Source organism: Cyprinodon tularosa, unplaced genomic scaffold (assembly GCF_016077235.1).
Source record: "Cyprinodon tularosa strain WSP-4 unplaced genomic scaffold, ASM1607723v1 ctg51, whole genome shotgun sequence".
NCBI classification, from domain to species: domain Eukaryota; kingdom Metazoa; phylum Chordata; class Actinopteri; order Cyprinodontiformes; family Cyprinodontidae; genus Cyprinodon; species Cyprinodon tularosa.
The window spans coordinates 4189496-4319968 of record NW_024039241.1 but is presented as its reverse complement, the minus strand read 5'-3'; the positions used below and the strand labels follow the sequence as shown (position 1 = coordinate 4319968).

The following is a 130473-nucleotide window of genomic DNA, read 5'->3' as shown; positions in this document are numbered from 1 at the left end:
TTTATTAATTATTTTTTTGTCTTTTAATAGATAGATAGATAGATAGATAGATAGCATTTATTGTCACTGAACAAAATTCAACGAAATTTCCATTGCAGCTCCCGTGCAAAAGGTCAAATATATACAGTACAGACAAGCAAACACACAACAATAATAATAACAACATACACAACTAAATCAACTAAAGGCACTCAGCCATGCCATAGACCGATACATATACATGTACATCATTATTAATCGTGTATATCGATATATAGATATATCTATATATATATATCTCTTGCAGAATCCTATGAGGCGACGTATCTCATAGCAAGGCAGAATTAGGGGGCTACAGCTGCTGCAGCGTCGGGGGGGGGGGGCTGTGAGTGACTGCACTCATCACACAGCTGCTCAAGCTGCAGGCAGGCAGAGATTGAAACGGAGTGCTTACAGTGATTATATAAGAAATCAATACAAGTAATTAAAAAATAATCATTTAATCATCATAACCGTTATTAAAATAACATAGTTAATTTTTTATATGCATTTTTATACATTTTATAATTTTTTAATTATTCATTTTTTAATTCAATTTTATATTAATTTTATATCAATTTTATATTAATTTTATATCAATTTTATATCAATTTTATATTAATTTTATATCAATTTTATATTAATTTTATATTAATTTTATATTAATTAAGGCGGGACTTCCGGTTTAATTAAGGCGGGACTTCCGGCTGTCACTTTGGAATGTGGGCGTGGTTTCGAGTTTGATGAAAGGTGGGGTATATAGTTTTTTTCAGGTGAAACAAGCTTTTAAAATCACTCCAAATAAGTTTAAGCAGAAAGCGAATTTCAAGAATTTAAAAGGTACCAAAATCAAAGGAAAATTTGCAACTAGAAAGTGTTCCAAGGAGGGTTTTCTTTTTCTTTCACAATTCAGATGATATAAAGTAATACAGCAATATTGTACTTACTGAGGAAGACCTGGCTGCATTTATGGGAATGCCTCAAAGTTTGGTGGTTTTGGTGAAGTTGATTATGCATCCACCTACACCACAGAGAAGTCTCTGAGCCAGTTCGGCGGTGGTGCCTGTGGGAACCTTTATGGTCTTTAGGAACTCCAAGCATGCAAAGCACTGCAAAGAACAGCACTAGCAAGCACACAACCTGCATTGTTGTGTCAGTACTACACAGAGTCACAGTAGTGTAGGTGTGCATAAAAAAAAGAGAAACCAAAAGACTTTTGGTTTTCTAGTTCAACATCTTCTGAATGAGGAAAAGTATTAAATAGATTCCAAAGTTCCCCATGGTCCTAGTTACAGTACATTCTAAATATTCCTTTAAAAATGTAAAATAAGAACACTTAAATCAGATATTTAAAAAGAAAAAAATAAATAAAATAAATGGACCAAGCAGAAGATATCTCTGCATGTCCTACTAACTCTTCTTTCCACTGTTATTGAGATCTGCTGAGTACATAAACCCCTTTGGAATTCAGCCTCTTTATAAATCTGCTGAGATTGTTTGTTCCATGTAGTCCAATGGCAAAGTAATGGGGGTAACCCCCTACCAGGACGTTGAAGTTCACTCTCTCTCCACCGTCCTCATACTCAATGGTGAGACGTGTCTAATCTTACCGGCCTATTTATCGGTGATAAGTATCTTTTTAATATTCAAAGGGAGTTTTGGGATGCTCCGTCTTTTCTTTAGCCTTTTTTTCTGCGCCTTGTGAAGGGTGGGGTTCCTGCAGAAAATATGCTGGGCTTTCTTTTGAACATACTGGCATACAAACAATACCTCGGCCCCCTTGGTGAAAAGGTGATGGGGTGACAGCCAAACAGGGGTAAGGAAGAAGAAGCCTTCATTCTCTTTTTCCCAGTGGTAAGTCTATTTCATGGCTTTCATTTCCCTCCCACTGAGCAGGATGGCATGAAACAAAACATTTCCCCTGAAAAAAAAAAAAGAAAGATGCTGCCTATTTAGGAGAAAACACAAAAATCCTTTCCCAGTAGACAGAAACACATTTATAACCCCAGGAAAGGGGTGCAATTTGCGTTTTAACCATTTTCTCTCTGAAATATAAAAAAATGGAAACAGATTTTTTTTCTTCATTTCAATCACTGGGATAGAGGAAGGAAGGAATTTTAAAAGCTAACAGCAACAACAATCTTGTTACAGTGTTTTGCAGCTGTTGATTCTATTCACACAGACCATCGCTAGATGTTTAGATAATACATTACATACCATCTCTCAACTTTGCCAATAATCTTTACTTTTTTAATCATGTCCAGATGCACTGAGACAGTATAGCCGTGGACAATAAAGAACCTAAGAGCAGCCCTGTATTGACACATCTAAAGAGTGCAGTACATCAGACTGCAACCGAAGAGCCCTTATAGTAATAAAAATGTGTGGTATCACTCCAGTAACAATAACCAAGGTGGAAACCTAGCACTAACCATTAGAGCTCTAGAAAGAAAGGCTGACTAACTTTAAGATTGTGAGGGAGGCTAACTGGATTTCAGAAGAATATCTTGTTCTTTTGAGATTCTAAGCAGTCTGTAAGTGGTTTTGCTTGTATAACTTTTTTACCTATTGTGTAAGAGGGCAGGAAATTATGGTAAACAAAAAATGGCAAACTGCAAATGTTGCTAACACTACTTCCACATTAATTCACATCCACACACGTACAATTCTTGTGCCTACCCTTGCAAGAATAAAAAGGGGAAGGAAAAGGAGGCAGAATGAGTTCCATTTGGATTTTTCTAAAAATGTGGAAATGCTAATTTAAAGATAATATATGTAAAATAACAGTTTTTGACTACTTTTAAATCCACAAACTGTTTCTGCAATGCTGACAGAGTTAATAAATAAACACGGTATTCTGGCTTATTACAAATTATAACCTCTATATTTTGCTCTTTATTATTTTTTAGGTGATTTTGCCAGGTTGTTACCTCTGTTGATTTGTAGTTTATTTACATTTTGCCTCCTCAAAAATTCAACAGGTGGAGTTTTGTATTTTTAAGTAAGATTTTTGACTTAGGCTAAAACAACTCAATTATTAGAGCCCCTTAAAGGTAAATTATCTTCTCATTTAAGCTAATGATACCGGGTGACAAGAGGCAATGAAAAGCTTAGAGACAAAAAAAACTTTAAAGGTAACCAAAAACAGAGCACAGCATGTATAATGTGTTTTAAAAGGGAAAACTTTACATTTAACTGAAGGAAAAAAACAACAACTGTATTGTCACTCAGGGTGTCTCTTTTCTGGAATAATTTCACATTAAAACATCAGTTATGGTTAAGGTTAGTAAATAAATGCAACAAATATATTATCTAAAACTGAACAAACACAAAATTGTTGGGAGAAAATTCAATAAAACCCTGCTTCCATTCCAGTGAGCACTTAGTCAAGTCATATCATATTTTTCCAGAGAATCTATGACATAGAGCGAAGTGGTTGCCTGACAGTTTGACAGCTCCAGTTCATGATGGACAATTAAGCATGCCTCTTCTGCTGTACAAGAGAATCAATAACTGTACAAGGAGGGCTTATGGCCTACTTAAAAGCTAAAATTATCCAGTAAGTCATTTCCTAAATCTGTGTAATTTAATTCAGATTTGTATCATATACATAAAAAGTAATCTGAGAAACAGTATTTCTCTGAGAAGTTGAAATCTTTATGGGTCTTTTCATAGCAGCTAAAAGACTAATAATTTAACAACATTATAATATAGACAATATGTTTGTTACCGATTAACTGTTAAATGGTATATAGACACTGTAAAACATGCCTTTAGATGACAGAGCAAGCCACTTAGAGCAGTAATTATAAAAAAAAATAGTAAAAAAATATATGTAAAAACTTAGCATTAAAAATAAAATAAAAAACTTTTTCATCTGTCAATATGTTTAATGTAGAACTGCTCAACTGGAAACATTCTAGTTGGACCTTATTTAATTTAGTAAAATCAATCTGGTAACGATTTCTTTTACAGTACATCAATAATCACATAATAATATGGTAATAACATAGCAGGTCAAACTATATTACTTCGTAACAAGAAAAACTTTATTTGGTAATTGCCCAAAAATTAAGTAATTACTGGCATGTAATTATTACAAGTGTATGCTACTATGTAACAATGGAGACATTTGGTGGGTAATTACCATTTAGTTACAACATAACGGTTTCTATTATTGGCCACAACCTACCACCAGATTACAAAGTAAATTGTAAATTATGATCAGCTAAATAAAGCATTAAAATAATGAGCTCAAGTTACATATAAATAAGAGTTTAGTTATGAAGTTTGGCTTGCTGTATTCTAGATTTGGTTTTGTGTTATATGCCAAGTGATAAACTGCATTTTACTACATAATAACACATTGATTTATTGCTGTAGATGAAATAACCGAGTTACCTGGTAATAAAAGTTTGAAATCTGAGAAGTCTGGGTTTACCTTGTCGGCCTAAAATTTAAAGCCCAGCACTTACCAAACTTCTCTATACAGTTTTTCTTGTTACCTAGTAATATAATGTAACTTGCTATGTTATTACCATCTTATTACATGGTTACTGATGTACTGTAAAATAAAGTGTTACCAAAAATCTTCTTTAAAGAACGTTTTGCTATCAATTATTATTATTCGATTACTTGGAAAAAACAAATGACAGATTAATCGATTTTGAAAATAATTGTTAGTTGCAGCCTTAATCCTGTTGTATTAAGTTCTCATTAAGCTCTGAGCCACAATTTATTAACCTTTTTTAATTAAATTGAATTCAGTTTATTAATACAGTGCCAATTAACAACACATGTCATTTCAAGGCACTTTGCAGTTCAGCAGATCATACAGGCAAATTGATTCAAAGTTTTCTATCTAAGTAAAACCAGTTGATTGCATTGACTAATTGACTCCAAGGCAATCCCTCACTCTAAACATGCTTGTAGCGACAGAGGAGAGGAAAAACAGGCAGAAACCTCCAGCAGAACCAGGCACTTTTACACTTTTAAAACAAATCCTTTCCCTCACTGAACTAGAGAAAAGTAAAGCTGTGGACATTTTAAGAAAATAGACTCAGAATTATTAATTAAACTGGGCTCAGTTCACCTGACCTTCCTTATCATCAAAATGTGTTAGATTATTTGAACTAAACAAAAAACTCAAGAGCTTTTTATAATTATGGACTTTAGATTTGATTTACTATTTGTTGCTGTTGTTTTGTGACCTTCTTTCTTAACTATATGAAGATACCTACTCAATCATCCAACTAATTCATAAAAATAATGACGGCTCTATTAAATAGCATACTAGAGGGCATAATACATTGCAAGATCTAATATGCTACAAAACATAAACATAAGTATGAGAATAGCTATATTTATGTTTTCTCAACATAACCTTTCTATTAAGTTTCAACAAACTCTTCAGGGAACGCCCTGTAGCATCACACAACTCCAGTCGAAAGAAGCATAACCGGGAAAATGAGTGAGTGAGGGAAGAATAAAGAAAGTCTGAGTGCTTTACAGGATGCCTCAGATTTAGAGCGATAAACAAGCTGTTTCTGTTCCGCCTGCCTGAGCACACTGAAACCTTTTTTTCCCTGCGTCTTTTAATGGGCCTCACATTAGCATCTGTTTAGCGTCAACCCCGACATGGCCTGTGGAGGCTGATTAAAATAACCATTCTATCACGTAACATCCTGGCAGGAACATCAAAATGCAGTCAGATGTTGAAATACTTGCAGCAACAGACAACCAGGAGGTTAACATCAATGCTCTTTACTTTTACAGACAAAGAAAAAAAAGTTTATTAGTTGCTTCTGTTCAAACAATCTTACAGGGAGGTTGTGCACCATATGGGAAGACAGGAAATGTACTCCTTCTGCAGAAAGCCACAAGATTTGTAATGTGGAATAAAAGGCCGTTTCAAAGCATAGGTAAGCTGAAATGACAGTTAAAATTACTGAATTTTACCTCAAAGCAGGTTATTTAGTGTCTTTATCTTCCTTGTAAGAATCATTGCATTAACATTGCATTTAAAGCTACTGCAACTTAGGGTTTTAATGACTGACAGTAGGGGACGGGGGCAATGGAACCAAGTTTATCTTTCTCAATGACTGCTGGACCACAGTCAATAACCTTACAGCTAAATCCAAGAGAGGACGTAGATTTTATTGTGTGGAATCTGACTCTTTATGAATACAGATTTAAACTTAAACTATTAAGCTTAAATTATTTACTGGTGAAAAGCCAATCATAAATTATTTATTAAGCAACACATAAGCTGGTTAAGGCATCTAAAGTAACACAATAAAAACTTTATATACTGCAATTGCCTTGAGTTTGACACATGATCTAAGCAAACAAGTTCTAAAGAGTGGATTGTCACTAGGGAAAATCCTGCAACCATCTCTGTGTTTGTATTCAAGCCAGATGCTGTGGTTGCTGTAATCAACAGCACACTTTGCATAATCAGACCCCAAGAAACCATGGAGAATTTAAGAACAGTCTCTTTGAGGCCTGACTCGCTTTTTGGAAGTCTGTTTTGTGAACTTATCCACAGGTAACCACGAAAAAAGACGAAAGTACAATTGCAATTCTGTATGCATGAAAGAGGCCATATATAGTAGTTTGTGAATATCTACTTTTCCATAGGGTGCCAGAAACAATTTAGGATGCTGGGATAGCTGTAGGAGTAAGGTCTAGAAGAAGTTTAAGGCCTACAGAGGGAACAATAAAAAAAAATAATCACTGAATTGTGTTAAATTTGCATGCATCAATCTTAATGCATCGTTTCAAGATTGATATACTTTGGTCCTCATTATGTTGCCACAATGCTTAACTCTGTCCCCCAGGCGCAAAGTATTTAAACTGCTTGAAATGTTTGCTTTATTCAAAGTAAAATACATTTTATTTTTGTAGCAGTATGTAGAGAAGAAAGCTGTAGGGTATAAACCATAATCATCAGGATACAGCTTAAAGAATGGGTTTGAATTAATTAACAACTAAAACTTACCTACATCCCTGATTAAACTGCTTTCTGACCAATAAACCTTTACGGCTTCTTAATCAACTTTCTTTAATTAGTTTTTGCAGATATTTTTATATTTATTTGATAGGAAATCTAACTAGAATGTAAAATGATCAGAATCAACATTAGATTCCAGCTTTCTCCCTGCAAGGTGATGAGGTCCCCTTGAGCAATACATTTAGTCTCAAGTTGCCTCTCTATCTTTGTATTTAAGTATGAATGTCTGAGTGTCATGGTTGCAGTTGGGTGGAAATCCCTTAAAACTAAAAGCTTTTGATTGGTCAATCCAATTAGCATTTCCATAAGAAGAAATTGAACACATAATAAATATTTTTGATTAACTATAAAGTTCTTTAAAGACAAATATCAGTTACTAATCACGTTGAAGTTCTGAAAAGAAAAAAGTGAAGACCAGACTTAATGTGTGCTAACAGTGTTCTCCATCTCAAATACAAAAAAAACAACTAAACCTTTCTTCTCTTTCCCTAGTACGATCAGCTGCTAAAACAAATGGGTGCTGTGATGAGGGAAAAAGTATGATCAATGGGATACGCAGCGGCTCTGACCTCACACCAAGCACCAGAGTGGAGAGAGCAGGTGTAGCTCTTATTTATAGCCCCCCACCTCATGACATTTTCTGTCTAAACCTAAGATATTGAGCCCTGCTGAGAAGTTGTTGATTCTCCAGACAGAACACCAGCACCCCCCCTCCCACCCCCCGCTTCCTCCCTTTTCAACACAGATACTTAGACAAACAGACCTAACACTGGCTGAGGCAGAACTTTAAATAAAACATGTCTGTGCATGAATCACATTATCAGTAATAAAACGAGCAACGGTTTCACAGATCATCGAGCCATCAGTTTTGGCTTGACAGTTATTACAGTCATTTGAACAGGGAGGGTTTGTTAGTGAGGTTACAGGGGATTTTTATGTTTGCTCATAAAGGTAGTAAGATGATCAGCAGGTAAAGGCATCTTCGCAAGTAAATGGCTATAAATCATGATTCAAAACACATGGGGGGGTTAGAGTTTTATAGAGCACTCCACATTTATAAGAAAAAAATCCCTCTTGATGATGGAATGATTACATAGATGAAAAAATTACTTTAAAATTTTGCTAAATTAACTACCCTTAAAAAAGGTGGTTATTCAACTCTAAACAACTATATTGCTTTATTAATGGGCCTATATCGTGCAACATACAATGCTTGAAAAACTCATATACTGTTGTGCAAATGATGGAAATAATTTGCAATTAGCTACACTTCTCAGTATCTGTGCTTTTTGGTCACTTTTCATTGTTGGTGGTGCTTTCACACTCGTGGCAGCAAAAGAGTGGCTCAGGGAGTGCATCTCATCCAGGATGCCACATTAATGTGAGCTTTGGCTAAAGGGTTTGCTGTGTCTGTCAGTGTGGGCAAACAGGGTCACACTGCTGCTGCAGAGAAGGTGTTGCAAGGAACCAAAATCCTAGAAATTTGTTTGTACACCCAGATTAACCATGGTGCAGTGCATGTGTGGTTAGTGATGCCAAGCAGCACAACAGAATGATTCTAGAAGGAGATTTGTCCAGACACCCAAGTAACCCCTGGTTAAAGCGCCTGAGTTTCACAAGCCAAGCAGAAAATGTCAGGTGCCAAACAGAAAACAGTTTAGATATATTTCAGAATAAAATCAACCCACCAATTTATACTAAGTTGAACTGCAAAACTAGGAAAGAGAGAGGCTGTTCTATGGGAAAGATAAATAATCATTGTTTAGAAAAGATTTATGGTGGACTTCGGATATGTAATGAAACAGTTTATTAAAGTATATAAGCATATAAGTAAGCAGTTTAAAGGAGAATGCCAGTTTGCCAGTTTGGTGACATTTATTTTTATCCTCTTATGCTTTGCAAAGCAGAAGGAATTTAACCTCAAAATATAAAACTGATTTACATAGAATAAATATCTTTTTAAAAGGATAATACGCATGTTTAACAGGGCAAGAAGAGATTATGAGCATTTAGCAAAGCCTTAGTTTACCATATTATCACAAGGACACTTGAAACGTGAGTCTGAATATTCTAATTTAATTCTGAGCACACAGTCTTTGTAATTTTAACCATCTCAAGTCCTAACCCTTATTCCAGTGGCTCTTGACCACATGACTCCACCTGAAAAGAATGGCGCACACCCATTTATTTGGATATTGCTACAATTATAATGGGCAGATTAGGCAGATGATAAGAGACCCGACAAGAAAGCAAATCTCCTCTGACATCTGCAATGCTGAAACTGGAGGAAGCTACATGTAGGGAATTGTTATAAACAAGTATTTCTTTTTTGTTGCTGTTGGAGATTAATTCTGTAGCTACACAAAAATAGTCTGTAAATGTGCAAGTGCAAGTGAGGAAATCTTAAGCTTCCTGTATCATATATTTTTTTTTTCTCACCAGTACGATAAGTAAATTAAATGAGTAAAATGGTGCTTTCACACAGTGCTGGTGCTGTGGTTAGGGAGCAATATAAATAAAGATGACACTGTCAAGAAAATTGGCTTTCAGCATGGAGACTCAAGGCTACAGTACATGTTATAGCCAAGCAATTATTGTAAAGGTTGACTACAAAACATACTGTAGCTCTCAATCATTCATGGTAAACCTGTCAGTGCTAATGGAAATCCAGAATATCACCCCAATACCTTCAACACACTTTCACAAAATAAAGCCCAGTAATATGTAGTGATGATAAATATATAATGTATGTTTGTCTATAATGTACAGATACATTTTCAGTTACTTCATACCAAAAATCTGTAAAAATCAGAAAACATTTGGAGCCAAAAAAATCAGAGGATGAAATAAAGGATTGGCATTGAGCAAACTAAAAAAAAAATAAAACAAAACAAAATGCCACATGCAAAGATGTCTCATTACAATTTAACCATTGTCATAGCAACTAGTTTGCAGTGTCAACAACTGACAGAAGAGCTTTATCACTTTAAATAAGCCAAATAATAAAAATAATTCTATGATTTCTAGATATGATGAATTCAAATACAAAAATTGTTTCATGTTTTTACAGAATTAGTTCAACTGGCTCTTTAAATTATTAAAGAGGCGATTTATACATTATTATATGATAGAGAAATTCAGTAAACTGTAATATAGTTATATTCTTTGAATATATTGCTGTTGAATATAAATTATTCGGTGTAGCTTGAGTGTTACAGCTTCTGGAATTAAAAGAAAGTGAAAAGTAAATGTTAAACAGCTTGTTGCAACACTTCAGAACATGACTACACAGGATTTTGCAGTGAGGAGAATTAGGCTGCTTTGCCTGCATGAATCATAATCAGGTCAGAAATCTACATTAGATATAAATAAAGATAACCTTGGAAAAATGCCAAAAAAAGTATTCCAATTGGGCTTGGAAGTGGACTAAACTCCAGGATTAACCACACAACATCAGAAGGGAAAGTAATCAGAGGCTGCAAAAGCATGTGGTGGAGGTTTACTTTAGAGTATAACAACACTCTTAAACATGCAGTAAATGCAACAGTGCAAATGTTAAGTTCAAAGCACATCCATGTGTTAGCCTTGCCTTGTAGAAGTACAAGCCAAAATACATTATAATCACCTTTAAAATGATTGCCATAACAAATTTTTCCTCTGCGTTTAACCCATTCCTTAGAGAGGAGGAAGTCACTTTTTGCAGCAAGTGGGAAACATTCTGGGGCTTAGGGTCTTGCTCAGGGGTCCATAACCTCAAAGACTGTAGTTGCAGTCTGTAATTCAAACTGGGGATCAGTTCAAAAGTGTTGCTCTCTCTATTTTATGTGTGTTTTTACCCAAATTACTTTGATCCTCCAAAGAACAGTCTTTGACAGTTCTTAGTCAGTTCTTAGTCTATAAATCTACATTTTCTTACATCCTCTCTTTATATATTCAGCTTCCCAGTGGATAGTTTGTTCTAGATGTTAAGGGAAGACTGTTTCAGAGGAGATAAAATGCTGTTTTACTGCAGGCTTGACCCTTCGATTCTGCAACCGATCAGAGATGACAGCATGGCAACCTTTGGTTCTCTATTCCTCCCTATAAAGATATTTCCATAACCTGACAAAAAGAGCAGCCATCTGAAGTTGCCGTCCTTTGTGATCTGTCACAAGCGCAATGGAAGCTGTCAGGGGAAAGGGAGGATATGGGTGCTGATGTGCTCTCTGAAGTAAAACTCAGCCTTTCATGTTGAGGCAGAAGAACCAAAGAGCTGTCTCCTCTCCGTGTGTCTGCCTGCCAAGAGGCAGCTAGCAAAGTGTAAGTGTAAAAATGTGAGTACGCCTTGCTAATCCACCACACTCTCATAGGTCACTCTCATTTATAATAAATGGGTAGTTCGCAGAGCTCTTTGATATCGTGAAACAATTAGGAACTCGCTCTGAGTCAGTATGTACGGGGACCAATAAAAACCCTTTTAATGTAGTGCAAACTTTAGGTCATCATTTGATACCTTATAAATTTCACTGTGGGCTGCATCAGCCCAAGGCCAAGGGTTTTGTATAATTGTATTATTATTCCCAAAACTAAGCCAGATGCTTTTAGTTAAAGAATGAAAATAATGCCCAGCCACTAACAACACAACAAAAATCCATATAAAAGATCATATATATAAATCCTTCATATAAGGATTTTTAACCATAACGGACATAAATCACATAATAATTAAGAAACCCAAGAAATGGGGAATCTCAATTTTCAAAAAGGAGATCATGCCCCTTTAAAATTGATACTTTGGCATCAACCCTATCAGATGCTGTCCTAATGTTTTAAGGAAAATTCATCTAATTTCCAATACAGTGACAAGGGCAGGTCAAAAGTCTTTATTTTCATGCACAGATGGGATTAAATGGTCAGATTAAAAATTAATGTCTGTCCAGTGGACAAAGTTGTGTCTACTGGACAGAACTTAAATTTTGGACAGAACTTAACAGAACTTCACAGAATTGTCTTATACTTTTGTGTACAATCCCCTCAATGAAGACTTTATTAAGTGCTTTTTGTCTCAAATTTTAATTTTTTGAGTACAGGGTTGCCCTGGATCGCTCTTAGCCTTATTCATTCCATCAACTCTAACCATTCTCTCTCAACCTGCTGAAACAAAAATCATGAAAGAATGATATTGCAATCTGCATGTTTTATCATGGGGCTGTTATCTTTCCTGAAGACCTTGTCTTTTGCAAGAAGGCCTCATCTGATAAGAGCATCGTTTAAATGTATTTACTTTTTTGTTAAATTGTTTTTGGCAAAAGTAAGTGGTTTTACTCAACGCTTTCTTTCAACAACTGCTTTATTATAGGCTCTTACCCTCTCCCATCTGAGCAGTGGATATCTGTAACTCTTTAAAAAGTTAAGATGAACCTCTCTGTTCTATCTGTGATTAAAGCTAACCCACCCACGCTATTAGAGTTAGGTGACATGCCATATCTATGTGGATTTTGTACAGTATTATGCATACTTGTTCTTTTTCAGATAACGGAAGAAACACACTCCGTGGGATAATCAGGGCTTAAGTTAAAACTGCATAACCTAACAAAGCCTTAGCTTCTTCACACATTTATGTCAGATCTATCTGCTGTGTTTCATGGTCTTCATCAGTCTGTTTGTTTATTATGTTCTGCATAAGTTTGAAAAATATACATCTCAAGATTTAAGTAAATATACTTAATTTCTTATAAGACTCAAAAGCCATTTTCAATAAACAAAACCATGTCACACTCCTTCTGTTTTAATAAGTTGGGCACAAATATTTTTCTGATTCAGTGTATATCATCCTGAAACAGATATTTGGGGTGTTTTCCTCAATTATCATGCAATGCAGTGGCATTACCTGTGTAGCCCAACGAGTTGTCGTCTTCATTTTCCGGGGCAGGAGCTGCTGTTGCCCCTTCTCTGGCACCATCCTGAGTGACTCCAGTCTCTGTCAACAATAACACCATAGCATCTGAAAAACTGGATGCATTCTGCCCACTTTCCATTCCAATGGTCCAATCTTCCAGCCCTGTGTTTCCATCAAGGCAAACAGCAAACATGCTCAGAAGTACCAGGCTCCACCTTTGCAAGCAAGATCTCTGATTTCCAAATACGCACATCTCCACAAAGAAGCCAGAGATCTACAACCCATAAAGTTTTGAAAAAAAAAAAAGAGGCTAGTTTTAATCAGTTTATGCATTAGTTTAATGCATTAATGTAATAATTTCTCTGGGCTCAGCGTGAGGTTGTCCTGTGAGGATCCTGAGTGGGACACTGAGTGTAAAACAGTCATCTCATCCATATCAATAGCCAGAAGTGGCTGCACCCCAAAGAAGCATGTACTCAGAACGGGGAGGGGGGGGGACCTATCAGAGGACACTCCACATGATTGACAATGCCAGTCTTTTTAGAGGGACACTCTGCACACACTCATGATGCAAATATACTGACATAGCGTTAATTGCTAATCTGTTCCTTTTTATTCAGGCTTTATCTCTGTACCGGTGTTGCTTTCAGATTGACAGGTTGAGTGTGGGAGACAGGCGGCGTGAGGGCGGGACAGTTGGGGGGGAGAAGGAATAAAGAAAAGGCCACACGGGTCTGGGCGTGTGCAGCTCATCATGAAAACAGGAGAGCAACTGTGCCCTTATGATGGCTCTGTGTGAAATAAATCAGACTGAGCCATGCCCACTCCCATTGTGTCCTGCTGACAGCGGGTTAATATGGGGTTGGGTGGTTAGGGCGGGAGATAAGAAGAATCTTAATCATCTAGCCCTTTTAGTTGAGTGACTGGCAGTCTCTAGGAAGTATCTGCTTTGTAAATGAGATCTGGCTTCATTTTGGATGAAACGCAGAAGGCCAGACAGAATTGTTCATTGGAGAGTACTTTGGATTACTAAAGTGTGAAAAGGAAGGTGGAAGGTGACAAGTCATTTTATTGGCTCCTGCCACCATTAGGAAATTAACAGTAAGAGCAAAGCAGGATTTTTTAAACACAAAGACAGATTTAAAACATTAAAAGGGTATGGCACAAAAAATAAAATAAAAAAGAATCACCTATGTTGTGATTATTCAGTCAATGTGCCTGGAGTGCTACAATTAAACTCACATTAGAATGGCTTCATGCTGAGAAAAACCTATTATCTAGCTTTTCTCAGTTAATCTGTTTACCCACAAAACAGCATCTGACTGGCAACACTTAGGAGATTAAGGACGGAAAATCACATAAATGTTTGCATGCAGGTTAAAGGACTAGTTCAGATTATTTTCAGGAAATGTTTAGCATTTCTTTTATTACTACACAAAATAATTTGGTATGTATCCAAAACAGTTGGCACCGAAGCCTGAAGCTAAATTATGAGCAAGGGGCCAAGATCAAATTAAACAAACAAATAAAAACAAAATGGCAAAAAAGGATTTAATGTGAATGCCATTTATGAATATTTAAATCAAAATTCTGTTTGCATTGGACAAATCTGTATGAATATTTAGAAGATTAGAAGGTTCTGCAGGCTAAAAATGCCTGCTGCCAGAGAGGGACCAAAAGCAAAGTAAACTTCGGATATCCTGCAACAACTTGAGTTTTATAATTACTGCAGGAATTAAAACTTAAGCTATTTAAAGAACCTTTTAACAACACACTGTGCTATGCATTTTTTCAGTGCATAATTTACCATGATGCAGCAGCGCTTTTCTGCTAGCATAACAACAAGCTGGCAACCCAAACGGAGCAATGTTGCAATGAAAATTAAGAATGTAATCGAGAGTTCATCTTATATCTTCAGATTTCTTAGGTAAAGCTAGCAAAAATCGTTGACTGGAAAGTTTTTTTGACCATTTGACATCTTTCACCGACTACAAAATTACAAATTCAGAACGCAACGCTTTGGGTTTTTGCGTCACATACATAGTTAATTGATTTGTAGTTATCTATCAATCCATAGTTATCTACCAGCTCTTTATCAGTCTGGCTGACCAGGCTAACTTGTTCAAAAATAAGTTTAATGCAAAAATTACAACTCATGCTTACAAGCATATTTAAATGTTTCCCTGGCTTTAACTGGATCAAATTGATAGTTATTACCAGGGATTTGCAGAACATCATAAAAAGTGATTCATCCAACTCATACAGCTGTGTTGGAGCCGGGACCCATTTAAAAGATGTAGTCACCCTTCCCCATAGACTGGTAGTCTTGGTTGGAATATACTTTGTATTATCATTTACATAAATCCTGATTGGACATAAATAGTTCTAAATCAATTGTCTGGTTCGGCGGTTTAATTCAATGACTTGACTATAAAAGTGCATAAACAAAGTCTGGGTAGGTTTTGGTCACTCTTCAGCTGGCAACCTTGATATTATATCAGAACCCAATTTCTGAATTATCCCTTTAACCAGTTTCTGACATGGATGAAATGTGATGGTGCACACATGAGATGAAACCATGCCTGACATCTTTATCACAGACATACACATCAGCAATGAGGTACCGTTTCTGACACCGAAGGACTCACAAGAAGAACTTAGATATTAATATATGCTTTGTCTTTTATTGAGAAAAAAAATAATATTTTAACCCTGAAAACGGTCATCATCGATACAACTGACTTCTAATGAAAATAGAAAGAGCACAATAAAAACACATTTTTTTCAGAAAAGATCAAGAATCTACAGTCAAAAAAGTGTCTAAAAGCCATTTATGTAGTTGCTTTAAATGTCACTTTGCTTTTCTTTTTGTTCACTTTTGTCATCAGTCTGAAATCATGAGCTTTATAAAATGTGATGCATTTTTTTAACTGAGGACATTTTTCAACATGTTTGTATCTTTTTCTAGTTTTCTTATATATTGTTTTCCTGTTTTTCTGTAGTATATCTCCTTATTCCATATGTTTTTGTGTTAAACTACTATTTTCTATCTTACAGATTTGCATAGGTAAGGGTAATATTTGCAATGTATTATAATATTTATTTTATCATTTATATAAGATGCACACAAACATAATCAGCTTTACACTGTTTTTATGTGGACAGTTTTTGATTTCCTTGGTGGCCTGCAGTCAGAGGTCCAATTAGACCACTGTAGAGTATATTCACAGGTGGTGTACCCAGCTGCCCCGGTGGCATAAGGACAACAAGGACCACAATGTTACCTCAATATTTCCTTTCTAGCCTCAAGAACTCACCCAACACCAGGGGCCCCTGCTGGCTAATTAGAGTGACACATTTGCGAATAATGGAATACTTAATAAGAGATACAAAAGCAGACTTGGCCCTATTCGTCTTTCTCCTGCCCCCCTGAGTCCTTTTTAAACACGACAGTGTCATTTTTCCCCAATCATGAGCCTTTTTTCATAGACAAGTTCACAGTGCACTCTGCAGGCTTTGTGTTCTATTTTTATACTCTACAATAGTTTCCAGTCGCAAATGGCCATTTGGAGAAACTGAAACTAAATCAAGAAATACAGGTACACTTTATATAAAAACAAAAAGGCAACAAAAGCAGAATTACTGCTCATTTAGTCAGTAACATTTAGGATATGAATGAAAAATATGAAGATGTCTGTGTTCCTTCATTGTAATCATGTTAATAACTGCAACACCCGGCCCAGGCAGCCCATAAAAGAGATGGATGAGTCTGAAAAGATGATGGGGGGGGATACATCAACTAACCAATGTATTTGCTGAAGGACAGAAGTTGTTTCATACATCCGGATCAAGAGGCCGAGGCCTTGAATGGGTTAAGAAAACCACAGAGATTAATCATATATATAAAATATATATATATAATATATAACATAAAATATTCTTCTTTAACATCAGTTTACTACGTTATGTCAAGAGCAAAACAACTAACATAAATGCTTTAAAGATTTCACAATGTAAAACCTTTAATTTGCCATTTCATATTTATGTGAAAACTCTAATGTTTAGTCTAAGCTTTGGTGTAAAGTTCAGTCTAAGGTTTACTCAGAGAAAATTATTTTGCTTAATATGATTTTTAACATGGCCTAAGACCTTGTTAAAGTCCAAGTATAATATTGAAACCAATGCTGGAATTAATATTGAACAATACTTGTGTCAAAAGATCAATGTTTTATTTTTTCTCCTCCATGCGCTTAATGCAGCACATTCACCAAATTTTCCCCATTTGCGCCACAGCATTTTCCTGCTCCCCCAATCGCACCATCATGTGGTTCAGGGGCATCAGCTAAAAAAAAAGTGTTTGTTGAGGTGTGCTAATTTTGTTTTATTGCCTTAAGATTTCATTTAAAATAGTTAATGCCCCATTCTTCAATTGTAATTATAGAGATAAAATTACAAAAACATAAAAACATCAAGTTTCATGATACATCAAGCTTAAAGGTAAAGTGGAGGATTTTTGCGAATTTTTGAAAAGACCCACCCTCTCCACTTAAAAAAAAAATGCACATGCACAACCCTGTACACGCTCCCGAGAGGGAACACCTATTAAACACATATGAGAACATGCACAAACCCATTTCTCCTCGTGCACGCTCTGTTTAAAAGTTGCTGTTTGCGTCGCTCATACAAGCTTACGTTCCAAAAGAAGATTTGAAATTTCTCCACTATGTCAGACTCACTTATGTCAGTAAGTGAAATTGGGGACGAGCATGTAGGACGGCCTTAAGTAAAAATATCACCAGAATGATTGACCATTAGAATGACCAATTATTTAGATGATCCACCCGGAAAAAGAACTAGCCTGACGTAGTCCTACTCAATTCTAGTCAGAATATGAGTCTGATGCTGCTCCATAGAGCTGTGATTATGGGGCGTGTTTTGAACGAACCAGGAAAAAAAAATGCCTCTGCACTCAATTGGATAGACCTACAACCAATAAGAGCAACGGAGTGCGTGACATATGTTAAGCGATGCATAGTTGTTGTCAACAAAAATCAAAGCGTGCAGTTGCACGCCTATAATAAGAAGATGAGCCTTGATCGCGTTTCTCTGTTCCTCTTTTAAAATTAAATTGCTGTCGATATCTTCTAGAACAGACCTAATAGCAGAATCCACTCACCTCAACTCTCCGGCGGCAGCCATTGTTGTTGTCACCCATGCACGCTTTGGTCACATGGTTGATTACGTTACTGTTGATCATCTGTCCATCATCGTATAAAGCCCGCCCTGACAATTTGATTGGATCGCCAGAGGGTGGGCGATCATACTCGCGCTACTATGGAGCAATGCCAGACCGAACTTCCCAACCTCAAACCTTGTGGGCGGGACTAAGTTCAGAATGGCACCCAGGCTAAAAAAGAACATCCTCCATTATACCTTTAAATATAAAAAAGTATCAGTATCGATATCAGTAATATTGAGCCTGTATTAACTTGCTGTCAGATCGATTACAAAAATCCCTGTATCGCCCATCTCTAGTCTCTACTTTATGTGTTTTCTTGAAAATTTGGAGCCTTAGGGAACACCGCAAGTTCCCTACTGACACATAAACGTCCCTATCCTCCAGGTAGGATTTAAACTAGTCCAGTAATGTACCAGAAAGGCTGAACCAGCTTACCAGACAGACTAATAAAATGAAAAATAAAGTGATCAACAGTGTCGAACGCTGCACTGAGGTCCAATAATATATCACTGTGGTTCTTTCACAGCCTGAATTTATACGGATGACATTGAACACCTACATCAGGGCAGTCTCTGCTCTGTGGTTAACACAGAAACCTGACTGGAAGACATCAAAGCAGCTGGTCATTGTTAAAAAGGCATTGACCAGTTAAAACACTACTTTTTCAGTAATATTACTGATAAAGGGGAGGGGAGGACCAATTTATCCAAGCTCCTCTTTTTCTCTCTAGTAGTAAAAACTTGATTTCAAACACAGAAAAATCTACTGCATATGCAACCCCATATTAATTTTCTGAGTAGAACAGACATCAATGAGCAGTGTTTGAAAAAATACTAAAAAGTTTCAGATTTGAAGACTGACTTTTAAGCTCAAAAGTTGTCTAAAACAAAACATTCTTAAGTCTTTTATACCACTATATGACATCTCTCTATGCCCCTATAATAATGGAGGAAATTACAAGACTAAAAATCCACAATAAGTTTCTCAATCTAAAACAGATGTTTTATAAAGCTAATGTTAAAACTATGAATATTTTTGTATTGATTGAGTGAGCCAAGGTGGACTTTCCATCTCTCTGTAATAGAAAAAATCTGAAGTTTGATCACTACCGAATGAAATCAGAGGCAGATGATTTAATAGGAAAAGTGTTTTGCTTGATAAATTTATATAAATCTAAATCACAAAATGACCAAATACTATTCTACTAACAAGACCTGTTTGAATGTTGGAGTTATGAGCTGTTTGAGCATATTCCCACTGTGTGTAATGTTATTTTTCGAGTTTACTCTTAGAAGTAGTTGGGGTTAAAAACAAAAAGGGGACAGTAAAAATAGAGTAAACCTGTAAAACATTTATGCTTTCAATTAAGAAGCTGAGAGGGCTGTTAATTGTCAGCTGTTTTTATGTCAGTGAATTAATCAACAAGACAATTCAAGGGGAAACAACTAGGCAAGTCAAAAAACACTGGAATTATTAACCATGTGGAAACAACAGACAATTTTTGACTGCTTATCAGTAACATTCAGAAATTCAGGGACTGGTTAAGATTCTAGCCTTGTCTAAGAAAATGCACTAAAAAGACTGCGTTAGGAATGCAGCATGTCAACACTCCTTAGTGAACTGAAAGACAAAATGTCACCAATGCTAATATTTTTCACAGATGTTTTCTCCAAATGGATGGATCATCAGTAAAAAAACAAACAGATCTACAATGTGATCAGACTTGCCAATTTATCAAGTAAATGCATGCAAATAGATTTCAGTGTAGGCAGTTACGCTGCAGCTTTGTGTGCTTTATCTCAAACCAAACATGATTTTGTCGGTTTCAAAACCCACGGTAAATACAGGCACATCATCCCCTCAAAGCTGACTTCTTGAATAGTTCACTGTTTTTTGTGCTTAAATAAAAGTGCTAATGTCAAGAGGGAAAAAAAATCGATTTGCATGCTGATAGATATGCTTGGAAAAGGCTCAGCAGTAAACCACAAAAAGTAAAACAGTGAGACAGCTTCGGGACAGATTTTGCTGGCTTTGAAGGTGCTAAATATTGTGTAGTTTCTAAAGTGAACTTCTTATTTATTTTATGCATAGATAAATAATTCAATGTACCATCAAATTATGAATTGGAAAAATGCATGATTATATACACCATGAAATAATCAAATATACTCTTTATATGAGGACATTAAATATTAGAATATCATTTTTAAGTACATTCGTTTAAATACACTTATTATTATGTCATTCTGTACTTTATTTCATAGTTTTCATTCAGCAGACCAATCATTAAATAATTTAAACCGTCATCTTGACCCATCAAACTGAGCAGATGGGATTAGGAAGGCTGGAAGAACCAGGCATCTGAGTGGCTACATTACACTGAGCTAGGCAAGTAAGTAATTTCCCTCTGGGATTATTAAAGTATTTCTGATTCTGATTCTGATTCTGAAGTCAACTTCTTCCTAGTTTGCCATGACTGAGATCAGTATCTTAACTGTAAAGTGTGGACATAGTTTCTATTATTTGTTGCAAAGTATTTACAACTTACTCTGGGTGAGCTACTCCAGACTTCATATCTCTAGTATGTTCCGAAATGCATAAAGTTAACAAGAGAACACAAGCTGGTGTGGGCAGTCTGAAGTCTGCAGGAGCTTCCACAGTGAGAGCTCTCATGAACATATTAGATATTTCAGATCAAAGTAAGGACATAAGGGTGGGGTTAAACACTGAGAATCTTTGGTAAATAAGTTACAGCAAATTATTAAAAATAGTTTGGCACTTTGGAGAGAAATTTTTTTTCTCCAAGTCAAAGTAAACTTATAAGAAATTGTCTTGTCTTGCACAGTGTGATGCTGCTAATCAAAGATTAGGGTCTCTATCTGACTTAATTTCGAACCTATGGATTGACCAAAGACTCCAGATGCAGGTATAACTAGAGATGCAAAGAAAACAGGCTATTGGATGGGGTCTGTTATATTAAATAATACCAACTATTTCCAATCAGTGAGTGTCAGATGTGTACAACAGTATAGGCTATTCTCTTAGTAGTACATAGTGTGTAGTTATTTTGCCTTCAGCATAAAATATTAGTATAACCTTGTTTTAGTGATTGCTCATCTAGCATAAATTTAAGTTTTTAAAGTTGTTTTAATTTCAGAGTTCTTACACAACTGTGAGATCTAATTTGTTAAATATCTTTCATAGGTGCATTTTAAATTTAACCGTTAACATATGACAACAGGACATCAAAAATATAATTTCCAATATTCAATGGCAGGGAGGTTTCGGTAAACAGAGAACTAAAGACTAAATAGCTGTTTATAATTCCCTGCTCACCGCTGATGTATAGCTTGTGAAATGCCTTTGGTTGTTTGTGGCTTTTGTGCAAGTCGATGTGAAGGATGGGACTTTTTAATTAAAGATCAAACAGGAGCAAAAGATCAGACTTTGATGTTATGACATAAAGGTTTCAGCTTGCACCAAGCACACATATTAATTTGTTTCTATTCACAAGCTGTGTTATGGTAAAAACAAAGTGAAGAAAGAGATTAATACATCATGCTCTAAAAATTTTGGTTGCCAAACTGATGTTGTGTTGTCAGGAAATAACGTGTTCTTAATGTGCTTTAAAGGAAAAGAGCTACAGTTACACTGAAAATGCCCATGTGCATGAGAGTTGGATGTTATAATACAATGGGTAAAAGTGAAAAAAAAACTTGTCATTTCACCTTTCCGATTTATGATCCCTCATGGGTTCGTCGTTGGATTACCAACTTAAAGAGGGAGGATTTGCCATCGAACTTCTGGTCAGAGAAAAAACACGTCATCAATCTGTTACTCTGCTTCGCATATGCCACTGGTTGTCGCCATCATGGATAATAGCACGTTGTGACAAACACAAGATACAGCACTGGGACTTGCTCAACAGCCGATACCGCACTGTAACATCACAAACTGGTATTTGGCAGTACTGCTCTTTGGGAAACATATATTTCTTTTGTAAAGCACATTTAAATGAAATTACACTTAAATAAATAATTATCATTTATTAAAAAGTATGTAATAATTTTATACTCAAAGTACTTTTAGAAGTTTTATTCTGAATTTGATCAGACTTTTCCTTTAAAGCTGTCGAAGAACATTGCTTGGCACTTTATTTATTAAATCAGGTATCTTATAACAATGCTTTTCTTTCACCTAGAAGTGGGGTGAAATACTTAAAGCAAAGAATATGTACAACTTTTTCTGTTGTTGCAGCAGCTATAGTTCAATGCGTATCTGATCTAAAGCCAGGCAAACTGAATAAACAAGAAGCACAATCTCTTGTCAGCCTCATGGCTCTTCTGTGTACGTAAACACTTGTTCTACCATGGATCGGTGCTCATCAGAGGAGAGCATGCATGTCAATTTACTAAACCAGTCACAGCCCAATGACAGAGTGTAGATAAACCAACTTATGCTCTCGGTAGGCCAAGCTCTGATTAGAAGAGATTAAAACTGAGCTCTGGGATGTGAAGATGAGTGGTAAGAGGAGTGCAGGCATACAGCCAGCGTTCTCTGCATCTCAGCAGACTCTATAATCAGATAAGCACTAGCAGCCTTGATAGCAGAATCAGATTTTTTTTTCTTGTAAGAAGATATGCAAAAAAGCTGGTGAGACCATGATACATAACATTGACATTCTTGTTCCTTTTGCAGTTACATGTTACAGGTCTAGGAGTCAGCAAAGTTTGGCAGCATTTGGATGTTGATCTACATCACATTTGTTGGTATGGCTCAGATCATTTGCAAGTGTTTTAACCACTCTATAGATGTCAAATCCAAGGGATTGCTGTTTCAAACACCCAATAAATCATTGGAAAGGAATTTGGGGGAAGTAGTTTTTAAGCTTCCTGAGATTAGACTCATTCATTGACTTCGTTGAAGCCCTTGGCATTGACAGGAAAGTAATGTTGTGTAAAAAGAAAGACAAACGATCTCCTAAATTGTCGGGAGAAGAAATTCATTAGGTTGTCAAATGAAAATGGTCTTGAAGGAAGAAAAAGCAGACATATTACCTGGGGCAGGTGTGGAGCCAAAATACTTGAAGACAAATACTGATTTATAATGTCATAACAGATTGTCTTCTCTGTCTGACAGCTTAAGCTATACATTGTAGCTGTGGAATTTAAGTTAAGCATTTAGGTTTTAAATATCTGCCAGGTGTTTTGGTGTAAATGGATAAATTTAGAAGTTTCTCTGTAAAAGAATGGAACCTAATTAAATTGTGCAATGTACAACAACTGAAATGATGTCCTCAAAAAGCCTTTAAATCAACTTTTTTCCCCCTGCAATTCAAACAATTACCTCATCTATTCAAAGCTTGTTTTCATCTAAGAACTAGCCTCGAGGTGTTCAGGTGATGATATAATTAACGGCTATGAACAGTTCATGGTATTTTGTGACATATTTAAAAAAATATTTCAGTGGAAAAATATGCTCAGGGTATTTTTATAGTTGAGGATCAGGTATATGCATATACAGTATAGTGCTGTACCTGCCATATAAATAAATGTCTTTATTTGTTTTAGAAAAAAAAAAATAAAGACTTGTAATTGTTAAGAGCAAAAAAATTGTATATACTTTTTTATCTACGTACTCATTATTTTTTAGAAATTCTTTAAAACTTGTAACATTTATTTAATGGTCTTGGCTTATTCATCATCCAACCGAAGAATGTAATGCAAAAAAATAGTTTAATTATGTTACTTAAATAAAGAATCTAAAATGCTCAGACACCCTTTTTATTACTTTGACAGGTCCTTATAGTTGGGTTTTACAAGTATGAGCACCACATGATGTTGATCGCTAATGTCTTATATAATATTATATGTTCTTACTTAGAAAAAGAAAATATCTTGATAATCGTAACAGGAAATGAAGATTTTTTTCTGACTTCTTGTACAATATCTAGCAATCTGTTTGCACTATTGAATGAAGTGTTAGAAAACCTTCACAGAAGAATGCCTCTTGTCTGGCTTTTGATGGTTTTACTGGCTGGAAAGAAATGGTGTCACATGACACATGGGAATGTCAAGACACCGGTGGGCCACAGGCTGTGAGAAGGTTGTAAATTCATAAAGGTGAGAAATGCAATGAGCCTCTCCACACGTATTGCCTGTAAGTATTGCAAGCTGTTTGTTGCATTTTTGACAAGTGCTACATAAAATAAGCTTTGATTGACTCAGCTGTTGTTGTTTTGTTTTTTTTTGTTTTTTCTACCTTATCTTACTTACAGTAATGCTGAATTAATTAGTCTGTGTCATTCAAAATAACATAAATATACACACTTTATTTGAATTGTGAATACAGATAGGAGTCATTACTGATGCAGGACCTCTTATTAGAAATTTAAGTGGAGATGTTCACTTTAAGTGGCCTAAATGTCAGCACAGATTAATGTAATCTCATTAAATATAAAGTAGTTTGTTTTTACTTATGGTCAATTGAGTTAATTTTACATTGTAGAACTTTAAAGTTAAGGGGTAATGTTACAGGACTGACAAAGTTACAGAGTTGTATTCAATGTAAGTATTCAAAAAAATAAACTTTTGACTCATAGCACATGAAACAACCACAATCGTCAATGCATTTTTCCTGGAATTTCACTAACTCTCATTACTCTTATTTATCTATATCAGAAAAATGCAATGTACATTTGTATTAAGTGTGCTTTGCTCTTATAGCTCTACATAAAACCTAGAGGTAAAAAATGCCTTGCCTTGAAATGTTATCTAAATAAGAGACAGTCTGTAAGCAACTTAGTATAGTATAACTACAGTATAACTCAAACAAGAGCAAGGGTCTAGAAAACATGCTATTGAATCCTGTGTCCCTCTGTCCTACTTATATGCAAATTGGTATAGATATAGTATTGGTCTGACAGTTGGTAGGATGAGGTGTATTATGATATTTTCCAAGCATTTAATTACTTAGGGTATGTCTTGTGCTGATATACAAATAACTAACTACAGCCCCCACAATGCCTTGCACCTCTGATATTACTCCAGAAGTAATAAAAACCAAGAGCAAGTTCTCTGGTCTATCTTGCAGTTAGCTGCTGTGTTGAACCTCACTTTCTTATGATACCTTTAAAGAATAAATCTGCTAAGCCGGGTCACACTGTTTCACCTCTGTCTCTGTGCCCTACTAATTGAAACAATGTACTATATTTTACTGGGACAGACTAATAAAAAAAATTATAAAATAGCCGGCTAGGATACAAAGCAAAGCCACACTTCATGACCATCCTACACAGCACACCCTTAAACCAGAACAGATAGAGGATTTTGATATAAAAGAAATAGTAGAAACTGCATTTAAAGAAAAGAAAAATACCAATAATAGTGTGCTTTCCTATAATGTCCCGTGTTGTTTTTGTGGGGCTCAAAGAGGATCGATGTTTTATTTTTTTTTTGTCTTTTTGCAATTAATTGTCTTCCTGAACTCCTATAATGGGTAAAAGATTCCATCTTTTAAAAATGTTTTATTGATTCTTTATGCCCGAGTCTGTCCCGCCTGCTATATATGCGATTCCAAACCTCCCAAAGGGGGGCAGGCTTTTCTTCCCCTTGAAGCTGATATCACAGCGAACTGTAGCATCTCTGCTTTTCTCCCCTCTGTCCTGTATCGAGCTTGACTCTACCCAACAAGGTACTGCCGAAGACCTTGCAGCCACATTCCAGAGAGAAGCAACCACAAGTAAAACCTTTCTGTTTCTTTTCTCTGCTACTCTTAAGCATGCCTGGGCAGGTTTAACTAGAAATAGGATTTAAGGCTGATATATTTTGCTTGCCTGAACTTTCCGTTGGAGGTTCTATTGTTTGATATAAACCATGTGACAAGCATACGGCTATTGTTGGGTTCTATGAAAGGCTAGCCACATGTTTGAGAAAGTGTCCTACAGATACAGGATTCCATAATCACTATATATAGTGATGTGAAGTGTAACTGCCTCTAATGCAGCAATTCCAAAAAAAAAAAAAGAGCACAAAAAAAGTTGTAAATGAGATGATAGAATAACTCTTCCTTTTTTAAAGGTTGGTTAAAAGGTGCATCGAATCAAATAGCACAATTAAATCTAATTCATCATAATTCAGAAACCAAAACAAAAAGGTTGCTGATGCATATTGACCATTGATTCTTACATCAATAGCTTATAGCTTTGGTTATACATTTCCACCGTTATTAGAACTTTTTCCTATGGGTCAAAACATTGTAGAAACATGCGAGTGACAGAGAGACTTCATTTTGCTCTCCAGACGTGTGAGCTCTCTTATAATTAACACTTAATCAGCAGAGTAAGGAGAAAAACAGACCCAAGCAGATGTTTGTCTGAGATGGTAAACAGATTGCCAGCTTTTAACCTTGGCTGGATGGTAGGCTTTTCTGCTTTAGTGAAGCTGACTGTCTGTCTGACAGTTTTGAATATTACCTATGTTTTTGTCAGGAGTTTCATGCAGAATTTCAGAAAACATATTTTAATAGGCACAACTGTTTAAATAATATAGAGGCATAAATTTAAGATGGATGTACTGTATTTTACACCCCTCCTATATGTTTTATTAGAGTGTGGAATAGATGAAAAATTATAAGGTGAAAAAAAAGAGAAGATTTAACAATATTTTTAAGAAATATACAACCCTTATCCTTCAACATCCTTACATACTTCAATTCAACTCAAAATTATGCCTTACCATGTCTGTTTTATGGGCCATGTCTGATCCTGATGTCCTCTTAATGTACTTTCCGCTACAAAATTGCAATTCCTTTCATAATTCATACCACATAGGTTTTTTTTGCCTTCTCAACTAAAAAAGAAACCCCAATCTTTTCTTCCACATTTTCCATATTACACTACTGGTTGTCTGCCTCTGCCTGCCTTTTAAAGATGTTGGAAGACATGCCACTGTAAGCAACTAGCACCTTATACTACCTTCCAAGCATCTTACAGTCCACCAAATGAAATTTTATTACCAGCTAAGCCAGTGAGCCGTATATTTTTTTGACAGCCAAATAAATATGTCCACATGAGGGTTACCGCTCTGAGGTACTGCATCTACAGCCCCTATGAACCACTGGGTCGGTATTTATGCAGGTTCTATGTAGCCGCTTTCACCAGATAGTAACGCGATTTAATTTTATGCAAAACTGTGCAGACATTCAATCAAAACTTTAAAAGATAAAGAATAACAAAGACTTGCTTTTTTTTAGATGTGATAGATAGGTGACATGCCAATGACAAATGGTGTAACATCAGCTACTATATAAAATGATAAAAAGCTTTGCTTTGCAGGGACACTCAAAGAACAAAACATAAACACCAAACAATCTTGCTGCATAAGAAAATCTAGTAATCTGTGAAACAGTAGAAAACATAATTTTTTAAACCTTGTTTTCCATCCTGCTGATTAAACAGGGAACCCTAGTTTTATGGCCGTCAGAAGTGATGAATTTTTAATCATTACCGAACTGAAGCAACCTGATTACCTCTCCACCTCTTCACAAAACATTGCTTCCTGACCTTGCTTAACCTTATCCCAGACCTTGTGTGACAAGCAGTAATTGTGATTAGCAGCCAATTAAAAAGATAATATTACCTTCAAGGACATTGAGAAGAGAAACTACTGAGGTTTGAAGATCATACATTTTTCAAATATCACGTTAACACCGCTCTGTCCCATTACAAACCATAAATTCATAAGAGGTGAATTAGAACTATGACTGGTCATTTTTTTATGTGTTTGATAGTGGAATTACATACAAAGGTAATAGAGGGAAAATTACATCTTGTGGCAGGGTGATAGATTTAGACCTCACATGCATGGGGCCTATTTAAAACATGCATTCCTTACACACATTGGAGCATCTATAATGATTGTTCTACATGCTTTTGAGCTTGTGTTGGCTTGGACTGGGTTTGTGATGACTGTATGTCTGTGGCTAAGACTGCCTGCACTGCATCTGGCCTCTGACCTAAACCACATGATGATCATTTGTGCTCATTCCTTCCTTTAAACCGCATCAGGATTTGTGCCACTGTTGCCATCTAATGGATGTAAGAGTTAATATCCCAAAGCAACTTGAGTAAAAATATAGTGCACTAAACACAAATCATAAATGTTCTCAAATTAATGAACCCAGCAAAACACCGAAACTACAAACTGTGGGATGATTTAAATTGGTGTAGAAATAACTGCGTAAAGTTTTTACCAGAGGACCCTTCTTATCTCCAATCCAACACAGACAAGACAAAAGAGACTATGGATGGAAAAAAGGATATTTTGTAAAAAAAAAAAAAAATCTACAATCATATAAAATTGAATTGGTACATTTCAACATAGAATCCCCTGAACAAACCAGTTTTATCCCTTTATCCACTCAATCCATCACCATATCAAGGTTAGTTAAGAACATAACAAACGTCCGGGCAACCTTTCTTGCGAAATCGATGGATTAAATATATGACCCCTTTTCGTGGTCATATATTTTTTATGCATGAAGACCATAGTTCTATTACAGGAATGCCATTATGATAAAATTTTGTAAGGGGTTAGGATCTTCCTGAAATATAAGAGCTAGCTCAACCCCTTTCAATCCACCTCGGTTACAAAGATCTTGTAATCTTGTTGTGGTGGCTGGCATGCAGGGGTGGACTGGGACAAAAAATCGGCCCTGGCATTTGGGACTACACTGGCCCACCATATTTTTTTTGGTGTACTGAATGTGTATACCAGCTGTGCAATACCAACTGTGCAATATCTTGAGGCCAGGTTAATGGAAATTAGTAATTAGAGTGGACACTTAAAATACTTCCAAAATCTTAACACTGTAAAATGTAAACTCCACCACAGCAACAATTCTTAGATGAGAGAGAGAGAGAGAGAGAGAGAGAGAGAGAGAGAGAGAGAGAGAGAGAGAGAGAGAGAGAGGGGTCACAGTCAATCACACATATTATCACATTATATCATCATAAGAAGTTATTGTAAGTTGCTCATCAGATCTATTCAGTCTTCCAGATACTGTAGGGTAACATTGGACTACTGTGCATTCATTGTGTAAAAAAGGATGCCAGTGACAAAATGATGAACCATTTGAAATGCTGTCGGAGAGGATGCAGTCAGTGTAGGCAAAAAAAAAAAAATCATTAGCCACTAGTGCTAGCATAAAGTTTATGGGTAGCAGCACCTGTGTTTACTAAACTAACTTTACCATGGAACATTAACCAACATATTTTTATTGGGGTTATTTTATCATATTCATCAAGGGGTTGGTTGGTTTATCCTATCATCATTACCAGACATCCCAAGTTCCAAAAACTCATTTCAGGGAGATGCTTATCCCCCAACCGCCCGCCCCCTCGGGGACAACGGACCCACACCATGCCCCATACATACACACTTAAGGCCAGCAAATTTTCAACAACTGTTTATTAACTAACAGTTATTTCATAAACACAAAACAGAACAGTATTGGTCTTTTATTTTCAATACTTTCAATCTTGTACCCTTGAACATCCGTTGTGCTTTCTGTTTTTCATGGAACTTCAGCATACAGTGCACCTTGCCACGGCACTGAGGAATGATGACAACGTGGCAAGGTGCAGTGTATGCTGAGTGAATCCTCCCCTTCACTAGAATCCTCCCCTTCACTAGACGTGAATATACTTTAGTATATTCTGCTGTAAAAATAGTGTGATATTTCCGTTTTTTACTAGAGGATTGAACCTCTGCCATTTCACAGGATGCACAGCTTTGAGTGGTAACTAGGTGACTGTCAGAGAGTAACCCAGAGAAACTTATCGGACTGATCCAATCAGCTCGCTGATCAACCAGTCGCCTGGAACGCTCGTTGAACAGAGCATTGCTTTGGAGAGATAAGCTGCACAGGTTTCACCAGCAACCTCCTCCTCCGCACACCATGATCTCTCTCGTTATCTACGCAATCGCAGTAGTTCTAATCCGCACATGATGCATGAAATATTGTATTGCCTGCCTGCTCTCACTCGCATTAAAAAACACCACCTCACAAAGTCTAAAATCCCGGATAATTTATCAGACTCGCGGGCATCCGTGAACAACTATCTATATCAGGGAGATTCCCGGAACTTCAGGGAGACTTGGGATGTCTGCATTACATAGTTTGGGGCTCTGAAAACTGTCCGGCTTACCGCAGGTTCTACTACTGCAGTAGCCGCACTGACATGTTCACTGCCTGGTTCGCTGTCGCCTCCACTACAACCACCACCACCATCATATTTAACATCAGACACCGGAGCAGATGAAGGGCCTGTTGTTGGGAAAATGGCAATCAGTTTGACACATTTCGCCGCGTCCGTTTGAAAAACTCGTTTCTTTTTCTCTGCGCCTCCCTTGCGTTTCTTATCCACTACTACTGTGAACCGCCGCACAAAGTTCCAATGGAGAGTGAAGGTGTTTTCTACTTTATGATTGACCTAGCCCTTTAGACTGTCAGGGATGATAACCAATGGGCTGCAGGAGCCTGTGGTAAGGGCCGGATGATCGGAACAGACTCTTGCGCTGCTGATTTTATTTTTCTTCATGCATTATGCAAATATAACGAGGCCGATATATAATAATAATACATATTATTAATATACATGTCGGGTATGCCGGCCAAAACATCACGTCGGTCCACCGGGCAAATGCCCGGTACGCCCGATTACTGGTCCATGCCTGGTGGCATGTTGACAGGAGAAAAACACTTTTAAATGCAGTAAAGAAAAAGTAAATGGATAATTGATTACCTTACCATACTGTACATGTCCATGGCAACATACAGCCTATCTTTTTCTAAGCCTATTGGTTTATTTGCTGGCAAAGGAATGTGAAAATGAGTAATAGTTAAAAAGAAAAAACAATAAAAGATATATTTTGATGGTATCTCTAGGTAGAGTCATGGGCCTTTAGGGCTGGACTTGTGTCCAGAGTCTTGTTCTTGCAGTACTCCTCCCAAGACTCCTGTGCTCTAGGAGTCCTTTTCATGTGGATGGTTTCGATCTTTTCTGAGCCTAACCCTGGGGGTCAGTTCGGTGGCTCTTCATACCTGCTATTAACATTCTTATGAAGACACTTTATAACAAGCTTGCTCACAGTACTCCAAAACTGAAATTACCAATACATACAACCTTAGTCACTTTTCAGTAACATTGTTGTTATATATGCATTTCTTGGTTATTTTTTGCTGTAAGTTTCATGCAAGTACAGTAGATTCCGAAACAGCTTCTTCCACACCGCCATCAGAAAGCTGAACTGTTGAAAAAACTCTAAATCATGTCACATACTCTTCATCAAACTGAAAAGGCCAAACCAAAACACTACATAATTGCACCCTACTGTATATATTTAATGCTCTGAACTTCCATATCGATGCAGGGTTTTTTGCACCATGTCTTTTTTCTCCCATACTGTTTACATTTGATCACTGCTGCACATTAAGAAATTGACATGTCATGAGAGCTGTACAAGGTTATTTTCACTTTCTTTTTTATCATGATACAAGATTTGTCTATGCTCAGAAATCCAATAAGTTGCAGGCTATTTCTACTGTGCAATGGGACAGAAAATCATTCACTTCAGATTGTCTACAATTTCTAGCACTGGAGAGCATGAAACAGGTTATTTATTTTATAGTCACATGACTTTAAGAAGAGTATTTATGCTGTAAACAACAATTTGGGTCATCATATTTGTTTGGTATGTTTTCCAACTTTTTTTCTGTGTAATTTTCTGGCAGCGTAACTCTCAGAAATGTGTGGATTCCGACTGGGAGCTCTGTAGATTTACTCCCACAAGTAGAGCATTACAGCTTTCACTTTAATGAAATGTATATATAGGACTTTGTTAGAATTTGTTTTGGTATTTATTCAAATGCAGTAGACCCAGAAGGAAACTAAGAGGAAAAATTAAGAAAGAATGGGGAAAAGGTAGGGCTAAAATTTAAAAAAGAGAGGCAGAAGGATAAAGAGAATACAAGATAAGATCCTCGACCTGCAGAAAGACAGATAGAAGAATAGAAAAAACTGTATACACTCTGTGTATACAAAATTTTTACTGCTCTATTAGAGTTTGTTGGTCTTCTTTAAAAAGTGTAGTGTTTAACGAACCTCATAAGCTTTAATACAACAGATATTAGTGATGTAAACTTTCAGTAATACAGAGATCAAGTTTATTTCTCCTTTAGGGGGTTTCTTAACTCAATTAATGGCATAGTATTTACAGTATCAAGATGCATCAGACTAATGGTAGCAAAATACAGATACCTGCTAAATTTTTCAACTATTTCAAAAAAAAAATTCTTTTCATTTCTCATTTTTAAGCTTTTTGCGCACTGCTTGATAAAATCCCAATAAAATCTATTGATTTTTTTGATAATGTTAAAAAACGGTAAAATGTTTTAGTCATAGTCACTTTTGAAAAACAATTAGGCCATACCAGAAATGTTGTAACTGGGACTTTTGTTGATGAGATTTTTTTTAAAGATCTAAGAGCTAAACATGGTACAAAGCTCTGTTGATATTGCCTTCTAAAACAGTAAGTCGCATCGCTTTTCATGTCACCCTGAGAGCAGCTTGTCTCTTTGGATATGAAAGTGGCTTATGCCTAGTTTCCCCAGTGACCTTACCCCCCATTCAAGTCATTTAATCTTGGAGCAGTATCAAGATAGCCATCTCCTGTTAACCTCCAAAGAAAGGACAGACACAAAGGGACACTCCGCCCCTTTCACTCAGCTCCAAGCAGTATCGGGATGCCAAACTATCCCATTAGCCCGCACCCATGCCTATGGACAGCAGCAATAACTTGAAGCAACCACAGCTCTCTGCTTTCTCCCCTCTGGCCATGCATGCACTCATGTGCCAGCATATGTAATGAACTGAGTGCTACACTGAACTCTTACACTGAGGAAATGGGCAGCGCTATCTCTTTAAGTAGCTGTTTGTAACATAGCTCTCATCAATTGATGACTTTGACCAAAGCCTGGAAAGATTTTCATACAGGCATATTAGCAAATGTGTGGGGAAGAGAAGTACACAGGTAATGGAAAATGAAGCGTAAAAATGCAGCCTGAATCATGTCTAAAACTAGAGATGCACTTTTGCAGCCACACACATGTTAATACCTCTTAAAACTGGCAACAAACAAAAAGGCTTTTGGCCCTTATAAAAATGATTTACATCACTTCCATAACTTTATCAACCACTGGAATAATTAAACACAAAATGTTGAATGTTTCTGGGATGTTGGCTTCGAGGCTTTGGAATTAAAATGAATACTAAAGACAAACATGGGAAAGTTAAGAAGAGTAAAAGACATTTGAAGAGGAAAGAGAATTTAAAGATGAGTTACTCACTGCTCCTTTCACCTTTCAACCTCCACCCTCCCTTCTGCTTTCCTGAGCCATCCACTGATACACAGTCTCGAATCATCACCTCAACCACCACCACCTCCAACAGGAGCAGGGCTATCCGTCTGCCAGCCATGCCTTCCCATTCAAGGCTAAAGCAGAGAGTTGGGGGCCTTGAGGAGAGCTGCCCCACATAGAGTCATGCTACACACAGCTGTCCGGCAAGATTCAAAACAACAGCATGTCCTCATCGACTTCCCCATGGAGCGTTCGCTCTTGGTCAAGTCTCTGCTGGCCAAGCGTGGGTCAAATTGAAGGCAAACTCACCTCCTCCATGTGAGACAGAGCAAATGTTAGAGTTTTAGACCAGAAAAAAGTAAGCTTGGATTTCTTTGTGTAGTATTGATCGATGTGCTTCTCCTCCACTCTTGCTTGTCTTTGGTGTCTCTCGGTGTTGAGTTAATATTGAGTGCAGACTCAAACTGCACTTAAAAAGTAACGCCCTTAAAACGGTAGCAGCAGAGGTAGAAAGAATTGATTATCCCTGATAGGAAGCAAAAGTCAATCTGGTCACTCCTGTCACAGGCACCTTGGCAGTCACTGAATAAGGAAAGGTGTCCATAAGCGTGTGCATGTTTCTTCTCACTCCCCCTCTTCCTCTACGTACCACAAGGCTTAGACAACACGAGGCAGTGTTGATGCGACAAGACAGAATAAATCAAAGAGATGGTTCATGACAGAGCAGCCTTGGGTTTGTCAACAGAGTGTCGAAGGGAGAGAAAGAGAGCAAGCAAGGAGGGAGGGAGCAAGAATCTGAGAGAGACTGAGTGAGAGCACTGTGCTGAGTGTGAATGGCATTTTCTCTAGTGCATGGGCTCTTGTACTTTTACACAAGTGCTTAATGGCCACTTAATTAGGTACATCTGTTCACTTGCAAGATTAGAAAATAATCCAATGGCATGGCTGTAAGTCAGGGCATGAAAGCATTTAGATGTAGTGAAGATGACCAATGGAGGTCCAAACCAAGAATTAATAGAGGTAGTAAAGGTTATTTAACAGACTTGATATATATATATATTAGCACCAAAGACTTCTGGTGTAGTGATGTAGGATATTTACAGTCAGTAGATCCCAAGCCAAAAAAATTCTGTATGGACACCCTGAATGGTAATTCAAGTAATATGCTGGTAATGAATTATTGTCTGCGATGGACTGGCAACCTGTCCAGGGTGTACCGTAGCTGGAGTTAGGCACCAGCACCCCACGAAACCCTGCTTGGGATAAGATTGAAGGAAAATTGATGGATGAATTGCTGTTAATATAATCCAAACTATTAGATTATTATATCAGACGCTTCGCTGGATCTTTACTATTAAGAGCTAAGGCAAATCTGAAGCAAAAGAAGGTTCAACCTGGTACTAGCCAAGAGAAACTTACAAAGGCTGTTCAATGGAGATGCTCGATTATTTTTAATATAGCTGAGCTCATTATTTGTACTTTTCTCTTTTGCTAAATTAGGTTTTTCAGCAGTTTGAAGCCTCCTAATGACATAGTAACTGTTCAACCTGCATGCAAAAGACCAACCTTCATACTCGGCATGTTGAGGTATAATCATCCCCTTAGCTAGGTGCGTGAAATGTATGTCACATGGAATAAAAGAAAACTAAGTAGCTGATAGGCGAAACATTTACAATAGAGAAGCTAAGGGTGTTTTATAACTATAAAATCTTAAAATTATTCAGCAAAAGTCACATTACATATAATATAATATTTTGACTTACTGCCATATTTTCATAAGATTTCTTTAATAAAATTTTAATACTTTGCCATTTTCACTTCATGCACTGCATAAACCTGCAATACCCAGGTACACAAAAGCTCACATACCTCACAGAGACTATTTTTGTAAAGAAACAAAGTCAGCAAGTCTGGGTTTAGAGTTACACAGCTCATTTCCTCCCGCTGCCCCTGCTGTCAGAAGGCAGGTGAGTGCAGTTTAACGTGGGAAAGTGAAGGTGTCAGCAGCACCTCCCCCCTCTTTCTGTGAAAGACTAGGCTCCTGGTTTGCATTGCTACTCTTTAGTCCACAGATGAAAAAAAAAACAGGAGATCTGTTTTTAATTCTGAATACAACAGTTTTTGAATAAATTCATGCAGCTCGGATGTTGCATTTGGCAGCCTCCCTGACCATTTTCAGTCTTGTTTTGTAACACTTTCTCAATTTTGGTTATTTTCTTGTTGTCTATTATTTACTTCAGTTATTTATCATTGTTTAAATTTTCTATCATATTCATGTAAAAGCAGGTGTTTATTCTTACAACTACCTTTGAACAATCATATATGGATCACTGTAGCTTCTTTGCAACACCTGTTTTTAATTGATGGATATAACAATCTGGACACCAACATAATGGCTGTACTTTTTCCTAGTTAAACATGTTTAATGTACCTAAAGACAACTTTGAATTTAAGAAAACTAGATGCTATATTTAAAGCCCATATAATCAATATCATTTAACAAAATTCACTTTATATTTTTTTTATATTTCCTCCATTAATTTATCAAATTTTAAGTTATGATGAAGTAAATGTATAAGTTGGTAAAATATTTTAAATATAATGTCATTGCTAGATTTTTTTTTTAAAGCTAGATTTTATACTTTTGAGAACCTCTGTATATGTACGCACTCTTTAATGCCCCCCGCTCTTGGGTACAGTCCCTAAATTTTTATTTTGATTATTAATTGATAATATGGAAAAATGATTTACAGATGGATGTTTATTTGTCAGTTATACAGTATAAATGTGACAAGGTTGCAGGTACAGCTACTGATTCAACCATTTTTTGTTTAGATTAACCACTGATAGAACTCTGAGTACAAGAGCTGTCTGGTGATTAGGTGTCTGTAATAATTACCTATACATAAAAGACACAACATTTTCAGCCCCTCGGGATGCCATTGTTACAATGTCATTGCATAATAAATGTCACTGCTTGTGCCAGTTGCAAAATGAGTTAAATAAATAAATACCTTTCAAACTGGTTACAGCCTTAAACTAGCCAGTCCTTAATAAGAGCAATTGAGACATACCAAATAAACTAATAGTCATATTTTGGGAGAGGAGACAATCCAATCATGCACAGAGACAATATCCTAGTTATTCCCAGCAAGACAACAGTGCTACCAGGTTCACCATGTACCATAATACACTGATACACACTTCGTATGGATAACTATCTTACCCAATGCACCTACTGTAGGCTAAAGCTGTGTAAATGAGGGCTGACATTGCGTAACAGCGAACAATCCTATTTTATATTTAACTGGAAAACTGTCCGAAAGAAGAGGTTTACCCCACAACCCCAGAGTAATATTTTATAAAAGAAACTAAAAGCTGTTTTATAACATGTTTTTGATATGATGACCGTATGTGCTCTACAAGAAAGAATGTGAAGTTTTATCTTATTATTAAATACAAATATGAAAAAATATAATACGACACAAAGTCTCCTGTCCTTTAGCCTCTCGCCAATAGGCTTGACAAGCACCCTAATATTTACATCGTAACCACAAACAGTGAGCAGGGTGGTAACAGATGGTTAAGAAAATCTACAATGCTTACTGTTACAGAACTGTAGCAAAATGGGGGAGCTAGACGAGCCAATACGAAGCTTGGTAGTGATGTTGGGGAAAAGAGTTTTCTTTCTTATTATCAAAAAATTGTAGCATAAGGAGTTTGTCCAGCCTTATATTTTGGTCAAAACACACTAATATGGGATCATCTCGTCTCCAGCATTAAGTAAGAGAGAATCCGTGTTTCTGTTGGTCTGTTTTTCAAGCTCCAAAACTGAGAATCTTTTCTTGAAACAGATTATGAAATCATATGAAATCTATTTAGTTTTAAATAAAGCTGGGGTGGGGCTGATTTACTAGATACAAAAACAACTTTCTTTTCCACATTTAAATACCACCAGACATATTGTATCTGCGTATACTAAAGAGAAAATAACCCAAAAAGAGTGGACAGCGTATCCTGGATGATTCAGACTGATTGTGTAAAAAGAAATGCTTACATTCCTCTCTCTTGGCGTGATTCTAGCTATGCACTAGGGTTGTCAAAAGTATCAATACTCAAAAAAGTATCTATACTGAAAGTTGTATCCGGATACAATACTCATTCTCAAAAGTATCGATACAGTGATATCACCAGTGGCACCTAAACAGTCATTCATCTTATGCGCAGATTAGAGGAAAATGCACTTTCAGAACACTGTGTGATTGAATAATTCTGTGCACTTTTCGGTTTCAGACTTTTTTCTGTAACAGGTGCAGCTGCTGAGAACTATTTTTGTTTTTTAACTGGTTTGGCTAGCGTCATTGTTATGTGTGTAAAGCATAGCCAAGGAAGGAACACTTCATTTTAATTTTGTAAGTTTTTTATCAAGCTTGCTTAATATTGTGCACAGCAAACAACCTCAAAATATTGTTTATTGTATTTATTTATCTATTTATTGTATTTTGTTTATTAATGAAAAAAATTCTGTTGAATTTTGGAGTCTTTGTTTTAATCCTTGTGGTATCAAAAATTATATAGAGTATTGAATATTTTACTTAGTATCGGTATCGAGTTGAAAAGTTTAGTATCGTGACAACTCTACTATGCACAGCTAAAATTAAGGAAAGAAGGTTGAGCAAAATATTAAAAGCAGATGATTTTGATATTTTTGTTTGCTAATTCTTACTGTATTGTGTGGTTATAAAACTCTATCAAAAATGTATTACAGGATTTACACACTAATTCTGAGACATTGGGAGGATATTATTTTTGATTAAAAAAAAATTAAAAAAAGAACATGAGTTTCTGACGAACAAAGAAAAGCGGAAGAAATAAGTATTTTTGAGAAAATATTTATAATTATACTTTGTACTGATAGTTTACAAAATAATCTGCCACCATAAAATGTATTTCTGACAACTGAACCACCAGATATATTTGTCTCTCTTCCAAGTCTGCATGGTGTTTATGCTGCTCCCATTCTGGCCCCTCTTTATTGTGCCAGTGGCAAGTGACAGCATGGTTGATGGACGGTACAAAGATATCCAGCAGAGACAAACAGCCGAGGAAACTGGACATGACTACACAGCTTGGAGCTCAGCAAGAGATTCAGGAAGAGGGGGGGGGGGCTCTGTCCAACTTTAAGCCCATCAAAAATGCACCCAGACATTAGTTGTTCAGTGATGAACTTTTGTAATACAGTTCCCAATGTAGCAATTTCCTCAGTAACGGATTTGTTGCAGGACAAACCAAATCAACTACTGGCTGATTTCTAGGGTCGAGGTTTATATAAACTGAGCAAATAAGCTGAATATAATCTAAAATGCTCCTAAGTTTGTGTGCAATATTTATAAATTTCCTGTTTATTGCACAACTGTAAATATGATGTACCTTTATTTTATTTACACTTAATAATGCCTTTATTTTAATACACTGGATTTTCACACCAAGGGACTAATGCAATTTAGCTCTATTTGAAAAATGTATATAGTACTACACTTTTGTTTACTGCTTTTTTAGTTTTAAATATTAAAATGTTACAATTACAAGCTTTAATTACACTGCTCTTTTGCAGATAATTTAATTGATCTTTATAGAACACATGATGCACAAAAGTGATACAAAATACCATTCATTAAATGATAAATGAAAAGATAATGAAAAGATTTATAGTGGTAAACTAAAATCTATATTAAAATCTAAGAACTGGTATACAAGTTAATTTAACAAAGCAAAGACATAGCACAGTAATGAAAATTATTAAAGTGCAATGCAACTAAAATGAAAATAACATCTAATTAATAATTAGAATATTCCTTAATGCCTTTGTTTAAGGCTCAGATTATTGAAACCTAGTAAATTAAGATTTATATTAATTAAATTAAACTGAAAAGTGTCTCTTAAATATGATACAATAGTGTGAAAGCAGTTAACAGTTTTTGTAAAAATGTATGACTTTTCTTTTATGATTGAATTAGAAAGAGTAACAGCTTTATAAAACAAACAAACCTTTCGGCCTTGTCCCTGCAATAGGTTGGAATTTTAATGGTGGTGCTCTGGCAGACGGCAGATGGGGCATAAATCTGCCATCAGAGGTCTGGCTCTAATGTGACACTGTGTGATGACAGATTCGCTTCAACCTGCTCACCAGGGTTCTAAGAAATTCATATTTCAAGACAGCTTCAAACTCAAGTATGCAAACAGAAATAAGAATAAATTCAATGATTTAGGTTCTTTCTGTTAAAGTAAAAAAAAAAATACAGCGGAAGGGACCTCTTAGGCTGTAAATACAATGATAAATTAGCTTTTTTCTGCTAAAGTGTGAGAACAGTTGCAGTTCTTTTCCTCTTTCCAAGTGAGTTATGTTCTGCATGTAGCAAGGATGATAAACTGAGTCACAGTGGGAATTCATGTCATGGCTGGGTTAAGGTGCCCCATTCAATCAACACCAGTCTCCCACCCACACTCCCAGCCTTCTCTCTGAATCTCCACGCTACCCTCAAACACACAGTCCTCCTCAAGGGCTCTGTTAAATCTATGAAACATTGTTGAGGGTTTGTGTAAGGAGGGAAAATAAATATGATAACCTATAGACATTTGGGTAAAACAATTCACTCCCTTGCAGTATAGCTACAGACTTTCCATTGAAACATGATGCTTCATATTTCTACAATTATTTTGAGAGTAAGGTGAGGTATATTCATTTATTGTATCCAACAGATGGTTAAAACAGGGCTCCATTTTTACTGCATCCCTATCGCCATTTTGCATCTCCATAAAGATCAGCTGGACAGATGCCATTTGCCTCTGCACCCTCAACCCCACTCTCCCGGTTTCATGCTCTCAAATGCAAAGCATTGCTGTTGTCAATGCTTTATCCTTGAACTGAGTTTCCAGCAAGCCCCTGTAAGCAAAGCAACCTTTGATTTACAGCGGCTGTAGTTCCAGCACCACCTGGACCTCAAACTACATTTAAACCAGGATCTGCAACTTTCTTACAATGCATGCAAGTCTATTTGTCTGACCTGATTATCACATAAACATTTGTATTTATCTGCAGACATTCTTTCTTACCTTATATTTGTGTTATAGAATCTTCAATGCTAAGTTAAATACAATTCACAAATGTTAATCTATCCATCAATCAATCAATCCATCCATCCAATTTTATTTTTCTTGTCATTTTAAGTTAACTTGTCATTATTTAGTATGCCAATTAGCTACAAGCTGCAAGATTAACATATGATTGAGGAGCTCTGCAAGAAATCTCATTGGGAAAGGAAAATAATGTAAAGCATCAAATGGCTTTTACAACTATAAAGATCTTTAAAATAAAACAAAGTCATGTCAGGGTTATATAATTGCTTTTTGTGTTTATTATTGTAAAATGTTCCTGAACTCCATGTACTTTCGCTTTAACTGTTTGAATGTTTTGCTATTTGACTGTACCCTTCTGTAAAAAAAAAAAAAAAAAAAAAAAAAAAAAAAAAAAAAAATATATATATATATATATATATATATATATATATATATATATATATATATTTTTTTTTTTTTTCTAATTTTTTTTTTTTTCTTCTAATTTCCAGGGCCAAAATGGCAACACATATGTTCTTAAAGCACTTACACTATATAATTATATACACAGGTTGAAGTTGTCATTTTCGGAATTAAAGTTAAACTATGACACCATGAAGATTTAACCACCATGTTCTTCGTTCTGTCATAGGTTTGGATGATTGTCAGTTCAATTTCTTCTGATAAAGATCCACATGGGCAACATGTTTTAGTAAAGTTGATTTTTGAGAACATTTCACAGGGTAATAGCAAAAACAATTTAAAGTCACTCTTCCCACACAACACCATTTGAAAAAATAAACATAATGACCCTTTGATTATCCCAATAAAATCAGTTTTAAACACCAAAACCCAGCTTTGTGTGAGTGTGTCCTTTTGTAGATTATGGGAGATTTATACACATGTACCTGCTTTTTTAAATTGCCTTTGCTTCTAGTTAAATATGTCCCCATTGAGCCTTCTGTTGCAAAACGGGTGCTTGGATTGGCTGAAGTGGGTGAAACATCTGGTGTCATATAAAATATGTCAGAGCATTAAAAACAGAGTCATACATGCTTTTAAAGGTGCAGATGTTCAAAGGGTGCTGTGGAGGTGAGCGGCCGCAGTATCAGTAAACATCCAGCAGAAGGCGTTGTTGAATTTAACAAATATAAGGCAGCACAGCCTCAGTATCTATTCAGAGATAACAGATATGCCTGTTGAAAAGCAGGGATAATGTATTAAAGTTTTTTTTTTTTCATTAGATCCATTCAGATTAGATCTGTAAATTAGAGCCTATTCTAGTACAGGATCCCTTTCATCACCTAGTGATGCAATAAATCATTCACATTACAGCTCCAGATGATTCATGTTTCAAGGATGGAAATTTTCTTTAGAAGCTTAAATAAGAATAAAAAAGTATATTTAATCATATATTAACCACATGGATAAACTTTATGCTCTACCTAATTATTAAAGAAGCCTGAAGCAATTAGTAGTCAGGCAGGGTTCTAACAAGGCCTTAAGATGTCTTACTTGTTCTTTTTGATCTCTCTCTACCTTCAAAGCACTGTTTATTCAGATGGACAGACAGACAGACAGGCAGACAGACAGGCAGATAGGCAGACATATCTTTTAGAATTATGAAACAGCAAAGATAGACAGCATTCTGTAGCAAAAGAGGAAAATGATACCCTGTCAAAGGAATCCCAAGGCTCAATTATATAAAGATAATCTATATCTCCAGTAATGTTCCCTAAATTGTTTGTCAATACCATGTTTATGAAACAGAGATGAATGAAGACTGGAAGTGTGGATCAATCATGGAATGATGTGAGTGTCTGGTGTTCTGTGAAGATATGCTATCTTTTCTGACCACACGAGGGCGCTCTGAGACAAACCTTTAGTACTGTCCAGCCAGCAGTTTGGTGTCAGCTAAATTAATTCACTATTTCTGGTGTTTTGTTTTGTCTTTAAAGATCACATTTTGTAGAATTATTTTGAACAGCAAGTTTCCACTTGGTTAAAGCCACTTAATTCAATTCCCCTACATCTCATTTTCTGTTATTATTTCTAAAAATAAAGAGTTAAACGTTAAAGTCATCTAAAAGAAACTGGGAGATTCAGAAAAAGTGTGGTTTGAGGCAGTAAATATTTCCTCCACCTTTTATTTTGAATATAAATCATGCCGTCAGTTCAAAAAGTACCCATCTGCTTCACCGTTTAACAAATCTTACATTATCACCTCAAATCTTAAGATTAAAACTCGTAAGACTTTTTTTAATATTATAATAACTTGAAATCTTTGCAGTGTTCAAATGTTTCTTGTTAATTAAAGGAACTACTGGCTGCAACACATCTTACTTTCTAACATTCACTCACTCACTGATTTCTGAGGTTCTCCATGTTTGTGCACCTTTTTGTTAGGCTAAATATTTTATTTATATTCTAGTATTCATAACAGTGCTTCTCCAGCAACAGTTTCAATGGCTCACTCTTCTTGTAGATGGTGTTAAGGACAACAATGAGAGACTGTTCTGTTTTTTTTGTTTTTTTTGTCAGCTGTATTCCTGCAAATTTCCCAAATCGCTATGAAGGGCAAATTTATTAATGGTTTCAATGTAATATTCTGAGATATATTTTCAGTTTTTTACAGATAACAATAAAAAAACAAAGAATTCTGCACCTGAAAAATATTTTTAACATCAATACTTTAAGTGAAATTATCTCCTGTTCCAAAAGGGGGCAGTGGAGCCTTATGTTCTGAAACTAAAGAGACAACAGCAAACACTCAGCTTTAACTGTTCACACTATGCTTTAAAGCCTCCCCAAACTGTTTCATTGGGACTAATTAAAAGTGACCTTTATCAAAAGCTAAGTATTAATGTTTGATGTATTGTGTTCCAAAAGTAAAAGCACAAAGGGAGGATTTGATTTCTATAACTGGACAAAACAAACACTGACATGTTTAAATGGCATGCTGATAGAATGCACTATAAAAAAAAAACAAAACAAAAAAACATTTTTATTCTGCAAATCACACTGATTTAGATTTTCTTTGCCACTTCAAGTAACAGAAAGATAAGCCTCCATTATCTTCTTTCTCAGCAGAATTTTTCCTAATAGTAAAATAATAAACAGTGAAAGTTCCCATCTTCTCTGATGGTATATTCAGTTTGACAACATGCAGGAGATTAAGTTAGAACTGAGGTTGCAAGTTTTCCCGAGAGGAAGAGAAAAACATATATTAGAGAGCAGAAGATGAGACGAAATGTCACAAATAATTCCTCTGGAGCATGAAGTCAGTGAACACATGAGGAGAATAATCATATGGAGATGATGGTGGTGGCTCTGTGATTAATGGGCCCATTTTCCTTGCACAGCTTGGATAGTGGGCCTACTTGGCCCCATTAGGAAGAAGCCCAAAGCCACCCGGTTCTGCTATATACCATTTATCAGGAAAACATGACGAGCCACAGAAAGTGTTTAATCTCTAGCGACATGAAACATGCTCAATAAAAACAGAGGACCCATTTCTGGGTTCTTATTATGTTTGTTTTACTGTGATCAATTCATCTAAATACCTGTACGGATACCTGTGTGAAAGTTAGATAGAGATCTTAGCTACTATCTCCTCTTATTGCTTTATTCAGCTGCAAAGAGCTGGAGTTCTTGCCTGTTTCCCCTTCGTAGTCCCTACTACAGGGAAGCAGCAGTGGTCTGACAGGCACAGAGATGTGTCTGTCCCCTTTTAGAAAAATATGCAAATTAACTGTTAAATTTCATTTTTTTTAATCCCTTTAATCAGAAACAGGGGAATTAAGCCAGCTGGTAGGAACCCGTGTTAAGACGTAATTAAGCATCTGATTGAATTTCAGTGCTTACCAGAGTGTGTGTGCCAAGGCAGTGGGAGAGAAAGAGGGGAGCTGGGAGTACTCATACACCAGATTGAGCACTGGGGTTGGTGGTGGGACACATTGCCTGTTGATGGGGGACCTCAAGCTCGCTGCGGGCTTGGTATTTTCCAACATGCTCCACTGCATGAGTGAACAGCCATCAGAGGCACATTTTTTACATTACTCCAAAGCCCTGCATGTCAATCACCTCCCCGCTGGTGGGGGAATGGGTTTCTCCTGCCTGAAACTTAACGAAGGGGTCCCAGAAAACACCCTTAGTACATATTGCCTCATCGGTCAATCTATGAAGAATGCCAGCCCATAGAACATTGTTATTCAGTGTATGCTTGTCATGGGAACAATGGCAGAATTATCAACTCTGTATAAATAACGGTTAAGCGATCGCATACTGGCCAGATACAGCGACTTGTGAAGTGGTCCTTTTGATAAGAATCTGTTTAATGATAAGTGCCCATATCTTTTGCTCTGAACAAAGGCTCGGGTATATAGATAATCCAATATTTGTGTCCTTAGTTGTCAAATCAGGCATAACACCTATGGGCAGATCATAAGAATTAAACAGGGATGGAAATAAAAGGCATAAAAAGACAGGAGTCTGTGGGTCAAAACAGGAGTATCCTCTCTCTAAGTCCATCTCCAGCCATCCTTCACCTTTGCCCTGTGCCATGGCGGTCAGCGCCCATCTGCTAAACAAGCTGCCTGACAAAGACCAAGTCTGTGTCATCCTGGCCTCAACAGGAAAACACTTTGATCTAAAATAAGCTGGTCATATGTACACTTTTAATAAGCTTAAATGAAAAATATCATTCCATTTAGTGTGCTGGACCAACATTTGAAAAGTCCATAAATGTTATGTGAAGGTCAAGCATAACTATAAAGTGTTCTTCAAATGTAAAACTAAAAATCAAAAAATATTGTGATAAATTTTACTCATTCCCTTTTTCTCTGATACAACAAAAGGGAATTGAGATGCAACAAACTGCCTCCAGAATAGTAAAGATATGTACTTACATACCTTCACACTATACTCAGTCACTTACCCATTCATACACACCTTCACAGGCTAATGGCTGTAAGCTACATTGTAGCCACAGCTACCCTGAGGCAGACTGACAGAAGCAAGGCTGCGATACAATCGGTCCCACCAGGCCCTCTGACTATAGGCAGCATGGAAGGCGGTTGGCTTCTAAAGTCAGCGATTTCAATTCGCCTGAAGTATAAATCCAGCTGCTTTGTGAAGGCCTTAGAGGTCTATTTCAGAATATTAGTGAAAAATAAAACATAATCAAGCACAACAAAGCACATCTACAACTATTTTGTTCAAACTTTGGACATATCAAGGATCACTGTTTATTTGAAATAAGTATGGTACAACTGTAAATCCATTAAGAATTAGCCATTTTGGGTGCATTTATCAGAGAAGCAACAGAGACACATGGTAACTTGGGAGCAGCCACACAGATTCTCAGCAAACCTGTGGAAGAAGTTGCTTTAACCACATTAAATCAAAATCTAACTTTGTAACCTACAGGTGAAATTCTACGTGTGTCAGAAGACTAACAAAGCACAACATTCTGAAAACACTCTCCATTGTTAAACATGGTGGTGGCAGCATTATGCAGTGGGTATGCCATTTTTGGTAGAAACAAGGAGGCTCCTTTGAGTTGTTGGAAAAATGTAAAGGGCATGATACAGTCTACAATAGAAAAACCTTGCCATAGGAATCAGATGACTCAATAGGACTATTCTGCAGGACTATGAAGCTAAAAAAAACCTTGAGCTACAGTAGAATGGTTTAGATCAAACCATAATGTTAAAATTACCAGGTCAGATTTCAGACCAGAATCTAATTTTGCATCTGTGGACAGGCTTAAAATGGATGTACACCGATATATGAACCTATCCCAAGAGACTTGTAGCTGTATTTGGAACAAAAGGTGGACCATTTACTGCAAGTATGAAATTAGGGAGTTAAATGAATAGGACCAAAAAGTCCATCTCTTAAAAAAAACATACACTTACATGTAGGTTTCTCGTCACAATGGTGTACTACTTTGTGCTTTTCCTCTGGGGACTTTTTTTAATATGACAAACTGTGAAAGAGCGTGAAAAACTTTTGTAAGGGAAGTTATTTCTAGTTCCTTTAAAGCTATTTGTTTTCAATAAATGTTCCAAAGAAGAGAACATTTATCAGTAGTGTGGATGCAGATTTTGCTCTTTTCTTTGGACTAGCAGACTTAATGGCACACTTCTGAAGTTATTTGCAGTATGTGTACACAGCTTCAGATAAGCTTTTGTCCACAAACTAAAAAGAAGACTGGAAGTGTTTGCGTATTTGTTTATAACTCATTGTTAGAAGGCAATGGCCTTCTGTCAGAGAGACAAAAGGAGGTAAGCAGTAGTTCAGAGAAAAGTGATGTATGATCAAACATGAAAGCAGTATTGATTTTCCTCAATTGTGTTTGCTCCGTTTGCCACTATTAAATATGGATTCTGCTCAACTGCCATCATGACTTTGTCTTGAAATTGACACCCTCTCTATAAAAGGCTGTGACTTTACCAATAAAGCTTTGTGTCAGGAGAAAGATCAGTCTGACCCAGCTAGAGACTCAGCTTGATTGGGTTCAGATGGGGCAATTCAACTCTGTATCAGGTTGAAAAGCAGGGAAGAGTGAAGCAGTGATGAGAAATATATGCTAGAACATCTACAACTTTTACTGTTTTGGTCAAATATAGAGCAAGTCAGGAGTTTTCAACCACTGTCCTCTAGACTCACTGTCCTTACATTTTTTGGTATTTCCCTGCCTCCAAAAACCTGACTTACTTTAGACAAATTGATGATTAACAGGAAACTGTCCTGATGGCTGCTAAGGAGGAAATGCCATCACTTGATTCAGGTGTACTGGATCAGACACACATGTAAATAATAGAAGACAGTGGGCCCTGAAGACAAGGATTGTAGACCAACCACTGAAAACATATACATGTAGGGTCCCTAAGGATTCTTAGTGTCACGTATCCTTCTTTGTGACTGCCCCAAACCCAGATAAATATAGAAAGCTGCATCTGGAACGGCATCCAGCATAAAACAATAGCCAAATTTAACATAGGTTTCAATAACGTGATGTTCATATCCTGCATCTTCTTTCTGTGACGGGTAGTGCTAATGACCCGGCATCTGGGTAGTGTTTTCTATGAGGGAATACTAGTAAGAGGTTGTGGGTCAGAAGGGACACCGACTTGTTCAATAATTACATAGTTGATAGCTAATTTACTCAACCTCTCCGTATGCTGTGGGGTCCAGTGGAACAATTCTTAGCCTGAATTTGTTTCTGATGGTTGCATGAGCACAGATGGCACTAGGGACGGGGTGGATGGGGGCTATATAGCCCCTCCCCCTATCTTGTTCAGTCAATAATGGCTCTCTCCAGATGTCTGGTATAGTTTCTCATTCAGACGCCCTTTTTTATTTTCAGTGTTTGAGGTAAATGAGTGAGAGCTTTTTTCTTCTGCTGTTTAACTGTATGTCATTATTAAAAAAACAAAAAAAAAGTTTCCATCCACTTTATGTGCAGGATTAGCCTAGGGGTACCTTGTGCTTGCCTCTTTTACATGTTTTTCCCAGTCACCTAAAGTCAGAATGAAATAATTATGCTCTAAAAGGCAGAAAACAGTTGGAAAGAAACCTTGAAAAGGATATTTACAAAAATCTTAAAGTTAAAATCAGGGATTATCAGTCATTTGGATTAGAAGGTATTTAAGATAGACAAAAATAAAGCTGAGATAAATAAATTTAGAAATATAAAATCCAGAAAGCATTGACAGTAAAAATGATCACAATAAAGCTAACTCCCCTAATGGTATATGAAAATATTGCTTAATGACTTTGATGAAATTCATATCTATAAGATAACTTCCAATATTTCCTTCTCAAACAACCACCTTAACGTAGTGGAGGGGTTTTAGTACTCAGAAATGTGAAGTGTGACTACATATTTGGTGATTAATCTATTAAGATTACCACATTAATCTAGCTTAAATTAAAAGCATTTAGTTCTAGGGAAACATTTTTGATGACTGTTAAAGACAATAGATTATGGCGCTTTGACAAAGTTGTAAAAATAGACTTGCATGTATACTGACACTGAACTATGCAGGCAGACAAACCAGCAAGCATACATCCATACAGGTATGTCGCTATCACACAGCTAGTCTCATTATTCCGAGTCCCCTGACATTTTAAGCACCACACAGAACTCCCATATTAATCTTTAACAGAGCATCTCCATTTTCCTGCATATTCTTGCCCCTAATGACAGTTTTATCATAACTTATTATAGCTACCCCAACCCTGTGTTAAAATTATGTAAATGTTGTATGTTTGGTGTGCAAAACATCTTTATGTTTTGCTCAATGGTCGCTCAAGCGGGAATCTAATTTTACTCTCGGACAGCCTAAATGAATCGCCTAGTTACGGCTTGAATAATAGTGTAAGCACTGGGAGAAGGGGTCGACGAGCTGAAGGTTGAGAAGGAGAGACCCACTTAGTTAGATACCGCCTTATCGGATTGTACCTCCGCCTCATTCATTACCTTCCATCACTTCCCTTATTTGCAATAAGCAATATCATTATAGGATGATTTGCTTCAAACGTGGGGTTGAACTAACGTCTAGAGGCAGAAATAAATGCTCCAAGATTTGTAATTTGGGCTGCAATATAGGCTAGTAATAAAGCTTCAGATTCACTCACCCACATAACTCACCCACGCATCCACACTGCTCTCTTTGTTTTGCCACTGCTTCTTTCTCACACTAACATTAGGGCAAGCAATAATGCAAAGAATAACACTCTAGGTGTACTGGGATTTTCGTGAATGTGCAATATCTTAATTGTCTTTAAAGTGACACAGACAGCCAAAGTTTCTTTCTCCAAGTTTCCGTCAATCTCTGTAAAAATGACAATTTTTTTTTCGATTTGTTTTTTTTTGGCACTAGGTTTGTTCACCTACTGTATCTGTATATGTGCTTCAGGACCTGCCTCAACTGCCTTTAAACACGTAATCACACTATAAACACCACATTTTTTAAGGTTTCTACTGTCACAAGCTGCAGGCCTGGTTTCAAATAATGGCAAAGCTTTTTCACAAGAGGTTACCATGGTAAGACTGCAAAAACAAATCTATTTTGGAAGTGTCTTTGCTATCAAACACTTAAGTTTCACCCTTCCTTCCACAATGTTTTACTGGCTAATTCTATGTTAGAAAATCTTACATTACTTATTGCCAAAATAAAGTCTGTCCACTGTAACTCAATCTGCTTGAAGTTCCTGAAATCAGTGCTGGAGTAATGGGACTGACTTATCTTAAGCCACTAACAAGCCTTAACCCGGGGTGTTTCTGACCACCTGTGTTTAAAAGTCTTAAATCCTAAACCCAATGCTTCTATACTAAATGTGTAAATATATACTAGCATAAAAAACTTAAATATGGAGACTAGACAAACAAAGATATAATATTTTATCTTGCCTGATACTGATAAAAGGATTTACTGTTTTTAGTACTGGAACCTGCATTGTTGAATTTATCAGAGAGCTGCTTCTTCTCCTAAGTCACACCCGCTCCCAAACTTGGTTCTGACATCGTCTCCCTTACCAGCTCAAAATGGTAGCAGAAGTGCTGGAATTAACTTCACTCCCATCATTCTAAACTGGACCTCACATTAGGCAATAAAACCGAGGTAAACAGACACAGCAAAATCTTGGCTAAAGCTACAAAAATCCCCCCAGCCTTTGGATGTGTCGGTTTAGCTGTAGGAATACTGAACTTTTCAAAACGGTGGCCGTTTCTTAATATGTGTACTTAATATGTGCGTTCTTATTTGCTTGTGTACTCGTGAAAAATCATTATCCTCATACCTAGCACTGTTCCAATTCACAAGAACAGCTGACCAATACAAGTTCATGCCTAACCTAAACTCAATTCACATTATTAGTTGTAAATGTGACTCCTGACTCAAAAACAAGCAATTCAACACATGGGGTCCAAGCATTGGGCACCGTAAGGAGACATTTTCCATAAAAATGGGTCCCACGATATATTTAAAACAAGAGTGTTACCTTTACCCTAAACCAAACCATTACAGGTAAGTACCTAACGCTAAACAAAACTCAATTCACAATGTGTAAATGGTTGTAAGAACCAAACTCGGCACGGTTAAGAGATCGAAGATAGGTTCAAACTTGGTTTCGGAGAGGTAGCGTAAATGGGGCAATAGTAATAAACCTAACACCTAAGCCTAAAACAGTAATCTCCTCCAAGGGGACCTGACTGAGGTCCCCATGAGGATGGTTGGTCCCCACAATGTAGCAGTTTAACATAAAATTGTCCTTGGATTGTAGGAAAAACAATTCCACAAACACACACACACACACACACACACACACACACACACACACACACACACACACACACACAGACAAAGTAGCTGGAAGACAGTAAAAGAAAGATTTACATGGATAAAATACAAAGAACACAATAATCCATACCAGTATGACTAACAGGGAAACAAATAAGTATATGTAAAGATTGCTGATAATGAATTACAATAAATTTTGGTTTTAAATATGAAACATCAAAGATGTGACCACCCACACAAGAGTAATAGATTACGCTTTCCAACTGCAAAAATCAGCTATTTGAAATTACATATGTCCAAAACTGTCCAAAATTCAACAAACTTATTAGTTGTATTAGTTTGTTCACCAGTATTACTCTTTTGGTCAAATATACTGTAAATCAGAGTTTTTCCACCACTGTACTCAAGACCCACTTTTACTTTAACCTACCGAGACCAAGCAATATAGTAGCAATCATAATAACGTACTTAAATAGGAAAAGTTATAACTGATTATATGTCGGAACCTGTTTTATTTGAAACGTTTGCTGGGTTAATATGTGGCCTGCTAAGAGAAAAACAAACTAATTTCTCAGTGAATGACTAAGATCAGCAAAAAGCTCATCTCTGCTTATTACTAATTGAATAAATTATGGATGTGGCCAAATAATCAACAATTAATTTTAATAATTATAACTAGATTTATGCTTTTTGTAGTAACTATGCTTGGATCTGTTACTATTAGCATTACACATGTTAGACTGTGAATGGGCAACTGATTACAGACAAGCAAAACACTGTCTACCTTTTGTCTGTGCATGGATTGCATTCCTTTAAATGTGTTTTAAGTTTATCTTTTATCGAGTATTACAGTTGAACTCAAATCTATTACAACTTCCCAAACCTAGAGTATGCTGCTGAAAACTTGAAGTAGCACATGAGCTGAAGATGTTAAATAAAAAAAATGAAACAAATTAATTACTCTGCACAATAAAGGGTTGAGTTGTTTGATGCTCTGCCCTCCATGCAAAAACTTGTTCCTTATTATCACACTATGCATAAGCAATAGGGCTGCAGAAATTGACTTTATGCGCTCAAACAATAGAAAATAAATTAGAAATCAAGGAATAAAAGGCCAGCTAGAAATAAAACAAACAAGCAGACTAGCAAGTCTTTCGGCTGGGTAGAAGTATATTCCTCTCTCTTGTCTACATGGTCATTGATTCTGAGACTGCTGAGGATCAGAATACCAGCCTGAAGGCAGGGACAGATGGGTCAGTCAGTCACTGAAGCACACAAACAGCACAAACTCTGTTCCAGCTTTGGGGCTAGCCAATCCCAGATGGTTGGGAGGCCAGGCAACAATGAATTATGACTGATGCAAAAAACCACTGGATAAGCACACCAGAACATTTATCATGATTTAGATAGATACATGACAACAAAACAGAGGCGTTGTTAGCCAGCCCACAGTTAAAATGACCACAAATATACAAATCGACTATATACATAGCATATACGCTTGCACAGCAGTGTGTACAACTGATAACAAAAGGTAAAAATAGAGACACGGGAAGGCTACTGAGTGAGCAGTTCAGCTTGGGGCTTTTAGCTCAGTTTTCTTTTTTCTTTTTTTGTAATGCTCTTGCCTCTATATTGCTGTCATGCTACTGTATCCCTGTTAACAAAACCTTTGCTCTGTTTTTCTTAAAATAAACAAACCATAACCTCTCACCTGTTCTGAGAGACAACTACACACACAAACACCATTTCAAAACCCTCTACTATCTGACTTGGACTGCTGCCATTTCTTACTGTCACGTCTGTAAATTCAGGTGTGAAGCTGAAGTGCTTCTCCTTAGCTCAGGTCATGGCCTTTGTTCGCCAGGGATTCAGGCTTCTCCAGGCTTCTCAGTGCTCTAATGGGGCACTGAGGGAGAGGAGCTTTCAGATGGGACTATCTACCTATCTACCAAACTTAATTGGGTATAAAGACATGTAGTCCTTTCTGAGCCCTTCAAGTTGGAGCAAATCAAATTGTATGTTTAAGTTAGGGTTGTAGACATGATGTGCATGCAACTTTGCCTGGAAGGGATGGATAGCATCTGCCTATATATTTGTCTTCTTAGAACCGTCAAAAATCACTTGAACATCAGATGAACATGTTTTTTTGGATGACCACAATGGTGCACTTAAAGCTTTGTTGGAGTTCTTTATGTTCCAAGGGTAAACTGGTGGTTAAATTGATGAATGGATTGGAAACTTCCATCTTCCTCCCTTTCTTTAATTTCCACTTCAAAAGGATAAATCAAGTCAGAAAGCTGCTGAACGTACAGTCACAGGGGCTTTCCAAGTGGAATCGCTGATCAAGAATCCTCCTCACTTAGTGGAAAGAAAAAAACAATCCTCCTATAAAAGGTGGATAAATCACTTTGAATCAGTAGGTCAGTACTAGTGAACAATAAACGTCAATCTTTCATCACTGCTCAAAAGGAGGCTGGCAGGAAGGGTATAGTGGGGGTGGCTCAGTGTGAACAGAAGTGTTAATGTTCCTTAATACACTAAAAGCCAAGGGAGCTTTTTTAGGTGATGAATTGTCACTCTTAAATTAGTGTGTTTGACAGCTCCAGTTCTGCAATACAGGTCATAGTGAAGTTCTCATCAGAGTGAGCTTAAGAGGACTAGGCCTCAATACACATTAAAAACTGAGTGTGAAGGCAACGGTGCTTTATAAAGCATTGAAAAATGCGTTAAACTTGCTAAATGACTGCCTCTGCTTTTTTATGATTTTATTTTACAGATACAGTATCCATTCTAAATTACAGACACCAATCCCTGATTGGCCTTGCTAATACATTCATATAAAACCGGACAATTTACCAATATGTTCAATTTTTAACACTGGCCAAAGCATGTTTTTTCAGGGGTACTTTAGTCTTCTCAACAAAAGCAAATAAAGTCAAACATAAAATCCACAACCGCATTTCATTGTTAGTTTTGATGCTTGTTTGTCCCCTTTTTGGGCCACATAATGCACTGAAAACCCAGCTCCTTAGAAAATAAAGCTTCCTGTGCAAGACTGCTCTGAAAGTACAGATATAATCATCCCCTCATAAACCATTTTTTCTCCCAGCTTCTCTTTACCAAGCCACCAAAATTTGAAAAATGATAGCGATTACAAACCCTACCAATGTGAAAAAAAGAACAAAAATATCAAAAAGCTTCTGCTCATAGTTGTAAATATGCACCCAAAAATAGTGGGTAAAGGATAAGAAAGCATATAGGTCAGTATTCATAAAGCAAAAATGTTGTTTAACTGGTTTAAATCTCTTCTGTAGATGTGTTTAGACCTGATGTGGTAAAAGGTTTTGTGACAGCACATGTCAGATATGCTGAGAACATGTCAGGCAGGAGTGATGTGAGCTCTGTCAGCTTCTCACCCATTCACCACAACTGGACTGCTTTGTCAGCGACAACATTATTGATTAGGATCTTTGGGGAATTTTGGCTTAATCCTTTCTTGGGGGTGGGTGGGGTGGGACGAAACCAATAGAACAGAGAAATCAGATGTATAGATAAGCAAGGTTCTGCATGAGGGTGCCAAGGGACAACCCAAGACACGGTCACCTTAACCCAACACTGCATCTGCCTCCAAAAGAAATCAGTACTAACTGGCTTTTTACAGACACACCGATAAGGGTCTTTATGTTACCAAACAGAGGTAAGATTGTAATGAGTTGGACTCACAGTTTATTTCTCCAAAAAAATGATAAACCAGTGTTAAGAACATGCATCAAAGCAGAGTTGTCCGTTCTTCAAAATGACTGCTCCCAGCACGCATTGAGACAACAGTTTGGATCCAGTGGAGTGCTAACAGAGCTTAGAGATTCAAGTTAAAAATTCACTTTTATGTTCTAAAAAAGCATATTTTCAGATTGTTTGAGGTGATAACATACTTAAAAGCTTCACTATAGGCCCTATTTACTGATTTATTGTGTAATTAAAAAAAGTTCCAATGTTGAGAAGACCATTGCAACCAGCAGACTCCCAAAGCTAACCGCAGCCAGATCTAATGTTAACCCATCTGCGGCACCTCTCTCTGGACCTGTGTGGAGTAACGCTGGCTCTGATGGCGTTACTTTTTATGTTTTGCTTGAATTTTTAATTTGTGCTGCTTTGTGCTTTTTAATCAACTAAATACCCACTAGAATAACATAATAAAATCAGAACATAACATTTTCATAATGTATTGTTTACAGCTTATTCACTACAAGTTTAATGAGTTTTACATTTTAAACATTATCCCCCTACTAAATAAAAATAAGTAATAATTTATTATTATATAGAAACTATTAATATCTGGAGATAAAAGACCAGGTGCAGACGAGCAATGACAAGTGTGGTGATGTCCCAAGTATGTTTCCACTTCTATTCACACATTTGTTTTGCATGCTCACATTCTCCCCGAGTCCATACTTCCTCTGTTCTTGTGAATTGAGAATCAGCCAGATATTTATATGCTAATATGTCAATACATTACAAAAAAAATGCTAACATTGTCATTTCCACAAGTCATTTCCTTCATCAGACTATATATAATATAATATTTATAGATAAAACATTTAATACAATATGTATGTAATTGTTAGCCCGATAAACCAGACTAAGCCTGAGATTAAATGTGTAATTTAGTCTGGCCCCGATGAAAGAGACATCGGAAGATTGTTGATGAAAACAACCCGTTGTTTTTCAAACCATGTCTGTGCCTATTGGCCAATGCTCTGACCAATGAGCGCAACTGACTGTGATGTAATAAGAGTGACAGAAAGCTGGTGGGGGAGTGTAAACAAACAGCCTGTCGGTAAAACGGCGAATACGTCTTTCTTACAAATGAATGAGCGTAGAGCCTCTTCCTGCTCACGTTTCAACAAAAACCCCAAGTCTAATCCTTCCAAAATGGATTCCAAAGCTGAGTCGAACGAGAACTTTTAAATAGTTGTGCAGACTGGAATTCAGACACTAGTGAGTGAGAAGTGAAAAGTCTTATTATTATGCACTGATGGTAGTTGCTGTTGCTTGCTGGGTCAGAAAACATGGGCTCAGCACCTTGGCCTCTCCCTCAAACATGCAGAGAATGGCCATGTCAGCACAGAATGAGGTCACTTTTTTACCAGGATGAGTGTTCTCAGAATGCTAAAATGTCTACAGTGCTTTACTGTGGTTTTACAGTAGTTTAAACATCACTTTATTCACTTCTTAATACAAGAAGAGCATCAAGAAGGAAAAGAATAGATGTTTCAAACCCACCTTATAACAGGACAAAAGTTCAGAGAATAATTGTGAGATTATTTTCTAATTTTATGTCCAGTCAGCAACAGATAGACTTTCAAGTCCATATAACATATTCATGTCTAAATATAGCTATAATTAAGTTATTGTGAAAGTAGATTCAGTCGCAAATCCTAAGAAAGATGAGCAAAACTCTCACGTATAACTGTGAGCGGTGGAGATAAAGAAATAAGCACTGTGAACATGTCGCAAAATATACATCTGATGATAGATTCCTGACAGCAAGATTAATCACCCAGCACAAAAAGGTATTCAGCATGCCCATTGGATAAGACATGGTCCATCACCTGGCAGTAATTCACAAGAAGTGATATCTATTCCATACCAAGTAATTCACTGAAAAGCTTTTCTTAAAATAACACTTTTTCCAGCCCCTTCAGGGAAATAATACATATAATCTGATACTGAATCAGAGACTGAAAAAAATAAATGTCAGACGCTGTCAAGAGCAGTCATTTATAGTAATATGTTGGTCTTTAGTGAGTGACTTAAGTGGAAAGTGTGTGTAGCTTTCGGTGTGTGCCTCACACTGTAATTTATAAGCAGGCTAGAAGTTGAAGGAGTAAGTTGAAAGTCTCCTCAGGCTTATTCTTCACGTGGTAATTAATAGTAATTAAGCCAATACTGTCAACCTACCTTGTGAGTGATAAAGGGGAACTGTAAGGAAAACGTTTCTGCCAAAACACTGATTTCTGAATTCTATTTTAACAATAAGTTGCTTTCCCTCACAAATCTTTTTATTTTTGACCAGGTAAAGGTGAATGACTGAATGAATAGATAAATGAACAAATTAATGAATTTATTCATTTAGTCATTCATAAACAATAACAAAATGAATACATCATGTAAAAGTCTTCTTGTACTTCACACACACACATAAGAAAATAGGGGAACACACCAACTTATAGTTTTGAACATACTTACATTTGGTTAAATTAACTTTTGGTGTGCAATTTTGTTTTTTATTATAAAACTGACAAAAACCTAATTCTGTTCGTCATGGGCAGTAAACTTTTGGTTGACCATACATGTTTCATTGCAAACATGGTTTAAAGATTTTAGAGCAGATTTTAATTTTACATTTTTTTATTAAAGTATTAAACCTCAGAAAAGCCATAGTTGTTGAACATGTATCACTTATACCACATTTAGGTAAATAATACATAAATATTCTGATGGCTTGATCTTATGCTATGCCATGCATATCCTTTGACTGCGCTGACAAGGATTCACTGAATTTATGATTAAATAATTCTTGGAATGGCTGACTTGAAGGATAATGTGTTTCTGGACCACTTCCTTCAGCTCACAGGCTGTGTATAAAGCATTCAAATATTAATAAATAAAATATAACAGAAATGTGTGTTCAGTATATATAGTGGTATATACGTATATTTTTATATCCATTCATTCATTGGACAGGTCACCAGTCCATCGCAGGGCAACACAGAGACAAACAACCATTCACACCTAAGGAGAATTTAGAGAAGCCAATTAACGTAACAGTCATGTTTTTGGACTGTGGGAGGAAGTCCAGAGTACCTGGAGAAAACTCACTCATGCTCAGGGAGAACATGCAAACCCTATGCAAAAAGATCCTGGGCCGGGAATCAAACCCGGAACCTTCTTGCTGCAAGGCAGCAGATTTACCCACTGTAGCACTGAGCAGCCCTCACATTTTTATATAGTATACACAATTTGTTACATTAATAACAATAGAGACTGATTGTACTGTGTATTTTACAGTTGCCACTATATTTAAGGAAGTGAAATTAAATGTTAATAATAACATTATTTATTATTTAACATTATTTAACATTATTGCATACCATTCAGATATTCTGTGTGCACCAATAAACATTTTGGCCTGACTTTGGTGTCATTTAGCTCATAAAGATTTGAGCACATGGGAGGAAAACATTAAAAATGAAACCAAAAACTTGGTGGAAATTACCTGCAGAAACTTTTTTTTTTTTTTTACATCAAGATATTAACAACATAAGAAAATGGAACATTTTATTTAAAATGCATTTTTAATTTAGGTGACAGACTTGGATAGTGTACATAAGGCTTTGTTTTTCTCAATGTTTAAACTGATATAAAGTAAATATGAAAGGTAGATATGTGAACATAAGGAAATGCATTGGATGGAATCAGAACTAATTTTTTTGTGAAGTTGGCTCATACAATAAGGATCATGTGTTCTGTGTTAAATGTATATATATATATATATATATATATATATATATATATATATATATATATATATATATATATATATATTTGTTTTTAAAAAATGAAGACATGGTTGGATTGGTGCAAATAAGTTTTGTATTGATCTGCTTGCTCAGACTATTTAGTGTTCATTAGATTCACAGCCTGCGGGAAGAAGCTGTCCCTGTGGTCGTTTTTTTTTTTTTTTGTTCCTTTTACTTTCTTATTGCATTCTTTAGTGATGGAAAAGCAAAACCGTTTGTGTGCAGCATGTGTTGAGCTTATAAGTTACTCTAACTATCCCTTTCATGACCTTAGATTTGTGCAAGTATTGGATAAAAAAGGTAATATTGCAGGTTGTAGCAGTGACATCCTGTACTCATGCTGTTGCTGAACTTCAACATGTTGAGAACAGATATGTTAATAACTCAAACCAAGTATGACTTGGGGTTTTTTAAATTCATTGTCTCAAAATCTTTGCCATCAAAGCTACTGAGGCCTAGACACTGTGAGTACTAGTAATAACTGGGAGTAAAGCAATATAATCGCTGTGGAAAATATATGTTAGCAGTCTATCTAAATGATGCTTCTGTTGTGTCGCCATAACCTTCAAGCTACGTGTTGTACAAGCAGCTTCACAAGACTGATAAAAGTAAATGCTGATCACAGTGCTACACTTGTGCAACAAAGCCTGAAGGTGTGACAGACATAGGTAATAAAATGCATCAGAAAAACGACTCTCTGAGCTATCTCACCCTTACTCCCATGACATTCATATGAGACTCATAGAGACAGACAATGGGGGAAGTGCAACATATGGATTCAAGAGAAGATAAGGAAAGAAAGGGAACAAAGCAGCAGAACTGACACTTGACATAAGTCACCTGAAAGCAATCAGCATTTTACTGACATCAGCACTATCATCATCGCCGCTGAGCTGCCATTTCAAACAAATGCGTGCTGAAGACAGAACATGTAGACTGAGGTATGGAAACATATCTACTGAATGTATATTCTGCATGTGCCTGATGTTTCTCTTTCTTTGAAATGTTCTAGATTGTGTGCTTTTAACCCCCAAACATTGACTGTGTCATAGGTTTCCTTAGTCAGGCTTATATATGACAGAGGCCAACGTCCTCTCAGCATCCTTGAGAGCCTGTGATGGGCAACCAGCCAATGACTGATCACCCTCTCGTTCCCTCCTGTCAGCACTTTCGCTCATCCGGCTTGTCATCAGTACCGTACGGTAATAAAACCAATGTCAACCTTCTCTGTGCAAAGTGCACATCAGAGATAAGAGAAGAAAGTCTTTATTCCTCTCGCTTTTTGTTCAAAATTAATTTCCCACAGTCTTGGTACAGAGTTTTTAGGGCTGACAGCAGGCTAATTTTTCTGTGCCCTGATTTAAGCACTCATTAAGAACGTTCACTGCTTAAATGTCTTTTCTGCAGGAGCTTTCCAGTAAAGTGTGTGTTTTTAAATGAAAATAAAAGAGATTATTCTGGAGCAACAGAAAAGTTAATTAAAGCACCACATGGCTGTCGTGAACATTAGAAAAATGGTGTGGTATAAAATGGTGTGGTCAGGATTATTGCGAGGGCGTGATCATCAGTGCAGGGAAATCGCTTGTTGCACATCAAACAGATGTTTTGCTGCTAAGTGATAACTTGCCCAATGTACATCCTTTCATTCAGGATAGAGGAGTCAGGTGTTATTAAGTGCATACCATAGTTTAGGATTGACAGTAGCCCTTCAGCAGGAAAAGCCGAGTAATAAGAAACTATGTTTTGCTATCATCTCTTCTAAACTTCTTTCCTTATGTTTAACAACACTTATCATTACCACCAAGGGGTAAGCTTGCCTTTGGGGGTGGCCAACGCTGGCTTAGTTCTTTAATCCAAAATATTGCTTGCAACAGATATCATCATGTTGAAACTATGAGTCCTTACAGAAGATTCAATGGATAGGATGGTGAACAATAAGAAGTGATAAGAAAGGCTCATAAAAAAGTACAATTTCATTTCCTTAAAGCACAGTGGACCCAATGTTTTAAACTTTGCTACTGTCAGCTTAGCAGTGGAGTCATAACTCACTCATCATTTCAGCCAATGGAGAGGTAAAGTGATGAAACATCCTGACAAACCTCTCTACTTGAATCTTGAAGGTCATACTGTGACAGCTAGCAACTGACAGATATTTTTATTTTAGCAAGCATATCCCACCTACACTCCAGCAAAAAGCCTCTATCGCTAATTTATATAAAGTTTCAAATTATCTTTTGCTTCACAGACTGTGTTAAAAGCCATCTGTTAAAGAACCCGAAACTTCTACACTATGATAATGTTTATTTAGATGCATGCCAGTACTTGTTAACTATAACTTTTCAAAGATTTCCTGATAGTTTTAACTCTGAGGCTTTGAAATAAATTTATTTTGTTTCCTCTTCTCTTTGTTTATATGTGAAATGATTGTGTCAACTAACATTTTCTGTTAGTCTCACCCTTTAAAAATTGTAATAGCTTAGAATAAAAAATAAAACTACCTTTCTACTAAAAACATGTGACAAAGCAAAGACTTTCCCACGTCTTTCCTTAATAAGGCAGCAAGCATAATGTATCGTTAGATATCTTAATGGGGTTGCCTCTGTGACACAAACACGACCCAAAGATGGATGGACTAATGAAGTGATAAATGAACAAAACCAGGAGGAAGCCCGATTGATTTTATTAAGCCAAATCAATGTTTCTGATCAAAGATTCTGTTGCAACAAAAAAAAAATTTTGTTCCCCGTATTTTCATACAGACTCTGTTTAAATTCCAGGCAGTATTTTATCTACTTTTCCTTGCTTGACTTAACATGATTAGCAACATTACAACTTTCCTTAAAAGCATTTTTTCTTATGTCAAATTTAACTTTGGTGTGATCAAAGGTGAGAGTAAATCCAACCACTTAACCAATATACACTCACCGGTCACTTTATTAGGTACCCCATGCTAGTAACGGGTTGGACCCCCTTTTGCCTTCAGAACTGCCTCAATTCTTCGTGGCATAGATTCAACAAGGTGCTGGAAGCATTCCTCAGGGAGTTTGGTCCATATTGACATGATGGCATCACACAGTTGCCGCAGATTTGTCGGCTGCAAATCCATGATGCAAATCTCCCGTTCCACCACATCCCAAAGATGCTCTATTGGATTGAGATCTGGTGACTGTGGAGGCCATTTGAGTACAGTGAACTCATTGTCATGTTCAAGAAACCAGTCTGAGATGATTCCAGCTTTATGACATGGCGCATTATCCTGCTGAAAGTAGCCATCAGAAGTTGGGTACATTGTGGTCATAAAGGGATGGACATGGTCAGCAACAATACTCAGGTAGGCTGTGGCGTTGCAACGATGCTCAATTGGTACCAAGGGGCCCAAAGAGTGCCAAGAAAATATTCCCCACACCATGACACCACCACCACCAGCCTGAACCGTTGATACAAGGCAGGATGGATCCATGCTTTCATGTTGTAGACGCCAAATTCTGACCCTACCATCCGAATGTCGCAGCAGAAATCGAGACTCATCAGACCAGGCAACGTTTTTCCAATCTTCTATTGTCCAATTTCGATGAGCTTGTGCAAATTGTAGCCTCAGTTTCCTGTTCTTAGCTGAAAGGAGTGGCACCCGGTGTGGTCTTCTGCTGCTGTAGCCCATCTGCCTCAAAGTTCGACGTACTGTGCGTTCAGAGATGCTCTTCTGCCCACCTTGGTTGTAACGGATGGTTATTTGAGTCACTGTTGCCCTTCTATCAGCTCGAACCAGTCTGGCCGTTCTCCTCTGACCTCTGGCATCAACAAGGCATTTCCGCCCACAGAACTGCCGCTCACTGGATGTTTTTTCTTTTTCGGACCATTCTCTGTAAACCCTAGAGATGGTTGTGTGTGAAAATCCCAGTAGATCAGCAGTTTCTGAAATACTCAGACCAGCCGTTCTGGCACCAACAATCATGCCACGTTCAAAGTCACTCAAATCACCTTTCTTCCCCATACTGATGCTCGCTTTGAACTGCAGGAGATTGTCTTGACCATGTCTACATGCCTAAATGCACTGAGTTGCCGCCATGTGATTGGCTGCTTAGAAATAAAGTGTTAACAAGCAGTTGGACAGGTGTACCTAATAAAGTGGCCGGTGAGTGTAAGGTTGTTGCTGGATCTGCAACAGAACCCCCTTTAGGTGAGTATTCTTTTTACTATGAGAACCAGTAGATCTGTTTAACTATTGCCTCCTACTCCTCTGAGGATTTAAAAAAAATTCATAATCTGAATTCCATCAACTAAATGTAACTATGGATTAATAGAATGTCTCTTCTGAGATAGCTATACTACACATTTATCATTAGATGTCGACCAATTACCCCAAAAACACAAATTCAGATTGTTTTTTGCCGAATGCCTCAGAGATTTTACTTAAGATAATAATTTCCAAGATGTAAAATATACAGATCTTTTATTTAACAGAAAGCATACTGTAGGGAATTTGTGAGTATTGCTGGAACCCTGGGCTGTGAAGGACCTTTTATTGTGTTCTGGAGGCACAATAAAGCTATTGTCATCAAACTCAATGAGATTTTGAGGTTTGCTTTAATAAAAAATAATAATAATTATTTATAATATTTTTATTATAATTATAAACCAAGAAAGGTGCAGTGGAGGGGAAAAGTATTTGCTCCCTTCCAGATTTTCTTTTTTTTTTTCTTTTTTCTAATAAATCAGTGTTCCAGATCAACAAATGAAAAATGCAACAAACAAAAAAAATCTTAATTAAGAGCAGTAAAAACATTTTTTTTATTCCAATAATTCTTAAACCTACTTTCTAGCATGAATCTGACTTAAATATTTTCTAAATATTGCTTCAGTTCAAATAATCAAATCATATTTTTTTACACACTTCTAATTACTTTCAATTTATTCACATATTTGTTTAAAATGTAATGTTGCGCGTTTCAAATATTTTGGAACAAACACTTATTGCCTTGTGAGCTGAAGTCATATCATTACCCTTTATTTTGATAAGTTATTAAATGATTGTGTTACAAGATATTGTGAAGGATCTGGCAGAAGTAGAATATGAGGTGCAATCAACAAACATGCCTTCTGTGTTGTTTGTCATATGGAAAAGTCTAATAGTTGTTTTAAGTATTTCTCTGTTAAATCTGTTTAATTAGTGAAAAAAATATCTAAGTTTTTGTTGATTTTAAGAAATGTTGTGTTGACTGCTAAGTTAATTTACATCCTTTGCATAACTTGGGGTTGAAGTCCCCCCCAACCTAAATATGGCTCTGACCTCTGATAATTCAGTTTTGTTTTTTAATGCTCTTTGTTATACCTTCCTGAAAGGAACGAACACATTTATTGAATTCTGTTTCATATTGTCCTTAGAGGACACAGTATTTACTTTCCCACAATCAATCTGTCATTTCTATTTGTCAATGTTCTTCACTTTTTCCATTCAAAGGATGATAAAATTGCTTTTAAAATACATTACGCATACATAACTCAATGAAGACTATAGCAGTTTGGCATGAATTCCCATGTGTTTCAGTTTTTACTGAGAAAGAACTTTGAAAAGTTAAACAAAAAAAATAACTCTTCTTCCTCCTCCTCTTCCTCACCAATTGTCCGCACGTCTGCACTTCTACGTCTCATGATAGCGAAAGCCAAAGTGAAGGAGACAAAAGGCAGTTTGAGTATTAATTCAGCAATCACGTCTTCTTTCAAGATCCTTTCACATGCAAAACACCTGTGTGCACGCACTGGGCAGAAGGGGACGTTAACAATTACAGGCTCACATTGAAGCACCCGTCAGAGAATCACTCCTCAGTCTGATTGACAAATGAAAGAGCTGAAATGGCCTTCATTTTAAATGGCCACTTGCCAGAACAGGAGGATCATCTCCAATATCTTTTCTCAAATGGGAAATGTAAAAAATGAGTGTGAATGGAAAATTGAGCTAACAATCCAGCACTTCACAAAGGCCATTTAAGCTAAATGCAAAGAATACCCGGTCACACTGCAGAGCCTTTAAACTGGAATTCAATAAAATGTAAGATTGAGCTAATGCCTTGTGGGTTCAAACGGTTTGAATGGGCTACATACTACTACACTTCCTACTTGGTTAAAAAGTTTTATGCTAAAATAAATACTTACTCATCAGAGAAGATAAAAATAAAAAATAAGTAAATCGAAAACAAAAACTGCCTTGTCTCTAAAAAGACAACAGGACTATATCAAAAAAAAGTTTCCAATTTTTGCAAACAAAACCAATTTGTTTATTGTGCTAAGCGCACACAATATATAGATTCGCATTAATGGAGGATGTTCAGTTGGTATGCAAACTGTTCTGTCTAATCATTCATCAGAGCACAGTGTGAAATCCAGAAAAATTGTTGAGATGAAAGCTTTCTTAGCTGCTTGTTGCATGTGAACCAAAATGACATTGCTTGTATGTGATCAAGAATTGACAACACTCTGCTGTTTGAAATTGTTCTTTTTATCTCAAATGATAGCAGAACAAGTATTTGAACATAGCAACAAAGTACTCCTTGAGGTGTATGAATAATTCTTGTTGCCAAAGAAAAGATCGAGGCAGGCTTGACAGAATGAGAAAACAACATAAAAAAACACATGATCCAGTTGATTTACTGTAACTTCAGGCCTAGCTTCCTCCCTGCTCATCAATGAACTTTCATCCAACTCTGCCCCATCTCCAGTCTCACTCTGACTGTTCTCAGCCCCAATCATCCTCTGGCTTATTCTATCACCAGTGTCTAGGCCCCAGGGGGAAGACTACTTTAATATTTTTCCAAGGTTACCCATCCAAGAGAATGTTGATTCATATCATCAACCTTTTGCCGGGGCCCCAGCACCAAAAAAACTTATTTTATTCATGTCAATGAAACCTTTTAGCTTGAAGTTATTCTCTGTATGAGTCTCTCTGGGTTGAATTTACATGATGATCATTAATAACTATTAACTGCAGTTCAAATCTTTTTGCAAATACAAATTAGATCTACTTAGGAAGCATAGCTTATTACCATGCAATTTGGTAAAAGCTTAATATATTAGGGTGACCAGATTTGGGTTTCTGAAAAGGCAGACTTTTTTTTTTTTTTTTGGCTGGACCGGACCGGGCATTCAAACTGAGACATCAGCACGGGGCGGCGGCTACAGTCACTGTGTCGGGGTCGGTTTCAGCCATCCCCCGCTTGGACCCTCCCCCTGTCCACCTAAATTCCCAGACCAGGCCCCAATCTGATGGTTCATTTCTGCTGCACTGTAGTTTACCAAAATCCCTGACGATTTTGAAACTCTCCCGAACATTTTTTTAGGTATATAAAGTAGGACATGTCCGGGAAAAGGAGGACGTCTGGTCCCCTATAATATATAAGACTTATTACAACTAAAAAGAAGAATATGCTGTTGTATCCTTTGGATATAAGCACAGAGTGAAGACTGCAAAAGTATATAAATAAGTAGTTGAGTATGAGAGCACAAACAGCAAGGGGGAAGAGTGGTGAGTTGCTGCAGGACAAACAGGTTCTTTAATAGAGAGAGCAACATGAAATTCATGAGTGTGCACTCATTCACAGGACCAAAGCACAAACCCCAAGAGAAGGCGGCTGTGGCTCAAAGAATGGGGGATGGATTTGTGCCGTTGTTTATGTGGGGAAAAGCCAGATTTGGAAATGAGGTGAAGAAATTCACATCTGTACCTTGTACTATGGAAATCATTTAACCGCTTTGGATTCACAGCTCATCACATCAGAGAGGAATACTAGTTAATGCTACTCATAGCAGTGAAAATTAAGTTAAACAGAATCTTATATGGAAATGATGTACATTATTAAACCGCCTTTATACTTAAACGTATGCTACTTAGTTTTTTAGACATGGCAACAATCTACAACTTAAAACACTGTATATAATACTCATTACAACTAAATGTATAAATGTGCGGAAAAAAACAATGCGGCAATGAAATATGTTTCTAAGGCTATGTTCACACTGCCTTGATGCTCAGTTCCGATTTTTTTTGTGAAATCCGATTTTTTTGCATAGCCGTTCACATTTCCAAATATATGCAACTTGTATGTGATCTCCTGTGTGAACTGCAGACATACAACACAAGTGTCCCGCATGTGCAGTAGAGGACGCAATGAGATCACAGGCCAGCGTGCTCTATGTTTACAGACGTAAACATGGATGGTAGTGTCTGAGCGCATCTAGCAATCTTTCCCAACCATAAAAACACATTCTTTCCGAGATGGTTAAACATAAATACTGCTCTCTGCATCATCATCTGCCATTGTTGTTTTTTTTTCTTGCCGCTTCTTCATAGCTAGACCCAGAATAGTGACTTATTAATGGCACTCAGGTCGGACGAATGCGATCTGGCCATTCAGACACAGGTCGCATTTGAAAATAACAGATTCGAATCAAATTCAGGACCAAATAGCCAAGTGGCCTGGGTCGATTAAAAAAAATCGGATCTGTGTTATTCAGACAGCCACAAAAAGCTCAGATACAGGTTGCATATGGGCCAAAAAAAAAATCGGATTTGGGTCACTTCAGGCCGTAGTGTAAACGTAGCCTAAGTCTCATACCACACTATATGAGAGCTCCATCTGCACTCATGAAAATTCACTCAGCTTTACATGCTGAATGCCTGAAGTGAAGCATGACACCCTTTTAAGTGAAACAAAACTTAAAGTGGAAGTACTGAATTACCTATAAATTATTTTAGCTTTAGTTCATATTCACAAAGACCAAAAATTTGGTAGGTGATTAGGTAGGTAACCAGGGGAAACCTAATTTGTTGCAAGGTTTTCATCTAACTTTCTTTAATCCCCACTGCAGATAACATATAAATATAGCATTGGTGGCAATTCACAATCCTATTCAGAAAATTATTAAATAACTGTATTCAGCTTTCTGATTTTATTTTATTTTTTGCATATTTTTCACACTCCATCTTTGACTTCTTTTTACTAGAAGGTGCTAAGATCTTTCCCCATTACTTCGTTGTTTACCCCTTGCAAACATGCATAATATCATACATCCTGTCACCAGACGTTGTAATTCTAAATATACACAAAGCGCTGTATTTCTTTTTTTTAGCAAACTGAGCAACACCAAAAACACAAAAATAACAAAAACACAAAATAACAAATAAGCTAGCAGGACCCCTAACCTTTCAGAAAAAAACTTTACATAACAGTAGAAAGCTATTTGCATTTACGTGTTAAAAGTTTCAGCAATTAAAAGCTTTAAAATTTAGGTAGAAACCAAACTACATAAATGAAAATATATTGCTGAATGCATGACATAAACACATAGTCTTAAGAAAATGTGTAATCTATATTTTCAAAATCTGTCCTGACTTTTAGTAAGACAGTGTGAGAAACCAGAAACAAAATCAACATTACAAACATGAACAAATGCCCAGATATCCTTAGCAGATTTTTCATCATTAGATGATAGCCTGAGGGTGGTATGTGATGAGGGAACACCAGCTACTGCTGTTCTGTAATTAAATGGTGCCTGGACAGAGCAGGAGACGGGGAGATGATAAGCACTGGGCTCAGTGCCCCAGAAAAAAAGTGTTCCACATGCTTCCAACAATCTGTTCATATTTCATCAAAACTATTATAAGATTCTTTTTTAAGAAATATATACTAAGAAGAAGAACAAAAAATCTTGCTTAAAGTTTATAATTGTCCCCAAGTGGAAAAATCTACCACACTCAAAACTCAACAATACACTCACATAATAAATATATCAGAGCATAGCCTAAAGCTTAACATACACTATATTGTCAAAAGTATTGGCTCACCTGCCTTTATTCACAGATGAGCCTAAGTGACATTCCATTCTTAATCCATAGTAATATTATTTTGGTCCACCTTTGCAGCTAGAACAGCCTCAACTCTTAAAATTGTGTTTATGGGAATCTTTGATCACCCTTCCAAAAGTGGGTTGACGCATTTATGTTGGACTAGAAGGCCCGGTGCTCAGTCTCTGCCTTAATTCATTCCAAAGATGTTCTTCCCAGTTGAGGTAAGGAATCTGCAGTAAAGTTCATCCATACCAGACTCTGCTATCTATGTCTTAAATGACTTTGCTTTGTGCACTGATGCGCAAGTGATGTTGGAAGAGGAAAAGGCCGTTCCAAACTGTTCCAACAGAGTTGGGAGCCTGGAATTCTTCAAAATGTCTTGGTATGCTGAATTATTCAGAGTTCCTTTCACTGGAGTTAGGGGGCCAAGCCCAGCTCCCGAAGAACAACCCCACACCATAATCCGCCTTCCACCAAATTGTCCACTTGGCACAATCAGTCAGAAAGAACTGTTCTCCTGGCAACTGACAAACCCAGACCAGTTTATCAGATTTCCAGATGGATAAGCTCAATTTATCACTAAAGAGAATGCGCCTCCACTGCTCTGGAGTCTAGTGGTGGTGTGCTTTACACCACTGCATCCAATGCTTTGTATTGCTGGCAACCTCTTCGCACTATGCGCTTTAGCATCAACTGACCCAGCTCCATCAGTTTATGTGGTCTACCACTTTGTAGCCAAGTTGCATTCCTTTCCAGACCATTAACATATGATACAGCTGACAGTAGACTATAGAACATTTAGGAGCAAGGAAATTTCATAAATAGATTTGTTGTACATGTGGTGTCCTATCACAGTTCTTTGATCGAGTTCACTGAGCTCCTGAAAGTGACCCATTCTTTCACAAATCTTTATAAAAACAGTCTCTATGCTTACATGCTTGATTTTATAAGTGATTGGAAGACCTGATTCCAATATTTTTGGAACAGTGAGCGAATACATTTAGCCTTATACAGGCTAATTGTACTTCATTCTGTGCAGGATTTGAAATATGATTGACTTATACCGTAGGAATAAACCCTTATCTAAACCTTTGGTTGGAAAAAAATGTATCCATTAACCCAACTTTGTTATATTAAACACAAACTTGCAGCTTCTTAAAGTTCTTTCTTGTTGACATTTAAAATCAAAACCTTAAAATTAATTTACTGTAGAAAAATAATCACAAATTGGTGCATAAGTATTAAGTGGAAGGAAAATTATGCTTTATTTCAAAATGTTTTAAAAATATAATTCCAATATAGTAAAGGCAGGCATTTAGATATAGACCCCTATACCATGGCATCATTTAATACAATATCTAGTAAAATCATGTGATCAACATGTGCATAATTTAATCGCAGACATGTCAGACAGGTCAGGAAAAAGGTTGAGCAAAGTGTATTATGTGTAATGATTTGATTTGCAATGTCTGTTCCTGCCCGTGAAGCTGCTGTGTCAAGTCCCATGATGTCACTCCCTGCTCCCATTGTTGCCCTGGCAATCAGGTCTTAGTGGTGTTATGTGCTTTGGGCACATAATTATTTTGTTAATTCTTCTTTCTACATGGTTTAATATTGATTTTAGTTTAATGATTTTTTTTAAGTATGTTTTGGTCTTTGGATACTTTTTTTGGTAAATATTTTGGCCTGGTTAATTAGTGGCTGTTGGATCGCCTATAAATAGGAAGGATTTTTTATCTGGGCGCGGCCCTGCCCTTATTCTCGCTCATTCATCTCCACCACGGACGAGGTGCACCTGTCTCCAGTTGCTGTAGGCCGCAGCCGACACCTCCGACCTGCTATGCGGTATTTTTGTTAACCTTTGCTTGGAAGCTGTTTTCGTTGTGATTTTGGCCTAGTGGGACCGGTTGTCCTGTTTTCGATTCTTTATTTCTCTTCGTAGTCTATGTTTTGCTGTAGTCCGGTTACTAGTAGGGACTTCTATGGCCCTGAATAGGGTTGGTACCATTTTGTTATTTTTGATCGGCTCACCAGATCCAACTTTCTGTTAATACTTTGGGGGGGGGGGGGGGGGGGGGGGGGGGGGGGACACTGAAGCTGAGGATATTTTCTTGGACACTGAAGCTGAGGATATTTAATTCTGTTTTTTTTTTTTTTTTTTTTTTTACAGAACATCCCCACAGCTGTCTTGAGAAAAGAGAGTTTTGAAAGAGAGTTAAACAACAGAATAAATAAAATGAATTATTTTGTACCCTCAGTTTTTTCTGTGTCCTCAAATATGTTGTGCCCTTGTGGACGTAACAGTGGTTACCTATAATCAGGTCTTAGTGGTCAACAAGAGTCACTGCATCTGGGGGTAGCATTACATACTCCTGACTCTCCCATTGGGTAACTGCCAACCTCTTGAAAGTCATTCATGCCAGCAGAACTTCCATCATTGCTTTGATCCCCTGATCTTGACCTGTCTCATTCCTGTTTTCACCTGCCTACCTGTCAGATGTTTCTTTTGTCTTCTGATCTTTGGAGATTGACCTATTACATTGCCACACAGTAAGTCTATTGCCTTTGACCCTGTCTGGATATTTTTGTTAATCGTGTAAGACCCAAGCCATGACATGGGCATGCCTCTTTCTCTCTCGAGAACGTTGCGTATGTTAGTGTACCTCTTGTTACTGATTCTGTTGACTGGATTCCGCATTTCGCTCTCACCTAACCCTTCTGGAAACCTCTGTCTAAAGGGCTGCTTTTCTGTGCATGACCCCCAGACTGAGTACGACTCCCCCGCTAGCCTTAGCCCTGTCTAGCAAAGTCAAAATTTGGATCAGTCAGTGATCTGATCATCCAAAAAGAAAAACACTAGCATCAATCATCCAAGCTAGAGCAACATTCTGCCTTTTGAGAAGGTTAGTGGCTTTGATTCAGTTCACCTTCAACACCACTGAGTTGTTCTCAGCTTTGAGCATTTACTACTTGTAGCTAGATTATTGGATCTTCAGAATTTGTTCAGACATAAAAACAACAGCCCCAAAACTTTTAATACCTCACAGAGTCCTCAGTTCATTCTTTAAAGATAAAAGAAGTTATAAATGCAATCCTATCAAGAGAAAGCCATACAACATAACTGCTAGGCTGATCTAAACTAATAGGCTGGTGAGAAGAACTTTAGTCAGAGATGTTGTGAGCCAAAAAAAAATTATTTTAACGGTGTATGAGCTGCAGGGAACCTTAGCTGGGTTGACAGAATATTTTGACATGAAATATAAGTTATATACCTTTGTGAAAGGGCAGCAAAAAGCAAGACAATATTGAAGAAAAAAAGTTGAAATAAACCTTCTTTTTATGGTCACCTAAGGCCAACGAGAGAATATGGCAGAAGGTCATGCTTTGGCTAACTGGAACCAACATTGACCTCTCTGGCATATGTACAATCAACTAGAATGGACAAAGGTATCACTCTTTAGATGAGTTAATCAGGTAGATATATTTAGTAGTAATCGAAGTAAAAGATGGTTAAATTCCCAATTTTGCTTTAATTTGCATTGGTTTATTTCAGAAAGTCTCTACAGAACACATTGAAATCTGTGTTTAAGATATACTGTATAGGTGCCTTTGCAAGGCACTGTACTTGTAAACATGCACATAAACACTAAGGACACTGCAAGAGGAAATTTTTGTGGGCAACCTGGAGTAGTCCAAGGAAGAATGCCTCATGTGCACCAAAGAGGACACATTAAGAGAGTCTCTAAGCCAACTTACCTTTAAGCCATAAAACCAATTCAATACATTAAATTATATTGGAAATTATAGATGTGGCCTCCAGATGCTGCTTTTTTTTTTTTTTTGGTGTTACCGTCAAGTTATTCACAAGAGCCAATCATACAGATAAAATCAAATCTATTGTTTGCCTTTATTAAATCCAAAAAAGTTAAAGGTTCAAAGAGACTTAATATGCCCTGTAATATTTTTGTCCCTAGTCATGATCTTAATGTTGTTTCAAACAAACAAAATCATGTAGTTATTTTTCTTTATAAACACACTTATGACAAAGCAAAATAAGTCCTAAATAAAACAAATTTTGTAAATTTTAAAGCTTAGAAAAATTAAGACTGTTTTACTTTCATAAATAACTATTCAATACTCAGAGGCTGGTAAAAAAGACTCTTCTTGACAGAGCTGTTCAATGTGTCTTAATGGATCGTCTGGTGTAACTAAATTGTATGGTTCCACCGAAACAAAACATTTTGTCTCGAAAATTTCATTACATATGGGCCAGGTCTTCAATCTTCCCTCCTTCTCAATAACATCACATTCTCTCCAGAGAAAGAAGTGCAAAAGTGGTGAAATGAGTATCTTTTGCCAAAAATGATTCCCGGGCATTCTGCAAAGTGCGGTACAAAGAAACCGGGAATCACTTCAGAAAGTTAGTGAGAGGGACATGCACTGAGTATTAAATGCCCTGGTATTTCATTTTGACTTTTTCATTGGCAAAAAGCTTTTCCTGCCCTCTGCCAAGCAAAGATTGCTGTACTGATGCCAGGCAGGCTTTGAATTCTCTCGCTAGGGATTGAAGATGATTATAACTATCTCTGAAAAATGGCATTGACTCCATGGACTTGTGAGCTTGATGCCTAAGCAGTCTGCTTCATTTTTTATTTATTTTTTTTTGGCTTCAGCTTTAAATTAAATCAGGGAATGGAGGCGACCTTCAGATATCAGCACACCCAATATGCTTACTAGGATGCATTTCAGAAAATGGCCTCTGATCAAGATTTATTGAGTCAAGCTCCATTGTGCGTCAAGAATGATACAAGTCTCATCAACAATGAAATTAAATGTCATATTGGTGTGTGGGTGTTGCGTGGTCAGCTCATCTATAAGAATAACCTAATGGGTTTTTGTACACAAAATATAGTGAGGCGAAAAATTCATTCAAATGAGCCACAGTCTAAGACAATAGGAGGAAAGCCAGAGTGTCAAATAGGGTGCTTATAGAGCAGAACACTAATAAGGAAAGCGTCAGCAGGACAGCAGCAGCAGATCCATTCTCCTCCCGGCTCGATCTTGGCAGTACCTGTTATAAACTTCCTCTGCCGTCTTGCACAATTGGTTCTGTAATTTAAAAAGGTCAGTGTGGCTCTTGTGTAATTCAATACTCTCATGGTGCTGTATTAACCACATATTTAATCACCCTCAGGGTAGTATGCAAGCTGAATACTTAATAGAAAGGTAAGAAGAGGGACCATCAGTGAAACATGAGCTGAGACGCCAACTTTATGCAGAGGATAATTTCCGTTAGGAGAAAGAAGGTATTATGAACTTTTAAAATGATGCTATAAAACACAAATCATTGATGTTCTTGTTTTATGGAGTCCAGCTGTCAAAAAAAATCAACTTAAAAAGCAATATAACTCCGTTGTTGATGAATATCTATTGTACAACAATGAACAATCATAAATTATTTAAGAAAAACAAATAATATTTTATGAGACAATGCAATGAACATTCAATTTTTTGACACAGTGGAAGTGGCTACAAATAATAAACAATATAACATCTATGAAGTTTTTAAATCATCAACTGCAAGAGATGATTTTATGACATCAGAAAGCAACAATATATTTTGTAGAAGATACACTCGCTCAGAAAGTGCTATCCAACTGTTGTCAGAATGTGATTGGGTTTTGAAAAGAAAGTGCAAACTATAATTATGAACTCATAAAGGCATGTTTATGTAAGCCAAAAACCGTATTATATATCAATTTGGGAAACTCGATGTTTGTTGTAAGAAAGGTTGTAATTTATTATTGTCATCTTTTTATACATAGGAAATAAAAAAGCCTAGTGAGCTTGCAAGTCCAGTGTCTCTGGATTAACAGGTAATGGAATATAAATATCAGTAAAATTCTAACTACTATAGACCCCCGAAACACCTTCCTCCCTAACACAGACAAAAAAAACAAAAAAAAAAAAAAAACAGCACAGATGTCAAATACTTGGTGCCGAAAATTAAAGAAGTCTGGACATGACTAACACAGGTGAGTGAGGTTGGTTGGAGACTGCTGACATCTCACACAATTGTTGCTTATAGTTGGATATTTTTTAGTGACTGCAGAATGATTGGGAATACACTGCAAAAACAATATAGAAATAAGTCAACATTTCTTAAATTAAGTGTATTTACCCTTAATTTGAGTAGGTAAGATGATCTGCAAATGGAATGAGTATAATATGCACATGAAGTAGGACATTGCAATTGTTTTTTTTTTCTTATTTTAAATGTAAATTCACTAGTTTCATTGTCAAAGCGTCTGACTTACCTCCTCAATTCAAGAACAAATGCACTTATTTGAATAAAAAAATGACTGATCTAGATTTCCATTCTTTTCCAGTGGTTATCTTGGCAGGTACAGTAAATAGGCTCAGAGAAGAGGGACAATTTTTTTTGTTTTTTTGTTTCTTTTTCTTAAATTGGAGCAACAGTGGTAGCTTCACACAGACTCTATTGTTTACAGTGCTAAACTGCTTTATTTATACAGGGAAGCCTGCGGAACAAAATAGAAGAGAATACCAATCTGAACCTGAGGTGAAAAAACAGATCTTTAAATAAATGCTGGAAAGTGTTAGAAAATAAAGAGAAAACTAGAGATTAATTAATCTCCTTATAAGATGACTTCTGCCCATTATGGGAAGAGAAAAAGTTAAGTCGTGGTGTTTACACATCTTAACAAGTAGGCGAAAGCTAAAGTAAATGTCAGAGGAAGGGGTAATGGCCCTGTTTGCTGAGGCTCTAATAAAAATAATATACTTATTGTAGTAATATAGAAGAAAGGGAATTTTTGGTTACAACTTTTTATAAAACTAAATATATATGCATCTTTTAAACATTGTAAAACAGGATAAAAGGCCTGTCTTATAAACATAATACATGTAAAAATTAAGGCATGCCTTTACTACTTATAGTAGAGCTAGTTCAGATTCACTTTGTTTTGTGGCTGTAAATTAAGCTCTAAGTGCTGTCAAAATGTTGCCATCTGCTCAAGACTTAATTGCATTATCGACAAACATAGATGGAGCACAGAAGCTGCTCAAGATATCCTTTGTACCCTAAAACAGATATGACTGAATGAAGCATCGCACACATCAGTCAACCATTCTGAGTTTCCCATCATTAGCTAAACATACTGCAAGAGATATTACAACTTCCTGCTTGAGTATTGATCATGTTTTATTAACTGAAGAATGACCTATCACAAATATACATTCTAATAAAGTAATGTGAGTGAAAGCGCGTGTGCACTCAGGAAAATGGCACATTACTTATAATTATAAGAAAAAATGCTATGTGCACCAAAACCCCACAATAAAAAAAGGGATACAATTACTTTGATAGAAGAAAACAAATAAAGGCAATCAAATGTAGGGCATAAAATATATCTGCTTAAGGAAAAGGTCAATCAATTCATATGCAAAAAGATACATATCAAACTGAAGCCTTCATTTTTGTCTTTATCTAACAGAAAATGGGAGACAGATTTCTATTTCTTATTTTAATTTTTTTATCCAGGCCCTCTGAATCCAGGTATTTAGGAAATTCCTTGTTTAATATGATGACACATGCTGTAAGTATAGTACACACCTCAGACCTGACAGCGTTCTTTGGTTGGTGTGAATTTTCACAAAGGATGAACAAACGGCTTCAGGATGCAACCAGTTCACATAAGAGAGGAAAATTTGAATGTTCTTTCTAACACAATATCTGACACCTGAAATGACAGGGGAATTAAATTTTCTCAGAATATATGATTGAGTAAGAAAAAAAAATAATATCTTTTATATCTTTATTTGATCATATAGGAATATGCATGGTGTTGTTAGAGGAACCACTGCTATTTAGATGACAATAGTGTAACAATGCCAGTGAGATTACTAATCATTAGATGCTAATTATGTTATTGAGAGTAATTATAGTGCATTCACATACACATATAGACGGATACTTATTAATCTGAATACATGAGGCAACATACCACCTTGCATTTGACAGATAAATTGCTTTGCAGATAATTCTGGGAAGAAAATAGAGGAAAAAGGAGGAGTTGATGGCATGAACGGATGCCATGTAAAGAAAATGAATAAAAGGTGAAAGGTAATATAAAGAGTACACATACTAGAATAAGAAAGCCTCCCTTCTATGCAGGACCGTGGGGGCCCGTCACCATGCCCTATGAGGACTAGATGCAAACGGCATCTAGTCCTCAGCGTGGGTCATTTTCTTATTTCATCCAGGTTGAAGGAAAGGGTATCAGGCAATGCTATGAGTCATGCTAAGACATTGAAATCATAATAGGTAATTAACAGTGGAAAACAATTCTACATAAATTATCATATAAACAAGAGATATTTTAATTTCAGTTTCTATTTTAGTTTGTTGTAATTTAGACTCATCAAATCAAAGTCAACAGCCATATAAAGAGAGTTTCCTGCATATTTAAACCAAAAAAATATTTCATTAGCTGCAGGTGAAAACTATAATTTTATGAAGTAAAGAAAGAACACCAATATAATGTTATCTGAAAATATTTGATAGGAAAAATTTTGCATTTTGATCTAATGAATTAAAAAAGAATAACCCATAGACGTTTAGTGTAATGTCACCAGAATTAGTAAGATGAACCTTAAAGAATGTGTCACCATCTTCAAGCAGTTCAAAGAATTTCTCCTAATTCAGATAATGTTGTGTTTACCAATAATATGAGAATACAGTGAGAAAAATACATATAAATAAAATATATCTCAAGCCAAAGCAGTTAATTTAAATGATTGCACGTATTAAAAGTTTGGAAGTAATTAAGTTTATGCTATATCCAATTAGAAGATTTTATTTATTTTATTTTATTTGGAGATTTAAATTGCACTAGTGGCTCATTTTTATGGACAGTAGGCTGATAGGAAAGGGGGTATGTGAGAGGGGGAGAGACATGCGGGAAAGGACCACAGGCCAGATTCAAACCTGGGTCACCTGCGTCGAGGACTAAGGCCGTATCCGCTAACCACTGAGCCACCAAAGCACGCCCCCAATTACTAGATTTTATGTGAATCTGTAATAAGTCACGGGTTAGGGTTAAGCAGGTGTACGAGCTCCTTTTGGGCTGGGATGTCATTCTATGAGACTGACTGTAGACTTGCACTTTTGAAACAAATAAGTTTTGCAAAACAAAAATCTAAAAGCTGAAAACCAGGTCAGGGATAAAGTTGTGTACAAGTTTACAGGACAATAGCACTGTAAAACAATCTCCCAAGCTTCAAATATTATAGATTTATTGATCGTTGGAACAGAGAACAAGTATGGGAAAACATTAAAACTACAGGGAATGGTAATCTAGCTAAACTCACAAGCCAGGCAGGAAGTTGTTTGCAGACAACATAGCAGCAGTGGGACACATAATAAACTGTGATTACTCCAAATAAAGAGAGGAGGTTGAACAATAGGTACCATGGTGCAGAGACAAAACCCTCTGCATCAATGTGAATTGTTTACAGGAAGTGCTCGTTGTGGTAAGAGCATGTTTTGGAAAATGGACTGCATACATTATATTACATTATATATATAGCCAAGGCCATGGTTCTCCACCGGAGAAAGGTGGACTAACCTCTTCAGTTCGGTGGAGAGTCCTTGTCTTAAGTGGAGGAGTTCAAAGTTTCGGGGTATTTTTATGGAGTGAGAGATGGATGGAGCGTGAGATTGATAGAGGAATCGGTTCAGCGTTGGCAGTGATGCGGTCGCTGTATAGGACTGTCGTGGTGAAGAGGGAGCTAAGTCGGGGGGGCAAAGCTTTCGATTTATCGATCGATCTACGTTCCCACCCTCACTTATGGTCATGAGATCTGTGTAATGACCGAAAGGACAAGATTGCGAATACAAGCGGCTGAAATTAGTTTCCTTCAGAGGGTGGCTGTGCCTTCGAGTTCGGCTGAGAAGCTCTGTTACCCAGGAGGAGCTTGGAGTAGAATCGTTGCTCCTACACGTCGAAAGGACCCAGCTGAGGTGGCTCGGGCATCTGTTTTAGATGCATCCTGGTCGCCTCTCTCGGGAGGTGTTCCAGGCATGTCCCATTGGGAGGAGGCCTCGTGGAAGGCTCAGGACACGCTGGAGGGACTATGTCCCTGAGCTGGTCTATTGTGGCCACGGGGTCCCCCCCACGCAGCTGGAAGAAGTGTGTGTGGATCGGCCCCCGATAAGCGGAAGAAAATGGATGGATGGATGGATGGATGGATGGATGGATGGATGGATGGATGGATGGATGGATGGATGGATGGATGGATGGATGGATGGATGGATGGATGGATGGATGGATGGATGGATGGATGGATGGATGGATGGCATACATGCATTATATGCTGTTATCTCATTTGCAATGGGATGCGTAGTGTTCTTTTTTAATGTAGTCTAGTAAAATAAATTAGTAATTAAATAGGAAATTCGGGGCAATATGAAAGGAGTGGGGTGTTACATTCACAGCTGGGAAACAGTGCGATAATTTAATAGCCAGTTAAATAAAACAATACACATGTATCGGTCACATCATTAAATCAAATGCTGTGTATCCCAGTGCCCTGGCATAATTATATGAAGGAAAAATGACAGAAAATGACATCTCCTGAAAATTTGAGCGAGCGTGTAGTGATTTCACCGGAGCGGCAGTGGCAACGAACATCCTCCTGAGCGGGGAGTGGGAACTGTGTGGTGCTCCGCTCCATTCACATTCTCTGCTCGGGAGCTCAGTCCTGATGAACTTTTATTGCTGTGTGGTAAAGATAGATCTTTGCACCTGTATCACCGGGTTGCACAGCAACAATACAGCTGTTGTGAGGATGGCTCTGTAGAGGGTGGTTAGAGCTGCAGAGAGGATTGAAGGGGGTACCCTTACATCCATCTGGGATTTCTACCCATCAAATTGCAGGGGGAGGGTACTCTGCCTCATGAAGGACTCCACCTAACCTGCACACAGAGTGTTCCAGCCTCTCCCCTCCTGCAGACGGCTGAGGAGCATCCACAGCAAAACCTCCAAGCTCAGAAACCCTTTCTACTATGTAGCTGTTGGACTGCTGAACTCAAGCTGCACTTGATTCAGCTTCATCCCTTTCTCTAGTTTTCTTAAATATTATAATTATTATACTGGAAGATGATTCAAAATTTCTCACAAAAAAACCCATAAAAATGTGAGATGGTATGGCAATAAAAGAATCCTTGAAATCTCAAAAAAGAAAATACACCCAAATAGCATCCACGAGTATGAAGCAGCAGTAGATTTTCAAGGCTAAAATTGAATAATTTGTAAATAGGAATCATAGGCTTCATAAATCTAGTATTTGTGGCAGAAGGACAAATGAAAGTCACTGTACAAAAACAAAAAACAAAAAGAACCCTTAGAAGGTTTTCCTATAGAGTCCATAAAAGGGACACAGCTATTGATGTAGGTATTGCCGCCAGAAAAAAACAAAACAAAAAAAAAAAAATAGATAAACTGAAGAGGATGAAGATACCAGTTTGGGCCTCCAAAATATGTCATTGTTAACAGTAGTACATCACGTTTTAAGCTAAATTACACTCATAATAGTATTTTTGTGATATAGCTATATGAACTTTGATTTATAGAAAAAAGTTAAATGATAATTCGCAGTCATCATCGGTGTCAGACATACAATAACCACACAATTACACAGACTGATGGACACAGACAAATCATGAAAATGGAACACAGTGAACTTTATTCATAAGAGGACATGCCAGTTTGAAAATAACATCAAATATCTTACCTGGGGCTAAAGGAGCTTCTTCGGCCTGAGCCAGCAGAACCATCATTAAGATGGGGGTGGTCCCCAACCAAGCGCCACGCATTACGGTGCTCACTATGCTGGCATCACTTTGTGTAAAACTAGGAAATAAAAAACAAGAAAATTGTTAAGGAATTGGTTGGGAAAATCTTTACAGTTTCCTAAAGTTTTATATAATATTTAATTAATTCAACACCACATACATTCACTCACCATTTCTAAAAAATGCAGGATTAATTAATCATGGCATAGTTAGAATTCATTCAGACTATATTGCTTTATATTATAGAAACTGGATAAGGCTAAGGCTTTGTTCAAACAGCAAGTTTTGATGCTCAGTCCTGATTTTTTCCCCAAATCAGACCTTTTTAGCAGGGTCGCTTAAAATCTTACAATTACTTGTGCGATGGTACGATCTGAAGGGTTGAGGTGTTAGAAGCAAAAAGCAGCGGGAAAATGTAGATGACACACAGTTGCACAATGTTTATAGATTAAATGAAGGATGTCACTATCAGTGGAACTGATAAATAAAGCTTTGAAAAAAAAACAAGCCAACACTTGGAGAGCACAGTAAATTTTGCCCAAAATAGTAACTCACACCTACAGAGAATATAATCTTGATCATTGACAAATTTAAAATAACTGTTCAATGACATGAGGCGCACCTCAGATAAATTTTTTTCCATAAAATCCGTTTCTAAGATTTTAATTGATCCTGCTAACAAACCAACAATGTTCCATTTTCTTGTGTTTTTGTTTTCATATAAAGACCTTGAGACCTTTCGAGCCCGATGCTGAGGCTGTCAATAGTCACTGCTACCACCCACTAGTTTAGTGGAGAACTGCTTGTTCCATCCAATATCCCTATCTCACAATGTTAGAGCACCTTTAAAAAATATTGTATCCTGATTATGATTTGGACCATCACCATATTAATAGATTGGCATGAGGGACATCTCAGATAAATCTTTCACTAAAATCCGGCCATAACTTTTCATATTATCTTGTACACAGAGACACAGACACACAAACTCTCCTAAAAACGAAAAAAAAAAAAAAGTATCTATTGATCTCACATTGGAGAAATGCACCTCAGCATTTAACCCATCCCTTTGGGGAACAGTGGGCTGTCATCGTGGGGCCCCAGGGAGCAATCGGGGGTTAAGGGTCTTGCTCAGAGAGCCAGAGTGACAGTCTGTGGGAATGGGTTTTGAACTCCCAACCTCAGGATTCTAAGCTCTATGTCCTAACCAGAGGCGGCCACTCCCCAAACATAACCTCCTTGGCAGAGGTAAAAAGTATAATAGCAGATTCTAGCGTCTTACTTTTAATCTCTTGAATGATGGGATCTGACAGTATCATGGGAAGGTATGAAAAACAGGGCCCAGCTGTTAACAACCACCACTTAATAAGTAATCAGCGATGCTGCTGCTGTAAAGAAGTTGGTGTGAATGGATGTGAAAAGATCTGACATGACATGAAAAAGTCAGACATGACTTACAGAAAAGATTGGATTTAGTTCAGATGTTCCTGCTGTGTTGACGTTTGAAATAGCTGCAGTAAGTATTCCTTTTTTTTTCTTCAAGGAAGCATTTATACATGACTTTTTGATGAGTTTACTGATACTTGAATTACAGAGAATATGTGTGAGGTTGTATTTGTCGGTGAAAGTATATATTTTATAGATAGCGAGTTCTAAGTCATCCAACATTCCTAACTTATTAATGTTATTAAAACTGTCTGAGTTTTTATGGCTAAAAGTGGTCTTGACACATATTTCAGCCATTGGTGACTCTTACAATCCTTTACTCATACAAAGTTGTTCTGCATGTAAAAGCCTTTTATATTAATCATTGAGTGGAATTCACTGGAATAAAGAGGAGATTCAAACCAAAACTGAGACTATTTCATGACACCAAAAGAAAAAAAACAAGTTGAAATGCAATGATAGAAAAAATGCAAACCTGACTGACAGTGAAATAAAGTATATTTTTTAAAAGTCCCATAACTACAGAGTTAGGACATGCACATATCATATGTTAACAATATTCAAGTTACATCAACTCTTTAGAAATAATTAATACAGGTTTTTCTTTTTTAGTCGGGCCATAGGTATCAGCATTTATGGACATCTTTCACTTATATCGCTACAATGAAATAATTAGGTTGAATATTTCTGTCTTAACTATATTTCTTTTATTTGTTTGGCTAAGCTCAATTTCTTCCAAAATACACATCATCTGCTTTGATAGAAATAGGCCTGCTACTCCACCAGACAGATTGAAGCATTAGACAAGTGCACACAACAAATGCCTCTTAAACCGATATCAGACAAGAGAGACAAAAGCCTTAGAGTTCAGTAGTGTGTGTAAGACAGAGACACCATGCCGTCATCACCTGCACACAGTGAAAGAGACCGTCTGTAGCGGAGAAATAAATAGGAGGATTCTCTGGATCACCCATCTGTGGAGCAACCTGTTCACCTGTTTGATTACATCTAGAAGGCCCAACAGCCCCGGCACCTATATGTCTAGCATTTTCATTCTTTTCAGACTCCCCCTCAAACACAACTGTGGAATGTGATTTTCTTCTTTGCAGCATTTTCCTGAGGCATGACACACTGCTACAATTGGCTATGCTTCACCTCAAATAAGATGGACTTTTTTTGTTGTGAATTCCAAGGCAGCAAAACAATGACTGTCTACATTAGTCTTCCATCGAGACAGATGAAGAACAGTTAATATGGTTCCTTCAGAGCTAAAAGACCAACACATGCAGTGATTAAATGAAATAAAGGATTATTTGGCAGCAGAGCTGGTTCTTATCACAGGCTACATTGTCATGTGTCTGACATCGACTGTAGGGGGGCACTGCTGAATCAATTACAGGTGAAAAAGAAATCCAGATTGGAATAAATAACAGGAACAATGTGCTAACTGTTGCCCTTTATGCTCCGTGTTGAAATATAAACAACCTGATCGTCTGTGTTTTCCCACCTTGTGATGGATCTCCCTTTCCTCTGCCATCAATCAAATATGCATAAATGAGAGGAAATGAGGGGTCATGAATTTTTTAATATAACTGTTTCATGTAATTTCAGTGTGTTTTCTAGTAGTTTTTCTGTGTTTGTTTCCTCCACTTTCTCTTGCATCTCTGCTGTCCCTCTTCTGACCAAATATGTAGATGCTTGATGTGAACAATTGGACTATTTGAGGTGCAACAATCAATGTACATTAAAAACACATAGTTTTAGAATTATTACGAGTTCAGATATATAAAATCACATTGATTATATTTGTTTTATTTTTTTATGATAATGATAATAATTAATAATAATATATTTGATTTATCAGATCTTTCAATAAAACAAAAATACTTTGCAAGGTTATAGAAAGCTTTATATGGCGCAGGAGGAGCTTAAAGTCAATCTCTGGCTTTATGGAGCCAGTGAAGGTGTTTTAGGTGGGGTGTTGTACAGTTCTTTAAAATGTAACTTATACTTTGACTTTTAAAGAGGTCACTTATGTCTCTTTTTTTCAGACATTCTGGCTGCAAGTCTAATAACCAAACACATACACTTACATTACACCAATTCATAACAACCCTTCTAGATTACATGACCCAAGAGAAAAAAATGTCTTTTACAGATCCACGTTTCTCTCTAAGACCGTAACCCCTGGACTGTTTAAGATATCTAAAAACTTCAAAAAGTACCAGAAAGCAGAGATAAAGGCTTGAGACCCTACAGTTTTAATTACAGTATCGCGTAGGACTTCAGCAGTGCAGTGACCATTCAATAAAAGACCCTATTCAGGGGCGCATCAGGTATTTGTAAAATGAGCTTCAGTTTGTGCAGCAGTTTTCCGCTTGGCCCTAGTGCTCGACAAGTGTCGGTTTACCATAGCATAAAATTGTTTTTTAACAGTAAAATGTACACGGGATCAAAACCGACTTTTGTTTTCTTCATGCTGTTGTTTCTTTGTGTTTTGATTCTTAGTATATTCTTGTTTTTTCTTTTCTTCATACTTTTTACTTTTTTACTTTAAATCTCTGCTTTCCTGTCATTTTCCTGTGTTTTTCTTCTTTTTTTAATTCACAGTTGAACTCCATTTTTGGTAATTATTTCTCTCCCCTATGTATCCCTGCTTTCCTTGGTTGCTCTAAATTCTTCCTTCATTAACTCAAAAGCATCCAATAGCTATGTTTACATTCACAAAATCTCCAAAAAAGATTAAAATGTATTCAGATTGAAAAACAAAAAATAATCAGACTGTAAAAGTTTACATGGACATAAGTAATCAGAAATAAAATGAGTGATCAAAATAAAAAAGTGGCATGAAAATTAGAATGCAATTTGAAAGAATGAAAATTCTGATAACATTTGGCGAGAGCAACTAGCCACTTTAGAAATACATCACGTTGCCACGGGGTGCACACAAGTACCCAGGTAAGTTTGCCTCCATCACAATTAGTTCATTGTGTTAAGCATTTACATGCATGGCAATCAGATTGTCAGTCAACATAAATCAAACCTCTCAGTTGGATTACAGTGTCTTTTTTTTCCAAATTTGATCAGAATTTTTTGAGTCATCTATCCATGTAAACATAGCTGTCATCCCTCCTTTCTCCAAACAAAATATAAGCTCCCTGGCTCTTGTGTTTCACAGCTGGATTCTTCTATTGCACCCTTGCCAAAGCATAATCTCTTGTACCTTTCTGTGAGTTTTTCTTTGGGTATTATTAAACCATGATATTCATACATATAAATTGTTTTCTAAAAACCAAAACATTTATAATTTTCCCTTTTAATTCATGGGACCTTAAGAGTGAACAAGATGTAATATATGTCACTTAATGAGTCACAAAGATAACACCATATTCCATTATTATTATTAATTGAAGGGTGTTCTCTTTTACTTTCTATATATATCTCAGGACATTGTGGTGGTGGACAAAAAGCAGAGGAAAGCCATTGTGGTTGACATAGCAATACCGAGTGACTGCAACATCAGGAAGAGAGAACATGAAAAACTAGAGAAATACCAGGGGCTCAGAGAAGAGCTGGATAAAAAACCTGGAAAGTCAAGGCATCAGTGGTACCCATGGTGATTGGGGCACTCGGGGCAGTGAGCCCCCAAACTTGAGGAATGGTTACAGCATATCTCTGGAAATACATCAGACATCTCAGTCCAGAAGAGTGCAGTTCTAGGAACAGCAAAGATACTGCACAGAACCCACAAGTTCCCAGGCCTCTGGTAGAGGACCCGAGCTTGGAGGAAAAAAGGGGGAAAGACCGACCATTATGGGTGAGGAAGAGTTTTTTTAAATATATATATAATTATTCGGGGGGTGGTGGGGGGTGGGGGGGTTATTAGGGTTGTAATAAAACTTTAAATTATATATTTTTTTTCTTTTTTGGGAGAGTAGAGCTGGTTCTCCTAAACATCAAGAGGAGCCAGCTGAGGAGACTCAGACACCTTTTTTTTGAGGCCCCGAGACGCCTCCCACATGAGGTGTTCCAAGAACTTCCACTGAGATAAAGCCTAGAGGATGAACAAGGTGTTTCTCAGCAGGCATGGGAGCACCTCAGGCTTTTCCAAGAGGAGTTGTAAGACGTGTCTGAGGTGAGGGATGTCTAGAAGATTCTGCTTAGACAGCTACCCTAGGGACCTGGTACCGATTAAAGCAAAGACAATGAGTATGAATGCAAGACATTTTTTGTTTTGTTATGTAGGTATTCTTCAGAATTGTAGCAGATTAAATAAATGGAATGCTTTTTTTTGTCCTTGTTAGGAAAAGAAGTGTTCAAAACTACACGTGTTGTTCAGAACTTTAATTAACAGGATAAACTAATAGTAATAAATAAAAACTCTATACTGTAGTTGGTTGTTGTAAAACTAAAAAAAAACAGAAATGTTCAGGGCCTATGAAAACTTTAAAAAAGTACTTTTATGACTGAATCCAGTTCAGTATTTCTTTCATCTTGTCCACTTCCTTGTTTTAATAGTATTGCTAGAAAAATAAGATATTCTAATACCAATTAGCATTTTCCTATACTTTTGTGTAAAGATACACAGCTGACACATTATCACTATTTTCGTTTTGCATTTCAAAATTAGGAGAGCTGTTGGAAAAGGCCCAATCAGAGCTCAAGTGCGGGGATCTCATTGCTGTTAATTTGTACCTTAGGTGTCACAGCACAGTTTAAGAATCATCTGCTGCATTTGCACAATTTACATGCAATGATGATATGGATCTTTCTAGGTAATGCCTGGTAAAGAGGTCCCAGTTGATATATTATAAAATTCTAAGCCATTAATTTGAATGACTATCCTGGAGAAGCAGTGAATTAAGTGTCACCCTTTCCCTGGTGACTATTTCAATTGAACATTGCAGTGTTCTTTTTGGGCTAATCTGATAAACACCCAACAATTAATCAAGACCTAGATGAGATAAGTGAGCAAAAGGGTCTTTGGCTTGGAAATTTGGGTTACATGGCAGTGATATTGCCATTTCAGCCCTAGTGTGGAGCTAAACCATAGAATGCCATTTTATCCATGAACAAAGTCACTAGAGTTAGGAGATTTGTCCTTACCCTCCCTGCTAGAAACCACAAACACTTTTATGAAGATGTCTCAAGAATCCAATCAATGACTACATTCTCTGTCCTCATCATTAAGCTCGCTTACGTCAAAACAAAGGAGACATTTTACACCACTTGTTTTATCTGAGTTTACTACTAATTCAGTTCGAGGGTACTGAAAGGCTCTCATTGTGTCTCCTAATCTGACTCAGAGTCCGCTGAATGGATTCAAGCCAATTAATCAGACAGTGACATGAAGCACTGCTCCTGGCTCAGTGACCAATTCACACAATCGACTATCAGCACAACAGACACTGTCCAGAAATTGATTTCTGAACACCTAGTAACCCAGGGCAATGGCATTCAGAATCTCTGTTTTTTTCATAGTGACTTTTCAACATGGCCCAGCTTTTAAATTCAATGTAAAATAGAATAGTGTTTGGGATGTTACATCTTGCATCCAATGTAATTTTTCTCTCTCAGTATTTGAGCTTAGTGGTTCTTATTTATCACTGCTGAATTCTTCCATAACATCTTTTTTCTGCCACAGCTGTTTCCAAAAGGTCTCCTAAGGATAAAACTCACCTGGGCTAATTGAAAGTAAACAGTGGTTACACAATGATCTAAAGTTGATGCTCATTTAGAAAACTGCCCAATTAAATGGTCTGCTGCTACCAAATCCGATGCAGATAATCCAACACAGGCTGATGGCTTAGTATTAAGATGTCCATACTTCACTAGTGCTACTGAAATGCACTGCACTTTATTGTAGTCCCTACTTAAGGTTATGCAGCAAAATATTTTTATTAAATTTATAAAGACAGTCATTTAAAGATACAGACGTAAGCTTATCTATTCTATTAAGAAACATAACTATTTCACTCAATATGCTTGTGTTATGCCATAGCCATTGTTAAATATTCACATGGATGGAATATTGAAAATTGTTGGGGATGAAATGTAGTTTTGCTTTTCCGCTGCAAGACATTCCCCAAAGAAGGGGTTTTAAAAGACATCCTTACACCCCCTGACAACTCTGCTATACATCTCACTTCCTCTTTTTTGTGGACCTGAAGGCGGTTGCATTGGGAAGATCATTTAAATGTCTGTCCATGCAGGCAGAGTGACCACATTCTTCAAACTCTCTTCAAAGTTAAGTTTTCTTTTTTTTTTGATGGATTTTATTATTTTAGTAAATAATGTTTAACTTACTTTTCAAATTTGCATTGGGACTGCACTGAACAAAATTCAACTGATCTAAATTAGTTTAAAGGCTTATTTGATCCAAACCCTACATCTTAAATATAAAATCTATGCTGAACTCTGATATTATTGCATTAATTTATTAATAATATTTGAATTATTTCAATTGTTTCATAGTACATTGTAGCAATTTCGTTTTAGTTGAGTTTTACTAGCTTAGTTAAGAGTGTTAAACCACAGTTTGAATTGGATTTTTATGTTGTTGTTGTTGTTGTTGTTGGAAAAACTTCTTATATTTTTTGTGAATTAGTTCCAAGTTAACTTTTAGACTATTTGTATAGATAGATCGCTAGAATAATACTTTCATCTATTTTCCTAACAAACAGCCAGTTGGCCATGTCCTTACACAACAACACAACATTCTGACAGTTTTTTGATTCAATTTTGAATAAGATAAAGTTACAACACTTACTAAACAAAATCACTGTCAAATTGTGCCAAACAATATTCCATTTCGAAGGAGATCTAAAATATTTTCCTTTTTGAATATTCTCCAAAAATAGTGCAGGGAACTAGTTTCTATTTGACTAATGTTGTGTTCCTAATGTCAATATCTATATCATGTAGGTTTATGATAAAATCATTTTACAAAGTTGACCTTTTTTTCCTGATGAAGAATAATTTTTTATTTGATCCATATGCTAAATTACTGCACTGGAATTAGAGTCACATAAAGGAAAGTTAATTGCAGTTCTTATTACCTATGAGGCCTCTATTCTACTCACTAGAGCATTGCTTTGTTTCTTCTTTGCTCTCTATCCCTGATGCAAACTGCATAGTCTTATAAGCAATATGTAAGGCCATATAGGCAGAGCTTTTCATGAGGCATATAGGAGAAGGAGAAGGAGGAGAAATTGAGATTGCCTGATGCGTTCAATCAGTTCATACACTTCAGTAGGTATCCTTACAAACATGTTGGACTTGTGGTGTTGAAAGTTGGATAGATTAATGAAATCTGCTATCCAAAAATGTTCTCAGAAATATATATATATATATATACTTCTAAATGGGTCTGAAAAGGAACATTTGCTGTAGACTTTTTCCTGCTAATATTGGTTTTATAAAAGAAAGATATTTAGTTAACTTTTAATTCCGGGATGGTTTGTAAATGCTTGGTCAGCAGCAGAAGTCTAGACAGGATGTAAAGGGTGTTCCAAATTTGCTACAAAACTAAAACTTTCGGTTAAAAAATCTACAATTAAAATAAGAAGAGACAGAACAATGAATCTTTCTGTGATCTCTGTGAAAGGTGGGTGGCATTTGACTGAAATGTGCTTCCCTGTTTGTTCACATCCTAAATCTTGTGCCCTTCCAACCCTCGAAAACAATCACCTAGACTCTAACAGAAAACTACAGTGATATTCAGATACAAAGAAGTAAAAAAAAAAAAAAAATCTCTTTGCATTAAGATACCCGGCAGTTGAGGTTCATAACAGCATATGCATCATACTCCACAGGGAAGACAAGCCTGACTGCTTTATCATCTGTACTATGACACGGGTTGGTAAGCTTAATTGTTTTTAATGGCGTAAAGTTTTGTCTATATTTTTTGGTTTGAGATAATAAGAAATTTCTGAAATGTAACCTAAAGAAAAGGTTTCTTCCCCCACTTTATGGAAGAAGACAGTGTGAAACATGTTTTTTGTATCTTTATTTGCTACCATAGAACATATAGTAAATAACTAAAGACAAAAAGGAAATGGCCATAGTATACCTTCTGTCATAATCATCATCATATTATAGCAAAAGGAATACTTTTATGAATATGTTTGCAAGATAGTGTAAAGCAAATAAACAGAGAAAATTTACTACTACAATACAACATAATATTAGAGTTAATAAAATATCTGATGTAATTGTGAGGGTGATGTCTTCAGAAACGGATTATCTTCATATGAACATCATAAGTGCTAAAATAAAAGCTGATTGTGTATTAGTGAACAAGCCAAGTGCATGGCTAGCAGCTGCTTTGCGCTGGCGGTGATGGATTAGGCCGTAACCTGTATGTTTGACCTGTCTACAATGACTGCTCAAGTAGATACAGACCCATGTGCTTCTCATTAAGATGTCATAGCTGACAGTTTCTGATTTAAAACTTCCCCAGCCTGAATAAAAGGCACAATTTCATCCATTTAAATTAAATACCTGATATTTTGAGGTTTTTAAATACTATTATAAACACGACTCCCAACTCTGATCAATACAACACAAATTTTTCCTTCATGTAACAACTCAAAAACATTTTACAAATGAATGGACTTTTATATATTAAAATCCAATATATTCCATTATAAATAACATTGGAAATTAATTTTATTATTCAGAACTGTTTAGAATAAGCATGACTTAAAATCTATGTGCATTTCAAATAAGCATTCTGAGAGCACTATAAAGCTAACATTAGCAGTCCAAAATTTCCTACAAATCTGAGGTTTTTACATCAAGCTCAAATTCTGAAGTGTCTGAGCCATTTTTTTCCTGGGTGGGCTTCATTTGGAAGGCTTACAACACAATTTGTCTGCAGTGATTGGGTCTGCCTGAGCGGGAACAAAGGCTGACCGCCTGGCTACTGTGTCCTTTTGTGTCCCATATGCCAGAAGTCTGCCATGCATTCAAAACAGCAACTGCCAAGAGCACAACAGTCATTATCAGCTGTGGAATCGCTGTCATTATCCTGCTGCAATCATAACTCTAATTACAAAAGTTGCTTTGTAAGCAGGTAGATTATGCAATGTTAATTACTCATGCACAATGGGGCAAGCACATGTTCAAATGCCATTTGCCGTTGTACCCGGCACAAAAGCTTTACTCATTTTAACAGTCAGCCAAATGCAGACCAAGCAGGTCCCTTGAAAGCTGGTTTTACGCTTTAATACAGCATCACTGGTCATTACTAATATTTCATAAGCAAAAAGTGAGATATGTAACCTTAATATGTTAAATTACACTGCCTTCTGAAGTATTCGTATCCCTGGAACTATTCCACATTTTGCCACACAATCACAAACTAAACTTTTGTGATGTTAATACCACCAGTATTACTCATTAATTAGCACTATCAATATCCCCATTATCTGATCATCATCCCAGCGCCTTCTGAAGAAAGAAAGACCACAGAACAATGCTGCCACCACCATGGGGATGGTGTGTTCAGGCCAGTGTACAGTACAGTACAGTGTTGGATTTCCAGCAAATATTGCTGTCATTATCTTTGATAACATCTGAACAGAGCATCTTCTTCCACATATGTAATTTTGTTGGTTGGACTGGCAAGTTCTCTGTCATAGGCTCAAAGCTTAGGATATTGTAGCCTGTCTGTTTTAAGCTACCCCACCATTTTTTCCATGTGCTGTATCCTGTGCCTCCCCTATTTGAATGCTTCTTGTTAGCAAATGTGCTCTATCAAAGCTCTGCTGTGTTCATAGAGCATCTATATTTTTACTGTGATTAAAATGCACCTCAATACTACAGTCTTTAAACAAACAAAAATCCTAATACAGTAATTAATAGTAGGCTTAAGGTCACTCAATATATTTTTTCTCCTGATATAATGCCCACATTTTTCATTATGAATATATTTACCATAGATGCTGATAAAAAAAAAAGCTTTTTTCATAAAGTCTTGCTTGAAAGCACAGTTACAGGATAAACATAACCATAAAGACATCATAAAAATAAGTATTAAATGGGACTATGCTTCACTGTTCATTTATTCTTTTACTTTAATCTTCATAAGACTGCACTTTACAAACTCACTTTCCCAAATTAAATCCGTAGAATATTAGCTCCACATCACTATATTTTTGTGCCCTCACAGAACCATCTATTTGCAACACAACATGGTCTGCCAACTTGTAAAAAGCTGAAACCACAGAGCAATAAAAAGTGACATCAGCAATGGGAAAGTTAATAGTGTGTTTCAGATGCACTTTTTGGGGGACAGAAGAGATGGAACTTTCAGTCACTGTAAGTGACAGTGGACGGTAATATCCTTCCGCCTCCCATATGGCCTCATAAATTTTGACCTGCTCTGTGTTATTACTTATAAATGGATCAAGGCTTCCACTGGGGCTGCGTGAACCTTTTGTGCATCCGTTGCCTTTACAGTTTCTATAAAGATCATAGTAAGAGATTGTTTTCCGTCCTTAAATGTGATGTCTAATTGCAGTCAGACAGCAGTTTCCAGTTCTGTGCTATAAGATTTTCAAACTTAGTTATGTGAGCTTTAAGACTTCACAAGCCTTCTGCTCACTTTGTAGAGCTAAATAGCACAGCTGTCAGAAAACGCCTGCAGGTGAATAAACAGAATTTACAACCATACAGCAGACAACATGACTGTGGGAGTAGGTTTGAAATTGGGTCAGTAGCACATCATCAGCTGTCTTTTCCATGCTAAACATTTTGCGTCTTGTGTAAATCTGGATTACTTCTTAGAGTACAACTAGTGTATTATAATAGTCTCTGTATCTATATAAGGAAAGTGACAAATATGTGTTAAAAGTCATATGCATAGATATGACCTAATCAAAATCACATTTATGACAGCACAAAAATCCATTTTATGAGGTTTATTTAAAAAAAAAAAAGACTTTAAGGATCTTAAATATTCCAAAAATAAAGAAAAATCCAGGTTTGGACAGCAGTATAAAATACTGTAGATTTTTCCTATTTTTGGGGAAAATGTTCACACTCATTTAAAGCCAGCATTGATTTCTAAAAATGAGCCCAAAAAAAAAATTAGACAAAATAAAGATTTTTTTGTGCAGAGGTGATAAACGCAAGTGAGGAATAAGAGATCCATTCAAGTGAAATACGGCAACAGACAGAAAATGTTACAAAAGCAATATTTGAGCAACCACATGATCGATCCAGTGTTAATAGCAGAGACAAGCTGATCGCAGTGAGGAACCACCCACAGAAACTCTAAAAAGATCAACATTTTGCAAAGCAAAACACTCCTTTATCAAATATTGATTTGTGACATGTTTTTAGAGAAAAACCTGAAAGTCACAAAAAAAGACATTTCTTTTTTCCAGCAGTTAACTTCTAACTCAATTATTTATAACAGCTTTGACAAGCCCAGCTCACGCAACAATATTATACAGTAGCATAGAGCATAACATTATCACTAAGGAAAGGCTAAGTTAATAATCTGATCATCTCAATTTTATTTTTTGATGGGTTGAAAAAACCTACGTAGGAATTAGTATTACCTCTTGTCGTCAAAGTGACAAGGGCCAGATTATCGCTGAAATGCAACTCCCATTACATTCCTGATTTGCAACGGTTAATAGCCATTAAAAGAAATGCAAGAGAGAAAAATGGGACTTTGTGTCAGCATCATGGGCAGTAAGAGCTTGTTGATGCAAATGAAAAGTATCACTCATCAACAGATGAGCTTCAGTTGCGAAAAATGCTGTGTGGGTAGAAATGGGACAGCGTACACACTGTACTTCAATTTATTGTGCATAGAAACAAACCATTTAAGGTGTCCATGCTGACTGATGTGAGTTGTTTTTAATGTATAGGTTGTTCTTTAGGTCTTCATTATTTATATATTATACACTTTACATCATTGTGGTCTATTTGCTGTATGTCAGCATGATGTTAATGTTATAGAAGGCTCAAAAGATGGAATGCAAACTTGTATATAAAAACATTGACACACATTTTAACTGTTTGTGTTAGAAGTCTTTTCTTTAAAAGAAGTTTAATTTATTTAGTGAAGTAACTCATGTTGAGTACCGTAGGCAAAACCTTTACGGAAGTAATGATAACTCATAATGATGAAAGTAAAAACTATCATGCAGTAACACTACTCCTAAAAGTAGATTTAAAGATAATCAATTCAGTGTAACTGAATACATTGAAACAGTTACTGTACTTCCCTGCTCTGATTGAAATTATGACCAAATGAAACTGGCACTTTCATACTCTTTATTTTTTATATCCCAGTTGGCTCAAATATTGAATTATGACCCTTATTGCGGTTTAATTCTTTATACAGAATTTCTCTGTCAAATGGTAAATCAGCTGACTTAGTTTTGACTTTTCCACCTTACCATTCAAAACCCTTTACACTATAGCCACATTTACCCAGTCACTCTGTCAAACACTCATATTCTTATACCAAAAGGAAAAGGGAGGAAACTTTAGGTTCGTTAAACTGGGGCACATAAACTAGTGAAAGTAGGAAGCTGGAATTAAACCTACAACTATGGGAATGGAAGACAACTACTCCTCCCCTGCAGGGAAACAGGAGCACTTATTTGGACCACTTTCATTCAGTTTAGATTCATTTCAATAAAATGTGATATATTATTATTGTCTTGGCTTTTGATATTCTATGCATATTTTGGTATACTTTTTTTTTTCATTTTCTTCCTGGTGGCATTGAGTCATTTATATATTTTTTAATATTTGAGACTTGCAGGATTTTAAAACATCCAGAAGAAAGATTGCAAGTTACAGCCAAAAAAAATATTTTAACGAGACTCCATAAAAAGAGCGTTATTACTTTAGGTGGAAAAAAATGTGCATGACTTTTAAATCTTATTTATTGAAACAGGTCCCTGGAAACATTAAACATTTTAAATAGTTTAACAAATATAAAGACCACAAAAAAAAAACTTTTTTTAGGTGACAAACTGTGCTTGTTTCTCATTTCAGATCTGATATATGAAATAACCCACTGCTTCTTCACCCTACTAACATTCAGACCATGGGCCGTAACAAACCATCACGGTAGATTTCCATGCTCCACATCACAACAGCCAAAGATCAAATGTGTGATCTGAGAAATGAAAACCATAAAGAAGATAAACTGCAGCAGCGATCACTGCAGAGAAGGAGAGAGTGAGAGAGAAAACAGGTAGATAATGAAAACACAGCGGGTTTGAAGTGTCTTGTTACTGACAGACAGAAGCACTGGTCCTGAACATGTCTGTGGTTCAACAAGCCTCCAACACGGCAAACCCTTCTCCTTGGGACTGTCAGCCTTCAGCAGAGCACATCATCTCTCCATGAGGATTTCATCACATTATCCTAAGCCGGCTGAACAGATAGCAGCAACTGCAGCTGCAGCAGCTATAGCTTATGATCCACAGACAGACTCACAATCACCAATTAGAGCTATCACACACACTGTAATTAGCAAGAGCCCCTGATTTCAGCATGTGTAAAATGTATTCCTATTATCCAGATAACAAATAAGCACATTCATCTAATTACCTAGCATAGCACATGAGCTTAATTAAAGTTAATACATTATGATACTCCAAAATCCAGAGATTACAATGCTGCAAGGTTCCAGTTAATTAGAGTATTCATACATTGCAAACCTGAGATCCTAGTGTTCATCTCCCACAGCCAATTAAAATCCATGGTCAAAACGAGGAAAAAAGTTTCTGTATCTCTTCAAATTTCTCTGCAAGAATGCAAATGTGATAAATAAATTAATAATCCTGCAAACATGCAAAAATCAAATCTCCTTAGTTTCTTTTTAACACATCATGATCGCAGCAGCGAAATCAAGTCCAAATACTCCCATAAAGTGTTTTTGAAACAGACTTCACACCTACAAGCTTCAAAAAGGTTGTTTAAATACCAAATTGGCCGGTTGCATAAAAAAATGATTGGCAGGTAGTTTTTATAAATAATGTGAGGTAAATATGAAAGGAATGGAGCTATTGGAGGTGTAACACAAAATAAATAGTTACAATATGTAAGAATATCTTAAATTACAGTATACTCTTTATTGTATTATCAGTCAAATTTCAAATGACAAAGCACACTCAGCAGGTAAAAAATAACATTTATTCAATAAGCCTTAAGAAAACACAAAAGAAGAAGGTCTGTCTCTGAATGTGCATATTTGTTTGAAATAAGCTTACTTTTACTATGTGAAGTTATTTACAATGGACAGAGTAGCCAGAAAGTGTACTCAAGTTAAAGTCCTGATACTTTAGAATATTTTTTTTCAAGTAAAAGTAAAGAGTAAAATGTTGTAAAACTGCTCCTAAAAGTACCTTTTTTCTTTTTCAAATAGATACTCAAGTAAACGTAAGTATTTACCACCCATCTATTGATAGTGTAGTGCCGACACCGTAAACAAAGTCTACCTTCTCTGTTCATGGAGGGATGATGTATGGCAGAATCTTACAGTTAAGATGAGGTGCCTCATCTTATCTCTACAGGGCAGCAACCTCAGTTTTAGCTTAGATCTGGCTGTGACAGTTCTAAAACTTTGTTCAGGCTTCAGAATGTGTCTTTCCTTGGACAGGCTTTTTCAGTTTTGCCCTACTGAAGTACTACTCTGGTCTGAGTGACAAATAAAGCTATTCTGAAAAAGTGATTTTGAAAGGCTTTAAAGCATCAAACTGTATATGACCTTTAACATTATTATCAAGGTGTAATTCAGAAGTAACGTTACAAGGGCTCTAGATGTGTACCTGATGTTCGGCTATCCAATAATTCAGTTCTACAGATAATCTGACAGTTACTAACCAATAAATGTCATTTATATATAGGGAGAGAAATGTTATATTATTATATATGACCTTTCATTGGTAATATTGCTTACTTGTGCAAAAGAAAGTAACTGACATTCTCCAAGAGGAGGGTGAGCTTCTGGCCGTTGTATCCGAGCAGTAAAACTGAATTTACAGATTACGTTAGCTCTAAATTACACTCTGAATTACAAAGAATATATCAGTGTTTTCACTGTACTTATACAATTCAAGGGTTTCACTTTTTGTGCTGAATTATTTATTTTTTTATTTTTCACTTATAATTTACTGAAATACACCTCTGTAAATTACAATTAAATTTGTATTAAATGCAGCAAAAACAAAGATTTAGACAGAAAACTAGAAACTAATCTATCTGTGGGATTTGATTGTATTGTCTTTTTGAAGTTCCTTGAAATGATGTTAATTGGGGCTATATAAATACATTTACTTGAATTGAACTGATTTGTAATCCGGAAATGTTTTTTCCTTATTAAGTACTACAGCTGTCTTGATAATTTGGCTTTTATGTGTGTAATGTGAGATTTCCAGCATATTTGTTTATCAATAATTTCCCTCAGAAATGTAATTTCAATGACCCTTTGTGACTTAGTAATTCTGTACAAAAAATAATGAAAGTGGTTTTGCTATAATTTAATGGTTATTTTTTCCAAACTTAATTATAATTATTTTTTACATATTTGTTGCAAAATAAGAAAAGAATTATTAAACAAAACAATGTTTTGAGCTTTAATTCATTGTTAAAGGCAATCATTCTTTTGCCAGTTTTTAGCATTTCAGTTTTATAAAACACTGCTTTTTAAAATGAGCTTTTTATTTTTTATTTTTGATGTTTTAAATAAACGCAAATCTAGCATAATCAACAATTATCTCAACTGTGACAACCTAGCTTTAAAAACTGTGTTGGTCATTTACTAGGTCTTTGCTAACAGGAGATTTTTTCTGCAACACAACAGCTTTACTGAGCACTGCAAGTCTCTTTTTCTACCACAATCTCTTTTTTACTTTAGAAATGTGCAACAGGACTGATTTTATGCAAAATTCTAATACAAGAGAATTAAGTGAGAGGAGGTCAGTACTCCAAGCCAGTGCATTTTCACCACCATTCTAATACCTGATCCAGAGGGATGCAGTGTTTCCATTAATAATCTAGACATCCTTTGGTTCCAAGAAGAGACTCTTAACAGTTTCTATAAAAAAAATCTGAACTGCCTTCAACACCTCTGACCCATTCTTGACATTTTATCTAGTGCAAGTTACTCAGTCATTTTTCAGTCCAATTCACAGTAATCTGGTCAGGACATGTGCACTCTTTACCCTATGTACTTTATTTCCAGGAAGTTTTAAATTTGAGACAACTGCCACATGGTAGAAGGAAAAATAATTCTTTACAGTAAACATTCTCCTTGTGTTGTTTGCTTATATTCGATTACTTATGGTATTTGCAACAGTTTTATGCTCAGTAAGGTAAAGCCCTCCTTTATTACTGAAATGTCTAGGGCCTAATCATTGTCAAAAATATTTTCTTGATAGAGATTCAAAAAATGCAGATATTTATAATTAAAATATAAAAAACAAATATTTTACAGAAACAATAACATATGCTCTGTCACTTTCTCGTGAGCATGTATTTAATTTTAAGTCAAATTTGATGTTTGTATTGCCTGGTATTACTAAAAGTTCTCTTCAGCTAAGCGCTGCTTTTATGGTTTCTACCTGTTTAGCATTCTTCGGACAAAGACTGGTAATCTCAGAATTGATCTTTTATCATATTTAAATCAATCTCATTTTAGAGACATTAAATCATGATTATTTTCCCTGAAACAATTTGGTCACTCAGACCACTTATAGTACAAGACCTATGACTGAAACAACACCATATAGATCCAGTAGAAGACCATGCTAGTTGTTTATATATGTTTGATAATGTAAATGCTCAAATGCGTTGGTGATTGGGCAGATGGAAGGACAGACGGATGGGCGCGGGCGTACAGACAGACATGTTTTTCCTGCTAAGTCATTATAGGAAAAAAGAGATGAAATAAAGAGCATAACAAAGCATTTCAAAACATAGAGCTAACAGAGAAGAGCAAGCCGGTCTATTTATGAAGCTCATTAAAATAAGGAGGAGGGTAATATTGCCTTGTAGCATAGAATGATTACACTGACAGGGGTCTAATATGGTCCAGCAGGGCAAAATGGAGGCAATATAAGTGAAGAAGTTTAGACAGCAATTTAAAGGATCAATGAGGTTGATTACTTTCATTTTCTAAAACCTACGTTTTTCAAAGAAAAAATAGGCATCTACCTATGAACGAACTCTAATCTACAAAATGGAATAGCATTTATTGTTGCTAAATTTTCCTTTTTTTTCATTGAAAATTAAAGAACTACTAAGCACGTAATTGACCTTCCCTGCTGATCTGTGTAAATAGATACCTTGTGGTGCTGTCTATATTAGCTGGGCATTATATTATTTTAAAAAGCAAAAATCTAAGCTGAAAACAAGAAGGTTGAATATATCACTGCAAAGTTCTTAAATTAGGTTTAAAAGGGGCATGCCTCAATCACAACTTCGATTGTCCAAAATTCTACTTATAGCTGACCTCATATTCTTCCTATATGATCCCTATTCCTAGCCTGGGTGCCAGTCCGAACTTAGTCCCGCCCACAAGGTTTGAGTTCGGGGAAGTTCGGTCTGGCTCTGCTCCATAGTAGCGCGAGTATTAAAGCCCACTGTCAGGCGATCCAATCAAATTGTCAGGGCGGGCTTTATACGATGATGGACAGATGATCAACAGTAACGTAATCAACCACGTGACCAATGCGCGCTTGGGTGACAACAACAATGGCTGCCGCTGGAGAGTTTGGGTGAGTAGATTCTGCTATTAGGTCTGTTCTAGAAGATATCGACAGCAAATTAATTTTAAAAGAGGAACAGAGAAACGCGATCAAGGCTCATCTTCTTATTCTAGGCGTGAAACTGCACGCTTTGATGTTTGTGGACAACAACTATGCCTCGCTTAACATACGCCACGCACTCCGTTGCTCTTATTGGTTGTAGGTCTATCCAATTGAGTGCAGAGGCATTTTTTTTCCTGGTTCGTTCGAAACACGCCCCATAATCACAGCTCTATGGAGCAGTATCAGACTCATATTCTGACTAGAATTGAGTCGGACTATGTCAGGCTACCCTATTCCCCCCTTAACCCATCAACCTCATCCTTCTTCATCCCATCATCTGTATGGGTACTTTTTTCTCCTCTTTTCTTTCTTTTATCAGGGGTTGCTCTATGCAGACTTGAGACCGGACCTTTAAACCCACATCATTGAGGTGAGATCGTTAGTAGTGTACTGAACTTACACATCTGGCTGATGCATGCTAAATATTATGGAAATCTTCTGGAAATCTCTGAGCTATTTTTATGATAAACATTCTATATCACTACACATTTAATTACTAAAATAATATGCACAAGACAGTTAAAGATGTCAAGTCTGCAATAATTTTTTTTCTATCTGTAAAAAAAATACAAAACTTTTTAGTTTACTAACATTAACTAAATCTTTTGCACACAGCTTGATATCACGTACAGTCCCTATGCTTTTGAGTGAATATATGTTTAAGTGCTGTATTAAAAGCTATAACAACATAAGAAATCTAATTCCAGTAGTTGGCACCAGCTTAATCAAAGCTTTAGAAAAACAAATCCAAAATTAGACATAAAGCAAATTTAGTGAACTTTTAATTTGAGTCTAACAAACTAAGACTTTGTGTCACCAATGGCTATTTTTAGATGACTATAAACTGTATCACTGACAAACGTCTGAGTTACAGTTAGCAGTGAAGCTTAACAGCAACATGAAATGTAACTGTTTCACTCCCATATGTTGGGAAATATAGTCCAGATTGTGTATGTCTATATCAACCCCATTTTTTTTTATCTAATTACTTTTTTTACATGTCCAGTCATCCTCAGACATCTGCTTATTTGTGAGTTGTTTGTTTTTTCTAAGCATGCACAGCAACATAACATATATGTCCATTAATGGCTTTACAACTCCCAACATCCAGTTAGTCACACTAATAGAATTAAGGCTGATTTACAGTCAGAAACCAGGTAATCTGCGTGTATGTCGCAGTTAACGCAGATATGCCCCCGCCCCTGCCGCAGACACTCTGCTGCACCTCTCCAAAATTGCAGGTGACCGAAGACAGGAGGCCTCTGATTGATCAAATCTAAATCCACTCTATTCTATACGCATTTCCTGTTTGGTACATTACCGGCTTTTTTTGTTTGTATGATCGCTATTGTAGAAAACGACTCATGAAGATGGACCAGCTAGAAGAGCGAGGTGCGCGAGAATTATGGTACCCTTTTTGCGACCCTGCTCTTTTTCTCCCTCTCCCTTGCCCCCACTTCCTCTCCACCCCAGCCGTATCTACACCCACAGCTAGTTCATGATTGTCCCTCTTGCGTTGTGGGGTGGAATTACATAGCGCGGCCCAAGCTTCAAAATTGGGTATAAATCACAAATGTCTGTGTCATACCTGCAACAAGCTCACTGCGACACACTACTGCGGGAGTATAACCAGCCCTTTAGTGTTGAATACTGACAAATCTTAAAAAGCTGTTGTTTCAAACTGTTTATCAAGACAATGGAATAATGCCCCAAATTCCTTCTTATAGCATGTACAAATTTTAAAGTTTATTGAGAAAAAAAAGGTATCACATTCCATTTCATTCTTAATTAAAATAACCTGCAAAGACTCAAATCCTTTACATGGAAGGAAGTAAAGCATCCCAGGAGAAAACAAAACCCTTTCTCAGACCACTGGGACAGCAAACGCGGTATAGTAATCCATCTTAGTTATACAGGAATGAGACTTGCTGACACAGAAGCAGACTGTGGCAGTCTATGCAATATCTGCAATACATTCTGATGCTGCATTAAACAAACTGATGAAATGCTTCAAAGGCTTATGCAAAGCGTAACCAAAAAAAGATCTTTTGATTTAAGAAATGTGACAACAAAAGTAGAAAGCTGTTGATTTTTGTTCAGCAGATGAAATTCAAAAGCTATACCAGAATTCACCTGGATACTGGTGACCTCTGATCCTGAATATCAGGTGATACTGTTTTGGACAGTCTGAGGGTGAAACAGGTCATGATAAAAAGATTCACTGATATGAGAAGCCTGTAGAGGGAAAAGAGCAGTGAGACAGGAGGGACAAAATCATCACTGCAGTGAGCTCTCACTCAGTCACCCACGGACCAGCCATGTTTACGGACCTGTCAGTTATGTGGTGCAGCCACTCCCAGGAGACACAGGCCACCAGGGTGATGAGAAAATAATAGCACCTTCTGTCAGAGCTTTAGGGGACAAGGGGTCTGATGGACATCAGTGGGAATTAAAGCCAGCCAGTGGGACACATCTCATCCCACACTTATATGTAGACCCTCCTGAACACCACTATCGATACTGACCACTATGTGTCTTGGTGACAATTCTGTGATAATGAGCTAAACTGGTCACATTTGAGTATTTCTCTTTCTTTTTCTTATTTGCAAAGCACACAGAAATATACTATTTAGTAATATATGGAGGAGCTGGTATCTATAGCAATCTTTTGGAGAGAGAAAAGGCAAGGGCCTGGAAAGGTTACCAGTCCATTGCAAAGGAAAAGACAGGACAAAACATGTACACACATTAACAAGGGAGTTTAGAGATACCAGTCAACAGTTATGATTCAGACTATCGAAGCAAGGCAGAAAATCAAACTGCTATTCCTGTGTATAACCTAATCTCAATGCAAGTTATCAAAAAGCAAGATCATAAAGACTAAAGGCTAATTTATTCACAATAGCATCATCATTGGTGAATATTTCTCTAGGTCACAAAAAAGGCCATTCTATTCAATGTGCTGATCGCCAATGGCTCACTGGTGATGCTGAATGATGGAAAGCCTCCTCTATTGTTTGCAAAAATACACATGGAGTCTAAGACTGACAAGGGAAGAGTAAATTCAATCGAGTACATTTCAAAAAAAGAAAATGCAAAGAGATATAAAGCAGGGTTAGGCTATAAAACCATCTCCAGTCTTTTGCTAGGCAGTATTAAATTTACAAAAACAACATTTAGATTTTGTAAACCTACCAAGATATGGCTGTCGATGCAACTCGCTTAGCAAGGAAAGCAATATCAGAGAAGTCGTTGATAGATCAATGGAAAAACAGCAGAAATTCACTGCAAAGGGTCTTATGGACTTGTTGACACCCTAAATGTGTCACAAGGGGAATCTAACCCAGAAGAAAGCAGGAGTTTAAGAAAACAATAACAAACTTGTTTGCAGTTTACTTCAACCCATGTAGGGAAGAAAGAAAGAGCATATAAGAAGGTTCTCTTTTTATATTTGTAGTCTGCGTGTCAACATTTCTGACCGATATAATATTGGCCTGATATCGAGAGATTCCAAATAAGAAGCACAAAATTTCCTGCATGAAAGAAAATTGCACATGCAATCAATAGGTGTGTAGCAGGTGATACACAAAGATTGAGTACGCAATGGATAACAGGTGCAAAAGGGGTTTAGACCCCCCTCTTAACATGAGGACATTGCATGTTCAACTCAATTGCAGATACAAATACAAATAAAAACAATCAAAATAATGCACAAAATTTTTCTTCCCACTCCTGTTTATGAGGATATGGCTAAATTACATTTGTTTGATGATAAAACTTTCCTTTTTTATTTTTATTTTGAGTTCTTTTTTTGTGCATTCGAAAGGAATAAATAAATGTGGTTGACTTGATCTGTCTCAATATTTTCAAGTCTCCCCAAATTTATCTTAACATTTTAAGAAATTAACAGCAATCAGCGAGTGTTTGCAAAATGGACATGCATACAGTCAGAGCATTGTACTTTTTCGCTTAACACAAGCCATTCTCCCCCTTAACTTTATATGGGATATAAAGGAACAGAGCCAGCGTAGAGTAAGTAGCCCCACTGGTGAAACACAAAATCAGAAACTGCAGCACCATCTATAAAATCTGACTCTAAATCAGGGTGAACCTCCATTAAAGGCTCGAACGATAGCCTAGTGAAGCTCATCATTAGTACAAACACTCAGAAATCATGGGGTAGCATCTGTTTTCTGCACATCCTCCCACATCAATGCTCAGAGACGCGGGCCTAAGGGAAGGGGGGTGTGCAGACGACTATTCCCTTGCCCCTCACCATGAATAACAATCGCTACCTCCAGGTAATTAAAGGGGACAAACGATGTCCACGGGGCCGCAACGAGCCCTTCATTAGTAAGGCGCAACTACTCTAGGATGTGTACCCACACAAGGAGAAAGAGACTCCTCACACATCCATTCAGGAAGCATAATGACCATTGATTTTGACTTGTCTATGAGAAGGAACATTTCAACGCATCTATTGCACAGATTATTTCATGTGCCATTTTTCAGCTACCATTAACAATAAAGTGATACACACACACACACACACACACACACACACACACACACACACACACACACACACACAGGTTAGTGCTTTGTGCTCAGCTGCCTAAAAGAGGGTGTCTACTGCCTTTGTCTCTGCCGGGGGCCCAGACACAATGATGTGCTGCATAGTGATGACCCTGCTTCGGATACAAATCTCACAGAATGAATGTGGCACATGCAAGGCTTACAAAGAGAGATGGAAGTTTACGAATGCACCGTACAAATTAATGTGCACACATGCACAATTAGAGGGTAAATCTAAATCCAATAAAAAATGAAACCAGATCGCACATCTGCAGCAAAGTCATGCAATCAAAAATCAGCTAAGTGTAAACTCTTCCTAATGTTATATGGAAATGGTTATCAAATACGGAGTGCTAAGCACGCACAAACTTTGAGCCTGTGTTTAAAGATACAGTCTAAGACAAACAATACCAATGTTATATACGTATATATACGTATATATATGTATATATATATATATATATATATATATATATATATATATATATATATATATATATATATATATATATATATATATATATATATATAAACAGTTTTACAATGTTGCGTTTTTGAATACATCCCCACACTTACATTTTATTTGATGTAATTTGTTTTGTTTATAACTCTGTTTTGCTATGGCATAGCTTCATCAATCTTTTGCAAAGTCCTCCGGGACCAAATATTTGGTAGATACTCTCTCCAACACTACTGTAAATGTGTTCAGACCAAGATGTTTAAGAAATGAGAAGCTACTCATTGTCAGTTGAGGTTAAACAGCTTTTTTAGAGCTTAAATTTCTTTACTGGCTATACTTAGTTTTTCTTACAAGGGCGCAGGAGCCCATTTAAAGCAGTTATTGACTAAAACGCCTTGGAGAGCTTATCAGGGTATCCAGAGACAACCTTCTGCAGAAGCAAGGGGCAGACATTTTTAAAATGCATACCAGAAGTGCAAAGGGGAAGTAATTCAGTTAAACTTTCAAATCCATTCATCTTCTTCCACTTATCCATCAGGGTGCATGTTTGGGCTGGTGCCTTGCTCCAGACATACAACCACACACACACCACTCACACCTAAGGGCAATTTAGAGACTCTAACTAACCTAACTATCAGCTTATGGACTGTGCGAGGAAGCCAGAGTACCCAGACAGAACCCATGGATGAATAGGGAGAACATGCAACTCCATGGAAAAATATCACTTTTGCTGCAAGACAACAGTTTTAAAAACTGCTCCGCCATGGAAAAAAGCTTTTGATCCTTTTCAATAAATTATTTTAAAACTTAATGTGATTCCAAGATTTAGTTAATTTCAATATTCCCTTTGCATAAACGACCCCAAACTGCTATTTGTAAAGAACACTGTTTACTGTCTGTTGTACTTGTCTATATGTTTGCCAAGTTCTTTCAAACAGACACAAAAAAAAGTTCACACAGGATGTTTTGGAGAAAACCTATAGCTAAGGTCTGTATACCAAAAACTAATGTATTAACTTTGGTTGACACTATCCACCTGACCCTAATTCTACACTGTAAAAGACAACATTTAGTTAAAAATTTAAGGTAATTAATTGATTAGAAATTTAGGGCAGAACCCCTATATAAACTCCTATATAAAATTTATAAAATTATATCAAAATAATTTAAAGCAATTTTTAAATATATCACTGATTCTTGGGAATTTGGATAAAACAGGTTTTAATTTTGAAAATAAAAAGTTAGTTGGATTACAAAATCTGAAGGTATATTGTTATAGACCAAGGTCTTGGCTGTTCAGCAGTGTACAGGTGCAACCTCCTCATTTTGTATTTCTTTCATAAAATAGGCATTTTTCCAGGTATTACTTTGTTTTTGTCAACACCATCAGACACAATAAAAAGCTAATTATTTTTTTTTTATTTGGTCTAATAAGTATTTAGAGTTTTTAAATCTTTATCTGGCATTGTTAGCACACATTTATGCTGTTAAATGTTGAATAATCATTTTTGTTAATTTTTTTTAACTGTATCATGTGTAGTCCTTTAAAATATCTAACATCAGATAACGTTTACTTTAAGCCTAAATAGAAAAAGTCATGTTTTTTTATTTAACAAACATATTTTTGTATTAAAAGAGACCATTACTTTAATGAGAGAACAGCACTGAAGAAACATATTGCAAGCATATTAATTTAAAACGAATAAAAAGCCCTCTGACGGTGGTGACTTTAGAACTGACGGTGGTGACAGTGGCCTCATTTCAACATACAATTCCAAACTGTATACAATTCAAGTCAATGGTTTCTTGCTTATTAACTTTATTTAACTATTTGGTCCAAAAAATAACAATCATGAGCACTGTGACAAATATTTTTCAAGGAATATAAGGTACAATTAAGAAATATCATTATCAGTCAGAATCATTCTCTGATGCTTTATTTTCTTGCGTGTGATTGTGTCCTGTTTGTCAGTTGTCATTCGTGCTGCATTATGGTAGAAATTTTGAACCTTCTGAGTAATTGCTTGAATATATGTAGGTTTTTTGTCAGTAGGCCTTCACACTTCTTTTGATATTCCCTGTTTCTTTTCCTTCTTTCCTTCACAGATAGCTGCTTCCTAGCCATAACTTCCTAAAATACATAAAGTCAAAGTTGAGTGTAATGACTATGAAATTGGGGGGAATTACAGTAAATGTTAGATTTGGTTAAATGTTGCCCTGCCATAGCTTACAAGGAATATTGTATACTATGTGCTATGTAGGTAGGTAGTAGGTGCACTATGTGCATCCCAAATGATGTAAACCAAATGAACATGGCATAATAGTGAATTGAGAGACAGGGAAGGCACACCCCATCCCCTAGGGTTATACAATATGTAAGAAATCTAGGCGGAATTACATAAATAAAAATATAAAAGAGGTTAATGAAACATTACAGATCAACAATTATTTTCTAGCCTCCATTGAGAACCATTTGTAGTTTTTTGTCACCACCGTCAGACTGTGCGTCACCACCGTCAGACAGAAAATCTGACGGTGGTGACGTCTGACGGTGGTGACAAAATCCTACTCTTTCACATGATATGCATGAGTTGTTCACATTAGCCATCTTGTTTCCCCTCTGTTGCTAGCTACTTTAGACCTCTTCTTAAAAAGTAAACATTTATGTCATAATCTAATCTAATATTTTTTATACAAAAGAGACGGTGTTGACATGTTATGGTTGTGACATTAGCAGTGTCCAAAAAATATGAACAAGTTTAAGAGAAAATAGCAAACCTACAGGAGCTTGAGTGACCTTAAGGCATCCAGTAGAGCTGAAGATTTGAAAATGGGGTCCTCAGGCATGTAGTTGACCTTTTAGTTGCCTGATTTTATTGCTTTTTATAAATATCTGACGGTGGTGACAAATATGTGGGACACATTTTGAACAATCACAAAATAATGGTTATTATTGTTCAAAACTCACTGTTTGTAGTTTTAAATACATATTAAAATGTACCCTTTCATTTGGTAAAGATATTATTCAATTCAATTATTACTTTTTGTTTTTTTAATCAAGTTGAAATGATTATCTCCTATCCAAGGACAACTGATTTTATAGGCAATGGGCCAGCATATAATCATTAAATTAACAATAAAATAAAAAAACTTTAAAAGAACCTTGCATTTGTGCAAAGGACCCCCTGATTATAACCTTGATTGTTTTTATTCATGAAAATTTTATTTCTTTCCAACAGAATTAGCACTTTTCTTAGTGGGACATGTTTTTGCCAAAGTTTCAAGAATCAGTGATATCTCAAATTGTTATAAGTTTGTTGTATTTAAAGGCTCAGTGGTTTAAATTTCAAGCCATTATTATACCAACATTTATATTTATGATTCATTTATTTATTTTTTTATGTATTTTAACTATGGCAGGATTGGTCCTCCATAAACTCCATCCTCATCAACTTGCTGTTTATACTCAATTTTAATTTTAATCAATTGGAAAAGTGTTGTGAAGTGTTAGATCACAAAATAATGCATGAAAATATATTTAGGGTGAGTCTGCACATATAAATTAAGTATTTGAAAGAAGAGGAGACTCATACGAATCAGTGTAACCTCACTGACTGATTTTCTGACCATGGGTATGACCAGACAACTGAATCAGCAAAGTTGCTGTTATAATTAATCAGATCTATCAAATCTTATAAATCAGAGAATCGTAAGAAATGGATCACTGTGATGTGGTGGTTGATTATTTAATCCAACCTCAATATTTAACCTAGATAAAAAGTAACAGTGTTCTCAGTTAAAAGTTTTGTAGAATATCAAATGAAGAAATGCATGATTAACATGGAGAATTTGGAAATGTGAGGAGCTTACCGTCTCTATTTAGCTAAGCCTACTCAAGATTATTAACTCCATGGAGTTATGCAAACTTGAAGTGCACAACTTGCACATATTAACATTTTTAAGTTCACAAAAATAATCTTTTTGAGACAACTAGTTTTCATACTTTTTTAAGTCAACTTAATCCATCTTGGATATTGGAAACTATGATATTGATGGATTAGAAACCTTAACCTTAAGTGATTAGATTTAATATTACTTCATTAAATTCCTGTGGGAATACACACCAACTTCTGGTGTGTATTGAATGTTTAATAAGACGCCCTTCCCTGCAGAGCGATACTCTTAAGTAAATCAAGAGACACACTGGACAAGCAATCATACCTACATCGTTCCTGCCTAAGGAGAATTCCAGGCGCAATCAATAAACATAACATGCATGCCTTTGAACTGTGGGAGGAACCTGGAGTATTTGGAGAGAACCTGTGCATGTACAGGAAGAACGAACTCCATGCAGAAAGATCTCAGTTATTATCAGAGCAAAATGGAAGCTAGGTGAAGACAGGCAGGTTTGTTTGTAAACATATTTCAATAAGGAGACAATTCAACATAATATGGATGAAACATATTTCCTGTCACTAGCCCTTTACCATCTCAGCTCACATTTCCAAATGTGTTCGTGTACAGGACAGCTCTGTATAAAATACACGTTAAAACTCTTCAAAATGAAAAGCACCCCACTGCCTCCCACTGGGATTCAAGCCGTTTTATGGCTTTAAAAACCTGATAAATAATGCAACACTTTACCACAAGAGGAAACACAAAATAAAAGACCACAGATACCCTGCCAAATGCCGGGTAGAGTGGGTGCCATTGATGTAGAATGTGTCTGGCTTTTAACACAGAGTTTTATGACAATACAAGTGTGTTGCTGCAAGGTAGGGGCTAAGGAAATCAAGATATGGCACATTGCAGGGCAGGGGGATGAATTTTACTCTTGTATTAGGAGAGAGAATTTCTTTACCTTACTCAGATGTGTACATGTAATGCTGTATTCAAAATATGCACTTTAATCAGAATCTCAATATAAAATTGCTTTTAAAACAATAGCATTGGATGTGCAAAACGTGTTCCTTTTTTTCTTTTTCTTTGGTTTGTACTAAATATTTAAAATGAAGTAACATACCTTGTCTTTCAAACTTAATTTACTCTTAGCTGTGTATTTAGGGATAGGTTTTCTTTGCCTCGTTTTCAACTCCATCCAGCTCCCTATTTTATCTAATGTCTCTGCTAAAGAAAATCTTCCGAACAGCACAATACTGACTGCATCATAATGGATTATGGTGTGTGTTTTCTGCCTTTAATAGATATTTGTATGCAGACTAAAACACAAAATTTTGGTGTCATCTGACCAAAGTATTATTGGCTTGTGGCTTCGTGCTTAGTACATCACTAACAGTTGTACTGTCAACAGGTTCTGTGTATTGGCTGTTGGTCTCTGCCTCTTCTGTAGAGTTACTACTGGGATTTGCTTTAAAGATTTGGCGTTATTGTCATGCCCTTTTCTGATGAAGTCTTGAAAAGTATTATTTAAGATCTTTGAAGAATTATGAGAATGTGTTACTTGGTGTGTTGGTTATACAAAAAAAAAAAAAAAAAAAAAAGGTTTTAAGGGGTTTAAATACTTTTTAAAGGTTCTATATTAGGTTGGAAAGCATATGGAATAATTTTCTTCCAGAGACTGTTTTTTTTTTATTGTTTTGGATTTTTATATTTACATTATAATAACATTCACTCCTTGTTTTAGATTTGACATTTCATTTTGATGTGGCTTTAGTACATTTTTTAAAGTAAAAATCTTAAGCATCTTCTTTGAAGGAAAGTGTTCTGAGCAATTACATGAGGCATTCAACAGCTGAATGCAAGACATGCTCATGCTGAGCTTGCTGACAGATCAAGCACTTATCATTTCATAGGGAGGGATTATGCAGTTTACAGCATGAATAATCTTTGAAAAGAACAGCAGTATTCGTTTAAGTGTTTCCTACAACACTGTCATATTTTCTAGTTTGTTACGAGGAACACAATGAAGACAGAAATTAAGGATGAAAGTTACCAAGTTTTACTTCTGTTTTGATGTAATGACACAAAATGTCTGCTGTGATTCATATTGTTTCTGTAACTGACTGTAAACACTTTAGAAACCTCTTTTATTTTTTATAAGCAGGTGGCATTAAGACCAGGAGCCCATTATGTTTTCTTCTTTTTCGTTTAATTGTTTACATCGCGCACAACCTTCCATTTTGTCCTGTGGTAGAGGTGGGTGTTGGTTATTTTTTTATCTTAATACCTCCAGTGTATTTATAGATTTATGAAGTTCATGTTAGTTGTTATTTTCATGGTAATATAGAAATCCATTCCATCATTTAAGTAAATTAACTACAGTAGCAGGAATATAGAAAAATGTTGCTGTAAATTTTTGTTTGTTTAGGACTTGGATTGGGCTGCCTATAACATTATTTCCTCTATGTTGTTCTCTGGACTGCACTTTTTGCTCAATTAAGTTATATGAGTATTTTCGAGTTTGTTAATAGAAACAATATCTCTGGACAGAACTTGGCAAAAAAAAAAAAAATTATAATTTCTCCACCCCATCAACATGGCATGATGCACTAAAGACTTGAAAAGAAAAATCTCTGGAGAAATTCAAAATTTTCATAAATGAAAGAGTAAAAACCATAATTAAATATTATCATCTTGCTATCTATGGTGTATTGAAATATGTTTGTTTTATTATTTTGTTTTATATAACCATGTATTTGATAAACTGTTTTGGCCAGGTCACTCGTGGAAAAGAGGTTTTAATCTCAATATAATCTTACCTGGTTAGGTAAAAGAAGCTAAACTAGTCTATTTAGGTATATCATGTGAATAAAAGGTTTATTTTAGTTGTGCGACACAGTCGTCTGACCACCATTTTGTAAGATTTTCCTGTGGGAAAGGCTTGGAGCAGGCAGATTTCTTTTCAGTGTTTTTCTCATGAGAATAAAGAGAGAGGATCCATCCCTTTCCGAGGTATATTAAGTCAAGGTCTAATCATTCACTATTAACCAGTACAAAGGGCAAACAGCTAAAATGAAAACTTACAAATCTTGAAGAGGGCAAACAGGACATAGGGCCGGATTTATCAAGATCCAATTTTGCGTGCAGTAATTTGCGCTCGCAAAGTGGAATTTTGCGCGAGGGGCTGAACCATGGTTTGCGGGTGATTTAACAAGAGCGATTGCGTAACTGGTGGCAGGTGCAAAACTGTTGGAGACGCCCTATTTAAATGATGGTTTTGCGCGTTTTGTGGTTTGCGGCAAAGTAGTTTGTAGTTTGTGCAAACTAGTGCATTAAGAAATTTTAATCTTACAGTGACACCACCCCCTCCAAAAAAAAAGATATATATATATATATATATATATATATATATATATATATATATATATATATATATATATATATATATATATATATATATATATATATAAACTTTGGCAACCTTTATTCCCTAAGGTGGTATGTGGCTGAATTTCTACTTCACCGCAGTAAGAAAAAAACAAACAAACAAAAAAAAAAAACAGGTGTTTTGTATCGGCCTGTAGAAAAATGCACATAACAAATGGCTCACAAGAAGTGACTGTGGATAAGATGACTGCATTGGCATGTTGCTCCACAGGCGCAGGGTGTCGGGGTTCTCCGGTAGGGCGTCAGGGCGACATGGCATTTAGAACGTCGGACAGATTGGGAGATCCCAGATCCCAGATGCAAAAAAGTGCAACGTTGCAAGGAGTTTCGTGATATCTGGTATTGCGTGGGTACTCCTTGTGGCTGGCTCCAAATCCATTCGGAGTTCCCCCAACAGCTCCAAAATGGCAATGCTGGATAAACGATATGTTTTGATGATCGTTTCCTCGTTCATTCCAAAAATATTCACACGGAGTGAAAAAATGCGTTCTCTGCGTCTCCTTGCTTCATTTCAATGTCTCCTTCTTGCGGCAATAACCGCTGCCATGTGTGCGCAATTACGCATACAGACCATTTGCACCTTCTTTTGAAACGTGTTAAATATAGAGTCAGATACCGTTAGCAAAATTGCTTTCAGGTTTGATAAATCACTTTGCGAGTGCTAAATTAATATATTTACATGTTCTCCTCCCACAAGACGCACTTTTGCGTGTAAACGCCCTATATTGAATATTCATTGCAGAAAAAGTACTAAATGGATAAGAGACGCTATTTAGCACGTTTTAAAGACCAAATCCTTTTAGCACGCTGTTGATAGATCAGTTTGTACATTTTTTAGCGTGCGCAGTGAAATAGCTCACGTTTTAATACACGCAAACCTTTGATAAATCCGGCCCATAGAGTATTAACAGAGTAACTGAGTGTAATGGAAAATTACTGCAGGAAACAATAAAAAAAACAGGAGCATAAATACTGGGCTACTGGAGTTGAGGATGATAATAAATGCAGGTGAGATAATCATGGGATTAGAAACAGCTGTGGGGGACTAAAGAGAGTAAGGGAAAGTGAACCTCTAATTCAAAGAAAACTGAACTAGAAAAATATTCAATGAAACATTCAAACTAAAAAAAATAAAATAATAACGTAAAACCAAAACACCCCAAGATCATACCACCAAGTGGTAAGCAGTAATCTCCCATCTTTGCAGAAAACATTTACTACAGTCTGGAAAAAAACTGAGAATGTAAACCGGCAACAGGGATCATGCTTTGTGTGTGTTACATCACTGCAGTTCTGCACTGAATTCATCTGAAGAGAAATCAATAAAAACACCCTCTGCTACACTTTTTATATAATAAATTTCACACTCAATGGAACTCTATATCAGTTTACCATCAGACACTTGTTCTGAAGCTTCTTCTTTAGGAGTGACTTTTCACAAAAAATGTAAAACAAAAATGCTCAGCCATAAATAAATTAAAACAAGCAATACATCCCTCATACACAGTTAAACCTTGCAGTACTCAACATTTAGTATAAATTAGGTTTATTGGCAAAATTAAAGATTAGGAGCTTTTAGTAATTATGAGTTATTAGTAATTATACTGAACAAATTATACAAAACAAAATACAAAGTGTCTGTAGACGATTATTATTTAATGACTTTCAGGACAAGCATCTTTAGTTCTTAGCAAATCCTGTTGCTGCTAAGACCTGTTGCTTAACAGCCACGGACCACATTTAAAAAAAGTTAATGATTAATTTAGCCAAAACCTGAAAGTCAAAGGTGTCCTGTTTTTTACAAACCCACATTATATCTGAAACAGAAATTTACCCCTAAACTGTTGCTATTGGTTAAAAAATATTGGCTCCTTTATGCCTCTAGGGACCGACTGGTGGACAATGGATGATTAATCATCTAAGTCAAGTAGCTTATGAAAGTGATACTCTGAGATGCACTTAGGATCACTGTTTATTTGGAAGGTCCAATAATTCCCAACCTTCCGTTTCCTTCCATGCAAACAACATTTTCTCCAAGGAATGTTGTGTGCATCATTAAGCAATCACCATGCTCACTACAGTATATTCATGGTATCATATAAGCATATGCTTTATTCCATCAGACAACAGACTAGAGTTCCATTTCACTGTTTGATAACTAGCAGTGTGGATCCTGTTGGTCAGGCATGGAGGCGATCTGCCCCTTTAATGTGCCTTATAATGGAAACTTAAATCTAAGTGCCTGTTGCCACAGTTTTGCTGCAAGTCTCTTTTAGTCTGTTTAGTGTTGACCACCTGGCTGTACAGGAATCCCGAGACATCCTTTGATTCCTCTTTCAGTCTTGTTCAGTGGAAATGAAACATTTTGCAGCTTCTGTTTTTAGCATTAGAAAATGTTAAAAAGTTTCCAGAACTATACATTATTTTGCAAGGCACTACAAAAAAGTCAACCTGAAGTAGCACTGTGCACATGCATGTAAGCACTTTGAGACCGATTTGTATACAGCCATCCCCAAAGTACTTATCAGCACAAAACTCCACAAGGTGAGGAAAACTGAGTTCTATTCACACAAAACACAATTTCCTTGAGAGGCAATCATAGATTTTTTAATCTCCACATCTTTGATCATCACCTTCCGTTCTCACACTGCTGGCTCCATTCTTATATTTTTTTTGCTTTCCCTATTGGTGATGGCTAAATCTGTTTTTCTTTTTCTCACAGTATCGAACAAACTCATGTCAATAAAACAGTTTGCTTCATCCAAAAAAACTCTCACAAATTGTATAAAAATATTTGAAATTATTAATTTTTAAGGCAATATTTTGTGATGATTTAAACCAATATTATTTTGCAGTGGACCTTTATGGGGACAATAAAAAAAAAAGGAAACGTAAAAAGAACCCATTATTTTCTTTCAAACATGACTAATTGACTCATCAACAAAAGTGACTTGCATGCCATCCACAGGGCACCCAAAATGACAGCATCATGTGAAAATGATGAGATCTCATGATGACTAGCAGCACTCGACCTTTTGCATTTGAGGTCAGGTGTCGGAGGGAATAGGATGTCCATGATCTAGGAGTGACAGCCTCAGGGCTCTTTGGGCAGAAGCCACAGACAGGAAATGTGCGGGGAAACTTGAGTTTTTCAATCAGGCAGCCTTGCAGGACACTGGTTTTCATGAGTTTTGACAGAAGAATGAAAAATAAAAACAATAAAATGAAAATCAATCCTCATCAAGCTTGGGGCGTTCAGGTGTCTTTAGGATGCAGGAAGATGAAGGAGAGGAATGGCAACTTCCTTTATCATTTACACCTGACAAGAGGCTATTATGTTTTTTTTTCAAGTGTCTAGACAGAAATGTCCTCGATGCTAAAAAAGTTTAGGTTTTTCATTTTTCTTAGATCTCTTTCAATCATATTACTGAATCTGTGAATATAAATGAGCGAGAATCTTTTACGAACAGGAACAATGACTGCAAGCACAGCTTTATTCAGCTCTGCAGTTCTGATGGATTCATGTGTTCAGCCCGTGTCTCTTTGAAAGAATCATTATTCACACATTAGTTAGTGTTGTTGGTTTATCTCACTTGGTAATAATGTCCTCTCCATTTTTCTGCTTCCTGTCTCATTTCCCAAATATCGCCATAATCCTGTTAGATGAAATCTATTAATGTTGTGCTTCAGACTGCCACACTAAAATTTCCATGTCTGCCGATAAGCCCCAAATTTGCCATGAAGGCATATCTGGTTTTCCTCTCTGGATTAGAAAGACTTATTGAGACAACCTCAGATGTGTGAGCGGCGGTTTGCAGTATTCAACAAGCAAACAAGCACATAAAGCTACTTTTTTGGAAACCCCCACCCCCCCTCCCTTGAGAAAAAAATTTAAATTCTCATTTATTTCTGCAGAGCTTTACAGTATTTCATCACAGTTACAGAACCGATTTTCACCAGTTTGATGCAAGTTAATGCCTTTTATTCAACAATTTCTTTTGATAACGAAAATGTATTGAGTGTGTTGTCCACTGTGACAGAAAAGAAAAAGACAACACATTACTAAAGTAATTAATTGTTAAAACATTAAATAAATAAATCATAGCATGATATATAAAGTGTTCTTTTATGTTGTAGGCATGGGATGTATGCGCTAACTGTATAATGATCTTAATTCAAAATGACACAATTCTATTCTATGATTGTATATTGATAGTGGAACATGTCTGTCAGGGTTTATCCCTACTGCTGCTAAATACACTGATTATTGTATTTATAAAAATGCAACAATGCTATATATATTTTTCATTTAAATGCACAAATAAATACAACTATGGAGAGAGCAGCATTTATATCTACTAAAACCAAAAACTGGTTAAAAAACAAAACTAAAATATTTGCACTTTTAGTCTTTATTAAGTGAATAAAGTATAAAAAACTTTAATAAGCTTGTTAAAGGACTGTCTGCTGGTAGACAGTCTGCAGCCTATAACTTGCCAACTATGAAGATTGATGGTGGCACTACAGTGGTTTCTACCAAATGGCTGTTTTCTTTGAGCATAAATATTCAAAAGCAGCCAAGTCTATCTTTAGGAAGCATTCTTTCATCCATATGGTGGTCACTAAAAAATGTTGGGATGACAAACCCCAAATGATTGTTATAATACATATTAGATCTTAATCATATGTAGAGTAGGGGGCAAAGCTTAGGATAAGTAACTGATGTTTGAAATTGAAATTGTAATAGTATTAAGGACACAACAAATGATGTGAAAATAAGTACACAGATAAAGAAAACAAATATATGTTGAGAAATGTACAGTAATAGTGGCGGGGTTGGGATTTGGAGAGCAGCAGGATGACCAGCAAATATATAGTAGCCGTTGCCCCATTTTCTCCCCCTTGGTGGCGCCACATTATCTTTTCGATCAATTTACTGTAAGAAAATAGCAAATGACTTGGGCTTCTTTGAGAAGTGACTTGTTCTCTAAATCACTCCTGTCGTTTACTGCAGAGACCAAATAGTAGAAAATAGCAGCTCTCCACCTGTGTATGAGATCACTATAGATATCTCCCTGACGCCAGGAGTGTCACATTAACCATGTAATTTATTGCGTAAATGCGGGATTTTATCCCCTTTTTTCTGTTTTTACTAAATGATGATTATAATCAGTTGTATCTTGTTTATAAGGTTGCGGTTTCAACGTAAAACGGTTTTATCTCTGAAGTCCAAAAAAGCAAAAAATAGACAAAATAAGAAAGAAAAATAAATTGTATTTATGATAATATACATATAACTGATAAAACTGTACAGATGCACACTTTAATTTCATTCAACGTCTGATACCCGCTGGGATCCCATATTACTTCTCGAAATCAGCGCCCAAACAGGAGGGAGGTTCACCTTTAGCAGATTCGGTGACAAAGAGAAAGATCCTAACGTTTTGCTTTTCGAAGCCCACATGTCTGCCTGTTTAAACGACAGATTGTGTGCCCATCTACGCCTTGTTTCTTTCTCCTCGTTCCTCGCTGCGTAAAGCCATGTGGCCAGCTGGGAAACTTTCAGCACCACGGGAAAAGAACAGCTCCCAGAAAGCCGTGAGTCCTGTCAGTCTGTCAGTCAACAGGCTGCGTTGACAAGTAACGCAGGCGCTCATAAGCACAGAACCATGTAAGCTGCAAAATGTTATCAGAATCAATTATCTGATGCCATTAGAAACGGAATCATTTACATTAAATTGTGGGTTAAAGTGTCAAAACCGTAAAAGAAGTTGCACTAAACTTAATGACAAACATTTACGCATGTTCCATATTCTGGTTACGCCACCTCTGGAGCCCTATCTTTCTCATAGTGTAAGAAATCATACCAGCAAGCAGAGTTTATCTGTAAGCTCTGATGGCTTCTTTCTAAGTGCAATCTCTAACAGAAAGAAAGCATTACTCACCTCTCCAGAACGACGGAAAGATTCAAATAACCCCCCCTAAAAGAAGAACAGCTCCATAACGACGGCTTGGTAAAACTTTTGTTAGCAGCGCGCTTGGATGAGAACGAGAACAGCAGAAAGATGAGGGGACTCTTCAACTAATAACAGAGCGGCTTGAGCCGGCGAAAAACGTCTAGGGAAGGATCATTTTTTAGAAAAAAGCAGAGTCCATTGACATTTCGTATCCTTTCCATAGAAAAAAGAATATATCCTAAGCCATTATGCGGACTACAGTGCAGTTAGAGCAGCGACGGAGAGTGGAGTGCCAGGCGCATACAAATGCGTCCATGCTGCTTTTGCAGAGAGCAGCAGCATCAGCCTCTCTGGGTCCTAACGCTGCGCGCAAACAATGCCATCGGAATCAATCTCTTTTTCAAACACACAGGGTTCGGTTCATAAGCAAGATTTAAATAAAACCAACAAAATAAAAATGGATTAGTGAATTTCAATGCAATAGAGATGCGTTACTATGCAACCTTCATAGGTTCAAATAAAGGGTGAATTCAAGACAAAGAGGAGTTATGTTTTCCTTTGTTTTTGATAATCTTGCATGAAGATTCTAATGCAAAATATCTATGTTCTTTAAAGTTAAGTAGTTGAACATTAAACAACACATGTTGGTATAGGTACAACTGTGTTTTAGAGCTATCCAAGAAAATTTAACTGTTGCCTCCAAAACACTATAGGGTATAGAGGCAAATTTCCTCCACAGAGCATATTTGTTTGTATCATCGATTTAGAAACCCATCCAAAAGTTTACTTAATTTAGTAATTCAATATAAAAATATTAAATGTATAGATGAAATGTACACATATTGATATCTTAAGAATTTAAGTCAATTTAGATTGTTATCACTTACAGGTAATTAAACCAAGAGCTTACTTTACAATGGATGACAAGCAACTTTACTAATGATGTCATCGGAGCCTTCCTTGAGACAATGGGACCTTGAGAATATATATATATATATATATATATATATATATATATATATATATATATATATATATATATATATATATATAGACAATTCATTTTTACCTTTCAGTGTACTGAGGAACAGTTTCATTCTCTTTTGTATCAATTTTCTTAGGACAATTTTGACTCTCTGGTTCAGGGGTTGTTAAAGACAACAAGAATAAATGTGAAAGAAGACACAAGAAAAGAAGAAACAAGAAAATTAAACAAGTTTCTGTAGATTTCTGGTTCATGTCTTTGTGTGGTGGCTTTTAAAGCTTGTTCCCTAGCTGGTCTCAGCAGAGAAAAATTTCCCAAGGTCTTAAAAAGTCTATACCTTACATCCTCTTAAGGATGAAGTTATTCACGCACCTTTGCTCCTTCCTCTGCCACACCTTTTCCTTTAACTTACCTTTATTCATATTATTTATATGTTATATACAACACTCCATTTTCTTTAGCAATACTTTTTTGTTGCTTCCTGTCCTTGCAGGGGATATCAGTGGACATCTGTTCTAAGTTTAACTATTCCCCCATGATTAAGTGGAGGCCGTAGCCTTTCTGGAGTAAAACATTCTCAGTTTTAAGATAAATTGAATCAGAGATTTCTATTGGCTGCAATCAGCCAATTACTAAGACTGCTTGATGAGTACAATGGGTGAAGGGTTATACTTATTTACTGCTTTTATGTATTAAACAGCACATAGCTGTTGTGAGAGTCTAGAAAATATGTCCTTAAAAAACAAAAAAAAACAGAAATGACAAATTGGTGGATGATGGGGTAAACTGGAAATTTGCTTAAATTCAGGTTCAACCTTGACTTAAACTGCAACAACTGATGAAATGTTGTAGATTGAAGGACTGCATTTCAAACATGGCCCATCATCATTTCCAAGGGTAAGGGAAGGTAAAATGATCAGATGGACAGTTGCACTTTTCAAACCCATTTTACTCTGCACTGAGTGTTATCATTTTGATGCTGTTGGCTGGCTTGATGTTCATTTTATTTACCTGTCTAGCTCTGCTTGTTACTCATCACTGCTCATCTGATTCACCTGTTCCTGCTTCTATCTAAACTTCTTCGGCACAGTCATCAGTGCCAGATTATTCTTGAGCCTTTGGTGTTGAGAGTTTTCTAGTGTTTCTATTCTGTTCTGATTGACTAATCCTTATCCGTTATTTGGTCCTTTGAACCTGCCTGCCCCTGTCTGATCTGTTTGCCTGATGTGCCTTTAGACCCCTGTTGGATTCTTCTGTTGCTTGAACCTGGATCTGCCTCTTGACTTCGCCCTGTGGATTATCTTCCCTTCCTTTTTCTGCCCAGATCTGATCTCCTGTCAGCTCTGCAGCCTTCTAGGCTTTCGCATCTGGAACTCCGGCAGCATCCGCTGTGTTTTGTCAGATGAACCGGCTGGAATCATCCTTGTTCTCTGGGCACGGACTGTACAGTCAAACCAGATCATCCTCTGTCAGATTATTGTAGTCAATAACCTGGGTTACACCTCGATAGATGTTCCTGCCTCAGAAGCCCTAGCCGCTCCATGCCGCCACTGCAAATTCGTTCAGTCATTTTTTGAATAAATGCTTTATAAGTATTCCACTGTCTTTCTTGCCAGAATTCTGGGTCTTACCTTCTGAGCCATTACATTGTGAGAGTTATACCTGCACATGCACTGAGATAAGTGGATAAAAATAAACAAAGTACTCTCTAATTACAAACATCTACAATATATATAGATAGTTTTATCAACTTTTCTCCATTCTCTGCATTTCAGAACTATTTTTTTATATATTGCAGATCTTAAAATACTGTATAAAGTATCATAATATCCAAACTATCACATATTTGAGTGTACAAGGGGTAAGCAAGAAACAGCTTTATTCTATCAGCTTTACGCATATTCATTAGTTTCAAAATTAAGCCCTACACAAAAGGCTTGTATAGCAAGCATAGTATTTCATGGTTTACAGATTATTTATATATGATGTGTTTGGCTTGAAGCATAATTTTCTCCCTTACCTCAATGTTAAAAAAAAAAGAAAAAATTCTCCCAAGCACAAAAGATTGGCTTCAAAATTCAATTTCTGTATTAATGCATTTATGTATTCCATCATTCCCTCGAATAGCCTAATGCATTATGCTGCCGGTCTCTTTTCTTCCTGCATCGGCTATTCACTTACTGGACCGTTTTTTTTGTTCCAGTATTTGTACTTTTTCATTCTTATGTTTCTTTAAAATCTCATGTTTTTCTAAGAGAGTAAATATGAATATGACCTCTGCTCCTGTCAATCATGAAACAGGCAGACTGTTTAAGGAGGCTAATTTAAGTTACCTTTTATCGTGCCATGCATCTCAAGGTCTGTCTGGCCCTTTGAGGGAAAGAGGCACTGTCCAGAGGGAGTGCGGATAAAGGATCAGTCCTAATCCTACTCTAAAACTCATAATCCAAAGAAGCATTTATAGAGAACTATATGTTTGCTTTCTGAATAAAGGCTTACAATTTTGGGTCAGTATATTTTACATCATAATGCCATTTGCATTGAATTATAGCTTCTTTTTTTTTTTCAACCATAGTGTATTAACTAACTGGGAAATGATTTTAATTTAATTTAACATTTTACTGCATACTGACCTATGCATTGCCACACATTGTTTTTATTAACATGGTTTTATGAACAGTTCCATAGGCAAAACCTTTTATAGGCACCTGTTTGTTTTCAAAAATACAATAAAAGTTTCATTTAAAACTGCTGTAAAGGATGTGACAACAATGACAAAAAAGGGAGTCATGGCAAGTCTATAGAGTCATGGAAAAAATCATCAGACCCGCTTTGTAGTGATATTATGAGATGAGCCAAGGCATCTAGGTGTGTGTCAAGTTATGGAGGGGGCGTTTCCCAGAAGTGCGTGTTGAAACGTGATTCATTTAGTGAAGTTGCCAAAATTGATGATGTCCGAAGCCTCTCTACCGTGATACCAAGTGACCGCTTCGGGAAGTGGTTCAGACCACACGAAAACTTCGACAGGCCTTTAAACAGCCTCACTACTGAGTCAAGATGTGTGAGTTTGTAGGAGAGTTGCTGTCAGTTGGATAGAGTTTGGATATATTCTAACAATAGATTGGTTGGAAAAATAACCAATCTAGTTGGCAAAAACTATTTTGGTTAGATTAAACAATTTAATGATCAAAATGTGAGCAAGCCACTGATTACAGTTGTAGCATTAGTTTTGAGTAGTATTGCTTTCTAATCAACAATTACCATTGCCTGTGGTGCCAGCTGTAAGACATGTACTCATAATCCTGACATTCGTTCGAGATCTACCTTTGACTTTTGAAAGATGCGATAATACTTTAAAAGTATTTTGGCTAATGTTACTAATTTGTATTGGTTTGCCCTTGTATAAATATAGAATGGGTAAAAACACTGCCAAATTAGATTGGTTGGTTTGGCTAAAAGATTGGTTGAACACATAACTTCAAACCTGATTAAAACCAAAAACTGTGGAAAAACTATGTGTTGAAACTATGTGTCATGATGCGTTGGTTTTACTAGCCCATATGCAGACTCACAGACACGGAGGGAGGAATAAAAGTCCAATATTTATTGGAACACGGAGGAATCTACAGGTTCAAAGCTCAGACAGGCATGATGGCACAGGTAAGACACACGATCCAGCACAGAGAGATATTCACACACAGCTTATATAGGAAACTTCTGCAATCAGCAGACTGGAAACAGCTGATCAAGCTGCGTCCAAACTCCCCAGGCTTGGATCCACGGCGCCCTCTGGTGGGCAAAGTCCCGGATCCTGACAGTACCCCCCCCTCAAGGGCAGATTCCAGACACCCCAAAGAAAACAAAAAAAACCAACTCGCCCATGGAGGGCGAAGGGCAAACCAGGGATGCCAGAAAAAGTCTCAGGTGGCCGGCCATGAAACCGGCCGCAGAGCAGAGTCTCAAAAGCTGCAGGGCCTTGGAAGAGGGCGTCAACTCCGCTTCAGCAGGAAGCACCGGGAGAAACTCTGTCTCCGCTTCCGCATGAAGCCCCGGGAAGGACGCTGTCTCCGCTCCCGCAGCTCTGCAACAGGTCCGCCCAACACGGCTCCGCCTCAGGAACAGAGGAATCCACCGAATGTGGCTTCACCTCAAGGAACCGAGGGATCCACCGACCGTGGCTCCACCTCAAGGAACCGAGGGATCCACCGATTGTGGCTCCACCTCCGAAGGCTCTGGAAGGCGTAGAACAGGCTCATGGGTCTCTCAGACGGCACAGAGCGGGCTCAAGGGTCTCCCAGACGACGCAGAGCGGGCTCAGGGGTCTCCTAGACAGCACAGAGCGAGCTCAGGGTTTTCCAGACGGCACAGAGCGCGTAGAAGGAGTCTGCGGGGGCTAGTCTGTTGGCTGGATCGTTCTGTCATGATGCGTTGGTTTTACTAGCCCATATGCAGACTCACAGACACGGAGGGAGGAATAAAAGTCCAATATTTATTGGAACACGGAGGAATCTACAGGTTCAAAGCTCAGACAGGCATGATGGCACAGGTAAGACACACGATCCAGCACAGAGAGATATTCACACACAGCTTATATAGGAAACTTCCGCAATCAGCAGACTGGAAACAGCTGAACAAGCTGCGTCCAAACTCCCCAGGCTTGGATCCACGGCGCCCTCTGGTGGGCAAAGTCCCGGATCCTGACACTATATTTGAATAAAAAGGACTAACACCTTTCATTTTGCTAATCATTGCACAATTTGCACAAACACTTTCAGTGTCTGCTTGAGCTTATTTTACTAAAATGCCAGAATAAAGTGTACCTTAAATGAATCTATTCTAAGACATTTTACACTAAAAAAATGTACAAAAGATTTTATTATACACACCAATCATTAACAATTTTAAAGGAACTTAAATAAGAAAATAAAACTATTTCAGAAAATTCCAGATTAAATTACTAAATGTAGTTATTCATCCCACCAGTAGGAAGCTTCATGAACTGTGGGGATTGTTGAAGCAATTTGGCCAAATTCAATGCCTCATGAAGGCTTCATCTAACCATCACAACTCTGCCATTTCTTCAATTAGAAGTTATAAGTGTAGTAATCAAAGACTCAAGGAGCAAGACAAAAAATAAGCAGGTGTAATTTTTTTCTTTAAAAGTAATTATTCCTTTTAAAAACTTAAAAATACCTTTTTTAATTAAGAGCAGAGCATTATGTTTTGATTTCCCGCGTATTGTTTCTAGCTTTTCTTAAAGTCCCTTCCGTCAGGTTGATTGTAGGTTTGAAGAGGACCCAAATGCAGAGACAGAAGCTGGGGTGGTTTTTTGTAGATTCAATGCAAGACTAGGGTAATCAGCAGATTGGGAGCAGATATGGACAGAAGAACCTAGAAGGGAGCTATCGGAAGGAGACTGACACAAGGGGGCAACAGAGGGTAAACAAGTAATACATTAGAACTAAAATACAACCAAAAGCAACTAGAATAAAACAAAATTGAAATTAAACCAATGAAAACTTAAAAAGAAAACTTAGACAAAACCAAAACAAGGACACCTTCACTGTAACATAAGTAAGCTAGCACAATAAAAACTGGTTTGGAGGCAACCAACTTCATTCCTGATAGAAGGACACTCTGGGCACAGAGGTTTAACAAACCTCTCACCCTTTGTTAGGATGCCTGGGTGTTGGAGTTTTGGGGTTTATTTTGGGTTTATTTTTCATTATCATTATTCCTAATTTCTATTTATCTTATTTATTATTACAATTTCTTAATGTACTCCTGATCCATTTGTAACATTTCTGTAAGATCTAGGTTAGAGTTTCCATCTGGGTTTCTTTGTATCTCAGTTTAGTCTCCTTTGTATTAACTGATATCCCTCTCTCAGCTTCCCTGCTTTCTTTCTCCCTTGGCCACAACTCATTTAATCCAATAAGCTATTTTAGTTTAGTTGTAATTTCCCTAACCCTTCCCAAGGATATGATCTTTGTAATTTGTATTGTTCCCATCTCGATTCTTCTGTTATATTGCCCTTTTTGTACACAGTTTGCATGTAAGCCTTTGTATTTTTTTTTCATCGTACAATTTTAACTCACCATGCTGCTTTTCATAGTTCTGTCTGTCTTTTGGCCTCACATCTGTATTTGTTAATCCCAACCAAAACAAACAAAATATGCTTTTATTTATTTTTAATAGCTTTTATGTGATTTTTATTGTTAACTTGAATGACAGTATTTGACAAAATTTGTCAATATATTACATGCGTAAAAATAACAACTTCGAAAACTATGTATGATCTATGGACATTCGAAGTTGCTCATCATTTTACACCAAATGGATTTGTCATCTTGTATCATCACATAAAACAAATATATTACCATGGCATAATATTTTCTAAAATTTTTTCATATTAAAACCAAAGTCTAATGTATTTACACAAAGTGGATGAAAAGGGGCAAACAGTGTAAAGTTGTTGTGCATTTGTGTTTCGCCACCTTAGGATCTGATCTTCAGATGGTTTGTGCGCTTTAAAGCAGGTTTAATTTTTTTCTTTTTATGCGGAGTAGCCCTTCAAACATGTACAAAGTGACTTGCAATCATAATTCAGAAAAAAAAAGCATGTGCAAACTTTTTTTCATGTATGCCTTGAATATGCGGATCATAGTCTAATTACAAAATTGTGCAACATATGCAATTTACCACATACATTTCTAAATCAGACACTCTACTCCGGCTTAAGTTTTGTGTCTTTCAGGGGCAAACAAGAAAAAAAAAAAATGCAGTAATTTCTCCCAGAAAAGAGGCATTTGCACAATGACAGAGGATGGAGAAAGATTCTGGGCACATATTAACATTTTTTGACTGTGAAAAATAGCAATGGTAGAAAAAACATCTGTGCAGATGGGCACACATTAACTGAAGTTGAATAATGTGCAATTTAAATAAAATATTGAATGAGCCAACAAAGTGACATGGGAGAAGAGTTAAAACGGGCATCTATTACTTCTAACAATACGATTTTTTTATCTCACTTAATTTGACATACCACAAAGAATGGTTGTGTTTTAAATGTATTCATCTGTTTTAAGACATACAAACTGACAAAAACAACTTCCTAATGTTTTAAGGCAAGGCAGACAAGGCAAGTTTATTTGCATAGAACAGTACATGGACAATTCAAAGTGCTTTACATGAATTAGATTAAAAAAATAAATAAAAAGCAGAATAAAAGCAAAAACATTGGGAAACAAATACGAAATTTAATTCAATTTAACAAATTTCCTTTTTTCTGTTTCTAACAACTTCTATTTTTTTCTTTTTCTTTAAGTTTGTGTCTGCTAGAGATATGTTATCTTTGTAAAGTGTTCTAAAAACATTATTCAGTAGCATTTCTTAAATCATTTTAATTATTATTATCTCAAACTACATGGCTTAGAACATCACATTTCTTTTATAACCACTCTCTACTGCCTTTAGAGCTTGCAGTCTGCTTATTTTATTGGGCAGAGCCAAATTTGCATGTCTTGGCATGTGTGCAGCAATGCTTCTAGATAACCTGCAACACACCCACTTATTGCATGTACCCAAAAAGAAAAATCTGTGCACAATTTAGCACCCCTTATTTTGAATCTTGTAAGATCAGGCCCTAAATACAGTATCAAATGCAGGTCAGCAGTTAGTTTCCCATCTCAGCTGATAAGTACTGTATACAGAGTCTGCTTTTTCTGCTTGTGAAAGGCTTTCAATGTTCCACAAAATCATGTTGAATATAATGGTCTGAGATTGCACAACTACAAATCCTCTTAGATGTGAATAAACTGACAAGTCTGGCAAGAAAAAAAATATATATATAAGGACAGCAGCGTTCTTGGTGACTTTGGAGAAGCTACACAATTCCACAGTTCAGGAGAGAGAATCTTTCAACATTACAACATTTAATAGATTTCTTTTAGAATTGACAGATTCACAATAAAAATGCTATACATATTCCTGTTTGATATGTACCATAGGACATGAAGGAGACATAGGGAACTGTGTGCTTTACCTTCCACCATTATTTCAGATTACATAAAAACTGAATTTTACATGCTATGTGGAAAGTGCAAGAGGGGGTGGAATATTACTCTAAACACCATCTCACCATGGTGGCATAGTGAAACAGCATCATGTTTTGGTATTTTTAATTTACTCCTTTTTATTTAAAAGTTTTAACCAAATTGTACACTTTAAAAGATTATATCTCTTTAATTAATGACATGATCAACTGTCTGTGGGGGACAGTGTCTTCAAACATACACACAGAACTACAACGACATGATGGTGGTCAAAGATAATAGAATATACTGTAAAATCTTTTCAACCTAGAGGCATGAAAGTGAAAGAGAGCAATATCAGTAATTTGACAACTTACAATATGATGACAAATCCCTTATGTTTGAATTCATCTTGCATCCATACAGCCCCACTTCTTGAGCCAGTGACATGTTATTGTTGTTCAAGCAATATGACATTGAAAGTCAGCTGAAGTTCATACCCATTTGCATTCACTTGCTGCGTTCGAATGAGGAAGAAAACTGAGGAGTCAGCAGCCATACTTGATATGCAGGATAAGCACCTACATCTGCAACTTGTTAATCATATAACAAGAAGAAAGCAATGACACACAATGAGATCATGGAATAATCCTGAACAAAAGAATAACACATGATAAACTTATATTTATTAGTTTGTCTAGAATACTGGCCTTGCTGAAAGAGAAAATCCCAGGGTAATTTGGGTATTTATGTAGTATAATACAGAAGTATTGCAGAAATAGGCACATTTTGTTCATTGCAAATCTGTTCAGAAATCCCAAGAAGGAGCTAGAATTGTATAATTACTTAATAATAACTACCTTCCTTGAACTGGTATAGAGGAAGCTAGTGGAACCACCTTGGGACATTTCATTCTTTCAAGATGAAATAAACTTTTACCTATAATCTGACTACAAAATATAATTTATTGAAGATGTTTCAAAGGATAATAATCATCAAACATTTTGCATGTGCATATTGAGCCAAAATGTTCAGAGATAAAAGAGGGTATGATAAATCCAACAGTTTAGGAATTTTCTTCTTAATTTGCAGCTGGAGTTTAGAGGTTTTCATGTGTGTATGTGTAACTGCAATAAGAGAAGAGATGGTAAGAAAATGGCTTCAGATGGGGGACTGGCTGATCTGAACATTAACATGCAGTTTAGGCCGGCAGGTCAGGTTTTCACACAGACCGCCATGTTCAGCTCTGACAAACTTAAATATCTGCATCTTATTAAAGGGGGTGGTGTTAAAAATGTATGTTCTATGTGTAACAGTTATTTAAAAAAAGGGCTCTGGTTCATATTTATATTCCAAGACTCCGATTCCAAGTATCATAAATATTTCTAACTATTTAAAATTACATTTTTAGATTATATATAGTATTTCTGTCACTCTAACTTTTATAGACAGAATATTCATTTAACTTCAAATCATTAAGGACTGAATGCAGACCTTTAAGCAAAATCTAGCAATAAAAAGATGCTCTGTGGTGTTTTCTTTTTAGAATACAAATTAAGGGAAGCAAGATATTCCGAAACAACAGTGTCTACTTTTTTGTGGCGTTCTACACCACTCTTCTGCCAAATTTGGCACAGTAATGTGTTTCATAATTTGCAACTCATTTGGCTTTGGCCTTTTGAGAAGTAGTATGCACCACTTTTGCAGAAAGGCGGAGAGTTTTTGAATGGGCAAATTTTCCTCTGTTTATACATGCAAAAATGAATAGTAAGGGATCATAAAGCACATATAGCACAGATGTATGGTATGTATGGCCTTTCACAGCTTTCGTATGAATGTGTAAAAATTTAATCATGACATATGTGGCAAGTGGCTGATCTAGAGATGAGATTCCATGTAAAACACTATCAAATACAAATTGCCAAGGCAATTTTTGTTTCAATACACGATAGAAACAAAATGCTGATATGTAGTCATTAGAAAGTGACACATTTTTTAGCAAAATGTCAAGAAAGTCCTCTGTGATCTCTAAAAAAACACAATCACAAGGTTTAAACATTCAGTGAATATCAATGACACAGAAACAGACACTCAACATAGAGTTTATGATAGTGCTGAACTCCCCTGATAGTAAATATGCCTCCATAACTGCAAGGCATGCAGTTACCTCTGTCCCATTATTTCCGGTGACAGCAGTGCACACCTTTTAATAACCACCATTAGTACAGTAAAATAAACAAAAGGAAATGCTTGCCTGTTACTTCCCATCTGTGAAAAAAAGTAAGCCAGCATTTTGTTGTTGCCTCATAAAACTTTGGAGAACAGCCGGCTAGAGCAAGAGCCCTGAATTATCACTGGAAACACTTTGTTAGATCCAGGAGCGGATTTAGGAAATTTGGGGCCCTAGACAAAGACAGGCAGGGGGCCCGCTAAATTGAGAAGACAACACATAAATCAGAGCCATTATACAGATACAGAAATTTTAACAGAATAGACATACATTATTTTTTCTATATTTTGTCCCTCTCTTCTTGTCCATTTTCTTGTCGTTTTCCTCTCTGTTTTCTACTCAGCTGACTTTTCATGCTGTCTCAAAAGGAATGAAAGATCTTTTCCAAGCACTAAGCTCACTTAGCAGATTGCTCCTTCCTGTGTTTCCCAAAATGTGACAGCAAAAGTAAATAACACAGCGATCTGCTTATCTGTCCTCCATTTTTCATTTATATGAAATACTAGCTGCATGAATCATGACAGCAGACAAACTAGAGGAGAGTAGGAGGTGGGGTTACCAATCTACTTGCTCTGCAGAGCAGAGTTCTGTGCTTTTGTATGTTGTCACCAAAGTCTCAAGTAGCAGAAAAATGTCACTAGATTTGGCACTAAGCACTTTTTAAAATAAAAGTACTAGAGGGGTCTGTAAAGTTGCTAAATATAGTGACAAAAGCGCTAAGTTTGCAACACTGCTCCCCATGAAACTCTGTTGGAACTTAGAAACCTAGGCAACTGCCTAGTATTGCCTAATGGTAAATCCCCCCTGGTTAGATCATAAAACTGAAACAATATTTCCAAAAAATAAGCTTTTTTTACTCAAACAATAAAATATAACATAAACAAACATGAATTAAAAATGGTCCAATAAAAGAGGTCAAGGTCAAAAAGTAACTAGCACCAGAGTAAGAATAATTCCAGGAAACTGACCTCCCATAGTGGGAACTTAAACAGTAGCTGATCAGACCACAAAAGAAACAAGAGGGACAGAACTTATAAAGCTAAACTGAAAATGATATTGTGATGATATTAAGATGCAGATAAACCTTATCTATTAAATTTAATAAAATGAATTACCTTTTGTTGTAATTACTTTTCCTTTGCTGTTACAAATCACTGGGAAAAATGTTTCAAAATACACAATATTTCAAACTTTAATCTCATTTCCTGTATTTAAACACAGACTAGATGACCTTTTTAGTATCCTGCTTTGCTGAAACAATGTTTTGCATATTTTATGCATGAAATGTTTGTC

General features: G+C 36.5%; 1 long non-coding RNA gene across 1 annotated transcript; it reads right to left on the bottom strand.

The window, feature by feature from the left end:
• Nucleotides 1-12898: 12898 nt before the first annotated feature.
• On the bottom strand, nucleotides 12899-118278 carry LOC119795369. Its single transcript, XR_005282319.1, has 3 exons — nucleotides 117918-118278; nucleotides 80235-80353; nucleotides 12899-12989 (listed from the first exon to the last, which is right to left on the bottom strand). It is a non-coding gene; the product is annotated as an uncharacterized LOC119795369 (long non-coding RNA).
• Nucleotides 118279-130473: the final 12195 nt, after the last annotated feature.